The 144,179-nt window shown below is 36.8% G+C and overlaps 5 protein-coding genes across 5 annotated transcripts; 2 read left to right on the top strand and 3 right to left on the bottom strand.

Annotated features, from left to right (window-relative positions):
- Window positions 1-25,360: 25,360 nt before the first annotated feature.
- LOC129238480 (microsomal glutathione S-transferase 1-like) lies at window positions 25,361-27,921 on the bottom strand. The gene is made up of 3 exons (XM_054873509.1): window positions 27,721-27,921; window positions 25,896-25,975; window positions 25,361-25,818 (listed from the first exon to the last, which is right to left on the bottom strand). The coding sequence occupies exons 1-3, from the start codon at window positions 27,847-27,849 to the stop codon at window positions 25,578-25,580; spliced, it is 450 nt and encodes a 149-aa protein (XP_054729484.1). The 5' UTR covers window positions 27,850-27,921; the 3' UTR covers window positions 25,361-25,577.
- A 5,599-nt stretch (window positions 27,922-33,520) lies between these two features.
- On the bottom strand, window positions 33,521-42,269 carry LOC129238988 (microsomal glutathione S-transferase 1-like). The gene is made up of 4 exons (XM_054874244.1): window positions 42,193-42,269; window positions 41,957-42,106; window positions 34,021-34,100; window positions 33,521-33,948 (listed from the first exon to the last, which is right to left on the bottom strand). Exons 2-4 carry the CDS (start codon window positions 42,089-42,091, stop codon window positions 33,699-33,701), a joined length of 465 nt encoding a protein of 154 aa, XP_054730219.1. The 5' UTR covers window positions 42,092-42,106; window positions 42,193-42,269; the 3' UTR covers window positions 33,521-33,698.
- Window positions 42,270-64,011: 21,742 nt separating this feature from the next.
- Window positions 64,012-71,889, top strand: LOC129238586 (uncharacterized). Its single transcript, XM_054873656.1, has 3 exons — window positions 64,012-64,234; window positions 71,249-71,372; window positions 71,481-71,889. Exons 1-3 carry the CDS (start codon window positions 64,181-64,183, stop codon window positions 71,696-71,698), a joined length of 396 nt encoding a protein of 131 aa, XP_054729631.1. The 5' UTR covers window positions 64,012-64,180; the 3' UTR covers window positions 71,699-71,889.
- Window positions 71,890-76,506: 4,617 nt separating this feature from the next.
- Window positions 76,507-120,736, top strand: LOC129238883 (protein snakeskin). The gene is made up of 3 exons (XM_054874109.1): window positions 76,507-76,764; window positions 117,666-117,783; window positions 119,622-120,736. The coding sequence occupies exons 1-3, from the start codon at window positions 76,723-76,725 to the stop codon at window positions 119,843-119,845; spliced, it is 384 nt and encodes a 127-aa protein (XP_054730084.1). The 5' UTR covers window positions 76,507-76,722; the 3' UTR covers window positions 119,846-120,736.
- Window positions 120,737-129,136: 8,400 nt separating this feature from the next.
- Window positions 129,137-129,822, bottom strand: LOC129239357 (uncharacterized). The gene is made up of 3 exons (XM_054874807.1): window positions 129,718-129,822; window positions 129,541-129,658; window positions 129,137-129,447 (listed from the first exon to the last, which is right to left on the bottom strand). Exons 1-3 carry the CDS (start codon window positions 129,751-129,753, stop codon window positions 129,251-129,253), a joined length of 351 nt encoding a protein of 116 aa, XP_054730782.1. The 5' UTR covers window positions 129,754-129,822; the 3' UTR covers window positions 129,137-129,250.
- Window positions 129,823-144,179: the final 14,357 nt, after the last annotated feature.

Here is a 144,179-nt window from a genome sequence, read left to right as displayed (position 1 = left end):
ATCTGATGAACTTCATGGGCAGCATAAAGAGGCTAACACAACCGCAGACTAGTCACCGTTCATGCTCCACAAACACTCAATTCCCCCTAACCCTTTCCCTTTCGTCCTATCGTCCTTTTCCTTCACCTCTTTTTCCCTTCTTAAAATGGTATCACAAAGGATGAACCAAACTTCTTTCGTCCAAGTGGGCCCACTCTCTGGGCAACCATGAGCACCTAACCTAACCTCCAGGGAGTCATTCAAAATTGGTGTTTACATATGACCGAACTACGGCGCAGTTGTGGTCCACATTTGAAAGAGATTATCTTAAAACAATAAATGCCATGAATGGTTCCACACAAAAATAATAAAAATTGCCCAATAAATTTGAATGTTTATGGTTTTATTTCGTCTTAAACCCCCAATAAAACTCCTCTAAATTGATCACCCTTAAAATATATTTTCAATTTTTTCAAATATTTGAAATGAAAAGAGAAAACTTAATAATCATAGTTTTATCCTGTCTTCTTCTAAGTTATTTCATCTTTCTTCTATGGTTCCGGAAGAGACCTAAATCAATATCACCTACCATTTTCAAGATATGATCTCTTGCGAAAACATTTTTTTATGTATATTGAGATACGATTTAGGCAGTAATGGGCTTAATAAAAAGTAGAATGGAATTGAAGAGGAGAATTAAAATTTTATAAAATATGTAATTTTTTAAATTAAAGTAAATTTAATGTCTAATTCAAGTAACAATTTTAAAAAATTGTAATTTATAAGAAACATTTAAAAAATTTTTCCTTATCATTTTTTGTTTATTACAACTCGCGCTATTCACTACAAATTGAACATTAAATTTATGTATCTATAAAAAACTACATCATTAATTGGTCTAATGCCGACACAGAGGCTCACTATTTCGCTTATTTGGTAAACAAAAAAATTAATTAGGACATCGCCATGTTAAGGTACCAGTTGTTAGTGATGAAAAAGTTGGAAGTAAGGCATTTCAGAACTATCTGGTTTGACCACTGGGTATATTCATATGTGCATACGTGTGTGTGTGTGTATCAACTAGTGTTTGAAATAAGCAAATTTGTCGTTTGTTTGGCCAATTGTAATAGCGCTGCTAACTGTAAGCTGCCATTGTGAAAACAAAAAATAGCTGGAGTTGTGTAAATATTTTCACAAATTCCGGCAGCCGTTGGGGAAGGAGAAGACTTGTTGATTTATGTGTTTTGGGCGAGCTTTTATTACACGAATTTTATTTACATTATTTGCATAGTCTTGTACAAATATCTCTTTGGAAGTAAATACGAGTTGGTTATACAAGAAAGAACAAAGACACATGAAGTACAATGAGTAGAGCGATTTTTTACGAAATAAGCCCCCTTGTAAGCATAAAATAATATTTATAATAATATATCGATGTTGTTATCTGCATTAAAATTATAGATTTCCCTTTCGGTTTTTAAAACTCGTTTTTTAAGTCTTATTTGCTCAAATATAATAATTTTTCTGTTGCCAGGCGGTATTTATTTGGTTGTAAAAAGTCATCTGAACGGCAGTGGTTTCCCCGGTTAACCACTCAGCTGCAGACAATAAGAATACACCTTAGGAGAAGTCATTTTCCACTCTTATGGAACCTCAATTTCCTTTCTGCTTCGCTAACCAAATTCGTTAGACGATGTATGTAAGAGTCTATCCATGTATACACAGATGTCTTAAAGCTCGTGAGCAGGGAGGGCGGAGGTGTGTACTCCGGACATCTGGGGAGCTCCTTCAGTTCTCGGCTTCCCGACTACTGTACTGCCTTGCAGGCTGTCTTGGTAGCAATAATGAAAACCGCGATATCTGGAAATGATATCCACATTGACTGACAGCCAGGCGACGATAAAATTCCTCACAAAACAGTTGACAACCTCCAAGGTAACCATGAAATGCCGCACATCTCTTAACGAGATAGCTGAGTCGTTTCCTCTAGAAGGTAATATGGCTTCCTGACTATCGCAATATTCAGGGTAATTGCAGAGCCGATGAACTAGCGAGACCCAGCAACAAATTGAACGATGAGTGCATAGAAAATGGCATAGGCACACCCTTACAAACATGTAAGCTACTTATCTGAGAAGAAACTGTAAGAACACCGAATGAAAGATGGCGTAATGAAACTACCTGCAAAATCGTTCGTCAACTGTGGCCGACTCTCAATGCTAAACGCACAGAATCTTTGCTAAACCAAAGTAAAAACAGTTTACACACTGATTTCAGTCATAACGGGGCGTTGCCAATAGGTAGACACATCCAGAGGATGGGTGTGAAAACGCATGACTTCAGCAGAAGCTGTCTAGATGAGGAAGAGGAAGCGAAGATCTTGCACCTTTTGTGCCATTATTCTGCTCTATCCAGACGTGGATTTACCATTTAAAACAGATAATTTTTTAAGGAATTAGAAGATCTCACTTCTACAGAAATCAGACATATTCTAGAATTTCTGAAAAGCACACATTAGTTTTATGAGAGATAGCAAAAGCTCCCCGCGCGGCATCACAATGGGCTATGAGACTGAGTGCATCCCACAAGACAACCGCTTCACCTAAACAAATTAGGAAGGCGTTAAAGTGTTCGCCATGCCAATAATACGGACAGAGTAAAATTTTCACATATAATTCGAGTTAGGTCAACGTGATCCACTCGCTGTGTTTTAATAAACAACTTGAGTGAAGTAGAATTTGCCCATTTCACGAGGAGATGCAAAATGTCTGAGGGAGAGATGTAGAGTGGCTGCTGCAGCTAAATCGCAAATGACTTAGCTGCACAAGTAAGGCTAAATATCTAGACGCTATCTTAGATATAATTTGTTTGGTTGGTTGTTTGGATAATTCTCCACTTTTGTTCTTCTTAGCTCTTCGAGGTTTCCAAAAAGTGGTTTGCCAAGGATTAACATCCTCGCCTTCTATAAGGCAGGGCACTCAGAGAGGTAAAATCTTAAAGTGAATAGAGAAACCCCAAAGATACAAGAAAACTTAAACAATGAAGTGAGGAATTTAGAAAAGAAATGGAAGATATTTACGTGCGAATTGCCACAGAATAGAATAGATTTTTCATCCGGTATGGTTTCAGTGCCACTATAACACACTAAGCCACGTCACTGGCCTGCAGTAATTGACTATTTCGTTACCACTTATATCCTCCGAGGGAAGTCAGTTATGCTTCTCGCTTTATGCAATTTCTTGATCAGGGAAGCTCATCATCAAAGAAGCGAATACGAGATTAAAAAGATTCAGTAGCTGCACCCAAGCTCAAATGGGCAGGATTCAACATAAAAAATGGCTAGAATTCTTATATCTAAGTAAGAGGGAACTTTACGTGGGCTTGTGACTATTTCCCGTGCGCATACTTATCAGAAGAACTGCGGAATGACCAGAATTTCACCATATTGACCTTTTTAAGAGGTTTCGGTTAAAAGAAAAGCAAGAAACCATTAGTCATTTCATCAGTGATAACCCGGCACTTCATATATCGAGGATCCAGTTTTAAATGATCTGAGCAGAGTGGTGAGTGGAAAATAGGTTAGCTGCACAGGATCTCTGCCTCCACTGGCTGACTTTAAGAGGAATAGGAATTTGGAGATTCATGTAAGGGTTTGCGGCCGCATACCTGATTGCGTACTCCATGCAGTGCAACTAGAATGTAAAACTGAGTGGCCTGGTTCAGAGTAGCGCATAACCTTTGCTTCCAACCACACTAACGATTCCTCGCTCTCTTTTGTTTAGAACCACTACTCTTTTGATTATTTTAAATAAAGTTTAAATTACAATTTTATTATTAAAACGAATTATCATTAATTTGGCATAACCAACACAGGTCCGACGCGGTCTTAGGTAACCTCCTATACAAGGTGAATTATAAAATAAGCAAGACTGGCGTCATAAAAATGTTTTTGATGCCGCCATCTTTTTAATGAGTTAGTGCATTGAAGTTACATCCCTAGCTGACTTGCAATGAGAGCTTGGTGACATTCAGTTCAGTGGAAGTGAAGTTATTGCGTCTAAAGTGTCAGTATTTTTGTGTCATCGGTACAAAAATGAGTTTCAAATAAAGAGCTAATATCAAATTTTGTTTTAAAATCGGTAAAACGTTTACTGAAATATTTGAATAGTTGAAAAAAGTTTATGGCGATGATTGTCTATCCCGTGCCAGAGCTCATGGATGGTTTACACGTTTCAGAGATGGTTGCGGGGGGGACATACATAAGTGACAATGAACGCCCAAAATCAGTAATCACCGGAAACTCCATCGAAATCGTCGGAATCATCGTTGAAATTCATTTTAACTGATCATTTGGGCTGAGGACCAAAAGTTGCTTAGAATTCAACATTCGAAAGGTCTCATTAAAGAGGCGAGAAAAGACGAGAACTTCCTTTACAACATTGTAACTGGTGATAAAACTTAGTGTTTTCAACATGAACCTGAAACTGAGCGTCACAGGAGAGCCACCATCCAAAAAATCGCGTTTGGAGAAGTCAAAAATCAAGTCGATGCTCACTTGTTTTTACGATTCCAAAGGAATTGTCCACAAGGAGTTCGTGCCAATGGGCCAAAACCTCAATGCAATTTTCTACCTTGGCGTTTTGAAACGTTTGTTACATCGCATTCGTCGAATTCTCCCTGAATACCACGAAGAAGGAAGTTGGCGCTTATTGCATGATAATGCACCATTTCATCGATCCACTCTTGTGACTGATTTTTTGACTAGAAATCACATTTTAACCATCAATCACTCACTATACTCGCCTGACATGGTTCCCTGTGTCCCTGTGGCTTCTACCTATTTGGAAATTTGCATTTGCTATGAATGGAAACCGTTGCAGTGTAGAAGCTGTCCAAAAGGATTGTATCAACCTCCTGAAGGACATTCCGGTCAACTCTTTCGAAAAGCTTTTAGATCGCGCAAAACAGAGTGTCGAGGCCAGTAAGGACTATTTTGAAAAAATAAACTCGAAGTTATCAGAATTTGTTCTGTCCTGTCGTTTCTGTTGTAGCTCAGTCTTGTTTATTTTGGACTTCCATTCTAACAAAATTCACTTTAAAGTATATTCATATGCAACATCACGTAGATAACTTACTCATATACTTATCGTCAATTTTCATTTTTTTTGTAAAGTTAGAAAAATATAAAGAAACGACCGCCAGCCCTCTTTTTATGCTGTAGAAAATATTGATGATAATATGAAGATTGTCTTTTACATGCTGCGCCCAATAATGGAAAGTAATATAATAATGAAAATGACTTTACTGTATTTTAAAATATTCTCCTTGGAAGTCAATAAACTTCCGGACGCATCTTCAAAGTACTTTAGCCGCTTAGAAGTGGATAGATATAAAACGATTTGTTTAGAGGTTTCAACAGCTTCTTCAAGCGGTGACCTCGCTATTTATTTTTGCTGTTCGGGAGCAAAGAGAAATCATTAGATGCTAAAGCATGGCTGTAAGGCAGATGATAATTCAATATTTTCAATTCTCAAAAACTCCCTGGTGTAAGTCGATACGTGAGAGATTGCATTGCATTGCTGATGTTGCGGTTGATGTTGCTTAATTCGCTGAAAACTTTTGACACAAAATGATTCTGTTCCACTCAGAATGGATAATTTTAAGTTTCTCAGTGGTACCGCTGAGACATGACCATATTTTTCTGTAAAACCAGGCGACCATTTGCTTTGAGATGCTTCTTTCGCAAACAAGTTTTGTTGAATAAAGCTCGTTTGTTTTGACTCCGGCACATACGCATAGATTTAAAATGTGTCACTTGTTATGATGTCACAAGCGTGCTTTTAACCACCACGGCTGAATTTCTTAAACATTTTCTTTAAACACTTTTTTGGGCAATTGCCAAATTATGCGGTAACCAACGAGAACAAATGTTCTTGGTGACCAAGTATTCATTCAAATACTCGTATTCCTAACATAGTCCATGAATGCTTCTATCTTGCGATTGGTCACACGACGTTCTTGCATTGTCGATTGACGCATAACATCGATTTCTCATCTGGCACAACAATCGTTTTTTGACGTGTTTGTCCTTCACAAAATTCATTTTGTAAGGATCGACGGCCACGTTGGAACTCTTTGTACCACCGTGTAAGTGTCTCGAAGTGTCGAAGCCGAAGTAAGGTGATCAATGCGCTCCTGCCTCGATAAGCCAAGTGCGCAATTTTAATAAATCATCGCGCGAAAAATTTCACGAGCTAATTCCATATCTTGGTCGTGATGAATTTTTGAACTCACGGAAAAAAGACCAAGTATAGCTCGTAAATGAAATGTAGGTAAATTTACGCTAAAAAACTACCAAACTTTTCGATAAAAAATATCGAGTTATAATCAATCGCATTAGGCATTATTGATGGTTGCGTGTTTGTTTAGCTATATTTTATTCAAAAATTTATAACATTTAAAATTAACGATTTTGAGTGCCCAAAAAATCACTTTGTACTATAAAACCATTGTGAATATTTCATTCCTTTATCCGCCAGATGGCAGGGCAAGCGCATGTTAGTTTTGATTGACAGCTGATTAATGGATAAAACAGCTGATGTATTGATTATTGACATGACAATTTTATATATGTACATACACACATATTTTTGGATGGCACTAAGAACAGCTGATTTCTGTTCATTTGAAATGTTGAATACCGGTGAAGTTAAAACTATTACAAACGCAGGTGGTAAGTTGTTAAATTCATATTACAATTACAGAGGCGGACCCGTGAGCACCCGGCGTAACAAAGTACAAAACATAGTTGTGACTTATGCAAAGATACACATTTATTTTTTCTATACATATATAACAGCAGCTTGCACATTTATATTAAAGAAACTAATTACACATACAAACATTTCTGACAACACTTCTTTAAATACAATATTTGACGTGAAAATAAATTATTGTGACGGCATCATTGTGTTCGATGAAAATTTTTAATTCTTCACTTATAGAAATTTGTGGCAAACTCACTTTCCCTTCGTGACAGCAAATAGAGGAACTGCTATCGATAACCTCATCTGCATAAAGTTTCGTCGTGCAAAACAGACATTGTTGGTCCATACGCTCAACGCTATGTGGTTCTACCGAAATGCCGAGGCGTCCGCAACAATACGTTTTTGGAAGCTTTTGGTGGGTCCTTCTAGCGTTCACATCACTGCTTATATTAAAACATAAGACGGCTGCAAATCCATTCTACACTGATCTAACGCCTGTTGACTTTGTTCTTGTCGGTGGTTACACATACGATGACTTAAACGCTGTATATTAATATTTCTTTGCTCAGTTGTTTGACTCTGTCTAGCGTTTTGACGCGTTTCTCGCTCAGCATTTAAGGTCCTCCTTCTAGGAATTGTAATCTATGGATAGTAATGAAATGTGAATAAATGTTATTGTAATATAAATTTTACAACTTACCACCTACGTTTGTTATAGCTTTAACTTCAACGGTTTTCAACCTTTCAAATGAACAGAAATCAGCTGTTCTTACTCCGATCCAAAAATATGTATGTACATATTATATATAAAATTATGACGTCAATAATCAACAAATCAGCTGTTCTATCCTTTAATCAGCTGTCAATCCAAACTCATATCCGCTTGTCCTGCCATCTGGCGATCTATACAATAATCGGCTTTCAACCAAAACTAATATCCGCTTGCCCTGCCATCTGGCGACCGATCGAATACTCAGCTTTCAACGAAAACTAATATCCGCTCGCCCTGCCATCTGGCGACCGATCCAAAACTCAGCTTTCGCCGAAAACTAATATCCGCTTGCCCTGCCATCTAGCGATTTATACAACAATCAGCTTTCAATCAAAACTAATATACGCTTACCCTGCCATCTGGCAGATAAAGCAATAATCGGTAATGAAATATTCACAATGGTGTCAGAATACAAATAGATTTTTTGGGCGCTCAAAATCGTTAATTTTAAAATGTTATTAAAAATTGTTTAATAAAATATAGCTTAACAAAAGCACTACCACAAATAATGCCATGGGTTTCGTGGGTTCAGAAAATCATTTTTTGGCTTATGGATTTCTACAACATATCAAGAATATTATCCTAAATTTTCAAGTCGATCCGAGTCATAGTTTCGGAGATACAGCCTATGGAATGTGTGCGCTCCAAGTCACTTTTATTGTTACTCAAAACTTTAAACGCGTTTTTCTCGGAACCGTGTTTTCAGAGTCGGTTTTCAAATGTTCAGAAAATTACTCAAGCGATCTTGATAAAATTTTACACAGGTGTTCGAGATACAATTTACTCGTGCCTGAACGAAGGATTTTCTTTTTTTTAATTACAACTATTTAAAAAACAACAAAATGTCAAGCAAATTTGACCGAAATTTTCATTTTTTTGGAAAAATGTCTGCCAAAATTCCAATTTTTACTTTTTTTTTCTTTCCTTCGTTCAAGCAAAAGTGTATGGTCCTCGTTCACCGCCAGACCCATTCGCTTTGCCTCTTTATCCAGTTTGGAAACGGCGCGGTTGTTAAGGCCGATGATGTCAATATCATCGGCATACGCCAACAATTGTACGCTCTTATAAATTATTGTGCGTGGGCGATTAAGTTCTGCGGCTCGTACGATGCTCTCCAACATCAGGTTAAAGAAGTCACACGACAGCGAGTCACCTGTCTGAAACCTCGTTTGGTATCAAACTGCTCGGAGAGGTTCTTCTCAATTCTGCTGGTGTTGAACAACGTCATCTTGCAAAGCCGTATTAGTTTTGCGGGGATACCAAATTCTGACATTGCGGCATCCTTTTCATACTGTCGAATGCAACTTTAAAGTTGACGAAGAGATGGTGTGTGTCGATTCTCCTTTCATGGGATTTGGCGTATTGAGAATATTTGGTCGATGGTAGACTTTACAGGTCTGAAGCCACACTGATAAGGTCCAATCAGTTGGTTGACGGTGGACTTCAGCCTTTCACACAATACGCCCACTAGAACCTTATAGGTGATATTTAGAAGACTAATCCCGCGGTAATTGGCACAGATTGCAGGATCGCCCTTCTTATGGATTGGGCAGATCCACTTAAATTCCAATCGGCAGGCATACTTTCATGCGACCATATTTTGCATAGAGCTGATGCATGCACCTTACCAGCTCCTCATGCCGGTTTGTTGGCCAATACTCTCTGAGAGCAGGAGTGAGAATCGAGTGGCGAATCTTCTGGCTGTCTGTTGTGATTGCAGATTTTCGATGTCGAACATTCTTTGTGTAGTTAGCTGTACGTTTTTGCAGCACAGAGGCGTGTGCCTTGTTTGGCTTCAACAAGGTAGTGCTCCGAGCCGATATTGGGTCCTCGGATCGTACGTACATCTAATACACTAGAAGCGTGTCTTCCATCTATAACAACATGATCGATCTGGTTTCGTGTTTTTCGATCAGGAGACAGCCAAGTGGCTTGGTGAATCTTCTTATGCTGGTATCTGGTGCTGCAGACTACCATGTTTCGGGCCCCGGTGAAGTCGATCAGCCTCTGTCCGTTACAGGATGTTTCGTTGTGCAGGCTGAATTTTCCGACTGTGGGACCAAAAATTCCCTACTTGCCCACCCTGGCGTTGAAGTCGCCAAGCACGGTTTTTACGTCGTGGCGGGGGCAGCGCTCATAGGAACATTCCATAGAAGGAATCTTTGGTCACATCGTCCTTCTCTTCCATCGGGGCGTAGGTGCAAATGAGCGAGATGTTAAAAAATCGCGCTTTAATGCGGATTATTGCGAAACGCTCGTCCACCGGAGTGTCGTTCACGACAAAGTCTCTGTATTGAAAGATTTAAAGGGTAATAAATGAAAAACAGAACTTTAATCTCACACCTCTCCCTCCGCAGTCTGCGAACTTTTTAACTTAGCTGCGTAATTTCGTGTTGTGTTAAATAGCAAAAAATGTTTTAGAATATTTTGTTGTTGTGGTTGCCTACAAAAATGACGTTTCTTCCGAACCAATTTTTTGTTGGTTAGAAATATTTCTTTGCACTTTGCACTTTACTCTTTACTCAAATGTCATTAAAATCTTTTTAGACGCAATTCGAATTAAATTAGCTAGCGCTTTAAAATATCTAGCACGTAAACGAAAACCGTGTGTTTTCACAATTCTGTGAGGATAATTTCGGTAAAGCGAGACTTTTCTCTTTTTTGCTTTTTGTTTTTGTTTTGGAGTGCATGAAGTCAGTCGACTTGTAAATACTCAAAATTTTGTTGAAGTCAAATGCAGACGTCACTCCCACTCTATGTGCACATACACATGTCTACACATATGTATGTACTTGCATATGTATGTATGTGTGACGCCTGATGTATGTGTGACGCCAAATGCTTTGACGCAAAAAAATGTCGACTTTCGCGCTTTCTGCGAATTGTTTACCAGAAAAGTTTTATTTAGTTTGCTTTGCAATAAAATTGGCCACCTCCAGCGGTTTTTTGTTTACTTTGTCTACTTTGTTTCATTTATCATTTTAGTTACGCAGAAAAAACCAAGGCTTTGTTGCCATATGGAAATGAAGGTAATCAAATTTAAGCAACAATGTTTTTTTGCAAAATACTCAGAAAGAGTAAATAGAAGTTTAATTAGTTGAAAAATGTACATTTCTAAATGGATTTTTAACTAATTGGGTTGCTGCCTCAGTCAGTCCTTTATACTTGCGAGCGGGAGTGACTCAAAGGTAAATTAAAGATAACTTTTGCTTTAGTGCATGCGTTGCAATATTTAAAAAAAAAGGTGTATTTTGTCAAAAAATAACGGAAGGTGACAGTTTAAAAAATTAGCTTAAGGGGATAGCACAAATTTGCATTCAAAATATGTATAATCCAGGAAGTGCAGCTCTAGAATTCCCTTAGATGGAAACTACGCTGCCTCTACCAAGGAGGCTGTTGACCTTTTTGCGGACTTTTGTGATACCATTGCAAGAGGGGGAAAAGAGGTGAAGGAAAAAAGGACGAAAGGGGTAGGTAAGGGGAAGGTTGAGTGTTTGGGGACTACGAACGGTGACTAGTCTGCGGTTGTGTTAACTTCTTTATGCTGATGATGAAGTTCATCAGATTTTTGTTTTCAATAACTGCTGTATCAGCAGGCGCAGAAAAGAAGTGAGAACCAAGATGCTTGAATCTTAGTCCCGCGAGAGCTGGGCAGCTGAGGAGCAGGTGCTGAAATGATTCCACCTCATACAGCTGACGCAAAAAGGACTCGAAGTAATTCCGAGTCTCACGGCAGACTTCTGAACTCCATCCATCCATCCATTTTTGGCGCGTATACCCTTTTTGGGTGTTTGGCCGAGCTCCTCCTACTATTTGTGGTGTGCGTCGTGATGTTGTTCCACAAATGGAGAGATCTACAGTTTCAAACCGACTCCGAACGGCAGATATTTTTATGAGGAGCTTTTTCATGGCAGATATACCCTCGAAGGTTTGCCATTACCTGCCGAGGGGCGACCGCTATTAGAAAAAACTTTTTCTTAATATTTTGATCTTTCACCGGGATTCAAACTGACGTTCGTTCTCTGAATTCCGAATGGTAGTCACGCACCAAACCATTCGGCCACGGCGGCCGCCCACGACTTCTGAACTATCTCGAGCTTTTTGACTGATGTCGTCTTCTCCAGTGAGTTCCACCAGACAACGACTCCATATAACAGGATTGGCTTTATTATGGTATTATAGAGCCAAAATACAACTCTAGGCGAGAGCCCTCATCTTTTGCCAATTACGCCCTTGCATCCATACAAGACGATTGTTGCCTTCCCTACTCTCTCCTCAATGTTGGGCTTCCACGTTAGCTTACTGTAGAGAATTAGACCTAGGTACTTCACCTTGTCAGAAAGCACCAACGGAGCGCCCCCATAGAAAGGAGTTGAGCTCTGGGTATTTTATATTTCCTCGTGAAAAGGACGAGCTCCATCTTAAGAGGATTCACCGATAAGCCGCAGTGTGCTGCCCATCAAACAACTAAGTTCAGATATCCCTGCATTAAATCGTACAGGGTATCTACAAACTTTCCTCTAACAATTAATGTCACATCATCCGCGTAGGCAATCACCCTACAGCCCCTCCTTACCTGCTCTTTCACAAAGTCATTGATAACAATGATCCAGAGAAATGCTGAGAGAACTCCGCCTTGCGGCGTGCCCCTGCTCACCTGCCTGCTCACCTGCCGCTCCACTCTGTCACGGCCATTCTATCGCTATGCATTCAGTAGATGAACCTGGAAAGGTCGGCTCCAACCCCCAGCTTGCCCAGAGATTTAGTGATTGCCTCCAGGAGAACGTTATTAAAAGCCCCCTAAATGTCGAGGAAGGCGCCAACTGCGAGTTCTTTTTGATATAGGGATTCCTCAATATCCTTAACAATTGTGTGCAGGGCTGATTCCACTGATCTGCCTTTACAGTAGGCATGTTGGGTATGCGACAAAAGCCCCCGAGGAATTTTGCTTCTTATGTGTAGGTGAATCAGCCTCTCAAGGGTTTTCAGCAAGACAGATGAAAGGCTGATTGGCATAAAATCCTTAGGGGAAGAATTTCGCTTCTTATGTGTAGGTCAATCAGCAAGAAAGATGAGAGACTTATTGGCCTAAAATCCTTAAGAGAGACATGTGAGCTCTTGCCAGCCTTGGGTTTGAACACAACCCTCTGGTAGGTCAACTGTCATTAATCTTTCTGTTTTTTTTTCAGACTTTTATATGTCGGCTTTCAATAATAGCCTTCAAGTGGATGCAATTTATACGGATCCAAGGCCTTCGATAAAGTCTGTCACTCAACCTTAATCTCTAAACTTATGAGTTTTGGGTTTCACTCTACTTTCCTTTACAATCGTGAATGAGTAGTTGTTCTCGATAATGCATCTTCTGATCCTTTCATTGCCTCTTCTGTAGTCCCTCAGGGCAGTATTTTGGGCGTTTTGTTCTTTGTAATTTTTATTAATGATGAATAATGTTATCATTTCTCTTAGTTTCTTTTATATGCAGACAATTTAAAAATTTTTTACATTGTACGAAACCTATCTGATTCATATGATCGTCAATCAGACTTCAACCACGTCGTGGCATGGTGCGATAGGAATTTACTTCAATTATATATTAAAAAATGCTATCATGTGTCATTTTCTAAGTCAAAGCATTTAATCTCTACCTCATATTTTATAAAGAATTCGCGCCTAAATACTCTTAATGAAATTACTGATTTGGGTGTAATCTTCGACTTCACCTTTCAGTTTCTTAGTCATTTAAATTTTGTCATCGCCAAATTGTATTCTGCTTTTGCTTTCATTCGGCGGGTTGCTTCCGATTTTACGGATCATTATGCTTTGAAGTCAGTATTTACTTCACTCGTACGATCCAAGTTGGAGTATGCCGTCTTTATTTGGAGGCCTTATCATCAGTGCCACATCAATAGGCTTGAAAGTATTCAAAAGAAATTTCTTCGTTTTGTATTCAGATCTTTAAACTTCACTACTTCGATTCCTTCTTATAATTCAAGGTGTGCATTACTAAACTTAAAATCGTTACAATGTAGAAGAAATATTTTCGATATTATAAATGGGACAGTTGACTTGCCTATAGTCTTAGAGCGAATTCATTTTCACATACCTCGGAGGAATGACTTATTCTACCTAGAGCGAGTTAGAATGGTTTATGCCCCGAAAGCACCTATGGCCAGAACATTGAATGAGTTTAAAGATATTTCACTCCGCACTTTATTGCTGCACACCCACGACATTGTCTTTGCGCCCTTTTCTCTTGCCCACTATCAACAATTTCTATTAAATACGTTTCCACATACCATTTGATAATATCCCAGGAGGGTCATATTTAGGTGCCCTTTTTGCACTAGATGGCGATGGCCCTTCATCTGGAATGCCACTTTTAGGCAATTGATCACTTACCCATTCCAATGCGATAATCAATTTAGAACGTCGTGTTTTAAATTAAATTAAAGTAACGAAAGTTTAAATTAATTGCGCAATAATTATTATTTTTGTGTAGAACCATTTATGACATTTATTTCTTCAAGATATTCCCTATCAATTATTGGCCGCAACTGCGTCGCAATTCGGTCATCCGTAAACATTAATTTTGAATGACTCCCTGAAGGACTTGGGTCGGTATCTCGTGAATAACTTTAGTAATGTTGGCTTCCAATGCCTTAATCGAGGCTGATTTATCTACAAAGCATTTCGGCTTTACATACCTTCACAAATAAAATTTCTAAGGTGTGATATCACACAATCTTGGTGGTCAATCCACTGGTTCGAGACGTGAGATAAATTGCTCACGGAAACGACAATGCAGTAAATCCATTGTTTCACTGTATGGCAAGTACGGCCACCTTGTTGGAACCAAGCATTGTGGGATCACGAGTTTCAAATTCCATTCAAAAAAGTCGTCTATCATGGTGCGATATCGTTCGCCATTCACTTTTACGTTGGCGCCAGCCTCGTCTGTACCAAACGGTTGTTATCAATCGCTGAACACGATACCAGGTTGTTCAATAAAATATGATGAACGATGATTCCTCCAGTTTCAATGGATGTAAGGGTTTGATTGAAAATGAATAAGCCTTCTCGCGCGAAGCGTCTGCCAAGCGATCAACGGAATCGGCTGGTGGGGGAAAATGATCGCTGGACCTTCCCCTTCCACTAAAAACCAGTCCCAGTTCGCTGGCAACAGCGGTGCAGTCAACATCGCTCCGCGCGTGAAAGCTGTTTTAAAAGTGAGTTAGGGTTTTGCAGCGATCGTTGGAGCAACGTTACTCGATAAAATTTTGCGTAAAGCTAAACAAAACGAGTACCGAAACCATTGGGCTACTCAAGGAGGCTTACGGGGACCAATCTCTGTCCAGTGCCCAGGTAAAACGGAGGCACTAGTCGTTCAAGGAAGGCCGGGAGGACGTCGAAGACGAACAGCGATCTGGAAGGCCTTCGACGACGCAAACAGACGAAGATGTGAACCGGGTTCGTGAATTTTTGAACATTGACCGTCGTGTTAGTCTACGTGAGATCTGTGAAGAGTTAAATTTAACTTACTACAATGGGTGGGAAATCGTGACCGGAAAACTTGAAATGCGCAAAGTGTGTGCCAAATTAGTTCCAAAGGTTTTGACTGATGAACAAAAATTATCCGAAAAACTGTGACAGCCGAATTGAACGCGATTCCGGCGGATGAATTTAAAAAATGTTTCCTGCAGTGGAAGGACCATTACCAGCGGTGTATTGACGCTCAAGGGTCCTATTTTGAAGAATATTAGTTGTATAAGCCAAAAGGTTTAATAAAACTGCTTTAAAAAAATAAGACTCATTACTTTTCAATCAAACCCTGTAAATTGTGTCCTTGAATAGCTTCAGGCTGCTCTTAATTTCAAATATGACAATTTTGCTTATTGACGTAGCCCTTAAGCCGAGAGTGGGCCTCAACGCTAAACACTATACCAGGTTGTCTAATTAGTTTGGCGGTTTGTTAAGAGAGAGGTTTGCTACTAGCCTAATTTTTTATGGTATGTTGGTGCATTCTTCAACTTTGAAATTTCATTTCAATCTGTCTGTATCGGCGTGTCATAGTATCATATCACGAATAGTGCGGTGATTGAATTTTTATTTTAGAAGGTTTAAAAGCAACAGAAATTTATGTACGAATGCTGAAAATATTTAAGGACTTTTCGCCATCTATTAGTAGAGTAGAAAGATGGGTTGCTGCATTTAAAAGTGATCGCCCAACCCTCAAAGACTATCAGCGTCAAGTACAGCAAAAACGGTAACAAGCCCAGATTTCGTATTAAAAATAATATCGTATTGGAAAATCTTTGAGGGACCGAAACAGTTAGTAGAAGCCCCAGGGTTCTCACTGGGCAGTGTAATATTTTGAACGAAATATTGGGTTTCAAAAAGCTGTGTGCACACTGGGTGCCGCATTCCCTAACAATGGAACAAAAACACAGGCGGATGCGACTGCGACTTTTCCAGCAACATTTAGAGCGTTTTTGTAAGGATGAAGTGGATCTTGTGCGTCGATTCCTCCCTATGGATGAGACTTGAGTCTATGATCTTAAATCAAAACAAGAGGCTAAAGAGCGGTGTGTACCTGGTTCTCGGTCAAGAAAGTGTTAGCATCGGTTTTTTGAGATTCGAATGAAATTTCGTTTTTGGGTTACTTGCAAAACTAGAAAAAATTTATTTTGAATATTATTGAAACCTTTTAGATCAGCTGATGGAAAAAATTCGTGAAAAAAGACCAGTTTGCAAACGCAAAAAAATATTTTTCCTTAGGACAATGCACCGGGACACAAGAACATTTTGACAATAGTTGAAATCCATGAACTAAAGTTCGAAGTATTGAATCATCCACTTCATTCACCAGATTTGACCCCTCGCGACTTCCGTTTTCCCTTCCGCATTCAGCGATAGAATTCATAAATTGGAATCTCGTTGGAAAAAGTGTTTGCTGTTCTTTGTGTTTTCTTATCGAACCGTAAGATTTGTTGCATGACCTAGTAGTTTGGAGAAGTGTCATCATTTGGGCTCGTTTTTTTTAAATTGCTGCCGCAAACGCCCTTTCGGCCAACGGTTGACAGTTGAGGCAGTTAAACGGATCAAATCGTGCTCCATAAGGAATGGAAATGTTTTGTTCTCTCCAATGAACTAATAAATAGGGGGAAACTCGTTTTCGTAAATTTGTTTTACTCTTTGATAAGAACCCATTTGAACGAACCAGCCTATATTGAGACATATTTGGTCGCTCTGGCGTATGAGTAATATTTCATTTCGTGTAGAAATGAAACAAAATCTCCCCAATATACGAATACCATCCAGTGAAACCGAATAAGTGATGATGGTAAATATATAATGATTCATTTATACAAATAAATCTATTATAACGATAAATATGTATGAAGGTACAATAAAAAAATATTTCACTTCAAATTTCTGATGCTGCAATGAAATAAAATTTGCATAAGGATTCTTGCACAAAAAAGTTTATGAATAAAGAAAATAGTAGAAACTCACACTAACAAGATTTGACTCACTTGGGGTGAAATTTTGTGCATTTGAACTGCTTGAAAGAAATTTTCATTTAATTTCAAAATCTGTATTCTCTTAAGGGGGTATTCTAGGGTAAGAATACGAAAAAATCGTTTTTTTGGTTTTCTGATATTCTCAAAGCATAACCTTTCAAAAATACATGTATGTCCTTAAGGTAGTAGTCTGGTAACTTATTTTGAAAATTTCGAATTTCGGTTTTTTACATATTTTGAAAGTGCGATATATTGGTAATATACTGTACAAATTTTAGACCGAAATACGAAATATTGATGAAATTATAGCACATATATGAGAGCGGCTCGTACTTGCGCACGCTAAGCCGCTAAAACTTTAAACGCGTTTTTCTCAAAACAACGTTTTTCCGGATGGCCGTCGTGAAAACAAATTTTCTATCTAACGGATTGAGCTGAAATTTAAATATGTTTTTCTACACATCAATAGTTCTGGCGGGTAGTAGATTTAATTCATTTCGTCCCTAACTTTCCATTTTTTAGTCCGATTTCCGCTTTAAAAAAGGCAATTTTCTTACGAAGTCCACCATTTTGTTATTTTTTGTCAAAATCATTTGATCTTACTACCGGCTAAAACGACAAGCACACTGATTAATAAGCAATTTGTTTTTTCTGTTTCAGATGACCACAAGTGACGAAATCACGCCGGCCAGCCACTGTACCTATTTTTTTTGTACACTGCAGCACAAAAACAGTATCAAAACATTAAAAAAAAAATTTTTTTTTGTACACCTTCTGATGCCTTTAATAACATATCAGAAAATCAAAAAGATTGAATTTTATTTTCCCTTCCAAAAAATGTCCCAAACATGGCCTCAAAAAACGTGTAAGTTACCAGACTACTACCTTAAAAGGATTTGTTAAAATTTTAATTATTTCCAAAGATATAGCTTCTTTAGTGTCACGACTTCTTAACTGGCTCGGCTGGAACGAATCGAACAAAGGACATTAGAGATCATCTGTCTACCTGCTTAATGCCTCAAAAGAAGCCAGAACTGCTCGATTAGAAGAAAGAAACGCAGAAAATGCTTTTTTTGAAGTAGAGGAAGGCCCAATGTATGGAGCAGAAATCGCGGATTAAATCAATGTAAGTATAAAATGTGAATTTATGGTCGCCACAGGGCGTAATTGGACCCAAAACTTTAAACCCGTTTTTCTCGAAACTATATATTTCAAAATGTATACCTTGATTTCTCAGGCTCTGCTTAACCGATTTACTTGAAATGTGGTGTGAGGCTTCTCAATATATATATCTGTCGTATTTACTATTATTATAAATAAAATAAAAATGTTTACTATTTTTAAAAAATTCCGAAAAGTAACAAAAAGTAGTAAATAAATTTATCGTTTTTTCGGGCAACCCTAATTTGGCCAAAAAAAATTTTTTTTCGATATTATTGTAGCAAGTACGATGCCAGCATTCATCAAGATTAATAATCTTTTTTATTTTTTTATTTCAGATTATTAGAACGCTTCCCAATTCTGACGGCGCTGCTGGTGTTGAGCAACGTCATCCTACATAGCCGTATTAGTTTTGCGGGGATACCAAATTCAGACATCGCGGCATACAGGTAACTCCTTTCCGTACTGTCGAATGCAGCTTTGAAGTCGACGAAAAGATGGTGCGTGTCGATTCTTCTTTCATGGGTCTTTTCCAAGATTTGGCGTATTGTGAATATTTGGTCGATGGTAGACTTTCCAGGTCTGAAGCCACACTGATAAGGTCCAATCAGTTGGTTGACGGTGGGCTTCAGCCTTTCACACAATACGCTCGCTAGAACCTTATAGGCGATATTTAGAAGACTAATCCCGCGGTAATTGGCACAAATTGCAGGATCGCCCTTCTTATGGATTGGGCAGAGCACACTTAAATTCCAATCGGCAGGCATGCTTTCATCCGACCATATTTTGCATAGGAGCTGATGCATGCACCTTACCAGCTCCTCGCCGCCATGTTTGAATAGCTCAGCCGGCAGTCCGTCGGCGCCCGCGGCTTTGTTGTTCTTTAGCCGCGTTATCGCTATTCTCACCTCGTCATGATCGGGTAGCGGAACGACAATTCCGTCGTCAACGATTGGGGTATCGGGATCTTCACTTTCTCGGTGACATGCGCAGCTGTCACTGTTTAATAGGTTCGAGAAGTGTTCCCTCCATAATCTAAGATTGCTCTGTACGTCAGTCACCAGTTCGCCGTCTTTGTTCTTACAGGAAAACGCCCCGGTCTTGAAACCTTCTGTAAGCCGCCGAACTTTCTGGTAGAATTTTCGGGCGTTGTTCCTGTTGGCCAGCATCTCAAGCTCTTCGCACTCACGTATTTCGGCCTCTCGTTTCTTCTTTCGGATAATACGCCTCTCTTCCTTTTTCAGCTCTCTGTAGCGATCCCACATGGCTCGCGTTGCGCCCGATCGCAGCGTGGCTCTATAGGCGGCATCCTTTCTTTCTGCGGCAGCATGACATTCCTCGTCGTACCAATTGTTTTTTCGGGCTCGCCGGAATCCGATTTCTTCTTCGGCGGCGGTACGTAGGGAACGAGAAATGTTGCTCCATTGCTCGCGCATGCCGGGTTGTTGGGCAGTGCTCTCCGAGAGCAGGAGTGAGAGTCGAGTGGCGAATCTTCTGGCTGTCTGTTGTGATTGCAGCTTTTCGATGTCGAACATTCTTTGCGTAGGTAGATGTACGTTTTTTGCTGCACAGAGGCGGGTGCGCAGTTTGGCTGCAACAAGGTAATGATCCGAGTCGATGTTGGGTCCTCGGATCGTACGTACATCTAATACACTAGAAGCGTGTCTTCCATCTATCACAACATGATCGATCTGGTTTCGCGTTTTTCGATCAGGAGACAGCCAGGTGGCTTGGTGAATCTTCTTATGCTGGAATCTGGTGCTGCAGACTACCATGTTTCGGGCCCCGGCGAAGTCGATCAGCCTCTGTCCGTTACCGGATGTTTCGTTGTGCAGGCTGAATTTTCCGACTGTGGGACCAAAAATTCCCTCCTTGCCCACCCTGGCGTTGAAGTCGCCAAGCACGATTTTTATGTCGTGGCGGGGGCAGCGCTCATAGGAACGTTCCAGGCGCTCATAGAAGGAATCTTTGGTCGCATCGTCCTTCTCTTCCGTCGGGGCGTGGGCGCAAATTAGCGATATGTTGAAGAAACGGGCTTTGATGCGGATTGTTGCGAGACGCTCGTCCACCGGAGTGAACGACAGTACTTGGCGACGAAGTCTCTCTCCCACAACAAATCCGACACCGAATTTGCGCTCCTTTACATGGCAGCTGTAGTAGACGTCGCAAGGTCCCATGGTTTTCTTTCCTTGCCCCGTCCATCGCATCTCTTGGATGGCAGTGATGTCAGCCTTTACTCTCACGAGGACATCAACCAGCCGGGCAGAGGCACCTTCCCCATTAAGGGACCGGACATTCCAGGTGCATGCCCTCAAATCATAATCCTTAGTTCGTTTGCAGGGGTCGTCATCAGTATAGGGAGGTCTCATCCGAGGCTTTTTAAAACTTTTCATTGGGGGCGATTTTTAAGTGGCGGGTCCCAAACCCAACGCACAACCAGCTATCCTGGAATGTTTCGCCTTCTCACGTTAGCTCACTCCCGAACGGATGTTCGGAAGCTACCCAGAGGATACGTGGGCTAATCCCGGCCGTTGTGAGCTGCTTGAACCATATGCAGAAGAATCGTCCTGGCCATTCCCAAGTGAATGGCGATCAGTAACTTTCCCCACTTGCGTGGACTTCTACACATGGAACCATCCTCCATTTACTATTATTATAAATAAAATAAAAATGTTTACTATTTTTAAAAAATTCCGAAAAGTAACAAAAAGTAGTAAATAAATTTATCGTTTTTTCGGGCAACCCTAATTTGGCCAAAAAAAATTTTTTTTCGATATTATTGTAGCAAGTACGATGCCAGCATTCATCAAGATTAATAATCTTTTTTATTTTTTTATTTCAGATTATTAGAACGCTTGCAATCGTGATAGGTGTGGCGCGCCATTTTTTGTTAACCCATCACTTCAACGTTTTTTGAGATTTTTAATTTTTTTTATGTATTTTTAAAACATTAATAAATATCTTATTAAAAATGGATAGTAAAAGTATATATTATTTTTTATTTATAGCACCCAAAAAAAAAACAACTCAAATTCATGCCTCTACACTAGAATACCCCCTTAAAACTGTTCACATTAATTTTACTCTAACGGCCTTAATGAAAATAGTTTTCATGATAGTGAGTATATTGACACATTCCTCAATTTAAGTGAGTGATATTTTTTCATTAAATGTACGGGTTGTACGCCTTAGGCCTGTATGGCGTATTATACCCGTTTTGCAGCATTTTCCATAGTTTTAGCTAACATTTAGGCTGGAATAGCGGCTATTTCCTCACGAATGTTGTTCTTGAGCTCTTCTATGGTCTTTAGCTTATTAATAAAAAACGGCCCAATAATCGTTTACACACTAACGCTGCACCAAACAGTGACTTTTTCGTCGTAAAGAGGTACCTCTTGAATTTCGTGAGGATTTTCAGTGGCGTAAATACGGCAACTTTGCTTGTTTACCGTCCCATTCAATAAGAAATGAGCCTCACCGGATATGATGAAATTTGGGAGCGCTCGCGTGACGTGTACTGTTCCATGGTAAAAATCTGCTTGGACTGACGCTTCCAACGCGGTATGTCATTAAGCGATCTGACGTCTCTGTCAAAAGATACAGGGTTGCCAAATGGGTCCGTCGAATATGGGCAACCCTGTAGGTATTGTCTCCCGAATTTCTTAATATCAGCAAAATCTTGCAATTGCCGTACGTTGCTTGAGTAATACAGTTCCTTCAGTTAAATGATTATTCCACCGACAACAACAACTGTACATAGTACTTCCGTCCTGACCAGATGCTCTAAATGCCTCTCAATACTCAGGAGTGGTTTATTTAGTAAACATTTGAAGCCAAAGTGGATACCTGCGGTGCTGAATTCCGACAACTGCCTCTTTTATTTCTCTAAGATATTTTCATACATACACACATATAAGATCCTATACTGGTAGCTGTAACTACAATAAAATGCAAACTGTGTTTTTGCTCCCGTTTGCCACTTCTGTTTGATTGATTGAGTGGTTGGCCTGGTTTTCACCAATGATAGCGAGGATTTTTCTCATTGTTCAAGTGGTCCTTTTTCTGTTCGATGAAATAGCCCATGAAAGTGCTAGTAAAAGATGTGTGCCAAGGCAATTGAATGGATAGCAAATTGAGTAATGACTTAGAGCAACAAACATAAAAAAATAAACAAAAAAATACCACAAAATATGTTTTTATTGGCCGCTTTGAAGGAAAATTACAAAAATAAACATAAACAAATTTAGATAAATGCAGCAGCATCCGCCAGATTCTCTGAGTTTGCGGATAGAAGTTGCTATGTAATACGAGTATGAAGTGAAAGAAAATCAAGCTAAAACGTAAGCAATCCAATGATGTGTTACTCAATTGAATGAAATTGAATGGAATTAAGCTGTAAAAAATATAGCAGAAAAACTCTACATTTAACGAGAAGGATGTAACATCGAAGGCTTTATTTACTTCTTGTAAATCATAACACATCTTAAAACGCAAAAATTAGACAACCTGAAATATCATCGTTGTTTTTATATGCGCATTTTAGGTTAGTCTAGGACATCTGGACTTAAGGACCACAAGGGTCCGTAATATTTTGGAGTCGTATTGCTGGACTTGCGTTAAACATAGTTCATGATGCACATATCCTGGTGATTTTTAATAAACTTTTTAACGTTTTGTCTGCAATACCTTTCAGAGTTAAACTTCAAGCCAATCAGAGCAAAATTGAGGGAGTTACAGCACTTTTTCCGAGGGGACTTCACAGTTTTGTTGTTTTAGAACCGATCTTGATGGCTTGTGCATATTTAGAAAGGCAGAAGCTTCTGCAATTACGTGCGGAAATTCCAACCCAATCAAAGCACAGTTGCCCGAGTTATAGCTCTTTTAGTGGAAGGTAATATGTCATAATTTTAGGCCAATCTGAGCAAAACTGAGGGAGTTACAGCACTTTTTCCGAGGAGATTTCACAGTTTTGTAGTTTGACAACCGATTTTCATGATTTTTGCATATTTAGAAAAGCGGAAGCTTCTGCAATTACGTGCCGATATTCAAGCCAATCATAGCAGGAGCTCGGTTCAACACCCAAAAAGGATGTAAGCGCGAATTATACGTATATATATGTATATAAAGGGTTTTCCAATAACACGTGTTATTTCGAATAGCCCGCTATTTCGGTAGATGTCACTTTTGAAACTGTCATTTTTTGTTATTTGACAAATAAAAACTACGCCATTGATAAAAATGGAACGATACGCGCTTAAACAACGCATTGAAGTTATTAAAATTCACTACATATAAAAATGGTGAACATTTGGCAGAGACGGTTTGTAAATTTTGAACATTTTTGGGTCATCCTAAAGCACGTTGTCGGACCGAAATACAGAAATTTGTGAAAAAATTCGAGCTGTTGGGACTAGTTAGTGATGTGAAGAATAAAACCAAACCCCGTGTACATCCCTCAAGAACAGTCTAAAATATTGTTGTTGTAGCCGAAAGTGTTGAAGAAAACCCAGGTTTGTCCATTCCTTGTCGTTCTTCGGAATTAGGCATTCCACAAACGTCATTACACCGTATTTTGCATAAAAATTTGGGTCTTAAGACTTATAAAGTCAAGTTAACACAAGAACGCAAGCCGACCGAGCATCAACAACATCGTGTCTTTGCTGATTGGGTCGCTGAAATGCATGAAAATGATCCGGAATTTCATCGAAAAATCATCTTGAGTGATGAGACCCATTTCCACCTCGGTGACTTCGTCAACAAGCAAAATTGTCGGATCTGGGGCTCAGAAAATCCAAGAGTTGTTGTTGAAAAGCCTCTCTATCCTCAACGTGTGACTGTTTGGTGCGGTTTATGGTCCGGCGGAGTCATTGGACCTTACTTTTTCGAAAATGAAGCCGAAGCAACAGTTGCAGTGAATGGATTGCGCTATGGAGAGATGATTAACGACTCTTTTTGTGGCCGGAATTGGATGGTATTGATCTGGATAAAGTTTATTTTCAACAAGACGGCACCACGTGCCACACAAGCAAGGAAACATTGATCTTATATCAAAATAACACCTCTTATTAGAAAACCCTTTAAATGAAGGGTGGTTAAGTTTCATGGGCCGGTGTTGATTTTGAATAGAATACAATTTTTTTAAGATATTATTGACATTTGTCTTTATTATGATAAGATTGGTATGGCTCAAATACGTATAGAATAAAATATCGGCCGCGGTCTCGGCGGCACACCTCCATCCGATGGTCCAAATTTTCGATGACGCTGAGACATAATTGACGTTCTATGCCGTTAATGTCCCAAATTATCTCACCCTTTAGCTCTTAAATTATTGCTGGCTTATCGACGTACACCTTTTCTTTCAAATAACCTCAAAGAAAGAAGTCCAACGTTGTCAAATCAAATGACCTTGGCGGCCAATTGACATCGCCGCGACGTGAGATTATTGGGCCATCAAATTTTTCGCGCAAAAGAGCCATTGTTTCGTTAGCTGTGTGACAAGTGGCACCGTCCTGTTGAAACCACATATCGACCACATCCATATCTTCCAAGTCGGGCCATAAAAAGTTCGTTATCATCTCACGATAGCGAACACTATTCACAGTAACTGCCTGACCGGCCTCACCGCACCAAACAGTCACTCTTTGCGGGTGCATTGGTTTTTCGGCAATCACTCTTGGATTATCATTCGCCCAAATGCGGCAATTCTGCTTATTGACGAATCCACTGAGGTGAAAATGTGCCTCATCACTGAAGATGATTTTCTTCGATATGCATTTTGACTTGAACGCCCGCTTTCATAATAAGCCTGAATAACTTTAACGCGTTGCTCGATTGTGTATCTTTCAATGGTTCAAATTGCATTAGTCTGAAATTGAAAACTGTTAAATCAAATGCAGAAAAAGACTTGACATTTAGGTGTGGTTCATATTCAACACTGGCCCTTGAAATTTAACCACCCTTTACAAGGATTACTTAATAAAATAGTTTAACTAGTTTTAAAAACCGAAAACCGGATAATTGTTTTGCACAAAAAATAAATCGATAAACGGCTTATGCTATTACCGTTAAATTATTGTAAATATATTTTTTTATTAATACTAGAATAAGTAATTATCAAATTTTATATATTTTACTTTTATTTGCAATAAATACTACTACTATCACTACTACTATAGTTGCACATATACTTATAGATACTATATTTGAACAAATGTTTGTACTTTTATACTTCATGAAAAAAGGATTCTGTTTTTTTCTTTCTTGTCTCTAAGGAAAACAATAATTCGCCACTTTTCCCATACAGAAACGCTATCGAATGAATTAAATAGTTATAAAATGAATTGAAACAATTTTTCACTCGGCTCGAATAATCTGTTAGAACGAAGAATATATCACCATTAAACTTATGTATATCATTGGAACCACAGCACCCAGGTATGCAATAAAACGAGCAGGTTGTGGCTTCGCATAAATATAAATGTAGGTATGGGCTAAACGTGAAATAGCCACAGCGCGGAACATGTTGATGGCCACAACAGGTGATGGATCGGACAGCACGTATAAAATGCCAACAACGAAGAAAGGCAAAATGTTCTCTAGATCATTGCGATGAACTCTGAATAATGAATGAGTAAAATAATAGTAATTTTGTAGAACACATTTTGAGATTTATTTATTTAAATATTTATGTACCTGCGCAAGCGTTCAACTTCGGGATGATCGAACTTCAATTTAATGCGTTTGTCCACGAAATCCTCGGGATTGACGAAGGTCTGGAAATTTTCATGTATGTGTGATTAGATATGCAACTATGTATTTTGTGCTTGTTTTAATTTCAAAATGTTTCATGCACAAAGAATTTATTTGAGAAGTAGGTCCTCTTTCTCATAATTAACCTTTAGCTTACGCCGCATTAGTTAACTTTACACTCTCTGTTTTTACTATGACTCTATTTTTTGTCGTATGTGACAACCTTTGGTGTGTGTTGGAGTGTGACTACCCATTGGAGGCACACAGCTTCCAAAATCCGTGCCTGAGGCCTCAAATGATAGAGATTTTTCTTAACGAAAATCCGAGTGCATTTCTGCCATGGAAAAGCACATCATAAAAGAACCATCGGCCTTTCGGACTCAGTATAAAAGAGTATGTCCCTCGGACAAGCATCGAATAAAAGGTGTTCAAATAAACTATAAAGTGAATTTTTGGCTATTATCTTTTTAAACAGTTGGTTTAAACAGCTGACGCACGTTTCGTGTTTTGTTTCACTGTGAAATATATTCAGTTTGGTCTATAATTTAACCATGAATCGTCTTACAAACGAACGACGCTTGCAAATCATTGAATTTTATTATAGAAATGCGTGTTCTGTTAAGAAAGTTTAAGATCCACTTTTTTATCGAAAAATTGTGTTCAGCGACGAAGCTCATTTTTGGGTCAATGGGTACGTAAATAAGCAGAATTGTCGATTTTGGAGTGAAGATCAGCCAGAAGAATTGCAAGAGCTACCAATGTATTCAGAAAAGGTTACAGTTTGGTGCGGTTTATGGGCTGGAGGTATCATTGGACCGTACTTCTTCAAAGATGCTGCGAATCGTAACGTAACTGTGAATGGTGAGCGCTACCGTGAAATGATATCCAACTTTTTTTTCCCCCAAAATGCAAGAGATTGACTTGCATGACATGTGGTTTCAGCAAGACGGTGCCACTTGCCACACAGTACCCGTAACAATGGACTTGTTGAAAGGCGAGTTCGATGAACATTTTATTTCACGTTCGGGACCTGCCAATTGGCGGCCACCCAGATAGTGCAATATAACGCCTTTAGATTATTTTTTGTGAGACTATGTTAAATCTCAGGTCTATTCAGACAAGCCTGCTTCAATTAACGCATTGAAAGACAACATTAAAGCATTTAAATGTGGGATATCGGCCGTAATATTGGAAAGAGTATGCCAAAATTGGACTAAGCGGATGGACCATTTGAAGCGCAATCGCGGTCAACATTTGCATGAAATAATCTTCAAACATTAAATTATATGGACTGTACTATCGATTTAAATAAAAATTTCATGCATTTTTCTTAATTTTACGTGTGTTTTTTTTGAAAAACTTTCTTATAGCTCTTAAAAAATCAGCCTTTAATTTATAATGGAAATAAACAAAAAAAATAAAAAATAAATAAAAAAATTAAACTAAAATGAAACTCATTTGAACTAATGAAGTAAGCTATTTTGTCTGCTTTCTTTTATGCCATTTTTCGATGACGAAATCGCAGGAGTTTTCACAAGAATGGTACTATTTGCCATAAAAATATTTGTAACGAATACCAGGCATTAGTGCCTCTGAGTAAATGTTCGATTTGACTTTGACTTTCAGTACTTTGATGGCAATGACTTTTTACTTTCTCACTTAACGGCTATTTCATATTTTCTCTTACCAATATTCCACATATACTTACATACATACACACATGCATATATATATTTGAATTCATTCACATCTCTCCCTCTCTCCTTACCTTAGTCGCAAGGCGTTTGATAGCTGTCAGCAATGCGACTACTATCATTTTTAAGACCAGCATTGCCATCCAGAAGGCAAAACATGCGAAGACATCATTGTCAAGGGATAATAATTCATCCACTTCCATTTTACTTTCGCCAATGCGGTTTTCTCAAATTTTTCAACTTTTCTTTTAGATCGCCAAACTGCCGAGCCGCCGCAGTGCAAATCCACTAATCAGCTAACTTTAAGTCGGCACTAAAAACTCTACCATAGACGCGCTGCCTCTCTGGGGGGTGTTTAACCCTTAAATGGTGGCGTAAGAAAGTTTGACACCAGAAGAGTAACGTGGAGTGCATAAAAGTTCTTCGCGAATATTTTCATTTTTAGTAAAATTAATTAATTGAATTAACTCCTAGTGATAACCCAATTTATTTCTAAGAAAAAACGTAATATAGCAACAACGGCATGCTGCTAGGTCATTTACGCTGAACTATGAACAGTTCTAATATTTTTCAGAACAAACGCGGGAAAATATTTCTGGTATTCGGCCACCGTATCCGAATGGGTTGGTGCGTGACTATCATTCGGTAGTGCGTAGAATCGAATATCCGTACATGGAACAGCAAAATGATAGAAATAGTTTTTTTTTTCTAACGGCAGGCAATGGCAAACCTCCGAGTGTATTTCTCCTCATAAAAATCCTTTGCCGTTCGGAGTCGGCTTAAAACTGTAGGTCCCCCCCATTTGTGAAACAACATCAAGACGCACACCACAAATAGGAGGAGAAGCTCGGCCAAATACCTAACAGAAATGTACGCGCCTATTATTTATTTATTTTATTTATTTATATGTGGTTTAGAACATTGGATAGAAGTCTGTATAAAAAAATAAAAAATCTTCTAAAAGAACCAAAACCATAGTATACAAATCGCAATATATATAATATTAAAAAACTTCTTTTTCGTTGAACTGGAAATATAGTCATATTAAAATTACATTGAAGCTCTAGCAGTAATTGCTTCAAATATTAACAACCTACGTTTTTATATAAAGATAAATTGGTAAAATAATTTTAAGAAGTACAAACGATGTGAAACTTTTTAAAGAGGAGGAAAACCTGCCCCTGATCCCAGTAACTGATTTTTGGTAAAGGTCTATTTCGGTAGCATTACATTCAGTAGATGATGAATTTTCTAAATCGTAACACACTTAGTTTTCCTCTTTTCCCGCAGCATGACAAATCAGCTGAAGCTCATTGACATAACTTATTAATTTAAAAATCTCGCTGCAATTCTAGTGAGCAAACAGCACTGCATTTCAATAGTAAAGGGTCTTTCAAAAGTAACGCCAAGATGTCATTGGTGAATAGTTTCTAGATGGTACCTTTTTAAAATATCATCTTTGACATCTGCCTAGAAGAGAGATGTACAATTTTACACGATAGAACAGCGCATTAAAATTATTGAAACTTATTATGAAAATGGTCGATCTTTAAGAGCTACATAACGCAAAAGTCGTGAATTTTCTGGTGTCAATAATCGTGCGAATGAGTCGACAATTCAAAGGTTGACGAAAAATTTTCAAAAAAATTGAAAATATTGCTACTGTAGCGCAAAGTGTTTTGCTGAACAACTTTCAACCATCGACATTGATATCTCGACGTTCTCAACAATGAGGCATTCAGGAATTGACTGTTTGACGGATTTTACTTGTGCTCATGATGGGCATTTAAATGAAGTCAATTCTCACATATAATTGTTCAAAGCCGTATTTTGCATAAATATGAATCTTTAAAGAACATAAATTTTTACATGTTTTATGTTAAAACAACGCCTAGGCGCGTCTCTTGAAATACGCTTTACTTATTAATTGAAAAATCTGGCTGCATTTGTGGGGAGCAAATATGTATGAATGTAGAATTACTGATGCACTATTGGGTTTCATCGCGCCTATGTCCGACTAGTCACCTCGTTAACCCAATATTAGTTTAATCGGTATTGGCGAAGTTTTACTAAAATAAATTACTCAGAAAATAAGCCTCAGTATCGCATTGTAACTTTACCGAGTACGCTCGTCCGAATATGCAAAGTGAGTTCGCTAACAATGCGTGACATATGCAGGAATACTTCGCCTTTCGAATAATACCTTGCTTTCGGGGTCTTGACCGATCCAGAGACTATTCTTTATTTCATTTTGAAGTTTCACCTACTCTTACAGCCACGTGGAGCCTCAGAGACTGCTTTTGAATTTTCTTACAAACAATTTTGTGCAATTACACAGTTCATAAGCGACTGAAATGTATTGAATGAAATGCGTTTTAATTTAAATGTTCAGAAAATTTAAACCAATTCAAAGTGTGTTTAAATTTTAAGATGTTTGTATGCCACCATACATATGTACTCGTACATACTCCTTGCCACTGTACCGCTCTTGCCAAAGCACGACATCGCAGCTTAAACTCTCACTTCTTTACTGCTTTGAATCCATCAATTCTTACTTCTTTGGCAAAGTAGTACGTTTACGTTGGGCCTAAATATGCGTGTCAGATTTGGGTTTATGACCAACTATCAAGCGTTCACATTGGGATATTAAGAAACTCAGAGTTTAATTTTACTGTCAAAAGAGGCAACAGTGCGACTAAATTTTTTCAACAATAAGTGGAAATTTCATATTCATAAACAATAAATGAAAGTGGTGTTGAAACCAAGTTAAAGAAAAGTTATTTGCAACACCAACACGCAACACGAACGTACTATTAGAATCCGAAGCCATTTGCAATATTTAATTTTTTTACTAGAGAAGCAAATTTAAGTCACAGAAAGTAGTATCACAAAGGGCCTGGTTGTGCTCTTCAATACTTTCATGAAGCGTGACAGCCACCAGCACAGTTAAGCCCCAAAGCAGTTAAGGGTTAATGGTGTAGATATAATGGTTTGTATGTACGGAAGCATAAGGGAAAGTATGCGCATAAGCTCACGCATTGGAAGGTCAATGGTAAGCTGATATGAGAAATACTCTCGTTCTTTGTGCGTAGGTACTCAAAAATTGTTCTTTGCTCTCTCTCTCTAAGTTTTCTAGTCATTGTATATGGATATGTGCATTGTAAACAAATAAATGCATGCATAACTTAGTGACCTAAAGAAATATTTATGTATATAGGTTTATATGTATTTATTTATGTGTATAAAAATAAATAAAAATTACTTAAAGTTATGTATATACTCATACATAGTATAAAAAACTAATAAGCATAAAATGCATGCATACATATAGCTAGCTTTTCCTACGCAAAGAAAATAAGTTGTATAATACTTAAAAAAAATCATGTTCTTAAAGTTCCATATACTGGGTGGGCCATATAGCGTTTGCTTTTTGAACCACCTATTTTTTTGAGAATGGTAACACAAATGACATGCCAAATATATTCATAATTTACTTAAAGGTTTGACATTTACGAAATGGGACGCTATACGCTTGAACAAAATTGGGAAATATTAAAAACCTATTTCCAAAGTGGAGAGCCTTCTTCTTCTTTTCGGATTTTCACATCGGTCAATAAGCAAAATTGTCGGATTTGGGGCTCAGAAAATCCACACGTTACTGTAGAGAAGCAAATGCATCCACAACGAGTCACTGTTTGGTGCGGTTTTTGGTCTGGCGGCATCATCGGGCCATCTTTTTTCGAAAATGGCGAGCGTTACCCTGACATGCACAACGAGTTGTTTCCAAAAATGGAAGAGGATGACATGGACGACATTTGGTTTCAACAGGGCCGAATAATCGGCCGAAATTCCGATATCAATTGGCCGCCTCGGAGCTGTGATTTAAGCCCGTTGGACTATTTTTTGTGGGGAGCCGTTAAGGACAAATGCTATGCGAACCATCCAGAGACGATTGATGCTTTAAAATCGAAATCGAAGTTGCCATTCATGAAATTGGAGCCCAAACAATCGAAAATGTGCTTAAAAATTAGGTTGATCGAATGTAAAACCAGTCTGGCAGTCATTTGAACGATATTATTTTTCATTCATAAATGACAATGTTCAATCTTCAAAATAAAAAAAAAGTTTGAAAAAATATTAGTTTTTTTTTTATAGCCGATTCGAAAAGCAAATTTTACATGGCCCACCCTACGTATGCACACTAGCGTCCCTCAAATAAAGTCAATGTTTTTTTTAACGCTTTGTTCCCATTAATTTGCTCTATTTATTACGTCAAAGTATCCTAATTATGATATAAATTCCAATTAAGTAATTTGAACTGCAGTAACCTCTGCAGAGTTTCATCGAAACATGTTACTCGTAACAGAGAATGTTTAGTAGCAGCAGAAAATGTAAATTAACATTCTCTGGTAACATTGTATTAACATTACTTAACATTCCCTGCTCATAAACAGGAGAACTGTTGGAGTAATTCGTTCAGCGACACAAGTTTAATACACATATATATACAAATTTGTTAGATTTTAAATTACGTTTTATTTTGTTGATATTATTTTTAGGTATTAAGTTTTTGAGCTCATTAGCAATCGGCCATCGACGATTATTACTCGTCTCTCTGTTGATTGTTCTTCGCCATGTGGTTTTCGGTGGACCCCTATTTCTCCTTCCTTGCGGGTTCCATTCCAAGGCGGCACGAGCTATTCCCTTTACAGGTTTGCGTAACTTGTGGCCGAACCAGCCATACTTTCCTTCCATAATTTTTTGCCAATTGGTTGTTGCTGTGTCCATAGCTGCTCATTGTTAATTGTTATCAATCACCATATTTTTTAAATTTGTCTAAAGCATTTATTAAAAAAGGTTTGCAACTTATGTGCGATAGAAACCCTCACAAACCCTGTTTCTGAGCCATAAAGCAACACGTTTTTGAAGCAAGCATTAAAATATTTTTATTTAGTACCTACGAACAAGCCTCTTGTTCTCCAGATCTTGGCTGGTGATGCCAATGACGGTACTGCCCTCAGGAGTAATAATATTCCCAAGGCACTCAAATTGAGTAACGTCTTCTGCTAGATTACCACTAATATTAAGCTGAGCATTCATTGTTGGGGTTGATTCGCATCGATTTAGTTTTATCGATATTAATGTTGAGATATTTCGTATCAAATCCGGGTCTGGCTGCACTCAATATTTGCACAGCAGGCAGAAGTTCACTCTTATTACCCAATTTCAATAGTAAAATTGAATTTTTTGATTTAAAAAACATGAATTTTGTTATTATTTATGAATTTTTTTTTTATTATTGTCATATTTAAGTTATACGAATAAAACTAACAAAACATATTGGGGAGCTTTTTTGGGTATAGATTTCTGCAGCTTTCATACTGTGTATTTTTTTGTGTTGCACAGTGTAATTTTGTTAATTAATTTGGTTGTGATTCACAAATTTCTTTGCTACTATTCCAGTGGTGGAAATTTATTGATCGGGAATCACTTTATACACACAAAACGAAATTCTGCTTTTCTCCCCTGCCTGCCTGGAGAATACGTTGGAGAATATAAAGAGCATTCATGTTTATCACATGAACGTTACCTTTTACTCCTACCAAAGCTCTTGAAGCTTCATTAGATCTTCTGACCATATAGATCTATGGAGAATTCTGGACTGGAAACCTGAAAAGTTTTCAGATTTAGGCACTAAAAAATTTTCGGAGCTCTTGAGGTAAAATATCTGCAGCTAGACTATACTGCTCTACAATTAGCTTTTTAGCTTCTGCGCTTTTTTTACGAAGTATTTAGCTTACATTTGTTGCCTTTGGCTGCGTTTTCAACTAAACAAAAACATACCGGCCAACCGGAAATCATTACAAACATACATTTAACAGCAAGTCAGCTCATGTTATCACTTGCCAAAGCGTTAATTTATTCATTCAATTACTTATGATTAATGAAAAAAATGTTCATTTGAATATCTACATTAAAAAAAGAAAATCCATTTGGCTTCGGGCCATCCGAAGCGCATAAAAAATTTATGTTTCTTTGATTTTCTACATTTTTACGAGTATAGAGCAACCACCGCCACCTGAAACGCCATGTAAGCAGTTGCCAACAATGCTACGAAAAATGCAAGAGCACGACTCGGTTGCGGCACCACCACAATTGCATAGACGATGGTGTGTACAATGCGAGAGATGCCCACCGCGCGGAAAAGATTGATAGCCAAACCATTGTTGGGATTGATCAGTACGTACAAAAATCCAATAGCCAAGAATGGTAAGATATTCTCAAGGTCGTTGCGGTGTGCCCTGCGGGATAAATGGAATACGTAAATATATAATTGTGAATATATTTATGCATATGTATGGGCATTTGAGTACCTGCGTACACGTTCCACATCGGGATCATCAAACTTCACCTTGAGCTTTTTGCTTATTACATCCTCCGGATTGACGAATGTCTGCAAAGAGATTCATGGGAAGATATTTAGTACAATTTTCAGTCCAGATTCGTTAAATAACATATTTTACAGTAGTCCTTGAAAAAAATCATAAACAAATTCATAATCTTTTTATATTTTAAAAAACTTTAAACTCACAGTATTGGCCTGATAAGATTCTGTAATGATAGCCTGATTGATGTGGCTCAAAGTGTACAAACACAATAAATATCAACAAAATAAGCTTTTGAATTTACTAAGCTTGTTCGTACAATATAAAACGATTAACAAGAATCAGCTTTTCATTCTGAAGTACCTAATTTTTAATTTCACACTTTTTTTGTATTTTTTGAGTATTCTATTTTTTGCCGCAATTCTTTAATTTTTTACATAAAAGTCAATAAGTCCACCATCAAGACTTCATTGCCTTTTACTATTTCAATAAAATCTTAATTGAAGCGAGCAGTTCTCAACAAGCTTTACGACGACATAGACATAGCGCAGCGAATAACGATCCAGCGGCTACGTTGGCTCGGTCATGTCGTCCGACTGGATACAAATGCTCCGGCTCTGAAAGTATTCTATGCGGTACTAACTAGTGGTAGCAGAAGAAGCCCTTCCTCTGCGTTGGAAAGATCAGGTGGAGAAGGACTTGGCTTCACTTGATGTGTCCAATTGGCGCCGGTTAGCACGAGAAAGAAACGACTGGCGCGCTTTGTTAACCTCGGCCAAAATCGCTTCAGCGGTTATCGCGCCAATTAAGAAGAAGAAGAAGTTCTCAACTGCAATAGAGCTTATCGGATTTTTCTTTGGGGACTCAAGCCACAGGTCGTGCTGTGGATGTACAACATAGTGGTTCAATGGTTTTGCCAATTTTAACTTATGGATGCCTGGTTTGGTGGGAAGCTCTTCAGAAGGGCTATAATATTACTAAACTGGGGAGGGGTCAAAGGGCTGCATGCATTGGCATCACCGGAGCATGTAAAACTTGCCCCAGTGCTGCCCCAAATGTCCTTTCGCACTTACTTCCCATCGAATTTTCGGTCATTTCCATCGCAGCTCAAAGTGCAATCAGGTTAAAGGAGATTGGCCTCTGGAGACTATCTTTCAGGGGACATGGTAGCATTTTCGAGCAGTTGACATCGTATTTCTCCGAACTTCGAACCGATCTCTCTATTCGCTAACTAGAGTCTAAATAGGCAGGATTGGATCGAGGGGAAAATCTGCACCGAAGCTTGCACCTCTGTCTTCACTGAAGGTCAGTGGACTCGAATCTATAGAGAAACAACTCGAAAGTACAGTCGGGCAGCGATTGATTGTTGTTGTTGTTGTTGTATCAGCACGAGTGGTTTGCTGACTCGAATTGACTGCTTTGATATTCGCCATGTTCTTCCTATTTTTTTAACAGCTCAGACTCGCCTATTACCGCCGCAAGGAACTTTTCTGGTGTTTGGCTGGAAAACCCTAGAGTTGATTGTTATTTTATTTCGGGCTCGTATGCATAGATCCATGATTTATGCGCTGTGTATGTTAGATAGTTGTCCCCTATCGCCCCTTCTCCTCGCCATCCTCCTTGATTACGTCATTAGCCAACTGACCCAGCACAAAAAAGGCATCGTATGGAGTTTCACCAGACATCTTGAGGACCTGGACTTCGCCGATGACATCTGCCTCCTCTCTCATAAACTCTCTGACATGTAAGCGAAGGCGGACAAGCTAGTCGTGCTGGCACGCACTGTCGGACTGGAGGTCAACATCGCCAAGACCAATGCCATGAGAGTTAACCACAATAACACAAGGCAGATATTGGTTTACGGGTGTTCGGTGGAATTCGTTGAAAGCTTCTGCTACCTCGGCTGCATCATCACGGCAGGTCGTGGAGCAAATGAAGCTGTCAACTGCAGGCTAAACAAAGCAAGGGCGGCATTCGGGCGAATGCATACTGTATGGGGGAGTTCGCAAATCTACAGCCGCACTAAACTAGGAATATTCGGCTCATGCGTAAAGGCCGTATTGTTGTACGTATGCGAAACATTGCTGATCACTAACACCATCACACAGAGGCTACAATCCTTCATCAACAAATGCCTTCGTGTCATCTGCAGATTATTCTTCCCAAACACCATCAGTAACGACGCACTGTGGAGATTAACGAACGAGGATCCCATCCTTAGGTAAATTAACACTTGGAGAAGAGCGATGCTGCGCGAACTGGCAGATACCGACATCACATCGGACGATGCATAAACAACAGCACTGAACCGTGTACGATGGAAGAGTCTTGTCGAGGCCCTATGATCCCGAGAGGAGTGAACAAGGAGAAAAAAAAGTTAGATATTTTACACAGCATTCGAAGTGTCATTGACGCGAATCCGTCCTTAAGTGGTAATTGAATTATGCAGAATTTAACGACAATTTTACATGGTACCCTTGTTTGTTCAAGAAAAGATCGAAGGGGAATAAAATCAGGCCAAGCCTCGGTAAATCCAAAATTCGTCCTGAAGAATTTATGTGTGTACCGGTCTCAAGGTTGGGGCTACACTTACCAGCAACGGCTTCCATAAACTCTATTAAAATAATCCTGGGCTGCAATAGACAATCACTAATAAAATTTCTACTATAATTTTATAATATATTTCATAAGCATCAAAAAATCTCTATATACAACGATATATAATATTTGATTCCACGGCTAGAACAGCTGTTGTTTGTGTATATGGTATGCGGCAATACTTTAATTTTAGCTACACGTTAAAGCCCTGGCCCTGAGCCATTAACCGTCCTCCAGCATCCTCATACGAGATATGTGCGCAACCAGCGGTAAGTAAGAGACAGCGCAAACGTTCGCATGTAAGATTATGACGCGACTTCGCCATATTGATTGGGAACGCAAAGCGTTTCAACAACAAACAAGGCGGACAGTTTCTGACGAACCGACAACAAGCACAGGCCTTTGAGTGAAACACTCAATACAGTATCGTACAGAAGACAAGACGGTAGTGAGTTAAGATAACACTACTGCAAGTTTTCCGATGTCTCCTTTACTTTGAAACCATCTATAAACATAGTGGGAGTAATTGGGACTATCGACGGTGTATAGCCTTCATATGCCTACAGGAGAGGAACCTGGGCGCAGGTACCTGCTGTGTCTTCGGACATAAACGCGGCTCTACTAAGAAGTTATACGAGTACTTTTGTGGTCCCAAGGTAGAACTAGCCGAGGTGGAGGATTGTTATAGTATTAGTGGGAGCGTGCCCCACATACCATTGCTGTGACGGCACCTTTGAGATGTTTCTGACATTTTGATTTCAACCTCCTTTAAATAAAAAAAAAAAAAAAAAATAACACTCTAAAGCCCAGACAGACGGTGGCTTTATTCCGGATTAACGACTTACTAATACGGAATTATCTCCGGAATTAAGTGCAACTTATGTGGATTGACAACTAGACTTAATTCTTATAATTTAAGCGGAAAAATGACAATTACTATTTATTGTAAATGAAAAATAATGAAACTTTCAAAGAGAAGAACAAGAAAGACTGGATGGAATGCTTGTTTGCACTCGAAGCAGTTTGAAAAATTGCAATTGAACATTTTTTTAAGTAAATAATTATTTTCTAATTCCCTTTTTTATGGCCTGCGGTCCATCTTTTACTGACAAAACTATCCAATAAGCAAACCAGCTGTTCACTAAACCGCGTAACAGCCGTCTGTCACACTACAATTTTAATCAGAATCAACGCCGTCGTCTGTCTAGGCTATGACGGCATACACCTGACGTTGTCAAATGCGTTGAAAAAGCGGACGAAGTGTACCCATTGTGCCAAGCCTATTGGCCACCATGCAACAAAGCTGTCTATCAGTATTTAAATAATTTGTTATATTCTCGTCATAGTGCCATGAAGTGGCATGACTTCCAATAGCTAAAATTCAGTAGTAAACTTCCCAACATTATCTGGTTTATATAAAACAAAGCATTTTAAAGTTTACGGAGTGAGCAATAAATAGAAATATGTATGTATGTATGTGTAAACACGCATGTGAGTACAAATAATTGCCGGCCGGCCGGCTTGCATGCACTCGTATTGGGCCACCTGCTTCGAACACATACATACACAAGCAATATTTACATTCGATACTTATGGCAACTAATAATCTCTGCATAGATGTACTATATGTATGAATTTACGAAACGATAAATGGGCAATGTAAATGCGTCACAAATATAAATGTTGAATATACGAATAATCATTGGAAAGCAAAAAAGTGTAAACTGAATTTTAATGGAAAATTTAATAGATTTAAATTGCTTGTCAGCGATAATAGAATCTAAATAAGCAAATGTATTAATATTTATAAACATTTACAGCTTTTTATGTTCCAGAAAAAACGACAGCTTTTTTTAATTTAGTATAATGAAAGCTTTGCAATGCAAATTGAGAGAAAAACTATAATAAGTGTTAGAGACACACATACATACGAGTATACATATAAGAGAAGAGAGAGCGAGTGAGAAAGATAGGGAGCGCATAAGTGGTAGTGAAGCGTACATGCATATGCTTATACAGTGACTGCCAATAATATCGTACAACGTTTGCAAAGTATTCAAGTGCTTGCTTTCGCTGTGTCAATTTATTTGAAAATGAAACGACTATCGCTCATTGCTGAACTTTGTCACACAACTTGAAAGCTGTTTTCTCTACATTTTGGGTTTTTGGATTATGATACTCTTGCAGCAAATTAGTAGCATGCAGTTCATATTTCAGTAGTATCAAAAAAACTTTAACAGACGACAAGAATTTTATCAAAACTAAAAAAAATCTAAATGAAGGATTTAGTCATTTTAGGAATATGCAGTTTTGTAGACCACTGAATTTCATGTCAATTTTAAGTCACTGCTGGTATATAAGTTTATAACATTTTTGTTGATAACGCATTCACGAAATGCTTTTTTATAGGGGAAAAGTGTGTAAGGTTATTAGTGCTATTATAAAATTTAACAGTTTGCACGGGAATTTGTCAATTTAGTTTAATTTTTTTAATACAATAGTTTGGCAATTTGGTTTGTGCTGTATTTATAAATGTGAAATAAATATGAACTAAAAGGGTTTCCAAATGAATATAACCATAATACCGCATTGGTGAATTTGTACATCGTCATGGATTTATTCCTGGCCAAAACTGACAGCATTTGTACCAAATTCTCACTATTTGATTTTCCGCCCCCATTTGAAGAAAACTACGGTCGAGGTTGGTCGATGAGATAGTAATTAGTGAGCGAAGGGGTTGTGAGTGATTCATATCAGAGCTCTTCGACGGCCAACCCACATATTTGCGGCGTTAAAAGTATGCTCTGTATTTAGTGAAACAGCGGCCACCGTAGCCGAATGGATTGATGTGTGACTACCTTTCGGATTTCAGAGAGAGAACGTTGGTTCGAATCTCGGTGAAACACCAAAATGAAGAAAAAGTTTTTTTCTAATAGCGGTTGACCCTTGGCAGGCAATGGCCGAGGGCTCCTGATAAAAAAATATCTGCCGTTCGGAGTCGGCTTAAAACTGTACGTCCCATTTGTGGAACAATATCAAAGCGCACACCACCAATAGGAGGAGGAGCTTGGTCAAACACCCAAAAAGGGCGTACGCGCCAAAAATTATATGTAATATATATATATATACAATATATATATGTATTTAGTGAAACATTCCCGGTGGGATATATAAATTACATAAATATTATCCCCTTTTAAAATCGGGTAAGGCAAGTAATGTAAAATTGAGTGGAACATTCAAGGCAAAATGTACAAAATATCATGAGGCAGACGAAAAAGTTATATTCTGGTATGACAATGCTGAGCCTCATGGCGCAAGGAAGACTTTCTTAGAAATAGTTAAATATGAGATTTTACCCGACACGCAGTATTCTCCAGATATTCCTTCTTCTGACCATTAGTTTTTCTACCCATGGCATATGCTCTGAAAATGTGAAAATTCTGTTTACATGAATTTATAGCTAAAAACCCCTAGAACCAGACCATGGGGAATTGGCCATGTAAAATCTTTCGCTGAGTCCCATAATCTACGCACTTACTTTTTTCCATTAGTTTTTAAGATTAACGGCTTAAGATTAAAGAGAAAAAGGTACATTACATAAATTTCGAATACCTTAATTCACAGATTCCATCTTTCAAGTTCGATACCTACTTTTTGTTGTTTTTGGAAACATTTTTGAAAATCGTTTTCTCAACCAAATAAATCTAACACTTGCGCATTGAAAGAAAATGGTAATAAAAAAATTTGTTTGATAGTATAAAAATAAAAAAAAAATTGGATGATAAAACAGTAAAAAAAATTTTAGTTTTAATGAAAAACAAACAAAAAATCAAAATTAAAAATTAATTATTAATTATTTAAATTGTAATTTTTTTAATTTGTAAATAGCATCTTAGAACTGTTTAGTTTTAATGAAAAATAAAACTGAAGCGAAAATGTTTATAAAGGACCTCTTTTCTTTATTCAAAATCGTTATTTGGCGATGTCTCAAAAAGTACAAAAAAAAAAAAAAATAATTATAATTTGCCGACTCCTTAGTGGATAGTTCCTGGATTAACAAATCTTCAATAATTTGTAGCCTAGTATTTTCACTCTCTTGATAGAGTCAAAATGCAAGCAGATTTTTCGCTACTGAATTTATGTGATACGCGAAAGATGAGAAAAAATGATGGCAAATGACTGATAGTTCTTGGAAACGTAATCGATATGTTAAAATAACGCTTAAAATTTTGAGAAAAAAACGGCGAAAGCTAAGGTGGACACCTTAGAAGTTAACAAAAAAAAACAACAAAAAATATTGAAGCATTGTAAAACCTGCAAAAAATATCAGTACGATTTTTACTGGCACTCACTGTAAGTAAATATGTGCGTAATTATCTGTCGCTATTTGTGCGATAATCGTGTTTTCTGAATATTAATGCATAATTGCATCGAAGGGAAACATTTATGACTAATTGAAGTCTGTTTTAGTTATTTGCTTTAATGCATTTTTTTAAGTATTCAGCAATCATTCCATTTTATTTTCATGCAGCAAGAAACGTTAAAAGTTTCCCACCAACTACATCTGGCTAACCTCTAAACTATCAATCGAGCTTAATAACCTTTGGATCTACGTCCACTTATGTACGTCTGGATAACCTCTAAACTTAATTTCATTTTTTACCAGGTATAGTATTTCATAACGCCGAAAAAAAATTTGAGTAATGTATAGCGTTTCGAAATGTACAATATGTGGAATGCAGTCAAAGCAGGTAAAACATTTGGATGTAAACACAAAATGAAATTAAAATGAATGACTAAAATTTTCCTATTCAAGCGCAAAAGGTTAATGGCTTCAATTTTTCTGCTTTCTTTTGTTGTGACACTTTACTGAACAGCAATAGAAAGTGGTAAAGAAATCAGCCCCTTCATTGGAGATGAATATGAGTCTGTTATTGTTTGTGAAGCTCAAAATTCGACTAAGCGGGAAATTGCTGATATCATAGGCATCTCAGGTGAACGAGCACTCCATGCCTTGCATATGGAAAACCTGAAAACGCTTGCGTGAAGAATTTACATATGGAAAACCTGTTTAGAAAGTTAGAGCCACATTCGTTAGCCATTCCACAAAAATCTGTGGAAAATTATTTTGCAGAGCCTACAGAAAATCATGACGCAAGTAAATTGGAGAATCTTTGAAATAATTCTGAACTTTGAACTTGGGAAAAATTCTATTAAAAATAGAAAAAAATAATAATTTCATTTGAAAATCCACAATTTTTTATTTTCCGCTTTTTTACTATTCAACCAACCTGTAATAAAGTGAAGTACTATTTATACGCACCTGTGTCCTAAAGCGCGTAAATCCTGTCAGCAGCGACATAAACAACATTTTCAACACCAAAATCGCTGACCAGAAAAGATATGCTGTAAAAACCTCATTTTCCAGCGTAAGTAACTCGAAAGCAAATTTAGCCATTTTTCAATTGCAATTCTTTAAGCAACAGATATTTTTAACTATGACAATATTTACTACTCAATTAAGTAGAAAACTTTGAAAACAAATCGCTTTTTTATTACCGCACTTAAGCTATTCAGCCGCTATGTTTGGGGCTCGTAAACGTACTGAATATTGCTTGCCCGCTTTTTTCGTATCAATTAAGCAACAAAGTGAGAGAAAAACTAGCTTGTTCGCGGCAAGCGTGATGTTGCAGTTTTCAAGAGTTATACAGGGTGATATTCACTGCGTTCATTTTAGGTATTCTATGTTAAGCTAAAGTCATTTTGAAGACTGTTTTCCTTTTTTTCTCAGTGGGCTCGTAAAAGACAAAATGTTGAAAATGAAATTATGCGATGTGCAGTGCAAGTTTTTACTATTTATTTTGTAATTTCCATTATTATTATTATTTTTAAATATAATTCATACTACAGTAAAATTTATATATTACGTGTGCAACTAAGTTCTCGCTGTTTGTCAATAGATGCCGCCAGCAGTGTGCGCTAGTCGATTCTAACAAAACCTAAACGTTGTAAACCAAGCTTAGACATATGGTAAACAAACTGCTTCGACACATTAGTGATTTTGTTTTGGTATCATATAATTTTGGTTTTGTGAAAATGTCTGATTTTGTGCCGAATAATCGTCAATTGTGTTGATTTTCCTCTTTCTATCGAAAAAAAAACGGCGGCTGAAGCGCATCGAGAGCTACAAAAAGTTTATGGAGATGCTGCTTTAAGTGAAACAACGTGACCAGATTGGTTGCTGCGCTTCAAAGACGGTGATTTTAATGTTGACTACCGTCCGCGTGAAGAAAGGCCAAAAACCTTCAAGACGCTGAATTGGAGACATTGCTCAATGAGGATCCGTGTCAAACGCAAGAAGAGCTTGCTTCAGTATTGGGAGTTACCCGCCAATCCCTTTCTAAGCGATTGAATGCTTTGGGAATGATTCAGAAACAGGGAACTTGGGTTCCTTATGAGTTAAAACCAAGGGATGTTGAACGCCGTTTTTGCGTCTGTGAACAACTGCCACTGCTCCAGCGGCACCGGCAGGAGAGTTTTCTTCATCGCATCGCGACGGGTGATGAAAAAAGGATTCATTACAGCAATCCAAAGAAAAGGGGGCTGCCCGGTCATGCTTCTACGTCGTCGCCTCGCCCGAATATTCACGCTGCGAAGGTTATGTCATGTATTTGGTGGGATCACGTTGGTGTAATTTATTATGAATTGTTAAAACCAAGCGAAACCATCACTGAGGATCGGTATCGACTTCTGCTGATGCAATTGAGCTGAACACTGCGCGAGAAGCGGCCGCAATACTCCGAGAGGAATAAAAAAGTTATTCTACAACAAGGCAACGCTCGGCCTCATGTTACCAAACCCGTTAAAACCTACCAGGAAACACTGAAATGGGGAATCTCACCCCACCCGCTATATTCTCCAGATATTGCGCCATCCGATTATCACCTGTTTCGATCGATGGCACTTGGTCTAGCTGACCAGCAGTTTCATTCATATGAAGACATAAAAAAATGGCTTGATCCGTGGTTAGCCTCAAAAGCTGAACAGTTTTACCGCGACAGGATACGAGATCCACCATAAAGATGGGAAAAAAGTAGTAGACAGGGCTAGGCAATACCTTCAATGATTCACCTGTAACCATTTTTTCAGATAAAGTTGTATTTTCATCAAACAAACAGCGAGAACTTAGTTGCGCACCTAATAAAATTAAAAAAAAATTCGAGAAATTTCCTTCAAAATTTTAAATTCTTTCCTTAGAATTTTTAGAATAATTTGGGTTATGCAATTTAATAGATCATTGATACATACGTATGCATCGTAAGATATGACGCCCTAAAGACATATGGTGGAAGATATTTGGAGAATTTTATTTCACCTAATATTTTACAAAAGATACTCGCCTAACTTCTTATGCTTCTAAATACACACATCGGCAAAGAAACTGCCATACCGCTAGTGGCTAAAAATTTTAATTAAATTAAATTTATTTTTAACAAATTTTCAATGAAAATATGTAGTTAATTTCATAAAAAGTGGTATAAATCAAAGTTCCAAACTTTGCACGAAACTCAGAAAATTTGTTAATCAGAATTTTTAGAAAAATTTTGAGTACTCAGTTTTATAAACCATTCAATTTTAGTTTAATGAAATGAAGGTTTGAAGTGCCTCAAAAATCGCGTTGATTTACAATAATTTTTTTTTATTAAAAGTATTGTGCATTTTCTTCCACATAAAAAGTACCACATCGTAGACAAAAAAAAAATTGTCCAGATCGTGATTTCGAGGCACTCCAATTATTCACTTTATTATATTGAAATTGAGTGAGCACGAAACTGTATGCTAAAAAGCTTTCCAAATATTCTTAAAAAAAATTAAATATTTATGAATTTTGTAGAAAGTTCGGAACTTTGGGTCTTATGGACTTTGTTAAAGAATGCATTTTAATTTTATTGAAAATCAATGAAATTATTATTAAATATATTAAATTATTTTTAAACGCAATAAAAAATGTAATGTAACAACGGCAAAGTTGTGGCCAACATTTGAAAGTATTATCTTTAAAAATTAAATGTCATGAATGGTTCTACACAAACATACTAAAAAGTGTCCAATCAATTTGAATATTCGTTGGTTTATTGCAATTTAAAATCCGCTACCTCTAAATTGATCACCCTTTATAAACAAATGAGAATTTCACAAGACCTTTCTTATATTGAACTCATCAAAATATTTCACAAAACAAACACAACCCTGTTTATTTGTGGGTAAATATCTGAGTAGCTCATCTGCTTCAGAGCGCAAAAAAAATACTATAAAAACATATGTATGTATGTATGCAATGTGTGTACGTTACTTTGTGTAAATTATTGCCTATTTTCATCATCGGCCGCAGCTTTACAACTCTTATATTGGTTGAAGAGCTTATTTTATAAACGCTTTCTTAAGTTTTACAAAAGTTTGGCCTTAAGCTATTCCGACTGAGAGAAATTTAAAAATTTGATATAATTAAGAGAGAACCGCTAGCTACCTACACACATACATATAATATATAGTTCATTTAAACATACAAACATAACAGGGCCTCGACAAGGCTCAGTCTTGCGCTAGTTTAATTAATCAATTTTTTCTTTCTGGAAGTGTAGGTGATTAGCCGGCCGCTACCAGTCTTAAGTGGCGGGAATGTGCACCTGTCGTTGCTTAGAAGCAACGCCTTCTAACTGTTTAGAGCGGCATCTGTGTTTCACATTTTTTTGTCAGAAGGATCACACAGATGGTTGAGGACTTCGCAAAATTTTGGTGTGTCTGCGGTATTACCACGATTGCCCGCTTCCTTTTGCTGGCGCCATTGATGCAAAGTGTCCTTGTTTTTTTTGTTTGGTTTCAGCAGCCACAATGCAAGTAATGCGATATCTTTTGTACTGGGATAAGGATTGGAAAGATAAGCTTTTTTGGGGTTGAAGAATGAAGTTTTTGTTTTTTTTTTTTTGTTTTGTTTGGAAAAGTGCGAGGACCATGCTTTACGTGGGATTCGAACCCACAACTTCTGGGATGGCAGACTAGTGCGCTAGTTGTTACGCTAGACTACCGTGGCCGTTTTCTGTGTAATAGATCATTATTTTTACACGTGTAAAGAAAAACGTTAAAATAAAAATTTAGTAAAATGGATGCCGGCAAAGAAAACAGGTTTGCAGACATAATTCTAATAAAATGTTTGTTAGGTTCTATTATGGTCCTTTGGTCCCTTGTCCTTTCTTCATATCGTTAATAATAATTAAACAAACCAAAAACACCGAAATATTTCACCCAAATAGTTTCTATGAAAGAAAACCTTTCATAACAGCATTGATAGTTGATTGTCAATTTTGCAGGTAATCTGCCAAATGTGAACGGGTGGATTTTGTGGATTTATTGGTAATTAATGCATATGGGGACGTACTTTAAGCAAACCAGCTGTTCACATATCAGAATCAACGCCGTCGTCTGTCTAGGCTATGACGGCATACACCTGACGTTGTCAAATGCGTTGAAACAGCGGACGAAGTGTACCCACTGTGCCAAGCCTATTGACCACCATGCAACAAAGCTGTCTATCAGTATTTGAATAATTTGTTATATTCTCGTCATAGTGCCATAAAGTGGCATGACTTGCAATAAGTAAAATTCAGTAGTAAACTTTCCGACATTATCTGGTTGGTATAAAACAAAGATTTGAAAGGTTACGGAATGAGAAACAAATAGGAATATATGTGTAAACACGCATGTGAGTACAAATAATTGCCGGCCTAATAATTTCTGCATAGGTGTATGTAGAGATGGGTATTTCCCGAGAAAATCCCAATCTCGAGAATCGGGATTTCCCGAAATAACGAAAATTTCAATTCTCGAGATGCGGGATTTCCCGAAAATAATTTTTGAGATTTCTCGAGAATTCTCGAAAATTCGGGAAAAATTCCAAAAAATTAAAAAAAAAATCTAAAACCAGTGTAAGAGCAATGAATTTCATAAAATATTATTTTTATTTATTTTTATTAAAGTATAAATTACATAAAAAAATATTTGAAAATATTACTATTTCAATTATTGCAAACAAAAAAGTGAAACAAAAATAATTACAAAAAAATTCAAAACAAAAATAATTCAAGATTATACTTACTAAAATAGGGGAAAAAAGTGATTGTAAACATTATTTCCCAAAATGGTGTTTTAAAAAACACAGACTGTCAATGGCTTCGTCTGACAATCGCGTACGCTTTTTGGACACAAAATTACCCGCTGTAGAAAAATTCCTCTCATTTTGAGTCGATGTTGGCTTAACAGTGTTAAAAACCCCGATCAGTTTTTCAACATTTTGTGTTTTCTCTCCAGTTTTTTCATATAGTTTTAGCTCGTTTCTAAGCGACGAAAACATCTGGTTCGCCGCATGTTGCGCAATGTCTGCTTTCGGTTTTGAGCATTGCTGAACGTATTTTTCAAGCTGTTTCGCCATATCTTCTTCATCGACGTTGTTGGTTGCAAATACGTCATCGTCGTCAGAACTAGACACTGCTTGGTCTTCTTGAATGCTCGTAGAAAATAGACGAACCAAGTAGTTTTCGACTTTTTTTATCAATTCTGTTTTAGAACAGGTGTGGAAAAATTCAGATTTGTCACTAGAGCTGTTAACTGGATCGTGTAAATATTTAAAGGCCGATAACAAACGGCTAGATCTACGAGCTGTTAAGTTTTTTTTTAGGCTGGATAAGAATTCATTGCCCAATTCGGTGTGCTGATTCTCCAATTTTGTGAACAAAAATTTGAGAATAGAATCCGCAGCAAGTAAGTTCACATTTTGGCGACTAAGTGCTTCTACATCAACACGTATAGGTTTAAGAGCATTTATGATATCCTCGCAATACTTTTCTTCTGCGTCAGTAGTGGCCATAAAATTTAAATTAAGAGTGTCGAGCGCCTTACGAACATGCTTGCTGATGCAAATGTATCTGGCCAGCATAGTTTCCAGGCTATTCCAACGTGTTTTGCAATCCAACAGCAAGAAAAGCTCTTTCTTCTCGACCTCTTTAATATAATTCTGCAAGATGGCATCCCGTACAGGCGAGTTCTTGAATTTCAAAACTATCTTGCGAACCTTTTTTACGATTTCAAATGCAGACTTTATAGTGACCGTCTTGTCAGCAACAAATACGATATTGTCGTCCTCGTCATCGGAAGCGTTTTCCGCATTAATCTCGGAAAATGAAGTACTGGCTGCATTGTTTTCATTTTCATCGGAGCCTCTATCAACCGAATCTTCTCCATCGCTTACGTCACTATCGTATATCCTGACTGCGACTTTTCGTTTCTGGTACATTACCTCCATGACCGCCAAATGTATGCCGTGATTGTAGCAAATCTGTTGATGCGCTGGTGATAGTCTCCCAAATTTGATCATGACACTGGCACCATCACTTGTAATAGCCACGATGTCGGACTGTAGTTTTATATTGAAATCTGAAAGCTTTGCATTTACGAGCTCATATACTTTTTCAGCGGGACATGATTCCTGAATGCGAACCAGGCCAAGGTTGTCAGATTGTCCATCGTCATAATATATATGGATGTTCATGTAACGTCGGTTTCGCACGCTTGTCCACTCGTCGATGCTCAAGCTGAACTTACGCTGTGCAGATTTAAAATTTTCAATTTTGATCTTCAAATCGCTTTTTATTTTCGTGCAGTACTTCATAACCAAACCCAGAACAGCTTTGTGACACTTTGGAAGATGAAATCCTAAGCGGCTGATACTATTACGAATGAACTCACTTTTTGTTATCGCGTTTATTGGAATTCCATCTTCTGCAGCCAATTTTGCAACAATTTGTTCAAGCGATTCAGGCGAGGAAGAAGTATTGAAAAAGTTGTGAAGAGTTCGGGTCTTCTTGGCTGGTGGCTGTTCTTTTGAAGCCTCATGTTCCCTTCGCTTCATGTTGTGTATCCTCTCCATGTGACAGTGAAGTCCAGATATTGACGATGACTTGCATTTAATGATTTTATTGAATTTCATTTCATTGCTTCGTCGTCAAATCGCTTGAAAAGCTGCCACACTTGGTCGTATTCGTATTCTGAACTCATGATTTTTAATGCTAAAAATTCAAAATTTGTTTTAAATTTTGTTTTTAAAGGAAGTAACTAACCGGTACTCACAGTCAACGATACGTCGATTCAAAACTTAAAAATAAGTAATATTTGGACCACAAAATATTTTATTATACGGTGTATAATTTATACTTAATCAGGTACCACAAAATGAAATGCACCCGCTCACTACAAAAAATAAATTTACAAACGTCGTCTGTGCAGTCTGCGAACAAATTGAAATTGCTTGACTATTTTCAAAGCATTTCTAATTGCTTAACTGCTGCTACATATAAGAAACACATAAAACTAAACTTCATTAGCTTGATGTTACAGTGCTTTCCTTCGACATAGCATAGCAATGCATCTAGCATTTACTCTGTAGTCACCCTAAAGCAAAAAAAAAAAACAAACAAACAAGCAAATGGAACAGTTATACTGTTGTGGCTTTTCGCATAGCAATTGAAACTATGGTGTGAATTGTATGTGATTCTGCGAAACAGTATGTAGTGTGCGATTCTTTGTAACATAATGGCCGTTACAATTTGGTGTTTCCAGGTATTAATCATATGTATGTGTATTCTTTTACTTTTGAAAGAATTGTTTTTTCTCTTAATATTTGACAACAAAAATTAAAAAAAAAATGGATTTCTCGAGAAATCTTGAAACATTCTCGAGATTCGGGATTTCCCGAAATGCTAAAAATTTCAATTCTCGAGATTCGGGATGGAAAAATATCGAGAATTTCTCGAGAATTCCCGTCGGGAAATTCCCGAAACCCAACTCTAGGTGTATGTATGTACGAAACGATAAATAGGCAACGTAAATACGTCACAAATATAAATGGTGAGTGTGCGAATAATTATTGGCCAGCAAAAAAGTTTAAACTAATTGTCGTATTAATTTTAATGGAAAATTTAAATAGATTTAAATTACTTGTCAGCGATAATAGAATCTATAGAATAAGCAAATGTATTAATATTTATAAACATTTACAGCTATTTATGTTCCAGAAAAAAACGACAGATTTATTATTTTAGTATAATGAAAGCTTTGCAATGCAAATTGAGAGAAAAACTATAATAAGTGTTAGAGACACACATACATACACATATAAGAGAAGAGAGAGCGAGTGAGAAAGATAGGGAGCGCATAAGTGGTTGTGAAGCTTACATGCATATGCATATGCTTATACAGTGACTGCCACTAAATATCGTACAACGCTTGCAAAGTACTCAAGTGCTTGCTTTCGCTGTGTTAATTTATTTGAAAATGAAACGACTATCGCTCAAGTGCTGAACTCTGTCACACGACTTGAAAGCTGTTTCCTCGACATTTTGGGTTTTTGGATTATGATACTCTTGCAGCAAATTAGCAGCATGCAGTTCATATTTCAGGCTAATCAAAGTATCTAAAGAACTTAAACAGATAACAAGAATTTTATCAAAACTAAAAAAAATTTAATGGAGTATTTTAGTCATTTTACGGATATGCAGTTTTGAAAACCATTCAATTTCATGTAAATTTTAAGTCATTGCTGATAATGCATTCACGAAATGCTTTTTTATAGGGAAAAAGTGTGCAAGGTTATTAGTGCTATTTTAAAACTTACCAATTTTCGTCGAAGTTTGTCAATTTAGTTTAAATGTTTTAATAGTTTGGCAATTTTATTTAAATTTCCAAAAAGCTTGGACATCTATGAATATAACCATAATATCGCATTGGTGAATTTGTATATCGTCATAAATTTATTCATGGCCAATACTGACAGCATTTGTACCAAATTCTCACTATTTGATTTTCCGCCCCCATTTGAAGAGAACTACGGTCGAGGTTGGTCGATGCGATAGAAATTAGTGAAGGAACGGGTTGTGAGTGATATGAATGCCTCAAAAGCCGGACAATCCGGACATGCTCTTCGATGGCCAAACCACATACATAGTGGCGGCGTTAAAAGTATGCTCTGTATTTAGTGAAACATTCCCGGTGGGGTATATAAAGTACATAAATATTATATGAATACATATGTAATACGTTTTTTCGGTATTTGGCCGAGCTCCTCCTCCTATTTGAAGCGTGTGTCTTGATGTTATTCCACAAATGAAGGAACCTACAGTTTTAAGCCGACTCCGAACAGCAGATATTTTTTATGAGGTGCTTTTTCATGGCAGAAATGTAGGTTTGCCATTGCCCGCCGAGAAGTGACCGCTATTAGAAAAAACTTTTTCTTCATTTTGGTCTTTGACCGACACTCGAACGTACGTTCCCTCTGAATTCCAAATGGTAATCACGCACCAACCCATTCGGTTACGGCGGCCGTACATAAATATTATCAACTTTTAAAATCGAGTAATGCAAGTAATGTAAAATTGAGCGGAACACTGAAGGAATAATGTCTAAAACATCAAGAGGTACACAACAAAATTATATTCCAGTATGAAAATGATGAGCCTCATGTCGCAAAGAAGACTTTCTTCGAAATTCTTAAATATGAGATTTTACCCGATCCGCAGTATATATTTCTTCTTCTGACCCATGACATATGCTCAGAAAATGTTAAAATTCTGTTTATATGAATTTATAGCCAAAAAACCTAGAACCAGACTAACCAATTTCCATGTAAAATCTGTCGCTGAATCCCAAAATCTACGCAGTTACTTTTTTCCATTAGGTTTTAAGATTAACGGCTTAAGATTAAAAAGACAAATTTCGAATACCTCAGGTCACAGATTCCGTGTTTCAAGTTCGCTACCTACTTCTTGTTGTTTTTGGAAACATTTTTGAAAATCGGTTTCTTATATATCTTAACAAAATACATTGAACACTTCCGTATTGAAAAAAATGGTAATAAAAAAATTTGTTTGATAGTATAAAAATAAAAAAAAATTTTGGACAACAAAATGGTAAAAAAAAATCTTATTTTTAATGAAAAACAAATAAAAATTATAATAAAAAAATTAAAAATTATTAAAATAAAATTAAAATAAAATTTTAAAGTAAAATAAATAATTAATTTTTAATATTTTAATTTTTAATTTTTTTAATTTGTAAATAGCATCTTAGAACTGTTTAGTTATAATGAAAAAAAAAACTGAAGCGAAAATGTTTATGAAGGACCTCTTTTCTTTATTCTACAAAAAAAACAAAAAATAAATAATAATAATTTGCGGACTTCTTACGTAGAAAATGGATAAATTGTTGTTAATCCAATAATCTTCAATAATCTGTAGCCTAGTATTACCACTCCCATCATAAAGTCAAAATGCAAGCAGATTTTTCGCTACTGAATTTGTGAAGATGAGAAAAAGATGAGGATCATAAATAAATTGAAGAGTCTTTGGAATAAGAGTAACTTTAAACTTGGAGAAAATTCTATAAATTAATTTCATTTGAAAATTCACAATTTTTTATTTTCCGCTTTTTTACTATTCAACCAACCTGTACATAAAGTGAAGTACTATTTATACAAACCTGCGTCTTGACGCGGTAAAATCCTGTCAGCGGCGCCAAAAACAACATTTTCAACACCAAAATCGCTGACCAGAAGAGATATGCTGTAAAAACCTCATTTTCCAGTGTAAGTAACTCGAAAGCAATTTTAGCCATTTTTCAATTGCAATTCTTTAAGCAACAGATATTTTTAACTATGACAATATTTACTACTCAATTAAGTAGAAAACTTTGAAAACAAATCGCTTTTTTATTACCGCACTTAAGCTATTCAGCCGCTATGTTTGGGGCTCGTAAATGTACTGAATATTGCTTGCCAGCGTTTTTCATATCAATTAAGAAACAAAGTGAAAGAACAACTTATTTTCGGCAAACGTGATGTTGCATTTTTCATGAGTTATACAGGGTGAATACGCCAAAAAAAATTTTAAAATGTAAATTTGAGTATTTCTTATCTTATAGATCATCAACCGTGACGGCTCTATTCTTCGCGTCTGACCACTGGGAGAGGTAAAGCGTACACGATAACTCGAAAAGCTATTGACCGATCTCCATGAAATTTTGCACATAATCTTTTTTATGATATTAAAATAAAAATAAAATAAAAAAATAAGTTTTTCGAAGTAAAAATAGTAGGAAAATTCGCCCCAAAATTCATTTAATTTTTTGAAGCATTTTATTCCGCGATTTTTTTTTTTAATTCATACAACAACATTCATTTGATTTTAATTCATATAGAAACTATGACATTAATAAACAAAAAAATTTTTCATTTTTTGCATTCAAGTCACTTGTGCCAATGCTACAATGCCCGCCGATTGAGAAGGCCCTCTGCGACCTTCCTGTAAGAAGTGAGTTCACATCCGCCATTTTAAATGATTAAAATAAAAACAAAAAAATCTTTATTATTTTATCTGTATGCCAATTTTGAAAAAAATATATTGACTTCTTCACTTTAAATAATTTTAATGAAAATCAGGGAAAATATGACCGTTTACAGGTATCTGCCCCCTTAAGTTATTCTATCTTAAACGAAAATAAATTTGAAGATTGAGCTCAGAGCTGTAACGGATTTAAAGTTGTATCAGGCATATGAATATCACTTTTCCTCAATGGGCTCGTAAAAGACAAAAAGTTGAAAATGAAATAATGCGATGTGCAATGTAAGTTCTGACTATTTATTTTGTAATTTCCATTATTATTATTATTTTTCAATATAATTCATACTACAGTAAAATTTATATAAAATTTCCTTCAATATTTAAAATTTTTTCCTGAGAATTTTTAGAATAATGTGGGTTATGCTATTTTATAGATCAATGAATTCTGATATAATAAAGTGCAAGTTTAAAGTAGCTCAAAAATAGTGTGGATTTTTGGCAATTATTTCTCCTGGCGATGTTGCCTGTTTTCTTCCACATAAAAAAATGTACGGTAGGCATTAAAAAGAGAAAATGCGCATGATCGCGTCCGAGAAAAATTCTCAAAAATCAGAGTGGTTTATAAAAAAATAATTCAAATTACGAAATATACAAATAAAAGGTCAAAACTTGTGAATATTTTATGTACACTTTCTTGCGACGCTGACCTTATGTAGATGAAGTAAAAATTCAACACATTTTGTTTTTTGTTTCGAGGAAAAAAACATAGCTATGGTTTCAATTTTCAAATGATTTCAAATTTTCTAACCAATATTAGGTTCACATATTCAACTCCCAAACTGTAATAAGCCAAGAAAAAAGGCACATAAGGTATCCTTGTGATATCGAAACATATATTTTTGGAAAAAGTAAGAAAATTATTTACACTTAACGAATTTGTTTTTTACTATACAATAAAAAATGATCATTGTCGTGAATATTTAACTTCTGGTAGGTCTCTTTTAAGTTTCCAACAATAATCTGCTAACATTCCTGGACTCCATTTCCCTTGGTAGCGCTTTTCCATTAAGGAAATGTCCTGATGAAATCTCACGCCTTGTTCATCACTCACAGCACCTAAATTCCCTGGAAAGAAATCCAAATGAGAGTCCAGCAGATGTATTTTTAAAGACTTATTACACCCTTAGACGATTAAAGCGCAATCATGTCTTAGACTTGCCATTCCTTTAAATTTGTCAATTTAATAATAATAATAATAAAAAAAAGAGCTAAATATGAAATTTTTAAAAGGCTCCAATAAATTTTAAAATTCTAATATAAGTTATACATAAAGTAAGTTATACAATTTTCGAGTAAAAAAAAAAAAATTAAATCTAATAACATAAAATATGCATAAGAATTGTAAAAAGAAAAAATTCTATAGTTGTCTATGTAGTTTTGCACAAGTGTAAATACTATGCTGTCATTAGGTAATAAGATCTCTTTTGCTGAATATCTGTATTCTAAGATAGATTGCAAATAAAGTATTTCCATTAATAAAAAAAAAAAAAAAAAAAATATTACACCCTAAAGCTTTATATGACATTAAGTGCTCATTTATAAATTCTTTGTAATTTTCCGCTTTATAGTTTCCTAGAAAATTTTGAACAACATTCACAAAACCTTTCTAGGCAAGTAAGTTTTTCTTGATCATTCAATTTTTCTTCAAACTCCTTATCTTAATAGTTCCCGTATTTGTGGGCCTACGAATACTCCCTCTTTAATTTTTGCTTCGTTGAGTTTGGGGAATTTTTCTTTTAGGTATAAAAATCCACTGCCGTCTTTGGGAATAGCCTTTACAAAATTTATTATCAAGCCGAGTTTTATATGCAACGGTGGTAAAAATATGTCATTAGGGTTCACTAAAGAATCATTCTTAACATTTTTACCGCCTGGAGTGAGTGATTCACGTTTGGGCCACACTTTCTTTATGTAGTGATTTTTTCTGTCTCTACTGTCCCATTCGCAAATAAAACAGCAAAATTTTGTATAACCCAGTTGTAGCCCAAGCAAAAGAGCAATGACTTTCAAATTTCCACAAATTTTCCAAGCGTGTTCACTTTATTTAATTTTTTCAAGAAGAAATCTCATATTTTCATAGGTCTCTTTCATATTAGAGCTATGAGCAACCGGTACTGAAGGGAGCTTGTTTCCATTATGCAACAGCACAGCTTTCAAACTTGATTTTGAAGAGTCAATGAACAATCGCCAGTGACTTGGATCATATTTAAAATTTAATAAATTCAACACAAGAGACTAAATCATCTGCTTTAGAAAAGTAAGTTTTTATTTCATCATCACGATGTTGAAAATATGTAATTTTCATATCAAAAGAAAGTAAATTCAAGTCATTTAATCTAGACGCCAAAAGTTCAGCCTGTTTTCTTGATAGATTTCAAACAGGTACTAAATCATTTAAATCACTTTGTGTCAATAGATGAGGCTTCCCTTCTGAGGCTTCCGTACTAGAAACAGAATCTTGTAGGTATGCCAACATAAGCAAAAATCATTACTAAGTTCATGTGACATAAACAGTGTTGACCAGTGTAATGAAAGCGGGCAATAAATTATACAAAGCAACGTAAATTGCATAAATACATACATATGTTCTTATATCATTTTTTTTGCACTCTGCAACAGATAAGCTACTCAGATATTTGCCCACAAATAAACAGGGTTGTGTTTGTTTTGTGAAATATTTCGAAATATGACTACCATTTTGATGAGTTTAATAATATAAAGAAAGTATTCTGAAATTCTCAGTTCTTTACAAAGGGTGATCAATTTAGAGGTATCGGATTTTAAATTACAATAAACCAACGAATATTCAAATTGATTGGACACTTTTTATTATGTTTGTGTTAAACCATTCATGACACTTAATTTTTAAAGATATTTCCTTTAAAATGCTTTTTTTTGTGTTTAATAATAATTTAATTGATTTTCAATAAAATTAAAAGTCATTCTTTAAGAAAATCCATTAGAACGAAAATTCCGAACCGTGCACAAAATTCATAAAATTTAAATTTTTATTCAGAATATTTGGAAAGCTTTTTAGTATATAGTTTCGTGCTCACTCAATCTCAATATAATAAAGCGAATATTTGGTGTGCCTCAAAATCACGTTGATCTGGGCAATTGTTTTTTTTTCCTACGGTGGTAAACTTTTTATATGGAAGAATGGGCACAGTACTTTCAATAAAATAAGTGCGATTTTTGAGGCACTTCAAACCTTCACTTCATTGAACTAAAATTGAATAGTTCAGTTTTATACTGAGTACTTAAAATTTTTCTAAAAATTCTGATTACAATTTTTCTAAAAATTCTGATTAACAAGTTGGATGTTTCGATAAAAGTTCGATGAGTTTCTCTGAGTTTCGTACAAAGTTTGGAACTTTGATTCATACCACTTGTTAAGGAATTAACTATATAAAGGGTGGTTAAGTTTGAATGGGCCGGTGTTGATTTTGAATAAAATACAATTTTTTAGGAAATTATTATTTTATTAAATTATTAAATTATTATTCTCTTTTCTATAATAATATTGGTATGGCTCAATTATGGCACACCTCCATCTGATCGTCCAAATTTTCGATGACGCTGAGGCATAATTGAGGTTATATGCCGTTAATGTGCCGTATTATCTCATCCTTTAGCTCTTGAATTGTTGCTGGCTTATCGACGTACACCTTTTCTCTCAAATAACCCCAAAGAAAGAAGTTCAACGGTGTCGTTTAGGTGTGGTTCACATTCAATATCGGCCCTTGAAATTTAACCACCCTTTATTTTCAGTGAAACTTTGTTAAAAATAAATTTAGTTTAGTTAAAATTTTCAGTCACAAGCGGTGTGGGAGTTTCTTTGCCGATGCGGGTATTTGGTAGCATAAGGCGTTAGGCCATTTGGCTTTAAACTCGAGTATCTTTTGTAAAATATTAGGTGAAATAAAAAGCTCCGAATGTCTTCTGCGATATGTCCGTTATATGGCGTCATATCTTACGATGTATAAATTGCCTCCGGTCAAACTATGCCTCTATTTAAAATTTACTTTACGCTTAAAAGCAGTGCGTTAAGAGTTTTGTGCTTGATGAAGCACCACAAAATGGTTATAGCATTCCAAAATCGACGTAGAGAAAACAAAAAAATGTATTCATTCTTCAGTACCACTACACCCAAAGTCAAAAGTAGAAGAAAGAAAATTTGAGTCCATTACCATATCGAATGCAACAGTAAGGCGTTGATTCTATTCTGGTTACATGAAAGCTCAAGTTCTGATAGGCAAATCGGCAGAAAAGGTGATGAACTCATAAAAACAGTTCAATGCGATAGGCAGCTGAGCGTTTTTCCCATTGCTTAAGAATTTAAGATTAAAGTGCATTCACATATGAAGTGCAATATAGTAATAAATCAAAATCAAAAAAAAAAAAAATATCTGTCCGTTAACATACGAGTATCTATGGAAGATTAGGCCCGAAATTAATAATTGGCTTTCAGCGAAAATTTACGCCATTAATTAAACAGCGCTATTTTGATTATTTTGGATTTCCTGTGTCACGTCCAGATAGATCCTGGGCTACACATATATGGTATGTTGTGTAACGTGTATGAGACGTTTATTAGTTTGCTATTTGCTATACCAATGATTTAGACAGAACCAAGAGATCATGCAAGTGATTGTTATTTTTGTTTAACTCAAACAAAAGGTATTACTACCAAGTCTAATCACACTATCCAGTATCCAAACTTATCTTCCGCCCTCAGACTCATCTCACGCGCTGAACTGCCTGTTCCAAAGCCTCCAAATCAACCAGAAAGTCAAGATTCTGTTTATAGTGCGGAATTTGTTCTCAGTCAGCATAAAAGTGACTCAAGTTATGAACCGTCAACTTCATACTTCTACGTGAATCTATCAAAAAACAGGCTGAACTTTTGGGGTCTAGATTAAATTACTGGAATTTACTTTCTTCTGATACGAAAATTACATATTTTCGACATCGTGCCTATGAAATTAAACCTTACTTTTGTAAAGCAGATGTTTTAGTCTCTTGCAATAATGTTCCTGTTGTGATGAATTTATTAAATTTTGAATATGATCCAAGTCACTGGCGATTGTTCATTGACTCTTCAAAATCAAATTTGAAAGCTGTGCTGTTGCATGATGGAAACAAGCTCCCTTCAGTACCAGTTGCTCATTGCTCTAATATGAAAGAGACCTATGAAAATATAAGATTTCTTCTTGAAAAAATTAAATACAGTGACCACCTTTGGAAAATTTGTGGAAATTTGAAAGTTATTGCTCTTTTGCTTGGTCTACAACTAGGTTATACAAAAATTTGCTGTTTTATTTGCGAATGGGACAGTAGAGACAGACAAAATCACTACATAAAGAAAGTGTGGCCCAAACGTGAATCACTAACTCCAGGCCGTAAACATGTTAAGAATGATCCTTTAGTGAACCCTAATGACATATTTTTATCACCTTTGCATATAAAATTCGGCTTGATAAAAAATTTGTAAAGGCTATGCGCAAAGATGGCGGTGGATTTTTAAACCTAAACGAAAAATTCCCCAAACTCAGCGAAGCAAAAATTAAAGAGGGAGTATTCGTAGGCCCACAAATACGGGAACTGTTAAATGTTAAGAATTTTGAAGAAAAATTGAATGATGAAGAAAAACTTGCCTGTAAAAGTTTTGTGAACGTTATTCAAAATTTTCTAGGAAACTATAAAGCGGAAAGTTACAAAGAATTAATAAATGAGCTTTTAATGTCATATAGGGCTTTAGGGTGTAATATGTCTTTAAAAATACATTAGCTGGACTCTCATTTAGATTTCTTTCCAGCAAATTTAGGTGCTGTGAGTGATGAACAAGGCGAGAGATTTCATATGGACATTTCCTTAATGGAAAAGCGGTACCAAGGGAAATGGAGTCTAGGAATGTTAGCAGATTATTGTTGGAAACTTAAAAGAGACCTACCAGAAGCTAAATATTCACCAAAGTGATCATTTTTTATTGTACATTAAAAAAAGAAATCGTTAAGTGTAATTAATTTTCCTAATTTTTACAGAAATGCATGTTTCGATATCACAAGGATACCTTATGTGCCAATTTTGTTTTTCTTGACATATTATTCCTTAGTGGCCAATATTCAAATTTGATATGAGTTTTTGTGTGACAAAAAAAGGTAAAATTTTGTTAACCAGTGTTATCAGCAGCAGCTTTTCAACTCTTATATTGGTTGAAGAGCTTATTTTATAAACGCTTTCTTTACAAAAGTTTTGCCTTAAGCTTTTTACACTGAGAGAAATAAAAAAAATTGTAGAAAATAAAGAGAGAACCGCTAGCTGCACATATACATACATACATACATATATATAGTTCATTTAAACATACAAACATAATATTTAAATGAACACTATTTTGTTCAGGTCGCCGTTGCCGAATGGGTGCGCGAACTGTTCTACGCGCACGTGAAGCATTAAATTTTTGAAAATTGTTTCTAATAACGGACATTTCTCCACTATTTTGTGTTGTGCGTTGTTTTTTGATTCCAGAAATACAGGGAGCCAAAGGGAGGGGCCACCTCTGATCATACGATGGGTTTTTATGCGAAGCTTTTTCATGGCAGAAATATACTTGAATACCTTTTCTATCATTTGATTTTTCATGCCCCCATACTGGGTTCCATCGTGTATGTGTCACGCATTAGCGCATTCAGCTATGAGGGGACATTCTCTAAATACCCTATGATCAGAAAGTACCGCGCACTTGGGAATCGGTCCATGTTTTTTCCTTATGTTGATAGGACTGTAGGACACCCATTTGTCACTTTTTAGCGCCATCAGATCATTAGTGTTTGCCTGGTCGGCCGGAAATGCGGGCAAACAATTCTTGGATTTTGCATGATGATAACGCGCCATCGCACCGACCCCAAATTGTGCTGGATTATTTGACCAAACACCAAGTAAATACCATCGTGCAAGCACCGCACTCACCTGATATGGCTACGCGCGACTTCTTTTTGTTTTCCAAGTTAAAGTTACCACTTCGTGGAAGGAGATTTCAGTCGATAGAGGAGATCAAAGAGAATGCGACGAAGGAGCTAAAGGCCATCCCTTCGTCGGCCTACCAGGGGTGCATGGAGGGCTGGACTAAACATTGGCACATAGGTGTTGCTTCAGACGGGTCTTATTTTGAAGCAGATTAAATGAATTTCCTGAAATTTAAATCTGTTTTGTTTTATTTAAACATTCCCGGTACCTTCAGATCATAGGGTATATTATGGGTAAGGGCGGTTCTTAAAAAAATAACCATTTAAAATTAGTATAGAATACTCATTTACTTTAAAATGTAAAAAATTTTGAAACAAGTTTAGAAGCTAAAAAAGATTTAAATTGGCAAATTTGAAATATTTTTAAGGGCTTACATACGTCCAGCAGCGCCAAAAATGCGCTAAGAGAAGAGCTGTTTTTAGAAAGGATAACAATAGAAATAAATATAAAAATTTGTATACATTGTTTATTAGTTCTTAAACTTTATAAAAAAATGTATTTTAATTTTTCTTTCACATTCTTAAATCGATTTTTTTTTAATTCTGGACGTAAGTAACCCGTTAATTAAAACGCTCTCACCGTCCCATTTTCATTTCTTTTCATTTTATTTGGTATTTATATTAAAAAAAAATTTTATTTAAACTCACCTCTCAATACCTTTTAAAAATAATGATTGGATTAAAGGTATATTTAGCTTTACGTTGATATATATTATATATATTATTTTTTTACGATCAATACTTTTTGGAATAAATTTTTGAATTAAAAAATAATAAGTATAAAAAATAGGTGGCGACCCCAGCTAAAAATATTTTTTTAATAATGGTTGATTAATACCTATATATTAATATTCAATTGAAATGTGTCCGAAATTATTGTTTTGGAACAAAATTCTAGTGGCAACGCTTTAAAAAAATATTGTGTAATACATTTCGGTTCTTTTTTAATAAATTAATATAATATTAATTTTGATAAATAATGATACAAACAGGTGGCAACACCAGCTAAAAATAAATTAATAAATGTTGATTAAAACCGATTCATTAATATTCAATTGAAATGTGTCATAAACTACTACTTTAGAACAAAATTCTAGTAGCAACGCTTTAAAAAAAAGCAATAGATGTTTTTTTTTAATATTTGCCTTAATACCCACGGTGTAATACCTATGGTTCTTTTTTGATAAATTAATATCATATTAATTTTGATAAATAATGATATAAACAGGTGGCAACACCAGCTAAAAAATAGTTTTTTAATAAAGGTTGATTAATACCTAAATCTTAATATTCAATTGAAATGTGTCATAAATTACTATTTTGAGAAAAAATGTAGTGGCAATGCTTTAAAAAAAAAATTCCAATAGATTTTTTCTTAACAATATTTGCCCTAATACCCATGGTGAATACTTATTTCCTTTTTTTGATAAATTAATATAATATTAATTTTGATCAATAATGATACAGATAGGTGGCAGCACCGCGCTAGGACTCATTCGCCTCTAACGGTACAAAAAGTGCTAAAATCTGGCAAGTAGTTTTTGAGTGATGCCCCTTCGAAGAAATTTTCTACGTTTTTATGTATGTGTGGATTTGACACTTGGTGCTGTGCGAATGGGCTATCGGCAAACCTCACCAAAACTGGTATTGTTCTCTTTTCCAGAAAGAGGAAGCTTGATGGACTCGTTCTGCCTAAGCTGAAAGGAGTCACAATCCAACTATCCAAGGAAATTGAATATCTTGGAGTAATCCTCGATAGTAAAATTCTATGGAAGTCACACGTTGAAACAAAGACATCTAAAGCACTGACAGCTTTCTGACAGTGCAAAGGTGTCTTTGGGAAAACGTGGGGTCTTTCTCCTAGCAAGGTCCTATGGATCTACACGGCTATGATAAGACCTATTATCACCTATGCATCAGTGGTTTGGATGAGTAGACTCTCTCTGGCATTGGAAAACAGAGAAGGCATGGACGACGATTCTCTCCATGTCCCTTGACTCCATGCCATCAGGAGTCGTACCTGAAAAGAGATACAGTGTAGCGCTGCCAGAGGCTCAGTAGTGGTCAAACTCTGAAAATGAGCCCGGCAAACACTGTTTTCATATTTTCACGGATGGCTCCAGGACTGGCTTTGGGGTATACGTGGAATCCAGCAGGACAAAACTGCACTCTGCTCTTAGAATGCATGCATCTGTGCTTCAAGCGGTGGTGTATGCAGTTCAAGAAGCGATGAACTTTGTTGTGGAAAACCGATGGAAAGGCAGATCTGTATGTATTTGCAGCGACAGCCTCTCCCTTTGCCACTCCCTTCTGCAGCCATCAAAGCTACGGTGAGAAAATGGGTTACTACAACCCACAAGCGAGCTTGGCAGGCTGAGAGAGGCTGCAGATGGACTAGACTTGGTACTGATGTGTTAAGAAGCATCCACCTTGGCTCCTTGGCCCCACAAGATCTACTCAGATTTCTTCCGAGATCGGGTAGATTTAAAGAAAATTAAAAGGGAATCCAAATGTAGTACAAGGGAATTAATTAATATTTGAGTGCTGCGCTTGCTAGTTGTCCCGACAAAACAAAAAAAAAGCAATGTGTGGATTTTTAGGGATACATATGCACAAGTACATCAAAGGTACATTTTACTATTTAATTTCTAATTCTTCCTACAACTATACAAGTATATGCATGTGCATATGTATGTTTTTTTTTGTGGCACAATGAGCTCATATACGAGTAGTCGCTATAATTAGAGCACAAACCTAAATACGTACATACATACATACATATGAACCCATAACTGACTCATTGCAACATTCACCTATCCATATGTAAGCACAAATGTAATCAACTTCTCTGTGCAATCTTTGTTTTGTTAAATTGTAATTTTGAATCACTTCATTTCAGCTGGTCAAAGCAAATTGTAGAACAATAAATTAGTCCATTCATATGAGAGCGATGTGTTTACCGTGAATTCCTGAGCTACGCACTACGCGAGTACCATTTGCGGTCCAATCAAAGCCATGTGCAAATAAGTGGCTGCTACCAAGCAAAGCACGCGCAGCAATAAATGGAAACTGTGTCATCCATATAATGGCATTAGAAATTAGGTATAATCATTAGTCAATCTGCTGGGTACTGAAAACATGATTGTGGCACATTTTTTTTTTAGCTAATTTTGAAATCGTTTCATTTGTTTTGATTCAACCAAATGGTGCGCAGAGTCAATCACAAAACAATTTCGAATATGAAAATGTGGCAAATGCGGTAAAAAAATTTTACAAAAATCATATAGCGCTTTGTTGTCTTTTCTTTTTCTTTTTCTTTCTCATTTTTGTTTTTGTTCTACGATTATCTGGGTGCGACGCGCAGTCTGTCTGCTCAATGCATAACAGACGCCATTCCAGAATTTTGCTGATCATTTCAAGTGCTTTGCTGTTTTTAGGTTGCTTTACTGTGAGGCTTCTGTGTTTTTCTGTTTCTGTTTTTTTTTTGGTTTTGTTATTTGTGTCCACTTCACCCTTTCCATCGAAATCGCCAGGCGGTCATACACTCATGTGAAAAGCGTATTTCCTTCCTAAAGTGTAATTAATTAATTCTGGCCACTATCATCATAGTGGGTTCGGTTCATTCGGTAACGCTGGTTTCTTCGTTCATTCCATTTGCTCATTATTGTCATTGTAAACATTAAAAATGATAGTTGTGGCATGGCCGCATGCAAAGCTCCGAATATGAATGAATGGAATGGAATGATTCGAGCATAATTCCATACATTTCCAATTGTAATTTGCCAATCTGTCGATTATGTCTAGCGCCAAAGTAGAATCTGGGAATCTGTTTTTTGCTGCTCGGAATCTTTTCAGTTCACATTTTACATTGGATATGCTCGTTTCAGCATTCATCCAGATCGGTTTATTTGCATTTGTGTAAAAGGATATGTGAACCGCTCAAGTGGATTGACTGTTTTAGTTATCATAAAAAAAAAACATAGTTGCTGTTTATAGTCTACAGCATCAGCTGGAAAAATGTCACACAATGAACGGAAAGCTCGTTTGAGTGCTGTTAAATTTATGGAATTGGTAAAGCGTAAATGAATGATTAAATAAATATTCTAAAGTGATATGGGCGTGGTGCGACTTTCGTAGCAGCTGCTCGTGTTTAGTTCTATACCAAATATAATACTGCCTTACTAAAAATTTTAAAGCAGAAGGATGTGTCTTAGGTCTAGGGACGCGAAAAATAGTTTGCTTACAACTAGCGCGGATATTTGTTAACTTACTTCGGGAGGAGTTTAGCAACGTAAAATTTTACGCGCCAGACGCGTCCTAAAAATAATCAAATCGTGTTTCTTTTTTTTTTCTGTTTATGGCCGAATTCAATGAGGGGGTTGGAAGTGCAATTTCGGGTGCTCTATAAACTATTTTTTAAGGAAAACTTTATCACTTATATATTTTTATGGCGGAGGGTATTTGGCGGAGTTACTCCTCCTATTTGTTATGTGCGTCTTGAGAATTTTCCATAAATGGAAGTTTTCCACAGTTTTAAGCCAACTCCGAACTGCAGATGATTTTTTATCAGGAGCTTTTTCATGGCAGAAATAAGCTCGGAGGTTTACCAATGCCTGCCAAGGGACGATCGCTATTTGAAAAAACCTTTACAATCATTTTGGTGTTTCATGCCGTGCACTAGCGAATGCTAGTCACACACCACCCATTCAACTAGAAATTGAGTTTACTGTTCGAAGAAAACATTTGCGGACAACATGATTTGAAAAATATAAATAAAGTGCCTGACATAATTAAAGTACAGAGACTTAATGGCAACTCTTGACAATTCGTTTGTGTCTAATTGATTTCTAAATAACTTGTTCATATTTATTATTATTTATTATATTACATAAAAACCATATACATCTCAGCTTCGCATTTTAAGATAATAAAAAAAAATCAATAAATTTTTTTCAAGCTTTCAAACGGGAATATCGCGTACACGATTTTGGCCGAGTTTAACATAGCGCGCCAGACGTTTCTTTCTCGTGCTAACCGGCGCTAGTTGGACACAACGAGTGAAGCCAAGTCCTTCTTCACCTGATCTTTCCAACGCAGAGGAGGCCTTCCTCTTCCTCTGCTCCCACCAGCTGATACCTCTTCGAATACTTTCAGAGCCAGAGCGTTTGCACCCATCGGTCGACATGACCCAGTCAATGTAGCCGCTGGATCTTTATTCGCTGCGCTATGTCTATGTCGACGTAAAGCTCATACAGCTCAGCGTTCCATCGTTTGCGATATTTGCCGTTGTCAACGTGCAAAGGCCCAAAAATCTTGCGCAGAATCTGTCTCTCAAACACTCCAAGCGTCGCTTCATCGATTGTTGTCATCGTCCACACTTCTGCGCCATACGTTAGGACGGGCATGATGAGAGCCTTGTAGAGTGTTAGTTTCGTTCGTCGACAGAGGATTTTACTGTTCAGTTGCCTACTTAGTCCAAAGTGGCACTTAAGTTTCTACGTTGAATTTCAAGGCCGACATTGTTATCGGTGCTAATGCTGTCTAAGAAGGCCTGTCTAGTCATTCAGTCATGCCATATATTTTCTGAATTTATTCAATAGTAGATGTTGTTTCGCCAGTGTTTCGTTTATCACACGATATCTCAAAGCACAATAGCAGATTTCACTAAAATTTAGTAGTAGCAATAGTGTATGCGAGCCAAATGGGTTGGTGTGTGTCCACACGCGGATGCGCACTAGTGCAAAACCACTTGCATGAAACTCCAATTAATAGAGGAGTTTTTTCTAATGGCGGCCTCCCTTCGGCAGACAATGGCAAATTTTCAAGTATATTTCTGCCATGACAAAGCTCTTCATAGAAAACCATCTACCGTTCAGAGGCGGCGGAAGACTCGAAACGCACACCACCAAAAAAGGGGGAGGACCGCAGGCCACAGACCTCAGGTCTTCCGCTCTGTCTTCTTTTGGGTATGAAACGCTCCACTTGGTGAGACGTTAAGCCTTCCTTTCTCTCAGAAGCGCTTCCATAGATGTAGGTACGTAGGTTAGATGGGTCGCCTACAAGTATAATAGCAATAGAGTGCCGTTTTGATATCATAATGTAGACCACTACCTGCGAAATATTACAAAACTTAAATTCAGAAAAACCATCTACAGCCATTCAGCGCTGCTCATACAATGGAGGAGAGAAAAGGCTTCTAGGCTGCAGAAAAGCCTCAGGCTATACCTAAAAGGCACACAAAGGAACCTGAAGTGCCAAGCCGTTAAACTCGGACATTTCCAAAGAAAGTGTTCAACAGTCTCTTTCTCTGCAGGATCACCACAGCTTCTGCAATGGCAGTTGTAAAGAAGTCAAAGCTTATCCGCATGATTTCCAATCACCCAGTGACCACCGTACCAGCCGTACTGAGACCAAAGTGTTTTTGAGATAGCGCACGATAAGATAAAATCCCATCCGTCTTGAGCTATTTTAAGAAAGAAATTATGCAGATTCCCCTTGACAAAAGTCAAGAAGACAATGATGTCTGAGATAGGGACATTATCTGTCTTGCGTTTTTTTGAAGAAAAAAATTGTGCAGTCCCACTCTAACAACGTTCAATGGGATACCGATGTATGAGATGGGGACAACAGAAACCGGAGTAACTGGAGAGCTCATCGGCAATTTCATTTCCTTCTATATTCCTATGCCCTAGAACCAAGATAAGAGAAATGTTTCCCTCAGGTTCGAGAGATTTATTGGAGCTGACTAGAAAAGAGCTGGAACATGGCGATGGCAGGGCTTTGATCGCAGCTTGACTCTCCATACAGTCTTCCCTAAGAGATATTCTACTATAGAACTCTTTATTGAATAGTTTTGGTTTTTATTTTCACAGAGAAACTGCTAAGTTTTTTATATATATTATAAATTTTGTTAAATGTTTACAATTTATAAAGAAAGAAATGTATCCCCATAAAATGTAGTGCTTTTAATTAAAAATCAAAACTTATTTAAACACTTTATTATTTAATTTATATAGAAAAATGCCAAAAAAGGCAAAGAATAAGAAAACAAATTTAAACTTGGGCAGCTGCTGAAAATGGAAAAGGAATGCATTTCAGCAAAGAACTTCAAAGCGAGACTAGAACGCTAGAATGGACTAGAATAAAAGGCAACATCTCTGGGGCCTTGCATGGGAACGTATGCCAGAAAGACTGTGTTGGAGAAGCCCTTTTGCAAATGTCAACTGGGTAGTGTTAAGTAAGAACAAAATCTCCACTCTCCAACCACGCATTTCCTCGAACTTTTTGAACTCCCACATATGGCGTAATTCCACAAGGAACAAGTAATTGACTTTATGTTGGTTATTTACATTTTTTTTCTTTTTTTTACGGAATTAGCTATGTTGATTTATTGATTCGATACTATTTTCAGATTTCCTTACTCCTAGTTTTAACACATTTAGTGCTTAGTGGATTTGAGGAAAATTTTTGGCGAATAGTAGGTTTATTTTTTTTTTTGTAAGTATGCGCAGTGAATTTGGTTTGCATAACATTTTTTATCAGCCGCATTTTTTGCACGAAATGAGGCAGTACGACGAAACTGGACTCCTAAAAATAATCATATGAAAATGATACCTACAATTTTTTAAATATAATCCTACTCTAAGAACATAAAATATTGCTTTTAGTAACGCACGAAAGCTCACGATAAGGTCTGAGGCGCAAGCTATCCTGTAACATGGCACTCAATGCGTTAATATGTCACGTGTGCTTGATGCGATCTTAATTTGGAGCAACTTGGAAAACTTGTCTTTAAAATCTAATTGGTTAATAGCATTTTACCCCAATGCTTCCTACTTTTCTGGCAAACCCTTTTGAACTTTTTTTGTGCCCTGGTAATAAATAAAGAGCACTAAACAGGAGTTTCAAAAATAAAACATTTTTCACTGTCCACCCCCCGGCAGAGCCCACACGGCACTCCTCTTGTTAATTAATAGTGAAAACTGATGGGAGGAAGGCATAGACGCCACTCAGACTCACATATACATAAAGGAGTGTATATAAGTATGTGCATTAGGGTGGGTCGACTTATAGGCAACGATCGACGTTACTCGAGGAGGTGCGGATTCTATATTAAATTCTTAGAAAAAAGGATCTTAAGTCAATTTCGGGCTACCAAATTTTTAGGGAAGTTAGCTTTAATTAATGAAGACTGAAAGTAGGCAAAATACACTTTCCGCTGAAAATAAAAAGGGACGAAAACCAAAATAATAATTTGAAAAAAATGTTAAAAATAAATTTTTTAGGTTTAATTGTATTTGGTTTTTTGCAAATTTCAGTTTGATTCATATATAAAAAACAAAAATGCACAGTTCCTTTTCCTTTACTTTACTCCCATGGACTTTTACGTTATTTGCATCGCTGCTCAAAGTGCAATCAGATTAACGGAGGATTAAGTGGCTTTTAAAGCCCATCTCTCAAGGAACATGGAAGCATTTGAGAACTTCAGACATTCCTCTGAACTTCAGACAGACGTCTTTATCCGCAAACTGGAGTTCGAGGGTCGTGGCAGGGCAATTTTCCAAATAGGCAAGATTGTAACGAGGAGAAAATCCGCTTCATCCGTCTTCACTGACGACTCCAAGATGGAATCGGAGTTTTCTCTAAACCAGGCAATTTATCTATTTCCTTAAAATTGCCGAATACTGTTAGTGATTTTCAGAAGTCTTTGCGATCCGGCATGCATGTAAAATGCTTAGGGAACGCGGGAGCGAGGGAGATATAATATTAACATTTTGCCCGATAGTCAAGCTGCGTTCACGACTCTGACGACGCCATGGTGCAGATCCAAACAAGTTAACTCCTGTAAGGGGGAGATCAAATATCTTGGGCGTACAAGTAACATATCTCTGATCTGGGTTCCAGAACAAAGTGTAAAATAAAATTGATAATGAGCTTTCTAGAAAGGGGACTGAATTCTCAGAAACCTACTACCCGGTCATCGGCATCCACTGACTGTTGTTATAGGGGATTTCACACCATTTATTTCTCGGGAAAGCGATGAAATATGAAGCTCCATTTCTTCATGAGCTATTTCGGAAACCCTATGGCCCCAGGTGCAATAGGCGGAGAACTGGGGAGCCCATGCCGTTCAATTTTCAAACTCGTAGCTGTGATTACCGGTCACTGGACGATCGGCACACACGCGGAAAAGCTAGGGTTACTATTTAACCTCCATTGCAGAAGCTGTGGGGACCTTTCAGAGCAGGAGACTATAGACTATAGCTTTCTCTGTAAATGTCCGGGCTTAGCAGCTAGACGATCAAGGTCACTGGGTGCTCCTTTCTTCGACAGCCTGGGGCAGTGCGCGCCCACCTAAGTCCCATCAACGTTCTACGTTACCGCAATGAGTCGGGTAGTGTCACTAGACGTCAGCTTGCAAATAAGTGACACGTCCTTAGTGACCCAAAAAGTAGTAAAATACTTAGGTATTCAACTTGTCTGCAGGCTTACTTTCTGGGCCCAGATACGGTACGCGGCTACCAAAGCAGCAAAGGTTACGTGTATGCTAAGTAGATTAATGGCAAACATCGGCAGGCCAACACAGAGCAAAAAAAAGCTAATTATGGCGGCCACAAGCTCAATTCTTCTGCATGGCAGCGAAGTATGGGGAATTGTGCTAAACTGCAAAGCGAAGCGCCAAGCACTGGAGGCTGTGCACATAGAGTTTCTTCAGCATACCGCATTGTCTTAGGTGCGCGTTTTTCGTGGTCAGCGGGTAGATACCCGTCAACCTCATGGTCCGGGAACGAATGGATCCGTGGGACTCCAAGCAGAAACACGTTATCACTAGCTTCTCAGAACGGAGATGCCAAACCATGCTGCGGTGGCAAAGCCGATGGGACACTGAACCGAGTGGCAGATGGACGGCGAAATTTATTTCATCAATTGACAAGTGGGTCCAAAGGAACTTCGGAGAAGTGAACTACTTCTTAACTCAGGTCCTCTCGGGCCACGGATACTTCCGGAGATACCTATACGGCATGGGTAAGGTAACCGATTCCAAGTGCATATACTGCGAAGCGCTGAGCGATGACGCTGAACACACGTTTTTTAGTTGAAACAGATGACTCGCGGAAAGAAATGCCCTGAGGGAGCAGATTGGCGACGTTGCATCGAGCAACATCATCAGCAAAATGCTCGAACGCGAGGACAGCTGTAACGCGGTAAAGAAATACATCGAGAGCTTACTACGGGGAAAAAAAGATCGACCTCGACACAGTGCAGCAAAATGAAGCCGCACATATAGAGACACAAGAAGACGAGCCTATAGCATGAAAGCTGGCTAGAAATATGGTAGACTCAGACGTGGGTGAACAGAATTGGTCCTTTATGGACGCCGTTCTGGGCCCTCCCGAAGTAATATAGAGAGCAGTTCCGGGAAGGGTGTCTCCCCAGCAAGAGAGGAGGGATCATTTTAGTGGTCACGCCACACGATGCAGTAGACGACAGTCGCTGTAAGTGCGAAGACATTTTGAACCCTACCTCACCCACCACAAAAAAAAAAATTAGTCGGGTTTTCCCCAACCAAGGGCTGCAGCCCCATTCAACTAGTCCTGTCTAGTGTACCGTACCTTACTGCCTGTAGTTATCTGCCTGTTGGAGGTCTCTTAATGGTATCAAAACGGCGCTTGAGTGCCTTACTTAAGAAGTGCCTGAGTGGTACTTCATCCATTTCATATACCTACCTACTTTCTTCCCTTTACAACAATAAAAAGTTACACATAATTTGCTTGGGGTTATTTTAATAAAAAATATAATATCAAAAATTAAGTTTCACACCAAAAAATCCTCAAATACAAATTTGTAGTAAAAAAAATAATAATATCAACTTCATATTAATTATAAATAGATTCCTGCAAAATTTTAACCGTACGAAATTGACTTTAGAGCTATGCTCTAGTTTTTTCATAGAGTTAGATATAGAATCCGAATGTACTAGGAATAATATTAAAAAAAAATTTACGCACCCTAATGTTCATATACATACATATAATACTACTTGTCAACATTCCACTCACACTCCGTTTGACCTATTTCTTTTAGGGCTTTTCCGCTGCGTGTCTGGCATTACATTTCTACAGCTTCGACGACCGAGACATACTGACCTCGTTTGTGGCGACTGGCACCTTTTCGGGATACATAATTGTAGTGGTGGGTATTTTTGCAGGTGCGTATACATAAATACATACATACATACAATAATAGTAAAACAACAAAAAAATACGCCAACTCTATTTTTAAGATATGCAAAAATAACATTTAAATTTGTTAACAGGTGTCCTAATGCGCGCGCCTATACACAGACGCATCGACATATTCTACAGTGTGCTCGGCTGTGGCCTCTTCATCGCCTCGGGTGTCTTCATAATCGAGGCTTGGGAATTTTCATTTCGTACACGTACACGCGATTTGGCGCTCATTAAGGCCTCGCTAGCCATTGTCAATGGGGTATTGTTTGGTTTCGATGCCATTTTTACATTTCGTGACAAATGAAGGAGACGAAGGAGAAGCGCACGCAGTCGAAGAGGCGGAAGAGGAGTTTCCGGAATTACCAGAATTTTACAGAGTTTTTTAAAGCATCAAATTCATATGTCATTTTTATTTTTATTTTGAATTAATAATTTAAATTTACTATAGAACTAGATTTCTATTTTTATGACATTAAATTACTCAATAATTTTTTATTTGTTGCGTTTTAAGAATTTTAAACAGGGCTGATACTTTACTAGCTTTCAGGTTTTTACGCAGCTAAAAGCAAATAAGTTTTGCCTCATTTTTATCTACATGGAATTTTTCGGCAAATTGCGCAATGTGTACGAATCTGGAGTTAGAATGTTTGCAGCCTCAGCCATCATCTCAACTGAAGTAACTTAACCTGGTTTTTGTGCTTTGTTTGTAGCGGCTATACAAAGCGTATAACAGACACGTACCCGCACTTATTTTTCGTATATACACACATACCTACATACATATAGCAGTATAAAGTTCTCTCAGGGGATGGCGTCATCTTCTTTACGACTCTGCATTTTTTAAAGCTGGCTTCTATTGATGGCGAAAGCTATGACTTCATAAGTAAATGGAATACGCAATAGAATGTTGCGAAACATCTGTGACAACTGCAACATTTGGCCATACTAACGGACTACATATGCACAGTGATGTATATGATGAAATTTTATATAAACTTTAATATTAAAAAAAATTTATAATTCTTACTTATTTTTGTTATCTAGTGCTGTTAAAGAAAATTGTAAATATTTTCAAATTTCCTACGGTTATGTTTGACCATATCTGGCAATTGAAAATTCGAGCGAAATTAATTCCTACACCACTTAGCCTTTCGCAGAAAACACAAAAAATATAATATATAAAAAAATGTATTTAATTAGCTCTCCCAGCGCTGCTTAGATTCGCCAAAAGCGCTGACATCCTATATAATGACTATTTTAGGTATTCATAGAGGTCGGTCACCATCTGGTATCGCTAGGGACCAAAAGGTCTATGCGTGGCTTGTTGTCAATCAGGCTAACCTAACCTAGCTCTTATTTTTTTTATCTAGTTCTGTTGTATATGGCTATGTCTGGCAATTGGAAAACTACTGGGTCTTTCAGAGAAATTGTAGAAAATATTTGCATTTACTTATCTCTTATTTTTTTATCTAGTCCTTTTAAAGAAAATTGTTAATATTTTCAAATTTCCTATGGTTGTATTTGTCCATTTATGGCAATAGGCATACTCAAGTGAAACCAATTCCTACTCCACTTAGCCTTTCACAGAGAACACAGAAAAAGGAATATTTTCCAATTTTCTTTTTAATTATCTCTTGCTGAGTACTGTTAAAAAATGCCATAAATTTGAAAGTTTACTGTGCTTATATTAGTCTATATCTGGTGATTGGAAAACTCGAGTGAAACCAGTTTCAACACTACTGGCCATTTAACAGAGAACATAAATAACAAAGCCATCCAAATTCTGCCCTTCATCCAGTCTCGAACATAGGGCCTCAACGAATTTCCTCCAATTGGGTCTGTTTTGTGCATTTTTCTTAACTTCATTCCAGCTAAGCTGCATGGCGCGGGTTTCTGACTCCAGTAGTCATCTCCAGGCATCGCTTGCCTTCCAAGTCTGCGGTTTCCAGTCAATGGCGGCCCTTGTTAAACCACCAATTCCTTTGCGTTGAACATAGCCAATCAAGCCCCATTTTCTTTTTCGGATCTCTAATACATTTAGCTTCTGCTGGGTGCTGGCCCCTAAGTCATTTCGATTTAATATTTGGGCAGCACATTTTGGGAATTTTTCGAAGGCATCTGTTTATAAAAACTTGGAATGAGTTTGTGTCAGCAGGCGTCGCATTCCACGTTTCACAACCAAAAGTGAAGTCGACTTTACATTGATGTTAAAAAATTACAGTTTGAAATGTGTAGTGCATCCCAAATTGCTTCCAGAGGGCCAAATGCCGCCACAGCGTTCTTTATTCGGCTTTTGAAAACATCGCTCGTACCTCCATAGATCGATAGACTACATGCAGAAAGATTGTACATCTTCGAGTTCGACACCATGGAAAGGGAAATTTTTCCTATGCTTATACGCATGACTTTGGTTTTCTGGATATTGATCTTCAGGTCGGCCTTCTTACCTACTTTTTCCACAGCTTGAATCTTCGCAGCCATGTCAAGATAGTTGTGTGACGTTTTTATATATTCGATTTCCAACCAAGCAACCAAAGCTGAAACTAGGTGAAAATAAAACTTTTCTTCTTCATCTTGGCAATCACTTTTTTTTTCGATGTGGGGTGTGTTAATTGAGTTTCTTTACAGTGTAACCGCCCGTCCGATCAATATGTATTCTTCCATGGTAAAATTGCTGAAAATATTATATTATATATAAAAATACGGTCAAATTACAGCTAAGTGAAATGCATAGATTGGTCTGCCTCTTGATCACAATGAGAATTTGTGCTACTTCAGTGTTTGGGATTTCCTCCTCGGAGTGATTTGCCATCATATTTTTATACAAGCAGTAACAGCAACAGTGAAATATCTGCAACTGCATTTAGGGGCTTCCCTTAATAGAATTTATGAAAAAGTAGGCAAAGAAAGTTCCCCGGACTGAAAGGTGCAATATTTTTGGCCCTACGACTCTATGAGGCAAACAACTTTACTAGGGAACGAATTCACAGATATTGATTCCAGACATGTATTCAAACTCGGGGACCGGTATGCTTCGAAATGCGACAACTATTTTTTAGCAATCGTAAGAATTTTGCTTAATGCCAGCAAAATACGAGAAAAAAGTGAATTCAGCAAGTCAAGAATTGCAGGACAAAAGGAAGTGGAACAGATAGTTGGCCAAACACCCAACAAAGGATGTATGTACTATCCAATTATTATGTTGATATTTATTGCTGAAAGGAGACTTCAACGTTTCGTTTGAATACGCATCTCTAGATGGTCACATAATCTGAATAGAGGAGCTATTTCCGAATTACTCAGGATGTCTTTATCATCAAGATGACTATAAGCAAATCTATAATATTAGGGCTGTACTGGAAATCTTCGTTATTCCTCTTATCAATACATTCCTCGTAGGAAACTTCGGACCTCTTGACGATCTATGCTTGCCGTTCTTTGGCCTCCGGGAGCCAGCATCCAAACAATATCTCTTTGCAGCTAAGATTAAGTAAGGAGCATATTTTAGCTAACAAAGCAGCAATCGACAGCAGCAGCAATCTGCTGCACTAGTTGAAGTATTCGACTCGTAATCCTCCCTGATCCATCTGTTGTTTTAGTTAATTTTCATCAAAGTCTGTATACGTACGGCATGGGGCTTGAGGAAAACTAAATCGGTTCTTTAAGTATTTCATCTGAAGATGGTTTGAGAACAGGGCTTAACGTTCTTAACTGTTCTTATGCAGTCCATCTAAAGTTTAAACTACTTAACGCCACTGTTGGTGACCCTCAGCAGGGGTTTTTTGCTACAAACAACCACATTTTTCATATATCGTTGTGAAGTTCGTTTTTAGTTCGCACGCTAACTTTTCATTGTCGCTTCTTGGCTTGACAGCTCGCTGTTAGGAGTGCTCTCGTATTCGGTGCCATTGTTTTTCAAAAAACGATTTTTTTAGTTCCAACTACTACAAATTGAGTGCAAAGTTCGCTCTTGTTGCCATTCAGGCCTACGCCTTACTTGTTCCCTCTTACTATGAAATTTCCGACGAATTAGCCAACTGCAGAAAGGCGGTTACCCCACAGGGACCAGAGTCAATCAACGGAATCATTTTTACAGGAATCATGATTTGGATCAACGATTATATATGAAATTTACGTAGAGAACGATGGTCCAGTGTAGAACGCTACAGAGCTGCAAAGTGTTTTGTGACAAGCCCGAACAGAAAACTGTCAAACTTTCTACTGAAACTTGGAAGAAAAGACGTTCGTTTGATGGTCGATATTATTACACGACACAACTTATCGCTTCAGCAATGACCACCATTGGAATCTTTGAGACTTGCTGTCCTGCTTAGAGGAGGCGGATAGCACTAAGAATTTGTTCTGGGAGCCTTCTGCGTTTGCTAGAGCAAGGCTACTAATTTTGGATTCCGATATGATGACAATCAGTAAAATTCGTTTTTTCAAACTGGAGGATATTTTCCGATTTGCCAAAGAAAAAAACCAATCTCACGGTGCTTTTTGGCTCCCCCTGTTCAGAATTTCAATTTCATTTCAAAGTATCTAGGCCTGGTATGGTCGGAAGAAACTCATATACGGTCAGTTCATTCCAGTAATAACCTTTGTTTACTGAAATAAATGTGTTTGATAGAGGTAATAAAATATCATAAAGTCGAATTTTGAATCTCTATCCATATATGCATGTATGATATATCTATTTGTTCGATTACTGGGAACTCGTTCCCCACCTCCCACCTGTGACGATATAAGTCCCCATTTTTAGCTTATTTCACAAAGTTTTTGAACGTTCGATACGATGTTTGTCACACAGTGCATTGCTACCATATTTGTTGGTCTTACTTTGAAAGCAACATGTGGATTTGTGGTACCACAAGCAATAAAAGTCGGAAGCGATATGTTGCGAGAGCTTCAAGCAACTTAAAGAAAAAAGCAGATACGAAAAAAAGAAAACAAAAACAATAAAGCTCTGATAGCAGCGACGCGATGCATTGTCAACAATCAAGAATGATAGTCAACAATGTATGTAGACCGCCGAATGGTGAAACGGGCGAAGCGATCTCCTCCACCAAGCAACCAGCCGAGCGCCAAACAATGCGACTCAAATTGGCGGTACAGGCAACTTTCAGAATCAGTACGAATTGAATGTTCGCGTAAGTAACAATAAACGGCGGAGCGAGTTTTAAAAGCGATTTGCTGTAGAAGAAAATAAAGTTTTGGAAAAAAAGCAGCCGTGTAAACAAGTGCATTTGCTTGTAAAATAAAAATTAAAAAAACACAAAAAGAATTAACAGTCAGCCGGTTTTTGTAAATAAATAAAAATAAGAGAAAATGGAGTTCAACAATCGTCTGTTGCTGAAAATCATTGAGCTGGTAAATTCAAAACCCATTTGTTCTTATAATTAAACAAATCATAATTGATTTAAGAACTTTATGGAAATTTATGGCTATGGAACCAAGTACACTAATTGAAAAAATAATCCATGAAAACTTGCTTAAATGGCAGAAAATTGTTTTTGTGCATAAGCAAATATGCGAATGATGGACGAAGAAATGTGATTTATTCAATTTTGGTTTTATTGGTAATTGAATAAATTTGGTTATTGAAATAATTAAATCAAAATCAAGGAATAAGTGCTGTGATTTGTATGAGAATTAGTTTATTTCATTTCAAAGACTTTGAGTTTTAAGTTATTAACAAAAAATTAATTAATAGTGTCAATGATTTCCAAAATATTTGTGTATGAAAAAATAGTCAAAATTGTAGCACTAAATTAATAAGAAAATATCTGCATTGGAATTGGTATTTTAACGGTATCTTGCTGATTTTATTTATTATTATATAATTAAAATATTATATTTCATGGAATAGTAAACCTGCCCATACTTCATTTCTTTTTTCTCGTGTAAATTATTTACTTTGGAACATCTTCTCACGCATACATATCTTCGGAAAAAGGGCCGATATACTTTTGTGGGATTAGAAATTAGGAAATTGGAAAAAGATTTTAAGAATTATGCCATTGAAGAAGAACTCGCTTGTAAGGGGTTATGGTTACATATACTTTCAACGATTATTAAAAAAATATAAATTTTTTGCTAGGAATTTCAAATTATTTGCCGATCGAAAAATACCCATATCTCAATAAGGAAGCTGCATAAGCAAAATCTACATCAAAATAGGTTTTGAAAATTTATTCCCGGTACGGTTTTGTTTTGCGCTGTAATGTATGAAACAATTTTTTTTTATTTCTATATAACTTTTTTTTTAATTTTTAAACAATTTTTTGATTTTTATTTTTTATAGAAAATTTTTTTTTAATTTTTTAACAAATTTTTATATTTTTCCTTTTTAAAGACATTTTTTTTTTTAACTTTCAATTGTTGGCCATGGATTGAAGGCTTCGTAGGAAGCGTAAGAGATAGCCTAATCGCTAATTTATATATATACAAGCGGGCGCAAAATTAATCATCCGATTTTATATTCGGATAACTTATTTCTAAATACTTTTTTTTTGAAGAGAAAACAAAGGATTGCTTTGTAGTGGAGGTAAAGATAAGCAAAATCTACCTCAAAATAGGTTTAGAGAATTTATTCTCGGTTCGTTTTTGTTTTGCGCTGTAATGTATGAAACACATTTTTTTTTTAATTTCTAAATAATTTTATTTTTAAACAAATTTTTTTTTTTTTTTTAAACAAATATTTTTTTTTTAATTTTTAAACAAATTTTTGTTTTTAATTTTTAAACAAACATTTTTTTTTAATTTTTAAATAAATTTTTTTTTTTGATTTTTAAACAATTTTTTTTTTTTAATTTTTAAACATTTTTTTTTAATTTTTAAATACTTCTTTTTTTTAATTTTTAAACTATTTTTTTTTTTAATTTAAAAAAAAAAAAAAATTCTTGGCCTTCGATTGGAGGCTTAGTAGGTGGCGTTAAAGGTACCCATATTGCTAATGTATGTATATACAAACTGGCGCAGAAATTCGTTTTATTAATAGATAATCTTGTGCCTGATCGAAGTTTTTCATTTCAAAATTAACAATATGGCGGCCTCGGGAAATATTTTTCAGATTTTCGAAAAAAAACCGACAAAATAAATAGAAATAAAAAAAAAATCCTTCGATCAGGCACGAGTTTTTTATGTTTTCAAAAGCTGTATAAATTTTATTGCAATCTGCCAAGCCCTTCTTCAGTTACAGTGATCACCAGTTCAAAAAACATAGCTTTGAGAAAAATGCATTTAAAGTTTAGCTATCTGCTCCGGAGCGTCCGAGCATCCTTTCTTAATTGTTGAAGAACTCAAAAAGTATTTGCCGGACTTACTTCATTCTAACTACCCATAACCTCTTAAGAAGGACGCCTTGAAAATTCTTTGCGTAAATTGGCTCTATGTAAATTGTAGAAAAAAAGGAAAACAGCTGATTTTGGCATACATAAAAGTTAATATTAAAGTAGTGAATGTTTCCTTCTTCTATTGTGTACCGCAAAATGATGCTCTTCTTTCCATGTGACAACTTCTTAACTCCACATCTCTACTTTCTAAAGAAGCCGCTGTTATAACAGAAATCACAGTTGAAGACCGCGGATTTTATTGTTAAAACGTAACTGTCTTACAGAATTTCTTAGCATCTCTGTTTTAACATCAGCTGTCATTTCATGGTTTGGCAACTCAATTTTCATTTACTGCGCTATTTGCATGCCCGAATACAGCGATCTGATTTGCTTGATGTCATTTTGAAAATGAAATGTTAAGACAGCCAGGTGTCACATGAGACAACGGAACAAAGTAAAAACAGGAATTCGACAAATGTTAAAGCACTTTTAGTAGAAGGTGTAGATGTGAGTAAGCGGTTCTTATAAGTTTTCTTGTGTTTAATGGTCTGATGGTCTGATTCGTGAATTCCATTTTTATATTTTCTTCTACTGCGTCATAAATAATATAATATAAAGATTTTAGACAGCAACTTTTAGAAGAGCGTAAATTTCTTTCGAATACATCAACAACGCATTCAAGTGTATGAACAAAGCGAGTTACAAAGCAAAAGTGAGTGCGTAAGTGTGCGTGTGCGTGTGAACAATTCCGAGTCATAGAATTTTCCCATGCAAAAATACTCACGTAGACCATCAGGCATTAAAAAAAATATAAACTCCAAATTGCCTAAAAACACAAGGGTTACTATTGCACATATACATATGTAGGTAGATAGATTTCTGTTTTGAATTACTGAGCTACCCTGTAGGAAATTGCGAAACATGGCCAGCGTAACATAAATGAAAGAATGTCAAATATGGCATTAACCCCTTGCTGTGCCATTTAGCTCGACGAAACTCGGGCCCAAGTGTTACGCGTCAACGCGTAGTAAACAGTTCAGAATAATATAAACTACTTTATAACAGCAATTATGAGACTCGTGACTAACTCTGGTGGGGTACAGATAGAAACTAATATTCGGTCACTACCCAGACTCGTGATATTTACCTTTGGCATGACAATCTATTCGCGAGCCTGGTCATTTTCATGTTTCGACCAAAATATTCATCACGAGTCAGACTCAATAAAGAACCGCAAGGGGCTAATGAATTCGATACATTTTACAGTTTTTCTTTGATAAAGCCGAAAATGCAAGCCAGGCTGCACTCAAGGTGTCGATAATGTCGATGAAACCACAGAAATAATCGAAGGTCACCGACATGTTAATAGTCGTAGCATCACTATGCTATGGGAGAAATGGCAACTGTTTTCCAAACAGAAGTTTTTGTCATCCTGAAAGTAGCCGAACGGATAATCGAGAGGAGATGGAGCGGGAAACAGATTGGAGTTTTCAGTGACAGTCAGACTACACTGAAGACCTTGGAGAACGTGAAGCAAATCTCAAAGATTGTTCAAGAATATATGAAGAAGCTTAATCTGTCGCAACACAGAAGAGGTTTGTACTTAAATGAGTTCCGGGACACTCCGGTATTCAAGGAAACGAAATCGCCGACGAATTGGCCAACCGTGAATCAGCGGTGCCCCCACAGGGGCCAGAGCCAATACTCGGAATCAATTCCGCAGGAATCATGAATTGGATCAGCGATTATGTAGGCAATCTGCATAAAGAGCGATGGTCCGGTCTAGAACCCTGCAGAAATGCAAAGTGTTTTGTGACAAGTCCGAACAGAAAACTATCAAACTCTCTACTAAAACTTAGAAGGTAAGACATTCGGTTGATGGTCGGTATCATTACAGGACACAACCCATGGGGTCAGTATATGACAACCATTGGAATCATTGAAGGCCCAATGTGCCTAACTTGCTTAGAGGAGCACTTTCTCTGTGAGTGTCCTGCCTTTGCTAAAGCACGGCTATGAGTTTTGGGCTCCGATGTCATGAGAATGAGTAATATTCGTTCTTTAAAACTGGAGCATATTTACAGATTTGCCAAAGAATCTGGATAATTTTCACAGGACTAATTATCTCTATCTCTGTCTCTATTCTTTCCTGTCTTTTTCTGTGATACTTTTCTCATTCCCTCCTTGACTATCCACCCCCTTTCCAGAGCTTTAAATACAATGGGCTTTTTAGCCTGAGTGTTTTAGGAGCCACCAAATCTCCTGGTGCTCCTTGGCTCGACCTTTTCAAATTTCAATTCAATCACCCAAGGGTTAAAGTTCAACCATAAAGCAGTTTTAAACCATTTGTGCCAAAATTTTACGCAAAAATAATAATTTTTACTTAATCAAAAAAAAAAAAACAAAAAAAAGATTTAAATTTTTAGCTTTACGCGGACCGTTGTTTGTTTGTTTGTGTACTGCAGCTCTCTACTTCAGAAGTGCTAAATATAATTGATGCATGACGCCCTTTGCAAAAATTATAATTCTTCCGATATTGTGATTAATTTTGCGCCACATTGTGAAAGTCATTAGAAGTGTGTTAAACTCGCAAAAACACGAGCGCATACTGACTCATGCAAATAGGAAAGTTTTTTTGTTGCTCATCTCTTTAATAGGGTGCTTTCATTTTCCCACAGGGTAGCCAAACAGGTAAATATGTGCTGGTAGGCACATAGCCACTTCTTAAGCAACTGGTAGCAGCCAGCAACTTTTATGAGCTGCTCATTTCCGTGTACCTACTTGTGATACTTACCCGCAGCATAGTGAAGAAAGTTGATAGTACCTTCAAGTGCTAGTGCACATTTCGTGATTGACTCTAAACTAGTGCAAAACGAATGCAGAGTGGAGCAGTTGGCACTAGACTTGCGCTAGCTGCTATCTACATAAACCACTCGTGCTGCCGCTTTGTTGTGTTTGGAAGAGCATTACTGTAAAGTGTACCTGTTTACCACCAAATAACAACACGAAAAGTTCGCATGATTTCGCCTCCCTGAATTTATTGCGCCACAAAAATGTAAAGATGCTTTCCATTTCAATTCAACCGGGCTACTCGGGTCATGTTCTTCGATTTCGATGTAACTTAAATATGTTGCTCTCTGGTCAAAATAATGAGACACGTATTTTTTTGTTCGCCCGAAAAAAATTTTTTTCAAGAGTTATCGGCAATTTTGTTTTTTGCCTCAAACTCGATTTTTTTTAATTATATAAGAAAAAATTTTTTGAAATGCCCATAACTTAGTCAAAAATGAACCGATTTTAATAATTCTGGGTTCAAAATGATCGTAATTACTTACACAAGCGACTTCATGTAGAAACAATTGCAAAAAAGTAGTTGAAAATTTTTTATTTAGTAAAAAAGAAAAAAAATTTAAATTTTTTCAAAATTCAATATTTCAAAAAGTGCATTTTTTTTTTTATAACTTTTTCCAAATCAAAAAAACATCTCAAACTTTAATTGAGCTGCATGCCTAGTAGCTAAAATGCGTTGTTTTTGAGTAATGAATTTTTGAGTAAACACCCTGTTTCGCACTTTTTGTTTTTTGCAAAATAAAAAATTTTCAACTACTTTTTTGCAACTATTTCTAAATGAAATCGCTCGTGTAAGTAATAACGATCATTTTGAACCCAAAATTATTAAAATCGGTTCATTTTTGACTAAGTTATGAGTATTTCAAAAAATTGTTTTCTTATATAATTAAAAAAAATCGATTTTGAGCCGAAAAACAAAATTGCCGATAACTCTTGAAAAAAAAAATTTTTCGGGCGAACAAAAAAGTACGTGTCTCATTATTTTGACCAGAGAGCAACATATTTGAGTTACATCGAAATCGAAGAACATGTCCCGAATAGCCCTTTTGAATTGAAATGGAAATAATCTATATAAGAAAATTTTTTTTAATTGCTCATAACTTAGTCAAAAATGAACCGATTTTAATAGTTTTGGGTTCAAAATGATCGTAATTACTTACACAAGCGATTTCATTTAGAAATAGTTGCAAAAAAGTAGTTGAAAATTTTTTATTTTGCAAAAAACAAAAAGTGCGAAACAGGGTGTTTACTCAAAAATTCACTACTCAAAAACAACGCATTTTAGCTACTAGGCATGCAGCTCAATTAAAGTTTGAGATGTCTTTTTGATTTGGAAAAAGTTATAAAAAAAAAAAATGCACTTTTTGAAATATTGAATTTTGAAAAAATTTAAATTTTTTTTCTTTTTTACTAAATAAAAAATTTTCAACTACTTTTTTGCAATTGTTTCTACATGAAGTCGCTTGTGTAAGTAATTACGATCATTTTGAACCCAGAATTATTAAAATCGGTTCATTTTTGACTAAGTTATGGGCATTTCAAAAAATTTTTTTCTTATATAATTAAAAAAAATCGAGTTTGAGGCAAAAAACAAAATTGCCGATAACTCTTGAAAAAAATTTTTTTCGGGCGAACAAAAAAATACGTGTCTCATTATTTTGACCAGAGAGCAACATATTTAAGTTACATCGAAATCGAAGAACATGACCCGAGTAGCCCGGTTGAATTGAAATGGAAAGCATCTAAAGCAATTACTGTTGTTCGTTCCCCTTGTTGGTATTGCCTTGCCGTCTTTAATGCTGTTTATTTTCCTTGTTTTGTTTTTGTTATTGTTTTGCTCATAAATGCTTTGTTGTTATCCTTGAAGTGCATACATACATACTTTTCGAGTTATACTCCATACGCGCTTCCTTGCGTTGTATGTTTGTGTTGGTGCATATAAATTAGGTGTGCTTGCTGTTAAGCTTTTGTTGCGCAACATGTTTAGAAACATCAGTGTGTATCTACCTACTAAATACATTCGATTCGCGTATGCGTGTGTGTGGAGTATTGTGGTGTGACATCACTGACTTTGGACAAAACAATTTCACACAATGTATCAATGTATAAAAGGCAGCAAATCCATAAACCCATTTGTAACAATGAAAATAAAATTAAAACCACCGGGGTCAGAGGCAACGCCTTCTTACGAACGTAACTATTTATAGGCTGTTTGATCAGTCTGCGCTTAAGTTGAGTTAGTGGCTTAGCGGTAATTAAGTTTTTTTTTCCTTAGACTTTTTTCTTAAACGAATTATTCAGTTTTATTATTCTTTGCACTTTATTAACTTTTTGTTTTAATTGATAATTTTCATACGCGTTCGTTATGTGTACTCGTTTGTACTTATGTATGTATGTATGCACATAATGTACCATATATATGTACTTACGTACTTATACATTTGTGTGTCTAATCCATTAACTTTGGCTTTGAAGCCAGCACCTGAACGTATTGGGTTTCTTTTATTTATGGGCACATACAAATCTGGAGGTTTGACCTAACTGCCTACCTGTGATTATCATACATACATATAGTATGTATGCATGTATCTTTTTACATACATTTGTATGTATACGGGTAAATATGTTAAATTTATGGCGGATGTAAAGCAAAAAACTCATTATTTTGGCTGTAACCTACGACTTACGGGGATGCTTGGGTACGCATATTAAGCTTCACATTGAATTCGTGGATCGTATGGGCTCTTTGTCTACATTTGTACATATATGTATATGCATACATGCAAATATATGACAAATGTTTGTGTGGTTGTCTGCTATTGTTGTGCCGGCGTCCATGGCAATCACGATTAGTGCGTCGCATTTTTGAGCTACGCTTTGTTTTTAGAATGATGTCATTTGTGTTTTCATATATTTGGATTTGTTACCTGTTTTTGTTTTGTTTATTTTGGAATTGCCTTGATTTCTAAACATTAAAGCCAGACGCCAATTTACTGAGGGAAGAGTACATAAGTTATAAAGGGTGGTTAAGTTTTAAGGGCCGGTATTGATTTTGAATAAAATACCATTTTTTTTAGGAAATTATTGTCATTTCTCTTTATTATCATAAAATTGGTAAAGCTCAATTACGTATGGAACAAAATATTGGCCAAATGGCTGCCGCGGCATCGGCACACCTCCATCCGATGGTCCAAATTTTCGATGACGCTGTGGTATAATTGAGGTTCTATGCCGTTAATATGCCGAATTATCTCATCCTTTAGCTCTTAAATTGTTGCTGGCTTATCGACATATACCTTTCCTTTCAAATAACCCCAAAGAAAGAAGTCCAACGGTGTCAAATCACATGATCTTGACGGCCAATTGACATCGCCGCGACGTGAGATTATTCGGCCATCAAATTTTTCGTGCAAAAGAACCATTGTTCCATTAGCTGTGTGACAAGTGGCACCGTCCTGTTGAAACCACATATCGTCCACATCCATATCTTCCAATTCGGGCCATAAAAAGTTCGTTATCATCTCACGATAGCGAACACTATTGACAGTAACTGACTGACCGGCCTCATTTTGGAAAAAATACGGCCCAATGATGCCGCCGGCCCATAAACCGCACCAAACAGTCACTCTTTGTGGATGCATTGGTTTTTCGGCAATCACTATTGGATTATCATTAGAGCAAATGCGGCAATTCTGCTTATTGATGAATCCACTGAGGTGAAAATGTGCCTCATCACTGAAGATGATTTCTCACGATATGCATTTGAATATGAACGCCCGTTTTAACAATAAGCCTGAATAACTTTAACGCGTTGCTCGATTGTGTATCTTTCCATAGTTCAAATAGAGTTAGTCTGAAATTGTGAAAATTTCAAATGGAATGCAGAAACAAACTTGACGTTTAGGAGTGGTTCACATTCGATATCGGCCCTTGAAATTTAACCACCCTTATAAATAACTCTAGAAATTTTGAAGTGTAAATAAACTTTTTTGTTTTAATTAAATTTTTTTTTTTTTGCGATGAAAAGATAGCAAATTGAGAATTTTCAAAACTCGCAGTTAAAATGGTTGAAGTGCCGGTCTGGCACTCCTCAATAACACTAACGCGCCGTTTAAAACTCTTAAGTTTGTAATTTTTGACATTTAGGTTGTTTTTACTTATCAACCCTCTTAATTTCACCGTTGTATATAGCAAATTCCAATGTCCAATGCATACCAAAAAACCAAAAATCAAAAATTTAATAGCAATAATATTATAATTAATCTACTTATTTCCGGCAATTCACTGCCTACTATTATGTAATTCGTAGATATGCAATTATTAAATATAATATTCTTCAACTGCCTCACGCCTATGTATGTACATACTTATACTAATTGTTTGCTGTTGTTAATTTTCTAAATTCGCCACCTACGTTATGATCTCATACCTCCAAATTTGAGCAAATCATACTCTTCACTAAGCGCGCATGTATGCGTACCTAGAACTCGTAATTTGAATACAGCGCCAAACAACTGTACAAACATGCAAGCAAAAGCAGAATACTCCACATGCATATGTGGACATGTGTATATGCACATAAGTAAATGTGTATGTATGTGTTAGTATGTGTTAATAATATTAAATAAAAACACATTTGTGATTCTTCTGCCGCTTTTTAGTGATTTCTTCATTGTTGTTGGCAAGCAAGTAAACCGCCGTCAGGCGATGAATCCGCAATTTTGTTATATTTGCGACGCGAAAACAACAAAATTTATTCATTTAATCGCTGATTAATTTCACCGTCTGATTCTCAGCCATATTATAATCAAATTTTATTTACATAAATAGATTAGTTTGCGCGTCTTAATATGGTTTTTCGTATGTTAATACGTCTGTGTAAACATCGATGTATTAAAATGTGTTTACTGGATTAGAGATAATAAGTTAAGGAGCATAGAAATCACGTCACACGTTCATAAATGCACAAACCAGCTTATGATCGGCGTGATTTACGGCGCCTCATCAGCAAAATACTTTAAATTGTATCTTAATTCAAGTGCAAAAAAAAGTGGCAAAACTTGGAAATTTTCTTTATATTTCTTCTTTAAAATTTTATCTTAATTCAAATACAAAAAAAGCGGCAAAACTTAGAAAAATGTCTTTATATTTCTTCAAGCGAAAGTTTACTTTATTATTCCCTCTCGAGTTTCAAGGTACTTTATGCTCCATTTTTTCAATCACGTAGAAAAAAATATTAATTTAATAAACCATTTCGAATATTGTGCGAATATTTTGAACTCTCATTCCCCCACTTCTAATATATCGGATTCGCCTTTCACCGTTAAGAAAGTGATGCTATCCTCTCTCAACAATCGATTGACGATGTACGAGTATATCTCTAAGCCAGAGGTCGTCAAAATTGGCTTTGCGAGTGTGTTGGTGAGCAGCAACGAGACATCGCATGGCTGATGATTTTGTTACTGCAGCTGAACAGTTCTTTATCTCCATGCTTAACAAACTCCGGCCTCTCTTAGTCCAGCGTTGAAACAAAAACGATCCGTGCGTCATGACATCGTGCCATTTTGAGCAGGAGCTTAATCATTGGGCTTATAATTTATAATAACAGGACAAATATATACATTGTGGCTCAAGATTCATCATCCTATCGGAAGATGTACATATAATTTTTGGCAAAAGTCGTCGTACGTCAGTTATATTTAACACTTGTGAAATACACAGCAGCAGTGTATAAACTAACAACAATCGCTCTTTTATTAAAGGTCAAAATAAACATTTCCACCACTCAAAATCAATCGTTTTCGTTTTTATTTAATAAAAATAAAAGAGTTACTAAAAATCAAACTTGGATGATTGATTTTGCGCCACCTTGCGTGCTTGCCCAAGCCACTATTAATTCGTATCCCTGCGTATCCCTAATTTTTTTTTTATTTAATTTAATTTTCATATTTTTTTAAAATTTCGTCAAAACTTTCAACTCTTTAATCAGAATTTTTTTCGGTATGCAGTATTTTAGTGCTAGGCTTCTGCTTGCATATCAAAGAAATCGTTTACGTACTTTGTATGGAAGAAATCGCATTTTACTTCAGCGAAAAACATTGCCAAAAATCAATGGTATTTTCTAGTCACTTGGGAATTGCGCTTTGTTATACTAAAATTTAATGGGCTATAAAACTGCGTACATAGAAGAATTCTGGTAAAAAAAATTGAAAGTTTTGATTAATGTTTGAAAGAGGTGCAAGTGACTCGAAATTCTCGTTGATTTTTGATAACTTTTTTCCTCTGATAATGTTGCGCATTATGTCCATATAACAAAATTCCGTCCTATGTTGTTATAAAAAATCTCAAAAAATATTAAAAAAAATAGTAGAATAGTAGTCAAAATTATTAGTCCAAAAATATCGCGTTTCTAAGTAGCTGTCAATGGGTGTACTTATAAATTGTAAAAAACTCTATTTCATACGCTCATTGTAGTTGAGGGTGAAAGGATTTTCTAACGCCGGAAAAAAATTTGAATAAGTAATGCAATACATTCCATTTGATTTGTTCTAAAAGTAAGGTATCCAAACTGGCACCAATTTCAAAATAACAAAAAAAAAATCTTTCGATTTCACTCATATTCGAAGTGTTGATTCATTCAGATTCCCACATACTTAAAATTTATACTCTAACACACCTAAGTTCCAGCAGAGCATAACGGGTGATACTGACACCGCCTCCATATCGACACGCAGTCTTTTGATTTGAAGAATTAAAGTTCTAGATGTGATGATATTACGAATTTTTCTGAATCTACTAATTTTTGCATGCGGTTTTTCGAAATAGAGCGACTTTGTGGCTCCATTATTAGCAGGGGTACTCCTTTCTATTTCAGAAGCATACAAGCATTTGAACTAAACTAATTATTAAACCAATTATCAGAAAACCTTGGACTACTACATCAAACACGATTGCTTTCGTAACCATTTTCTTCCATAAAAATTATTGACTCTAATCAAGTGAACCGGACTATATGTAGCTACTTATATATTTCGCAATATCTGGACTACAGCGTCTATTAGTAAATTTTTACTCTGTTAATATACGAGGATCCCAATAAAAGATTGATTAGTTGTCAGTGTTACATTTTTAGCAAATCAAAAAAAGATCGATCGGTACTGTGGCTTTCGTATTGTGTTTCTTTTATTTTAAGTTGCCTTGCAAGAGTTTTCAGGAGACAGGAAAGCGCAAAACCACGGAAAAAGATTCAGCAGAAATTCCACCGCCATCACACAAGAGAAGCGGTTTGATGTTCCTTAGAAATTTCAGCGTAACCTGAATTCTGTGGAAACATTTAAGTGAGGGCCAATTAGCATGCAAATCACTAAAACTCTTCTAGGAAGTTGGTGCAAGAGCAGCTATCTTCTCAGACAATCAAGCAGCATGCCTCAGACTCCAACTCCATTTCATCCAAACTAGTCTTACAGTGTATAGCGGAGCTGGAATTGCTTAGTCATTGGCTTGAAATCACTCTGATATGGGTTCCCGGTCACAGGAGCATACGGGGTAATGAGATAGCGGATGAGCTAGCAAGAAAAGGCTCGACACTAGAAATAGCAGAGACAGTGGCAGTCTCCACCCCACTCAACACATTAAAAGCATCCATTGCTTCACACTATCATGCTTTAGCCGAAAAAAGACGGAAGCAACTAACTACATATGTTACAACAAAAAACACATGGCCGTCATACAAAATTGAAAGGACGAATGATCTGTTAGGATGATCTCGGCGAAACATCTCATGTATCACTGCAACCTTACAGGCCATTGGAAAGTAGGGGATCATGCAGCTAGACTCAACCTACCCTTCAATCCTATATGCAGAAGCTGTCAAGCGGAAGGAGCGAAGGAAAGTCTTTTCCACTACTTATGTGAATGTCCAGGGCTAGCTAGGGCATGGCTCCGCTTCTTCGGTAAGACTTTTTTGCAGCAAATTAATGAGATCTCAGACATCGAGATAAAGAATTTGCTGCTATACTTGGACCTCACTATATGGATCTGACTTCGAACAAAAAAAACATCATCATATGAGGACGGTGGTAGTAAAACGTTGCTGGTCATTAATTAGGATTATTTCAGTGTAAATATTCAACCACTTCAACAACAACACCAATTAGCATTTGAACGGTCAAGAGCTGTCACTGCAGCAGCATTTCCCGTGCATGTATGGAGAATGTCAAACTGCTACAATAACAACAATCGTTTCGGTGTGGTATTGAAGATTTTAGAAATTTCCTATGAAGGACGAGTCGTTTGAAGGTGGGAAATTCAATATGTGACTGATGACGTAAATGTGACTCTAGCGAAGTCCAAAAATTATGAGGGTCCAAGTATAGCCCTGAAAATTATTACTGAGTAATTGGAAGCTTTTGAATTTAATGGTTGCATCTGGAATATTTAGTAAGAATTTTGTATAGACGAAGAAATAGAAGAATATTTTCTCGATTTTTTTAGTGATACACAAAAAGAGGCTTTTTCATAAGCGAATTATTTTTCTTCTTGATGACACATTTTGCAACAGATAGGCGCAATTTTCGATTATTATCAGTTGCCAAAAAAATGTTTTTTTTTTTTTTTTTGTCTTAAAAAATTTTGATTATAGAATTGATATAAAATAAATTGATATAAAAATAAATATTTCGTTTAAATGAATGTCTTTAGTTTTTAGTTAAATCCATGCAAAATTTATTACAAAATGCAACAAAATTAAAAAAAAGTGCGTGTAGCGTAGTACACATAACAGAAGTGAAACTTTCAAGGCAGGCAAAGAAATAGGGAGATAAACGAGAGAGAATGAGAGAGAGAGAGAGAGAGAGAGAGAAAGAATATATATCTAAATAAATTCACAACATTTGCAGAGAATGCCAATAGACAAAATTTACAAAAATAATACACGTGATATATCAACTGCATATATTATATATAGCGTCTGTCGTCAACGCGTAATGCCGCAGCACGCACAATACGATCTGTGCTCTCTCTCGCTCCGATGTATTAGTGCGGCGTTAGAGCCGTGCGCACATATATCGTCTAACACTATATCTTGCATAGACAAGGCACGCGCATGCGCAACACTATCTATCCTATTCTAACAATATGTTGCTCTCTTTCCCTCTGCTATAGTAATATGGCGTTAGTGCTATACGTTTACGTGTCACTCTCTTTCTCTCTCTGTTATATTCTAACGCCTTGTATATAATGTATACGTGGTTATCTCTTGCTCCTACAATACGACTAACGTCGTACGACTTAGACTATAGCTTTAGCGTAGGAGTAGGAGAAAAGGAGAAGGACCGCACAAAAGGCAGACGTGAATGGCCTAAAGTGTATCTAAGATATATATGTATGAGGTTTAGCTCTCCCTCCTTTTCCTCTACGTTATATCTTTTTTCTCTCTCGCGGAACGAAAATACCCAAACCGTTGCATGGCATTGAATTAAAATAAATATAAAGAAATAAATAAAATAAAAATAAAAATGTTAAACGTATGAAAATAGAAATTACGAATTTGTGCTTATTAGTACTATTTTATCCATCAAGTTCTATAGCGCAAGTTAAATATTTAGTTTTTCAACTTTAAGGTTATAAGCAACATTTTAAAGTAAGATTTATAAAAATTTGCAATAGTTTTGGACGATTTCAGATGGGCCGTAATATCTCTTCATATTATTATATAACCTATAAGAAAAATACTCAGATCCAGAGAGTCAATTTTTTTCATTTTGTTGCACTGTGCTGGTGAACATACAGTCTGTGCCATTTTCGAGTAAGTTCGCCAAGCACTATTGAAAATAACTGTCGATTTATTGCTATTACACAGTGAATTTGATTTTAGGCAGTTTTATTGAAAGCTTTCCATATTTTGCATTACAATTATTTTTATAGCTCAGTACTTTTTTTGTAATAAAGCGGCAAATTTTTATGGCCAGTATTCTGTTGAAATAAAGATTTTTTTTTAATATTTCCGTCATCCAAAATATATGACTAATATTGAATTAATATGCACATACACTTGAGCTCACAATAATAGCAGCGCGCCATGTTGTAAGATTTTGACTATTTATGTAGGTTTTCATTTAATTTTTCCTAACTTTTTATAAAAAAATAGTTCATTCTGCATCAAAAACCATGTAGTTCAAAGTTACAAACTGTGTACAAAATTTAAAATAACTCAAAAAATGTTTACCAAAAACTCTAACTTTTTAGCTAGAATTTCCAGCGAAATTCCAGATATGCAGTCTTATAGACCATTGAATTTTGAATTGCTGGTAAACTCTAAAAACGCCAAAACGCATCTGTATATTTTTGTAATTTTTTTAAACTTTCAGCTCCGCCAAAAAGAAAATCGTTTCAGAAAGTTGCTCTAATTGCTGAAAGAAGCTGAGAGCTCACGATTTCGAAATCTCGCTGACCTTCTCTCGTACATAAAATGACAGAATAAACTATACAAATCTCTCAAGGCTCATTCATTCATTGAATTGAAGATTATTTATAAATACCTGCATTGTTTACCTTTTCTCGTTAGGCGGCTATTATTTCAGTCCCTGAGTAAACAAAATAGTGAATTTGGAAAACTCATTAAATAAATAAACGGCATGTTTTATGAGACTACCAAAAGTTTTTATTTCGAGTGAACGCTGACAGAAGTCGATAGATAGCAAAAAGCAATAAAGTTGGCAAATAAGAACTGCTAGAAATTAAGAACAAAAATTTGAAAGCTTGTAATATACACTAGTGGTGGAAATAATTGCAGCTCAACTTATTGCCAAGTTTTGACTTTTTTTGGATTTATTGTATTTTTAAAGCCTCAAACTTTGTATAAAATTTTAGAAAATTTTCGTATATAATTAAAAAAAATACAAAATCACATAGCTAAAGTTTCAAACTTTGTACGAAGAAATTTTCATAATTTTTTTCTCATAAAAAATGGTTTAGAGTACAAGAAAACACATATCTTAAAGTTTTAAACTTTGTAAAAATTTACAAAAACAAACGAATTCAACAAATTTTCTTCAAGGTTTGTTTTATTTTATTTTTGAAATGAAAGAGTTCACCCTACAACAAAAAACATATGCCTTAAAGTGTAAAATTTTGTACGAAATTTAAAAGACTTTAACAAATTTTCATCAAACATAAAATTTTTAGTTTCTTATAAAAAAATAGTTGAACTACAACAAAAACCACACTTAATACAAAGTTTTAAAAAATTAAAAAAAATTTCATCAATAACTAAATTTTTTATTTGTATTTTTAAATGTTCATACAATAACCAAAACCATATGCAACAAGGTTTTAAATTTTATAAAAAATAAAAAAAAATCAAACAATTCATAAATAATTAATTTTTTTATTTCGTTTAAAAAAATAGTTCTTACCACAAAATAAAACCTCAAATTTACAAATTTTGCACAAAATTTGAAAAATTAAAGAATGCCAACAAAGTTTCATCAATTATTAATTTTTTATTTCATATAAAAAAATATCTCATACTACAACAAACCCCAAATACCTCAAATTTTTAAACTTTGTACAAAATTTAAAAGCAAATTAGAAAAATGTTCACATCAATGAATTTTTTTTTTTGTTATTTTTGATGAAAAAGTAGTTCATACAACAACAAAAACCACGTATCTCAAATTTTCATCAGTAATTAATTTTTTTATTTCTTATAAAAAATGTAAATATGACATAACAAAATATGCCTCACAGTTTTACATTTTGTAAAAAATTTAAGAAATTTAAAAAAATTTTCATCTATACTTGAAATTTTTATTTTAAATATTTTAGTATTGCGTAAGTTTAAACTGGCTTAAAATACGCCTTTGTTTTTGAAGGAAAAAAAGAAAAATATTATAAATCACCTTGACTGAGGTAGAAAACTGCATGCGGAGAATTTTCCTAAAAATCGGACTAAAAAGTTGAAATTTTTATGAAAATTTGTTGAATTTTTTTTAATTTTTAAAAGCTTTAAAACATTAAGCTATACAGTTTTTAATTGTATGTATACACAGGGTGGCGCAAAATTAATCACCCTACCGGAAGATGAAAAATTTTTCCAAATGACCTCGTAAGTCAGTCATATTTGACACTTGAGGGCTGAAAAGTTGCAGTATACAAACAGACAAACAATGGAAAAAATAAAGATTTCCATCACTCAAAATCAGTTTCTTTTACTTAGTGAAAAAGTTACCTATGAAATGAGAATTTTTTCAATTTCAAACGTTTATTAACAAAAAATGGTTACAACTTTAATTTTAATTCGAAATAATAGCCATCGCTAGCGACACATTTTTCCCATCTCTCAGGCAATTTTCGAGCCAGCTTCGTGAGAATTGAAGCGCTGCTCGGAAAGTGTGTGGCTCATCGATGCAAACAAATGATAATCGGAAGGCGCCAAGTCTGGTGAGCAAGCCGCATGCCCCAGCGGTTCCCAATCGTACGTCTTCACCAATTCCCGGGTCGCTCTTGTTCGATGTGGCGGTGCATTGCCATCAAGAAAAATTACTTTGTGACGCCGATCGACATCTTCCGACCTTAAAAATCATGCCCATGTCGTTTGGAAATGGTTTTTTGGGTCACTTCCAACTGCTCTGCCATCATTTCTTGCGTTTCACCATCATCTTTATCCAACAATGCTTGCAATTTGGCGTCTTCAAACTTTTTCGGTGGGAAGGTTTAAAAATACTCCTAGCGACATCTATGGACTAATAGCTGAAAGTCTCATTTCATAGGTATATACCTGGTATTTAAAAACGAAATTGGATGATTAATTTTGCGCCACTTTACAATATGAACTAGATTTTTATAAAATAATAAAAGGAAATTAAATACAAAAAAAAAATTTTTTTCTAAACTTTTACTGCTACTAACCGCTATTATTTTGACCACCACTGTATATTAATTTTCATAAAGCGCAAGAATTGTAAATATGGCTGTATTTTTTCCTAAATTTTTTAAAAAGTCTTTTGTTATGCCAGTAAACATTTGGCGTGTTTAAAGTGCTTAAAATTTCAGTGTTTAAATTTCTTTTAATATAAAGTTTTTTTTTTTGCGTCCAAAAAATTGCTCAAATTTTAAATTTCTATTTCTTAATTGACCGGTGAGCGTGCATGAGAATGACATCATAACAACGAAATAGGTCACTTTATGTAATGATTAATCATTTAGATGCTGGTCTCGTTGACTTTATTTTTCTGCATTTTCGCATATCAAGAAATAACTGCGAGTACTGTGATGACTACTTGGAATACGGAGTAATGCAACGGAATAGGCACTTTAAAATTTTCTCTTTATATTTTTTATTTATTTATTATTAATTTTTTTATTATTAATATGGAAATCGAAATTCATACTCATACTGCTGATGACCAATTTCTAGACAATTTCCGTTTTTTTTTTTCAAGAAAAAAAAAATTCTAATACTAAAAAAGTATTTGCTCTACTATTTCTCAGAACTTATTGTATTTATCTACGTTTAGCGCCTTCTCGCAAAGCACCTTTATCATACTTACATATTTATATATACAAATATTTGAATATTTTGTTTTTTTATTTGCTTGCGAATGCTTTGAATGGCATACTTTGTTTGTTTATTAATTACTTGATAGTATTTTTATGATATTTGTTTCCACTCTGAATCTAATATTAGGCCCTGAATCATTTATTTCTATGGAAATCATTTTAAAAAAGAATAAAAAAATGATTTGATGCCAATAAAATACTGCAACAAGCTAATTAAGTGGCTCTTTAGCATTCAAGATGCGAATTACTGCATTTCAAGATAATCAAAACGCGCTAGATATAAAATAAAACAACTCATAACTCACCGTAGGCGCGTAGTGTGCGTACAAATGTTCAGTGAAATGATACTAAAGATCACAGTATGTCGACAAAAAACAAAATAGAAAATAATTACACATGCGTCCATACACACGCGTAGGCACATAGTTATGTGAACATGCCCAGCAGGGAAATCCAGTAGTTCCGAAGTGTGTCGTCTGTAGTGAATTCGTTGGCATTCGGAGTTCATGTTCTGTGCTTGTCGCTTTTTCGATAGATCGAAGCACTACATTTCCAATAGCAGCTGGGACGACACTGGAGCTTTTTGGTAAAGCATGGGGACAAAACCCTAGAATGACCGTCTAGACATTCACCACAGTTGTGAAACCCATAGTCACTTATGCATCCTTAGCATGGTGGCCCAAGGTCAAGCAAAGAAAGGCAGTAAACGAATTAAACAAACTGCATCGCCTGATATGTGTTGGTATTACAGGGGCTATGAAAACATGTCCCATGGATGCATTGGGTGTGCTCCTGAACATACCACCGCTTCCAATCTTGATTGAAAGGGAAGCTCGCTCGAGTGCCTTAAGATTAAAAGGTATATCTAAACTTAAAAGTGGGGATATGAAAGGACATTTAAAGATCTTAGAAGACTTCCTACATAGTCCCATTCTTCATAGGGATGATATACCAGCACTCAAACCAATGCTCTTCAGGAACTTCCAAGTTATACTTAATGAACGCATAGACTGGAGAACTAATTTTATCACTTTCAAACCTGGCTCTCAGCTATGGTTTACTGATGGGTCCAAATTGGGAAATGGTAGAACAGGGGCAGGAATCAATGGCCCTAAATTCAAAAAATTGATTCCGATGGGACTCTATCCAACAATATTCCAGGCAGAAATACATGACATTGAAATATGTGTGAGAGAATGCCTTAGCAGGAAAATGTGAGGTACTCACATCTACATACTTTCAGATAGCCAAGCGGCTCTAAAAGCCCTTCTATCAACAACTATCACCTCTAAATCGGTAAATGATTGCCTAAACCTTCTCAACACATTAGGAAACCTCAACATAGTAACACTACGCTGGATTCCGGGACATGAAGGACATGAGGGTAATGAAATGGCTGATGACCTTGCAAAACAAGGAGCAAATATGCAACTTACTGGTCCTGAGCCTTTCTGTGGACTCACAAAAAGCCACATTAATGAATTCCTTAGGAAATGGGAAGAAAGGAAATTCGCTGTACACTGGGTAAACTGTGCCGGTCAGCGTCAAGCCAAACTATTTCTATGTCTCAAGAAAGGAATATCTGACAAGCTACTCTCACTAAGCAGATTGGATCTGCGTCTTTTAACAGGATATCTTACAGGTCCCTGTAGCCTGAGGTATCATGTAAATAATATTGGTCTATCTGAGTCCAATGTCTGCCGCTTTTGCGAAATGGAAATAGAAAGCTCAGAACATGTACTTCGTGAATGTCCTGCGTTGGGCAGACAGAGACTTCATCACCTTGGTGGTATGGTAGTATCTCCAGCAAACGTAAAATTGTGCTAACATTTTTAAAAAGTCTAAAACTCTAGGGTTACAAAAATAGGCCTTTCACAATAGATCAGCTCTGGTCGCAGTGCGTAATGGCCTTCTAATAATAATAATAATAATAATAATCTATACAGTTGACTCAAAATGAGATAATAAAGTAGGTGGAGAGGTTCACTCCGAAAAACTGAAGATAAAGTAATCATTCTGCCTACCCGATCACTGTAGTGTATCTCAAGTCACTGCTATTAAGGAAGGACTTACAGCGATAAATACAAGAGTATTACCAACCAGGAATGTCGTCATTTATTCAGACAGCCAGGCAGCAATAAAAGCACTAGAGCCGAAAACAGTCATAAAATGTTATAAACTCCTAAACGAATTGTCCAGTATTTCAATGTAAACCTCATTTGAGTGCCAGGTCATAGAAATATAGCAGAGGAACTTGCCAGAAAAGATACAACTCAAACTATTCAATCGGATAAAGCGTAGATATTCAGGCCCATCATCCTTTGTTAATAAATGATTTTTTAAATTGTAAATTCAAAATGGCAAAACCTTTCAACATGTGAATTAAGCAAATTGCCATGGCCGAAACTCAACAGTGGTCGTTCAAAATGTCTGCTAAAACTCAACAGAGCGGATACAAAAACCTTGATAGGTGTACTAACCGGTCATTGCATAATATGTAACTGTGCTAGACGGCTGGGAGTTCCATATTACGATTATTGTGGAACCTGCTATAACACAGAAGAGGAAGAAACTATAAGATATCTCCGTTGTGAGTGTGAAGGATTAGCTAGAAGACGTCTTTACAAGACACTCCGCATCAAACCATTACGGGCGCTGGATTGTGGTCACTCTGAACGATTGGTAGAACATTTTTTACGTCTTTATAAGTTTTAGCATGGATTTTGTCTTTTTGCTCATTAAAAACTTGAACTGTGAACATTTTCTCACCTGTGAAAAGAATATTTTCATGACCGTTGGCCGCGTGCCACCGAAGAAGCTGCTTGCATCAGCTGTGCCACGGAAGGTTTTTAAGTGGAGATCATCTCTAACAAGTCTTGACATGGTTGATTGGTCTGGTTTACCATTGATGCCTGTTTCTCCCACTGAAGATTTCGTTCCAAGTTTTTGATTTCGTTCCAAGTTTTTCCTCATCTGTTTGATACATTCATTTACCTGGACATGATTTTCTGCTTTCTTTGGCTTTTGTTTCCCACGCAAATCCTTTTGTTCTTCCACTGCAAGGGATTCGTTCCACCGACAAGGTTTCATTAGGGTTTTTTAACACATAAGCTACTGAATCTTTCGAACAATCTAAAGTTTTTGCTTTGACATTGTGCGACAAATGACCAATAACTTGCTTTTTGCCAAAATTTTCTCCGCAAGCTCGCACTTAACCAGACACATTTTGAGGAATGCATAGAGGTTACAAAAAGTGAAAACGCCAAATTAATAAAGACAACAAACACTATGGATATGTATACTTCTTTTTTAATTACAGTTAGTTTTACCCAAGTGATGAGTAAACACAATCGACTAGTTTTTTTTTGTCCATTCTTAAGTTTTGGGCATCGGAGTAAATTAATTTCTTTTGATCGGACATTTATCTGGCTGGCTGGCAAAAGTTGATTGACGGTGAGTGTTGGTCAAAGGGAGAATTCCCTTTATATATTTTGATTATATACAAATTTCTGAGCAGTCTCGATATATATTGCCTGAAACAGCAACGTTTTATGATTGACAAAATGACAAAAAATTGTCATAAAAGTGCAAAAAAGGGTTATCATATAAGATGACACCTGAGAGGAGCTCTCACGATAATCGAACCTGATTTATATCCGGTCAAAGACTGTCATATTGGCAGCATTCGTAAACAGTTTTTTGGGAATTTTTTGGGAAACGACTCGCTTTAAGTTTTTCCTGCTGGGCACTCATAAAATTCTCATATGATAATACTAATTTACTAAAAGACGGGTGGGGTATCCATTCTCACGCAAGCAAACAAGTGCAGTTTCATTCCTAATTTGGCTTAATTTTTTTATTTTTTCAAGCACGTGCTTTGACATCATTTCTCAAGTACTTATGGTCATACATATGTACATATATAAATTTCAATAAGTGGATTTATTTATTTAATCATCATACACATAAGTGTACACATATTTATGACAGTACAAGCAGAGAATGTTAATTAACATTCTCTGGTTAGAGTGCGTTCGCAGAATTTGTCTAGTATTGTATTGAATTTATATCGCGCTTTTAGCGAAATTTTAGTGAAGTATTTGGTTGATGTTCCAAACACTTGCATTGTTTTGACATCAACTCGAAATATGAAAGTCTTAACATACAGCTGCGAGAAATTGGTCACAGGAGACACAAAACTCTGAGCTCGTACCTACTAGAGGATGAAGACTCCCCCCTAAAGAGCTGTTTCGATTTCTCCCAATACTAAATAATTAAAATTAAGTACTTAGTGGCGCACAATAGATCAAACTGGTCGTAGTGCATAAAGGCCCTAGCTTAACCCGTAAGGTTGTAAGAGACTTCGTTTATCTATTCCAACAGAGAATTGCTCTTGCCAACAAGTGCTACTTTGGACTAAGTAGGGAATTGAGTAGTAAAGTTCTCCCCCGACGAGCAAAACTAACACTTTATAAGGCTCTCATCATGCCAGTCCGATCGTATGGCGCGGAAGCTTAGACGGTAACAGTATGCGAGGAGGCAGCCACCTCCGAACGGCAGATAATTTTCATGAGCAACTTTTTTCTCGGAGGTTTGCCATTGCCACTGCCGAGGGGCGAGCGCTATTGGGAAAAACGTCCTATGATTTTGGTGTTTCATGCACGAAGATTCAAACCTACACACTTCCGAAAGGCAGTCACACACGAACCCATTCCACTATGGCGCCCGCCACATTAGGTTAGGTTAGGTTAGTATGGTTGCCCAAGGAATGAGCACACTTGGACGAAGAAAGAATCATCCTTTGTGATACCATTATGAAGGAGGTGAAGTGAAAGAGACAAACCGATGGGGTGCAGGGAGAGGGTGGGGAGAGGTGGTGCTGGGATGGTTAGGAGCGTACGGATTACGAACGATGACTATATTTGCGTCAACCGCTTTGTGCTGCTGTGCGTGGCAAAGAAGTAAGGGCCAAGATGCCTGGATCTTAGCCCCGCCAGAGTAGGACAATTAAGGAGAAGGTGCTGAGATGATTCCACTTCATCCTCCATACATCCAGCGCAAAAAGGACTCGAGGTGATTCCAAGTCTCACAGCATACATTCCTCGCGCATTGTGTCCTGTGAGAGAACCCACGAGATTAGAGAGCTGATATATTGTCAACCTCAGAAGCTCGCCCGAGCGCCTCCGGTCCACACGTGGCCAGAATGATTTCGCGACCTTACACGTGTGTGTACTTGCCCAGCGCTCGCTGAGTTGGTGCGATGCCCATCTTTCCAGGAGCAGACCGCAGGTAGTCAGGGGGATCCCAATTCTCTCCCTTCGCGGGGAAATCACCTCGCATATCCCATGTCTGGCCAACTCATCCGCCTCACAGTTTCCCGCAATGTCGCTGTGACCAGGAACCCAGATGAGACTGATGTCAAAAAATTCGGACACAGTCGATAGCGAGGTCAAGCATTCCTTGACCAGTTCCGAATGGACCATCTTAGACCCGAGCGCCCTTATTGCCGCTTGGCTGTCGGAGTAAATATTTACTTTCTTGACCGTTAGTACGCATGAGAGCAGCCAATCAGCTGCCTCCTTGATTGCTTCAACCTCTGCCTGGAACACACTGCAGTGGTCCGGTAACCTGAATTTGAGTCTGATGGGGAGCTCCTCGCAAAATAATCCTCCGCCGACCTTTCCTTCCAACTTCGATCCATCCGTGAACAAGTACACCAGGCCCTGCCCCCAAGTGTAGCCCTCCGTCCACTCTTTCCTTGACGGAATATGAGTAGAGAAGATTCCTAAACGAGATTATACACTGATCCATTGACAGAGGGATGAACGCGAAGTTTTTAAGGATGCTTGAGTGCCCATAAGTGAGGTTGAGCTTATAGCTCGAGCCCCTCAGTCTGATTGCGGTACGTGTAGCGGCAATTCTGCCTGCGATGTCTACGGGTACCACATTTAACATTGCGTTGAGCGCCAGAGTAGGAGTCGTTCAAAGCGCCCCACTGATTCCAATGAGTGCCGACCTCTGAAATCTCTCCAGCTTCTTCACCAATGTCGTCTTCTCTAGTAAGTTCGACCAGACTATGACTCCATATAACAAGATAAGCTTTACAATAGTATTATATGGCCAGAAAACAACTCTAGGCGAACGGCCCCATCTTTTGCCAATTGCGCCCCTGCACCCATACAAGGCGATTGTTGACTTCCTCACTCTTTCCTCAATATTGGGCTTCCATGTAAGCTTGCTGTCAAGGATAATACCTCGGTACTTTACTTTGTGAGCAAGCATCAGAGGAGCGCCCCCTAGTGAGGGAAGTTGAGCTCGGGGTATTTTATATTTCCTCGTAAATAGGGCGATCTCCGTCTTAAGAGGATTCACCGACAGACCGCAATCCGTTGCTCATCTAACAACTACGTTCAGATATCCCCGCATCAAGTTGCACAGAGTATCCCGCCACATTAGTAAATACAGATTATAAATAAACTTAGTCTAACCAGTTTAAGCATAAGGCACATTTTTGTATCGAACCTTTGCTTTTACCGAAATTTATTTATATTCCCTCTAATTATGCTGAACATTTTAAGTTATTGCTTTGTGTCATTTTTCGATGGGAATAGATATATAAACCTACTTATATTAGAAAAGGTCTTACCAACAGCAGCAATAGTCGTCACTAACAGTCAGCGGTCATTTAATTATGTGACAGCCATAAACTCTTCATTAATTACTGTTAACAAATTTTGGCACAGCTGACTTAAAAGCTATTCTTGTCATTTAAAATTTTAAGTGGAAATATCTGAAATATGTAGGGTTCGATTGCCTATCTCTGATTTAATTTTTAATGCACGATAACATTTTCGCAATTAATTGTGATAGTGCGTATCTGGTAAACGCCAACAATTAATCATCGCAAGCTCTTTATTTGTTTTTATTTAAATGTGTCTGTGTGCAGTTTATTTTATTTCTTTTAATTTTGCTTTTTAGCTGCAATACATTTAATACTCTTTTATTTAAATTTATTTATACTGACTTTGAAAAACACTTGTGCTGTCAGCGGTTGCTATCGTTTGCGGAATTTAATTTAAATGTTTGTGCAAATATAACGAAGTTATTGTCTTATGTTATTAGCAGTGAATTGCATTCGATTGCTTATCGAAAACTGGGGATATGGAAATAAAATAGATTCAGTTAAATGGTTAGTCATTTAAGAAAACAAAACTTGTATTACTTATACTGCTTGGAGAATTGTGGGCAAGGTACCAGGTGGCGCAAAAGTAATCACTTTAGTTATGCTATGGGGTAAATTGCAACTGTTTTCCAAACGAAAGTTTTTGCCATCCTGAAAGTAGCCGAACAGATAATCGAGAGGAGGTGGAGCGGGAAAAAGACTAGAGTTTTCAGTGACAGTCAGGCTACACTGAAGGCCTTGGAGAACGTGAAGCAAACCTTAAAGATTGTTCAAGAACCTAAGAAGAAGCTCAATTCTGTCGCAAGACAAAACAGGCTTGTACTTATATGGGTTCCAACACACTCCGATGTTCAAGGAAACGAAATTGCCGACGACTTGGCCAACCGTGGATCAGCGGTACCCCCACAGGGGCCAGAGCCAATAATCGGAATCAGTCCCGCAGGAATCATGAATTGGATCAGCGATTATGTAGACAATCTACATAAGGAGTGATGGTCCGGTCTAGAACGCTGCAGAACTGCAAAGTGTTTTGTTACAAGTCCGAACAAAAAACTGTCAAACTTTCTACTAAAACTTAGAAGGAAAGATATTCGGTTGATGGTCGGCATCATTACAGGACACAACCCATTGGGTCAGCACATGACCACCATTGGAATCATCGAGAACCCGGTATGCCTGTCATGCTTGGAGGAGGCGGATAGCACTGAGCACTTTCTTTGTGAGTGTCCTGCCTTTGCTAGAGCACGGCTACGAGTTTTGGGTTCCGGTGCCATAAGAATGAGTAATATTCGTTCTTTAAAACTGGAGGATGTTTACAGATTTGCCAAAGAATCTGGAAAATTCCCACAGGACTAACTATCTCTATCTTTGTCTCTATTCTTTCCGATCTCTTTCTCAGATACTTTTCACCTTTCCTTCTTGACTATCTACCCTCTTCCTAGAGCTCTAAATACAATGCGCTTTTTCGCCTGAGTGCTTTAGGAGCCACCAACTCTCCTGGTGTTCCTTGGCTCGACCTTTTCAAATTTCAATTTCAATCACTTTATTGGAAGGTTTATAATTTTTTTAAATGACGTCGGAAGTCAATCGTATTTGACATTTGTGAACTACTTATTGTACATACGAGTATTTAGTGATATGTTGCAGAGGCGAATTCACACGCAACATATTAAACTCGCAAACTTGTCGTCCTTATGTACGTGGCCTTTTTTGGTTTTTTTTTTTTTTTGGGTGGGTGAGGTAGGGTTCAAAATGTCTTCGCACTTACAGTGACCGTCGTCTACTGCATCGTGTGGTGTGACGACTAAAATCATCCCTCCTCTCCTGCTGGCGAGACACCCTTCCGGAACTGCTCTCTATATTACTTCGGGGGGGCCCAGAACGGCATCCATAAAGGACGAATTCTATTAACCCACGTCTAGGTCCCCCATATTTGTAGCCAGCTTTCATGCTGTAGGCTCGTCTTCTTGTGTCTCTATTTGTGCGGCTTCGCTTTGTTGCACTGCGTCGAGGTCAACCCTTTTTTTCGTAGTACGTTCTCGATGTATTTCTTTACCGCGTCCCAGCTGTCCTCGCGTTCGATCATTTTGCTGATTATGTTGCTCGTAAATTAACTCATGAAAATAATCATAGTATTTTTTGAAATCGCACATACTTTCATAAGCAATTTTCACCGAGTTCAACAAATGGTACGCTTTCGTTTCTTCTTTCCCATACTAACTGACGCAAATTGGGTACGCGAAGGGGAGTCCTGGAAATTTGGGAGACCTGCAAGGTGTGATTTCAATTCGCAGTGAGAGCGACTGTTCTGCTCAATTACTGACTTGGTTTAAATAGAACTTCTTGGCAAGACACGTAATCCATTGAACTTCCAGGCTGAGGTTATATGTAAATAGATAGATTTTTAGGAGGCTTACACTTCGATCTCATGGTCTTTTGTGCCCTTTACTCATAAGGGTACCTCATCCAGACCAAGTTCCCTTATTAAACTCAAGAAAGAGCTAGGTTGGCTTTCTTCTGGCTGCAGTGGGCCGAGATGTCTCAACGTTCTCCGCGCTATGGCGCTACATTCAAGCTGAATATGCAATGGAGTCCCCTGAGATTGGTCGCAGAAACGACAAGACTCAGTGGAATATATCCCGACTATGAAGTCTGCAGTGGCTTGTGAGAATGCCCGTGAGCATTCACAATTTATCTTTGGGGAGGATTATGATTCCTTTAAACCTGTTTTGGTTGTACCCTCGAAATAAAAATTTTGCCAGGCGTAGCCCCATAGTTTGGGGACTCCCTCTCTTAGGCTTAGCTCTTGACTCCTAAGCTTCTCATTGATGGCGTGTTGTTCCATAGCAAGGATGTGCTGATATCTTATTAAGAGCGAGGCCACACCAAATTCAGTTTGTCGGTACAATGAAGGACCTGTGAGGTTAAATCCTCATAGGATCACAGTGCACTCAACACCTGACTCTGAGAGGTGGCGATTCACTCGTTCCAGATATTCCAGTCTAAATTGATCTCAGTACATAGACAAACGGCATACATCTTCTCTTGGAAGACGCTTGGAAACCTACCCATCGGCACAGTAGTTATGGGTCCATATATTCCAGCGCATATGTCTTCTGGGGTCTTCTAGCCATCTGTGTACGAGTGCTGGGTACCCTCCTGGAATTTCCTTTCAAATGCAGGTGTACTCCAGATCAAATTATCGTCCAGTTCAATTCTGAACTTATTTTGATGACTTAGTGAGATCATCTCTGGGTATCTGACTAAGTGGAAGCTGCAGCCTCAGCAATTCAATGTTTTTAGATGACATCACTTTGCCTCTCCTGAACCCTTCCCTGGTAATATTCTACAGGGTACGCCTGGCTGATTGCGGAATAACTAAACGAAGTTCAAGCATTACCTCCATCGTTGCTGGAAGAGCGGTCCGCAGCACAGGTCAAGGTTATTATCGGTGTTAACCGCTCGTTTGTTTAGACGGATATATTCATATTTTCAGTATACGCCAGTAACTACACGTCGTTATCAATGATAGTGGGCGCAAAAGGCCTTGGGAGTCGAAGTGCAAACCTCAAATAATTCTTTGTCTATCCATCAATGATCTTCATCAATCAAAGACTGGACGTTTTGTAAATATTTTATACTCGATAGTAGATTTACGCAGGTCTAAGGCTACACTGTTAGGAATCATTCAGTTTACTGACGGTCGGTTTTAGTACTGTATTTCAACCAAATTCTTCTGTCAAGAAGGAATATTAAGATAGTTGATTTTGCGTTAGTCTGGTTACGCTCTTTGTAGCTTGAATTTGGCAAATCTGAAATTCCAATTATCAAATACCGCTATTTGCTTGCGTAACAGCTTAGTCGGCAGTCCGTTAGGTCGCACAGCGCTAGAGATCTTTCTTCATATTCGGGTAGTAAGACATCAATCTCGTCGTCAATGCCTGAAATATCGGCGTCTTCATATTATTTGCTTACTCTGTTGCCGATTAAATAGTAGAATCAAAAGTGGTTTGTTGACGCTCTGAGCTAGTTGACTTAGATAGTTTTTGCCATGATTAATCTTTGCCAGCCAAAATCTAAGGAAGCAAACTATTCAGTTTTTCGCTGGATATTTCGCTCTATGACTGCCTCGAAAGTTGCTCAGCTAGATTTCCACACAGGGCGACAGCAACGATTGTATTAAAGTTATCAGGCCTTGATGTGCCAAGCGTTTGTCACAGAAGTATAAATGCTAAGGAACTTGATCTTGAAGGGTTTCAAATTCGTATTGATGGCATCAGACGTACATCTAAGCACCAATCCAGCATCAGCAGGCTGTTATTTGCCTTGGCAGCCGTCGGAACCTTTACAAGGTTCTGATTTTTCAATAAAAGATGGTAAAAAATGTGTTTCCATGAAATCTTTCAACCTCTTCCATAACTGATTTAATAGACCTTTTGATATTCAATACCTCTAAGTTGTTACAAGGCTTCGTTTTTTGTACTCAAATTTCCTGCAACTATTCTTTGCGAAAAGGGCATAGAAATGAAAGAAAAAAGTTAATCCCACAGCAGCTACTTAGTTGGCGAACTTTTCATAATAGCCCATAAACTTTACTTAATGGCAACTTAATTTAATTGATTTACGACAGCAAATGTCATACAAGAAATTGTCAGCAAAACAGTGACGCCACGCCCTTATGCCATTATTTAGAAGTTAAGTGAAGGGGTCAAATCGCAATGTAAAAAAAATTATATACAAAGATATGTGCATATATTTATATATATATATGTGTGTGTGTGTGTGTATGTATGCAAAGTAAAGTGTATCGCTGTATTAATTTTGTGTGTCGTTGACATTTTCAACATCTCTTTTGTTTATTTCTCCATCAATTTTATGTCAATTTATGTGTATCAATATTTATTGAGCGCATGATAAACTGTACTAATGTATAAAGAAAATTGTGTGGTGTCAACAATTGGCTGACGGTGGACATTACAGGAAAATTTACCTTATCCATTAGTAGGTACTGACATGCGCAAGTACACACCCTGCAGGAGCATCTACTACATTCTACGGGACCGGTTCGCTTTTAGTGAATTCAGAATTGAGGTGCTTCTGCTTTTGAATATAGCAACTGTACTTTATACTTTTCTCCATAGTTTGTAACTAGTATTAATTTAGACAGTTGGCGTCAAGTACATTTTGAATCCCTTTTTGGAGAATTCTGAACTAGTACTACGTTAGGGCTCGTTTAAATGACTGCACCCAAGAAGCAGTTAAGTAATAGAGTCATTCTTTGTGGTACCCTTAAAAATCAAAACAAAAAAGAAGAAAAAAGAATTTGCGCATCAGAGACTATTAAAAATGAACCCTCCGTTTGGCACCTTTTTTGAAATCTTCGGTTGAGCACCCGAGTCTGAGCTTTTTTCACCCTGATCGAGGATCCTTTTTAGAAGGTTGTATCCATAAATCGATAGAAACTTAAATTTTGCGAAGCTACCGGAAATCTCAAGTTTTTAGCAATAAAGAAATATATTAAATTCCCGTCCAAAGTCGAAAGAAGAAGAAGAAAGTCGTTAAATATAACAAAGGGCTGCAGCAAATATCCAAGCGCCAAATTGCCTCTTAGACGAATACAGGGTAGGTAACATTTCTCTGATCAGGGTTCCAGGACATAAAAACATAGAGGGAAATGAAATTGCTGATAAGCTTCCCAGGAAGGGGGCTGAATTGGCCTCAGATACCTCCTACCCGGTCATTGGCAGCCCCCTGACAGTTGTTAAAGGGGAACTGCACAAATTATTTCTCAGGAAACCGCAGAAAAGATGGAGCTCTATATCTTCATGTGCTATTTTGAAAACCCTTTGGCCCCAATACAATAGAAGGATGACTCAGAAAGTCCTTTGAACTCCTCGCCATTTTCAGTTCATTTCCCTCTATATTCCTGTGCCCAGGAACCCAGATAAGGGAAATGTTTCCTGCACGTTCGGGATGTGTGAGTTCCTCCTTACAGGAGTTCACCAGAAGAGAACTGCAGTACGACGACGACAGGGCCTTGATCGCAGCTTGACTATCGGAAAAAATATTAATGTCTCGCTCCCAACAGCGATCCCGAAGCATTGTGAATGCCTGTAGGATCGCGAAGACCTCTGCTTGAAAAACGCTGCTTGTTTCCGGCTGTTTAAAGGGACCGAAATGCTGGCTGATTTAGAGTAAAACCCCGCTCCCACTCCAGACTCCATCTTGGATCCGTCAGTGAAAACAGAGGTACCTATATCTGTGCCGACTCTCCCCTCTTTCCAATCTTGCCTGCTCGGAAAGATAGCCCTAGCACAACACAGTTTGCGGGTGGAGAGATCAATGCGAAGAACAGAGAAGGAAGGGGAGATCTGCTTCAAGATGCTACTATTCCCTTTAGGAAGTTGTCTGCAAAAGCCAATCTCCTTCAACCTAATAACACTCTGAGCAGCAATGGCTTTAACCTGCAGATCCACAGTTCTCTGCACTAGTAGTGTTGTAGCCCTTCTGAAGCTATACCCACCAAACTAGGCAACCGTATGTCAAAATTGGCAGAACCACTAAGTTGTACATCCAAAGTACGACACTTGGCTTGAGACCCCATTTTTTGCCGAACATAGATTTACAGGCGTAGAAGGCTATATTGGCCTTCTTAACTCGATTTTGTGCAGCTTCCAGTGGAACTTGGGGTCAAGTATTATACCAAGATACTTGACGTCCGATGAGAGAGTAAGACATTGGCTGTTTAGTCTTGGAAGCTTAAAAGGTGGAGGCTTGTATTTCCTGGTGAATAGCATCAACTCCGTTTTGTCAGAGTTGAATCTGAGACCGCAACTGGCAGCCAAACAACTGAGTGTAGCCAGTGCACCTTCCAAAATTTCAGCCATTACTGATGGAAAGGGGCCTGAGACCATTAGGACCAAGTCATCGGCATATGCTACCACCTTTACCCCACTCCTATTTAAGCGAGTTAAAGCTTCATCCACAGCTACTAGCCAAAGGAGAGGCGAGAGGACGCCGCCCTGCCGTGTACCCCTATGTACGAATCTAGTGCTTCTAGCACCTCCTGCCATAGCATTTATTTCCCTCCCACCAAGCAGTGACGAGATCCAGAGGTAGATAGGTCTTTCTACCCCTAGCCTATTTAGAACAGTGACAATTCACTCAGCCGTAAATGCTTTTTTTTTTTTTTTGTAATATTATATTCGCTTTCAACCCCCATAGAGCAGCTCTCAACCAATTTGTCGTGAAAAATTAAATTAAAACGTTCGCCAACAAATAATTTGCCCCATCAGCAAAATTTATCTAATTTGTATAAAAATTTTTAATTTAGATTGCAATGAATGGGTATGTCTTTATAACTGCGAAAACAGTTTAAAAAATGGAAATGTTAGCCATGCAGGAATTTCACGCTTGAATGAATCACTAATTTGCATTTTGATTGATTGCTGCCCCAGTCAGAAACGGCGCACTGGCATGAAATTCAATCGCCTGCAATGGCAGTGATGCAATGCTATTGGAAACGCTGTAACTCTAATTAGATAACAACAAAACAATGCCATATTAAAGGCAATCGCAACACTAAATACTTTCGTATGTGTGTGTGTGTGAATATAGAGGAATAGTTGAACGGGCATTTTTTAATACCCAAAGTGTTACGCACCGAATGCAATTGAATTGTCGTGAGCCAGAAATACTTAAGTGAATGAAAAGTCCGCTAAGTAGAATAAGAAAATTAGAATAAGAAATGAGTATTAAGTATTGACTGAGCAGAGAAATGAGACGTGCAGCAGAAGCCTTTGCTTTTGGTAGAGTATAATAAATTGCACGAAATTAAAAAACAAATTTAATAAAGCTATCAAAGGGAGATTGAAGAAGAAGGGAGATAATAAAGGGTTTTCAATAAAAGGTGCTATTCCCGTAAAAGATCAATGGTTTCGTTGCTTGTGTAGCACGTAGCGCCGTCTTGTTGAAAATAAACGTTGTCCAGATCAATACCAACCGATTCCGGCCATAAAAAAATCGTTAATTATCTCTCGATAGCGCAACCCACTCACCAATAACACCTGTTATTGGAAAACCCTTTATATTTCATAAAGACTCTTGTTTCAGTTATGAAGGGCGCGTTTGTGTGAAAAAAGTGTCACGCGATCTTCTTGAAGGTATGAAGCTCCAAAAAGCGGCAGCCTTCTGATCAAAATCAGACATATGGAAGCATAATTTTACTCCTGGGTGGTCGAGGAAATTACCTGCCCAAACTCTACGTTCTGTCTTGCAGCCGTCATTGAAAAAGTAGTGATTCTCAAATTCCCTATCTCAGTGTGACTCCAATAGTTCTGTGGAATTATGGTTTACACTCTTATGAACAGTGCTTTATCTGCGAAAATATCTTATCATGCCCCTTCAGCCTCTTTTCATCCATAATCCCAGTTTTCAAAAGCCTCGTAAAAGATATTGATGCTCTGCATAATATCAAGATACAACAATGAGTGTCTCTGTAGTTGCAATTTTGCGTCCTTTTCTGGATATGTCATGCTTATTTAGGATCGGACCGTACAGCTCATACCCCAAAGAAAAAATCACCTCATGAAAATCGATGTTAATTTACAAATGTATGTATGTAAGTTTTGCGAGAGTAAACATTTTCTACTTAAAAAATATCAAATGATTTCAATTACTGCTTCGTTTGGGAAGCCATAGAAACAATATACAACGGCATACGCTGCACCCACTGTGCTACATAAAAGTATTTCGCTGCTCATTTTAGTATTTGCATATGAACTTGAATAAATAAATTTACACTTGAATTTCGATAACAACTATATACTAGTATATGAATATGTGTATGTACGAGTATATGCATGTTTGCCCATATGTCCACATATTCAACTAACAATACAACAGCCGATTCTCAAGTTCAAAATAAATATACGTAATTGAGATGCCGGCGAGGAAAAATAAAAAATGTTTGGCTTGAATTACGTGCTTTTTTGAAAGTCCACAGAGTGCTAGGATAGTAATTATTATAATTTTTGCACACGAGTACTTGTACTGAATTTTGATATAAATTCTATGTTATTTTATTTGTATGGATTATGGAATGCAAATCACGTCTGGAGAATAATATTTATTTATTTTGTTTATGTTAGTCATTTTGGAGCAATATTTTTTTTTTCTTCTATTTGAATTTTGTTATGCCGATAATGTAAGTCGGCAATGAAGCGACTAAGTAGGGGCAGAGAATGTTAATGCAATGAGAAGGAACAAATGTTAAATGAGCTTTTTTCGAGTTCTAATTTATAGATTCATAATAAGGTCATTTCAAATTCAACTTTCCTGAAGAGGTCGGAATTGCAGATATTTACCACGCGAGTGGAGGGTTTCTATATTTACTTACCACGCTAGGCCAAGAATTCAGATATTTTCTGCGTTTACCATACTATTGAGGACGTTCATAAGATTTTTCGGCACACTACTAAGGAAATCGAAGCGAATAAAATTGCGATTAAGAAGACAGCGCGGTAGTTAGTTTGTGGTGCAGAAGCTAAAGTCGGCGGAATTATTCGTTTTGTTTTTTGGCACGTATATAATTTAGGTTCAAATCCTGAAGTCATATTTTTTTTCTTGCACATTTTTTTTTTTTACAATTCAAACCAGGAAAGTTTGGTAAAATTTTTGAGTTTATTTTAATTAAAATTTCTTTAAAATACTGTTTTTTGTATTTTATAAATGGAAATTTCTTTTCGGTATAAAATAGTTCATACTGGATATGACCTGATTTTTATATAAATCAATCAAAACAGAAAATATGTACATATGTCTATAATCTATTTCATCAAATCCAAATTATATTGATGAGAAAATATCATTCTAATATCCGTCCAGAAAGCCAAACGCGCATACACAGATGCATATTCATATAATTACGCATACAAACTTTCAACTAACGCAGAATATGTACATATAAAACTGCGAATCGAATAAATGAGTGATTTAGAAAAGATCATTAATAATTGTAGATTAGCGCAATCGTGAAAGACGTGTCGTATATGCAGTACATCGTCTCATATTTGACTCAGGTTCAAATCCTGTGCACAGTTTTTTATTCGATATTTTTATTTCATTTTTTATATTTGGTTTAATTGAAATTGATTTAAAATAGTGTATTCAGGTTTTTCTAATACCAGTTATTTAGAAATTTATTTTCTATATAACATTATTCATGTGAATTGATTTATATGTAAAACAGCCATAAAGTCAATCATATGAATATGCATTCCTATATTTAATTTCTTCAGTCAAATCTGAACTACTTACATACACATATTGATGAGAAAATATTCTAATATCCATCCAGGAAGCCTAACGCGCATACTCACATATGTGTTTAAATATATGCACAAACCACCACCATTCTAACAAAACCCAGAACACAAGCTTCTGCGCACACTTGACACATGGGATATGTATACCCTATGAGCAAAAAGAACCGGGAAGGTGATGTTGACTGCTTCCTTCGATTGCCAAGGCATAGTCCACCATGAGTACCTTCCATCGGGCCAGACAGTCAATAGAGAATATTATTTATCCGTTTTGAAACCTTAGAGAGATGCTGTGTGTTGCAAACCGCCGGAAATGTGAGCAAACAATTCTCAGATTTTGCATGATGATAACGCGCCATCGCACTGATCAAAGAGAATACAAATCGGCCTGCCGGGGGTGTTTGGAGGACTGGGTTAAACGTTGGCACATGTGTGTTGCTTCAGACGGGTCATATTTTGAAGAAGATAATATAAATTTGCCTTAAATTTAACTCTGTTTTGTTTAATTTAAACATTCCCGGTACTTTCTGATCATAAGGTACATACTTGCGGCTTTGCGGACAGCAATGTGTGATTCGCTGGAAGTCGCATTAACTCGCGACTGTCGCACAGTTAGAAGACATATTTACATACATATAAGGGTGCATACATACATACGGAGCCGCGGCCACTCGACATGACAAAAATTTAAGATTTATCAAATATTGGCAAATAATTCCACGCGAAATATTCCAATATTGACTATTTTCGAATGGTCGCGAAAATTGGCATATGGGCGGCTCGTTTTATGAATGAAATTGAAATATGAGCTCTAACTTATGAATGAACTTTTTGTTTTTCTTCTAAATTGTTCAGCGCAGTCGCTGATAGAATTATGGCCGCTGCGACTGCGTCTACGAATGTATTTTATTTTTGTAGTCGCCAGGCTTAGATTTTAGCTTTGGGCGACATGCGCATGTGAGGTATGTGTTTTTGTTGTGTTCTAGAACATTTTAGAATGTGCGGTGGCAAAGCGGCCATGGCGTTGCGCTTGCTGTTGCTTTTGCGTCTATCAAAGTACATATCGTGTTTTTGTAAGTACAATATTAGGAATATCGACTGGTGAAAGACAAAAGTACACGGAAGCAAGAAGGGAGCGCTGTGCTCGCGCATATGTATATGCATGAATGTATGAACGTGCATGGATGTAGTAACATATGAATACAATTATTTTGTAGGAAGTTTAGAAGGCAAGTAGGTATATATGTATGTATATATGCTAGGACATAATACATACATAGAGCAGAATTGTTTTTGCACTTGTTAGGAAGAAACACGCTAGTGCGTATGTGTATTTGTCTTGTAAGAATGTGATGTGCTGTGACTTGTGTACATACATAAGTCAAGGTTATTTGGGCATACATGCATATGTACATATGTATGAAAGGATGATGTTCTTGCGCTTGTGCATTATTGTTTTTCATATACAAATGTACATACCTACATATGTATGTAAATGCTGTCGAATACATAAACTATAAATTGACATACAATATAAAATAAGTGTTGATTTATCTTAAACCGTTTTTTTTTTTCTTAATGCAAATACCTCCTATTGACATGTACATACATATTATGTATGTATATTGTCATATACCATTTATGAATGTATGTAATGAAAAACTTCATGAATTACTTTCAGAACTTTATTAAAATTAATTCGCGTCGCGCGCATGCACAAAACCTTGGTTCACAACGCAGGCGCAGAAATAAACGCACTGCGTATTTATCCTCCCCATGTGACTCGGCATCAATTCTCGGCGCCAATTTTTTTTTTTTTTTTAAATGTGTTTTTTTTAATGTAATCGTAAAAAATGTTTAATAAATTTTATGTATCCGCTTATCATTTCAAAAGTAACAAAATGGTAAAAAAATAAGCAGTCGAAGAAATAAATGCACCGCCTATTTTTCCTCGCCACATGTTAGACTCGAGTTCAATTCCCGGTGCAAACTTTTTTTTATTAATTTTTTTTTTTTTAAATTTGCTTTTTTTTGTTATGTAATTAAAAAAAATTATGTAATAAATTTTACGTATTCGCTTATTATTTCAAAAAATACGAAAATAGTAAAAATTTAATTAGTTTAATGTATTTATCCTCCCCACGTGACTCGCCATCAATTCTCGGTGCAAATTTTTTTTTTTTTCGTTTTTAAATTTTTTTTTTTAATGTAATCGTAAAAAAATTTTTAATAAATTTTATGTATCCGCTTATCATTTCAAAATTAACAAAATGGTAAAAAAATAAGCAGTCGAAGAAATAAACGCACCGCCTATTTTTTCTTGCCACATGTTAGACTCGAGTTCAATTCCCGGTGCAAATTTTTTTTTATAAATTTTATTTTTTAAAATCTTTTTTTTTTTTTAATGTAATTGAAAAAAAAAAATCATGTAATAAATTTTACGTATTCGCTTATTATTTCAAAAATACGAAAATAGTACAAATTTAATTGGTATAATGTCGAGGTGAGAAATGTGTTGTGTGTTGAGGTGAAAGATGTGTGGTGTTTCTAATTTTTGTGTGGGCAAAAGTCAGTGAGGTGTCTATAAACTCGGTGTGCTAAATGACCTTATTACAAATCTTTCAGATCTCAATTGTACTAAAAAAAGCTTACAGTAACATTTGCACCTTCTCATTGCATTAACATTCTCTGGTATTAGTCCATAATGATTGAGTATAACATTACGCAGATCGCAGAACAAATTTGTGAAAGTAGTGAGGGAAATTGCCCAAATAGTCGGTTTTTTGTAAACAAAAAGGAAAATTTGGGTTAGTTTAATGAAAAGATTAACTCATTAATAGAGTTAAATAGGGAATAAAAATTAATTTAAAAGCGAAAATTTGCCTAATATTTTTTATGGTCATTACCAACAAAAGCAATAAATTTAAAAGAATGCAATCTTTTTGCTTACTGTAAGTTACACAGTTAGACATGCATAATTTGTTTTACCTGCACTAATTTAATCTATTTAATTTGAAAAACTTTAAATTTTTTCTAAAAATGTTACGCGAAAAATATCAATGAAAGAGCAAAAGAAAAAAATCTCAATGCGTTTTTTTGTTTGTTTGTTAACAGTAATAGAAGCTCCGCCAGTGTGGGGCATATCACCGGTCGTCTTCATCTAGCTCATCTAAAGGTAGGCCCAGGAAACAGGTCGTCGTCGACTTGGTTTTTCCAACGTAGATGAGCACGTCCTTTTTTGCGAGTTCCACCAGCGCATTTCGAAAAGAGCAGCCTCTTTGCTGGAGTGTTATTGTCCATTCGTTCAACGTGGCCTAGCCAGCGCAGCCGCTGACTTTTAATGCGTTTCACTACGTTGATGTCGGCATACAGCTTGTACAGTTAGTGGTTCCATCTTACCCGATATGCCTCATTCACGCAAATCGGACCATAGATCTTGCGAAGAAGAATTTCTCTCGAAAATTCCTAATAACCGCCCATCAGTGTTTGTCAATATCCAGGACCCAGCGCCATACAGTGGACCGGGAAGATGAGTGATTGATAGAGCTTTTGTTCGTGCATCGAATGCGTGCTCTGCCCAACGCCTTCCCAAACTATCACCTGTTGGCAAGAGTTATTCTTCGCTGAATCTCTTGGCTGACATTGTTGTTGGTGTTAATGCTGGATGCTAGGCAAATACAGTCCTTGACTACGCCGAACTCGTAATTGCCAATCGCAACCTGCTGTCCAATACGCATAGACTTTTTTGTTGTTGACTCAAGGTACTTTGTCTTGCCCTCCTCGTTTACCGCAAGATCCACTGTAAGCGGACTTACTGAACTTAAATCAAGTTAGTTAGAAGAAAATAATATTTTTCGAAGATAGTTTGAGTTTGAATGCTTTAAAATATAAAAAATTGACGCGTTCACTTCTGTTAGATGTTTGGCTCTTCCTTCTATTGGTGGCGTGCGTTCACGAATGGGGGAACCTACAGTTTTAAGTCGACTTCGAACGACAAATGATTTTTATGAGGAGCTCTTTCTTAGCAAAAAGACCCGCGGAGGTTTGCCATTGCCTGCTGAGGAGTGACCGCCATAAGGTCTATCATTCGGTGATTCATGCCCGTTCTTACTACCTACTACTGGCACTACCGAATGATAGTTACGCGCCAAGCTAATCGGCTACGCCGGCTGCTTTACTTGCACATATCCTTTCTTTTCTTTCACTTTTTTAATCAGTCTATTCAGCTTTTCTTATCTTCTTTTTCCCCTATACTGATTAACTATTTGAATGGTTTAATGCCCCTAAAATTTGTTTGCCTGTTACAGCCGCTTTCCTATGCCTATTACAAATTTTTGGTAACTTTAACCTCCTGCCTTCCTCCTCCCATCATTGGCCCACCTTCACCTTAACTATAATTATTAAGATTAAAACAATTTGTATAACCGAGTAATCGTACATGAGCTAAGTGATGTTAGTGTACGGCACTCCAAGTGTAATTTGATTATCTACGGCTGTTTGTTTAACGGTAGTTATCAAGGCGCTCCACGGAAATTGGAGTAGTCTGGTCATGTAACTTATAACTTGGGTATGTACATACATTAGGGTGCATCACTCCCCATACAAATAAAAAATATGTACTGTGTTTCCATGGAAATTATAAAATTTATTATATTTTAAGACTTCAGTGAAAATATTTCGGAAAAAATTTTAAAATTTACGTGAGCTGCATCGATTTACGAGTAGGTATCTGCGAAAATCTTGTTCTTTTGATGCTGTTGATAAAAATAGGAAAATATTGAGAAAGTCTGTTTAAGAATGTTTCATTTAACTCTCATTGCTCCCTAACTCTCATTGCTCTCATTTTCAGCTAATGGAACATTGTGAATGAATACAGCTATGATTTTGTTTATGTTTGCCATTTCTGCCTGCTTTCGGATGGACTATGACACTCTTTCAGCAAACGAACGATATGATATTTTTCTTCTCCCTCATTTTTCACATCCCCGTTTCTCTCACAGTACATATTTGTTTTGCTTACAATCACACCTTTCGCCTTCCTACCTCCGCCTACTTCCTCTCCTCTTGGATCGTCTACTCGGTGCGTTAATCGATAAGCTTGTCGACCTTATTTTATTCATAGTCTCTGATTTCATTGTTATTGATCATTGGAGCAGTCAGTGTTCGCACCGCCGAAAGATGGCGATGTCGTAAAGGTTGCTGGCGCATTAATGATGAATGTTTCTATATTCGCATAGCTGACTCAGTGCATTTATACGCAGATAAAGTGGTGCCATATACATACATACATATATATGTATGTAGGTGTGTATAAGTGTATGTAATTTAAAAATGCATTAATTAATGCGTGCAACTCTGGCTTGCTATAAGTAAGCGTGGAAAATGTGCCAAAGCTATGATAAGGGCTTATAAAGTATGATTGTATTTGTTATTTATATTTAAAAATATACATTCGTCTCATTCACTCTTTACATGATAAGAAATTAAATATTAATACATTTTTTTATCGCTTTGTGTTTTTAGGGTATCTCGATCGCCTGCATTGTGCTTTGGCAGACCTCTACGGCAATCTCCTCTCAACCGCTGATTGTTTGCGGTACGCTAGGAGGTTTTACTATCATTTGCGGTATCCTGTTGATTGGTGAGTAAATTTACTATGTATTTTTTTTTTTGTTTTTGTTTTGAAGATATCAGCAAAGTTTCATAGTTTCATAACATACAGGGTGAACGATATGAAGTGTTACCTACTCAAAACACCATAACTTTTTGTATGAAATTAGTTTTTATTGATTGATTGATGACAAAATTGTTCAAAAATGATTACAATTTTAACATATATTCACTTTAACTCGATGTGACCACCTTTTGTCTTGACTATAGCCTTCAAACGGTCAAAAAGGAGTTGCAAGCTCTACGAATGTGATCTTGAGGTATTTTGGCCCATTCTCGAATACTCGCTTTTTTCAGCGCATCCATACTGGCATATTTTTTAGTCCTCACCTTGCTCTCCAAAAGGGACCAAATGGAATAGTCCATCGGATTTGCGTCTGGCGAATTTGAAAGCCATTGAGTGGACGAAGTGAAGTGTGGAACATGGTTTCTTAACCATTCTTGGTTCACACGAGCTTTATGAGACGGTGCCGTGTCCTGTTGGAATGTCCATGGTCTACAACCGAAATGTTTGTGTGTCCACGGCTCTAATTTTCCCGATAATAAGTCGCATTCATTTTGACACCAGGCTCGATAAAAACGATTGGAGAGCGTCCATCAGCGGTCACTGCGGCCCAAACCATTACTTGCGATGGGAAATTGCGTAGGCTCAAATTCTCGTATGAGCGTTCGGTCAAGTAAACACGATCGTTTTGAGTGTTTATGAATTGCTCATTTGGGAAATTTTTTTCATCAGAAAACACAATGTTAGGAAATTCGCCACGTTCGTGCAAGCGCAACAACTCCTTTGCTCTTTCGCACCGAACTTTTTTTTGCTGGGGTGAAAGATCGTGTGCTTTTTGAAACTTGTAAGCCTTGACCTTGAGCTCCTTTCCCAATATGCATCGAATGCTGTCTTGTGATATTTTTAGTTCTTTGGCCATTTTTCTTCCACTTCGACGTGGATTTCGTTCAAGTCGAGCCTTCACTTTCCGAACCATTTCTGCCGTTGTTGCGGTTTTTTTTGGTCCACCTCCACAGCGTTTTGCAATGCTACCAGTATCATTGTAACGTTTAATAGTGTCGTACACAAACATTTTATGCACTTTGAGGTGACTGAGCTCACGAACAAGGGCTGGTTCTGATTTTCCAGCCAAATATAACGCAATCACACTATTACGTTTGCATTCCATCACAGAAAAAAAAATTTAACTAAACTGAGACGCAAATGCTTTTGATGGCTTATAAACAATATATTGAACTGTCATTAGAACAATTTTGACGTTGATGTCATGAGTTGTTTTAGTTGGTAACACTTCATATCGTTCACCCTGTATTTTACTCCTTACATGCAATTAAGAATGCCTATTTTATAATTAGGGGATTCCCCAATTTCATAATTATTTGAGATCAATTAAAACTACTTTAAAATAATTGTAACGTTTATTGTTCATGTTATAGAGATTTTTGGGTTTGTTCACCTTTTAGAGTAGTCAATGCACAAAAATGTCTGTTCACGTTTTGGGGCGTTCACGCTTTAGAGCGTTCACGTTATCTAGCGTGCGCTGTTTATTTTTTATTATTTTTTGGTTAATATTGTAATACAAATAATAATAATAATACACATTTTATTTTAAAGCCACATCTAGGCCCGTCTTTTGAAAGAGCCTTTATTGAATTATATTCAACTTCCTCTTTGAATAAATAAGTAAAACTGCATTTATGTTAAGCAAAATGAAACACATATTTTTCTGTAAAATTTTATTTCTAACTACCAACTTCATTTCTCATTTTGTGTTTCTTCTTTTTTTTCATTTTAACTGTTTACAGGACACATTCTCAACTCGATTGTGGAGAAGCGTCTGAACGCACTCATCTCGATTATTGGCTGCATTCTCTTCGTCATCTCTGGTGCCTTAATCATCGATGAGTGGCATGATAGATCCGATTTCCTGTTCAAGGACAGCAAACGTAATGCACTCGCTACGGGCTCGCTGATGATCATCAATGGCGCCGTCTTCCTGCTGGACACACTCTCCATATGCAGAACGTAAATTTGACACTAAAAATAAATACAAAAAAAAACAACAAACACCACATATGCTTTTAAATAGTTGTTGCCTTTTTGTATATGTACATACATGCATACATATGTACTCGTATATGTAATGAAGAGAAACACACTTACATTGTTAGATTACATAAACACGCATAAATTCTTATAAACACACACACCCATTTATACACTCAAATATTAAAATATATGTAGTTATTTTTAAAAATTGTGTTTTGCGAGAATTCTCAATGTAACAGATATTGTATTTGTGTCGTACCGCTTTTGTGCTTGTCTCTTGTTAGAATTAAAAGTTTTCATATGCATAAATACACAGAAACACACATTTGGACTTTACATAAATGCATAGGTATATACCGTTATATGTTACATGTGAGAGGAGTAGAAACGAGGTAGTTTCCAGAGAAAAACTGCAAAAAGTGAGCTAACAAACTATGAAAGTGATGATGAGAGAGATCTTAACGTTAGTGAGAAGTAACCGAAATTCTCAAAGCCAGAAGAAAGAAAACCTTTTTTAACAGCTGCAAAAAAGTGCATGAGAAATATTTCGCATAAAAAACCACTTGCTAACCGAAACCAGAAACAAAAATCATGAATAAATAAATATTTAACCTCGAATTTGAAAATTTTGACTTTGCATACAAAACTCTCGCACAAAGCACATATTCTATGTAATATTGATATTTTTTACGAAACATACTCACGCAGTAGAGAATTTGTATATTTTTATTTTTACTTACAAGCTTTCGAAAAAGTAATCAAAAGATTTCTACTATTATTACAGTTAGCCCTTAAGCTCACTATAAAGTGTAATAATCCAGTATACCTACATATAAATAAAATTAAATCAGTTATCGAATAAATAAAGCAATGCTATTGTTGTGTTTTCTTCCTCATCTATGCATAGAATATATGAATTTATGGTTCAGGGACTACGCACATACCTACATACATACTCGTATATGTACTTTCATTGGCCAGTAGTAATCATTTCATATTATTCGTATGTTTGTGAAGTCGTGTTAAACAATTTAGTTAAGAAAAAACTAAAGGCTGCGTTCTCTAAAGGCTCAACAACTACTTCAACTTCACAAGATATGAATTCCATTGTGCACGCAGCCGATAGAGGGCGCTGAAATCGAAATATTCGTAAACATTGATTTTGGGGGTCAATATGATTCATATAAAGAATGGTTAAGTTTCAAGGGCTAGTGTTGGTTTTGAATAAAATACAATTTTTTTATGAAATTATTGTCATTTCTCTTTATTATGATAATATTGGTATGGCTCAATTACGTATGGAACAAAATATCGGCCAAATAGCCGCCGCGGCACATCTCCATCCGATGGTTGTTGAATTGAATTGTTGCTGGCTTATCGACGTACACCTTTTCTTTCAAATAACCCCAAAGAAAGAAGTCCAACGGTGTCGTTGACGTTTAGGTGTGGTTCACATTCAACATCGGCCCTTGAAATTTAACCACCCTTAACAATAAATATGTATATAAAAATATATGCAATGTAATGTTTACAGAAAATAGAGGCAATCGAGTATAGAGAATGAACCTTTTAGACGTGGGTTGAGGTTTGTTGAAGCCTCGTATTCAAATACGAATTCGATTCATATTCAAAATTTGTATTAGGTAAATATTTAGACTAGAAATTAAAGAAGGTAAACTATTAAAATAAATTTTACATACACATTTTGTCGAAAAAAACACGTAACGCCGCAAATGATGAGAAAGAAGAAAATATTTTTCCGATAGAGATTTTTTATCACACGCCAGGCAATGGAAATCCTCTGAGAAACAAAAAACAAAAAGTGCGTGTAGCGTAGTACACTTAAAAGAAGTGAAATTTTCAAGGCAGACAATGAAAGAGGGAGAGACCCGAGAGATAATGAGAGAGAGGGAGAGAGAGAAAGAATATATATCTCAATAAATTCAACACATTTGCAGAGAATACAAATAATTTACAAAAAACGGAGAAAGGTCGACCAGTGTAGATAAACGCCGGACACAAACAACAACACCGTGCACTATTCCGAGCGTTTATCGCCCGCACAAACGCAGCGATTCCAGGACCGCTGCAATGGCACCAATTACCGCAAGGCAATAACAATATGTAAATCCGACGCCGGAAAGGATAGCACTTTATAGTACGCACAAAGACTAGCCAGGAAACGGAAAAGAGCGCCAAGAAGTAGGCACCAAGAAAAACGCCAACAAAATTGGGACCAAAAAACGCCCCAAACAGTAGGCACCAAGGAAATATAACGCCAAAAACTAGGCACCAAAAATATATTTCCTACAAGTTTGCACCAACAAACAAGCGCCAAAAAGTAGCCAGTGTTATTTCTCACTAGAAATTAGCAACCACAAGGAAAAACTCAGGAAAAATGGCCTAAAGTGTATCTAAGATATATATAAGGTATAGCTCTATATCTCCTTTTCCTCTACGTTACATCTTTTTTCTCTCTAGCGGAACGAAAATGCCCTTCATTCTCGCTCGTCCATCGACGTCTAAGAAGTTTCAAAAATTCGAATAAAGATCGCCTTATACCAGACAATGGAAATCCACTTAGTGCATTTGTGTTATAAAGATAGTTATAATACAAACCAAAAAGATTAAAACTTTAGGCTACCCCATTCGTAGGGTAAAATAAAGACTCACGCCTCAAATTGTGGGAGGAGCTCTACCAATCGATACTCTGGGAAACGATACCACAGTAAGAAATATTTATAAAAACATCGAAAATATTTTTGAATAAGGTGGCAACTCTAAAAATTAAATATGTTTTGGAGCTATCTAAATCTGAAAAATTACATTGCATTGCATATTAAAGGTTATTAAAATAATATAAATATGAACGAAATATGTGTAAACAGTCTTGCCACCTATTTAAATACTATATGTAAGCATTTCTGTCGAAAAAAGGAGTTTGTAGAAGCTGTAATACAGATATTATTTTGAATAAGGTGGCAACCCCAAAAATTAAATCTTAAATTTGAGCCATCCAAATCTGAAAAATTAAAATACGTTGTATATTACAGGTTATTAAAATAATATAAATTTTACACGAAGTGTTTGAAGACAGTCTTGCCACCTATTTATAAAATTTAAATTAATGAAATACCGTAGTTAAATGTTATAATATATTACAACATTGCGATTGAAAGAAAGCAGCTTGGAGAAGCTTTAATACAGATATTATTTTGAATAAGGTGGCAAATCTAAAAAAAAATAGTCTTTATTCAAGCTACCTAAATTTAAAAATTAAAATGCGTCAAAAAATAAAGGTTATTAAAATATTAAAAATATTATACGAAATGTGCGTAAACAGTCTTGCCACCTGTTTTAGAATTTAAAATTAACGAAATTTAAATCCTATATTAAAACATTGCTATCGAAAAAAGCAGTTTGTAGAAGCTTTAATACAAATACCATTTTGAATAAGATGGCAACTCTAAGAAAAATTAATCTGCATTGGAGCTAACTAAATTTAAAAAATTAAAATGCGTTAAATATTAAAGGTAGTTGTGTTACATCATTGGTGCAAATGAACGCTGCTCGGAAAAGCTTTAATTTAGTTATATGTGTGAAGTAGAGTTGCCAACTACATAATACCTAATACTCAAGTATTTCACTCACATGTATGATTTATAATGGTCTATGAATAAGTTCGTGCGGTTTTTTTCGAAATTTGAATTTCGGATCATTCCCATGGCTTTTAAACGTTTGGAAATGGTTGATTGATCAACTCCCAAAGTTTTTGCAACCTCTTCTTGCGTTTGAGCCGGATCTTGATCGAGCAATTCCTCCAATTCGGTATCCATGAACTTTGGCGGCGCGGCCAAAATCACCACTTTTAAAGCGTGCAAACCACTTCTGGCACGTTCGCTCAGCTAGAGCATGCTCACCATAAACTTCCACCAAGATACGATGACTTTCGGCTGCTTTTTTCTTCATATTAAAGAATTCCCCGCAAAAACACATTATTTCGCACGAAATTCGACATTTTCAAGTGTGGTAAAAATATTGTTGTTTACGCTTCAAATAAAAAACTTATACTGACGTTTGTGCCTTACGACAGTAGCTCTCCAATGAATGTTTGGAAATGTGGATCGATGGAATAATTACTTTTTGAAGATGGATACCACTCGTCATTACTAAAACACAAGAAAAAAGTTGATCCCCGTCTTTGCACATGCTTTGTCGGATTCAGCTTTGGAAGTCATGTTTTTTTTTTTTTTTTTGGGCGGGTAAGCGGGTAAAAAATGTCTGTTGCATCATTAAAACTGCCGCCGCAGCAATGGTATGTCCGGAAAAAAAAACCTTCCCACTCTGGAATCGCGTTCGCATTTATTCGGAGTGGCGTTCCACCTTTCTCATTACAAAGGTCTGTACCTAGGTGCCTGAGTCCAGCCCCGCTTTTTTCTCCGAAGAATTCTTTCCGCGAAACCACTGCTGATCTCTCACGTTTCCTCGCTACTTAGCATCTTGTGGACGATTACATTTTCAATGGCAATGTGACCGACTGCATTCTCCATTCACCATAACAGATGACCAAACCTGGTAATAAATCATTCTTGAGTCTAACCTACCACAGAGTACTTATAGATCATCGTTCAGTTTTATGCCACGTAATATTAACTCATTTAGTTTATGTATTTGCTTTTACAGATTTTTTTTAAAAATGGCTTTTTCATTATTTTTTTTTTTTATTTCTTTATTTTTATTTTCATTATTGCAATATTTAATCGTTTTTAATCATTATTTTTCATGGATTTGGTGGTAGCCGTTTCATTTTTATTTTCCGGCTTTCAAAGTTTAATTTTTTGTGCCACTTCCCCACTTTCTTGTAATTTTTATTCTCTAATTTTTTTCATTTTATTTGTATGATTTCTTCTTATACATCCTTTAGCCGCCGTGAAGTGCCAATCTTTAAGGAGACATCAAAAAATGCCTACGATCTAAATCGTTATTAGTCAGCAACTTTTTGGTGGGACGTTTTCTATTGGAAAGGAGAAACAGTTTTTTGCTACAAATCAATAATTTATGTGATATTAGTTTTAATTAAGTTTTAAGTTGCGAAATATAAATAAGAAATTATATAAAAATACCAAAAAAAAAAATGCAATATCTGTTTACTCAAATAATATGAGACCAAAATCTTCAAGAAATAAAAATCAGAAAACTATAGAGGAGTATTTATTTCACCATAAAATATTTAATTTTCGATGCACTAAGCTAATCCATTCAAAAGAGGGTAACTTCTTCCCATACATAAGATTTGGTATAGAAAAAATTTTCTGCTCAAGGTAGATATCCGGTTAGTAGAGGTGTCCGTTAAGAAAGATTCACAGTTCAAGGTGACGTCCAAAATAAACAAGGCTCACGTCATAAAAAAGTGTTTAATAGTGCCATCTTTTTAATGAGTTAGTGCGTCGGAAACTACATCCCTAGCTGACTTCCAGTGAAAGCTTGGTGACATTCGGTTCAGTGGAAGCGAAGTTATTGCGTCTAAAGTGTCAGTACGTTTATGTCATCAGTACAAAAATGAGTTTCGAACAAATAGCTAATATCAAATTTTGTTTTAAAATCGGTAAAACTTTTACCGAAACATTTGAATTGATGACAAAAATCTAAGGTAAAGTAAAAAGTGATGATTGTCTATCTCGTGCCAGAGTCCATGAGTGCTATAGAAATTGTTCGTAAATTTATGAAAAATGAATCGAAGCCGTCATTGTAATTCATGGAATTGGTGTTGGATATCTCCAAAATATCGATTTATCGCTGATCATTTGGGCTTACGAAAGGTCTGTGCACGTTTCATTCCGCACAAGTTAAATGAGGAACAAAAATTGCTCAGAGTTCAACATTCGACCTCATTAAATATGCGAGAAAAGACGACAACTTCCTTTACATCATTCTAATTGCTGATAAGACGTGGTGTTTCCAACATGAACCTGAAACTCCAAAGTGCCGAATGGAAGGCCACAGACGAGCCACCATCCAAAAATCGCGTTTGGAGAAGTCAAAAACCAAGCCGATGTTCAATTGTTTTTACGATTCCATGGGAATTGTTCACAAGGAGTTCGTGCCAACGGGCCAAACTGTCAATGCAATTTTCTATCTTGGTGTTTTGAAGCGTTTGTTGCATCGCATTCGTCGAATTCGCCCTGAATACCGCGAAGGAGGAAGCTGACGCTTATTGCATGACAATGAACCATCTCATCGATCCATTTTAACCATCAATCACTCACAGTATTCACTTGATACGGCTCCCTGTGACTTCTACCTATTCGAAAAACTGTATTTGGCCATGATAAGAAAACGTTTGGCGTCTGTAGAGGCCATCCAAAGGGCTTTTACCGACATCCTGAAGGACATTCCGGTCAATGGCCTGAAACACTCTTTCGAAAAGTTTTTAGATCGCGCAAAGCAGTGTATCGAAGCCAGAAGGCTTATTCAAAATAGTATAAATGAACTCGATGTTATCAAAACAAAATTTCTGTCGTTTCTATTTTAGCTCAGTCTTGTTTACTTTGGACTTCCCCTTGTATATACACTCAATTCCAAAACAAACCCTTAACTTACAAAAAATATTTTAGGGTGCCAAGATTAGCTTGGCGATTAGGTTCTTTCAGCCTTTTAGGGCACCAGATGAGGACCATATTTTTCCAGTTCTCTTAATAAAAGGGCTGGATATGTTGCTAAAACCGCTTGTCCCAATTTTCAGGCATAGTTTCAGCTGGGAATGCATGCCACTAGTATGATGTAAGGTCAACGACAAAGGTAGGCAAGAGATTCAAGGAACTTTCCAAATCGTTTAACAAAGTGCGCCAGTCGTTTCTTTCTCGTATTAACCGGTACCAGTTCGACACATTAAGTGAATCCAAGTCCTTCTCCACCTGATATTTCCAACGCAGAGAAGGCTATCCTCTTCCTTTGCTCCCACCAGCTGGCATCAAATCGAATACTTTCAGAGCCGCAGCGTTTGTAACCATTCGAACGACATGACCGAGCCAACGCAGCCGCTAGATCTTTATTCGCTGCGCTATGTCTATGTGTTTGGCTGAGCTCCTCCTCCTATTTGTGGCGTGCGTCCTGATATTGTTCCAGAAATGGAGGGACCTACAGTTTCAAGCCGACTTCGAGCGGCTGATATTTTTTATGAGGATCTTTTTCATGACAGAAATACAATCGGAGGTTGGACTTTGCCAGCCGAGGGGCGACCGCTATTAAAAAAATTGTTTTCTTCATTTAGGTGTTTTACGGAGATTCGAACCTACGTTCTCTCTGCATTCCGAATATTAGTCTCGCACCAATCCATTCGGCTACGGCGGCCGCCGTACATATGATTTAGTATTTCAACTTATTTCCTAAAACCTATGGAAAGATTGGTGGCTCTTCATATAATAAAGGAAAATCCACGGAAGGAGCACTTCACTATTTTGTAACAAGGATAGAGAAACCTGTAAATTTTAGGAAAATTGCTTTATGTGCTCCCTTAAATATTGAACGCACCTTTGATAAAACAGATTATTGCTCTATGGAAAGAACTCTTCTTAGTACGAAAATCGATACACCAGATGTAGCGTGGGTGAAAACCGCGAGGGAAAGAATAATGAGATGCCGCCTATCGTGGTTCCGCTACTTTGCTCTTAGCGAATTTGACAATGAGTGACGTCATATTAGAACAATTCGTGACCAGTATGGCCAGATTACCATTTTCGTTACTTGATTCAGGATGCAGGGTTCAACCCCGTGCGCACGGGCCTGGTATAAAGTGTACAAAAATGTTGATGACTTTTCCGAGCGCGGTTTGAAGCGAGTGACGACAAAAAAGGAGCATAAAGTGATCGTCCAACTTTTTAAGCGGGACCCTTCTTTGTGACTACGCCAAGCACGATCAGTTCTTGCTAAAAAAGGAATAGATGTGAGTATCAACACCATCGAACGTCGACTGGAGGAGGCGAACATATCCTACCGTCCCACATCATCAAAACCACTGCTTCTCAAAACAAGCAAGAGGTGTCGTAGTATTGGACTGGCCTTCCCAGTCCCCAGCCGCCAACTCCATTGAAAATGTGTAAGGATACGAGTGGCTTATGATAGATAAAATATGATACAAATGCTTTGGTTTCGATGTTGTCAACATATCTTTGAAATACCGCGTCAATGGTTGTTTTTGATCGTGTTGTCGATTCAGTGCGATTGTTACACATTTTTAAATTGAATGTTGTATTGAGAACGTCAATTAAAGGAACCGCTGTGTCCAATGCAAAATTTACGTTAAAATCGCCACTTAAAATCATTGGAACTTTATTGTAATCTTTTCTAAGTATCCGCGATACTTCTGGTGTATACTTTATTAAATTTTCGTGAATGAATTCCGTGACGCTATTTATTGATTTTTTTTTTCTGTCGATACTCACGACACTTTTCTGTATTATTTTTCGGCATAATTGCGGTAAATATTTAAAAATGAAAATATTTACGAATATAAAAATACACACGCGGTTGCTATTATGAGCGTCCCCAGCAAAACCTGCGTGACCGAAACTCTAACACAATTACATTTTTTTGAATGTTACAAACACATATGCACGCAGGTTTTGCTGGGGCGTGACCGAAACTCTAACACAATTACACATATGCACTCGTATTTGTTTGTAAAATCGACTTTTTTTTTGGTTCTCCGTCACCTTTGGAAAATGTGTAAACAGTAAGCAAACTTTATTCATATATTTTTCCTCATTTTTCATCAGTAAAATTAAACAAACGCCGTAGCCGAATGGGTTGGTGCGTGACTACTATTCAGAATTCACAGAGAGAACGTCAGTTCGAATCTCGGTGAAAACACCAAAATTAAGGAAAACTATTTTTCTAATAGCGCTCACCCCTCAGCAGGCAATGGCAAAACACCGAGTGTATTTCTGCCATGAAAAAAAGCTCCTCATAAACATATCATAAAATAAAATAAAATAACTGTATAAAAAAATTTTTTTTCTTGTGATTCGAACCAAGAATTTTGGATCGGAAGCTCACATTGCTAGCCGCTCGGCTATCGCGCCATGCTGTCGGCGCTGGCCTAAAAGTTATTTAGTTCGTCGCTACGTTTATATGTAATATTCGTAGCCAAGAGTGTCGCTTTTTTCGTTTCACTTTTTCTCAAATCACTCCCAACGATTCTAAAGAAGTTTTCACTTCAAAAAATTTCAAACACGTATCTTTTTTACTTCATGCATAAACGCGGCTCCTTTTTTTTGACACAGACTGTATAATTTCAAATCTTTTTCTCAGGATGATAAAATCTTTGTACAAGTATATTAAATTTTTCGCAATAACATTTACATGCATACAGCCAACACATTTCGAATTAGTTTTTAATTTCCATAACGAAATCAAATATAAATAGGATACCATTACAAAAGAATAGAGCAGCTGCGATTATACAAGTGACTCTTCCGTCGCCATAGCCGGGCATCGTGCCAATAACTATGCCACCACAAATAATAAATAAAATACCACCAATGATTGAGAAAGCCAAAGCGGGTTCGAAATCAGCAAATTCAACTGTAAAAGAAATTATTAAAATTAATATTAAATTTACTACAATGGAAGAATTGAAAAACTGGTGCCAAGAGGATTGAAAAAAGTGTCACTTACGGCCCACTAACACAGCGGTAATTACGACGAATCCAAAAACAGTGCCACAAACGAGCATATATCTGTATGCATACATGCCCAACACATACCAAATAACCAGGAGAACAATAGCTATTATCTGGAGAATTTGAAATATTGAAATTTGTGTTCGGTCAATAAAAGCGGCAATTTGCTTACCAGCTCCACGACTCTGAATATAGTTTTGAGCTCCATCGCAATTTTTTAGAGAATCTTCGACTCCTGCTTAGGTATTTAATTGATTGCTATTCACGCGAAAGCTCAGTAAATGTAAGGAGGATAAAAATATATGAAATATAATTTTCTTTTTTATTTCACTTATAAACTTCAAAATGTGAGTGGAGAGTAGTGTTGGCAAATATCATTTTCATTTTTTCTGAAAATTAATTGAAAAACTGAAATACGACTTAAGGGGTTACATATGTACGTTCAGAATTTTCAAAAAATCGATTTTTTTACAGATTGAAAAGTACTTTTCTTCGGGGAAGAGCTTTAGAGCAAACCTGCCGACTAAAGGTTCCTTTTAAATAAAAGATTTCTTTTTATTTAGTTAGGGCAAATGACTGCCTTCCAACTACCAGGCTAAGACTGAATTGCCCGCCTTCTGATAGAATGGCTTTATTTTATACTTTCTTTTTGCCTTCTCATCAAAAATATATAATTACAACCAAACATTGTTACAAGTAAAAATCAATAACAAAATTATAAATTCATAAAAATACTATACAATAAAATTTTGCTTAGGCAGACTTACTTCACAGTAAGCTATGGTTTTGCTTTGGAGTGAGGTATCATGTGACAAAAAAAAAGTATTTGGTGTGTTCCATGTGTTTACTTATGTTTCGGGTTTCAAAAAAAAGGAAAAGAATTTTGTCATTGAAATTAAAGAGTAGAGTAAATTGAAATGGTTTCCATAATTTAAGTTTGAGTTCATTTACCTATTAAAAATATATTTAAAGAATTCGAAAGAAGTTTGAAAGTGAAGTGAAGGTACTCTACAAGATTATTATTCTTTATATGTAGTTTTAGGCGTGTTTTTGTGGAAGTCGATTGTAAAAATTCCCTATAGGTACAAAGTATATGCTATTTTAACTTGTGCAGCGAAGAGTAAAATTTCAATATTGTTTCAGCGATTTTTAGTATAATTTTTTGTTTGTTAAATAAAATTTTAAAGTAATTACTAAAAATGGGACAAAGAAAACATTGCACGCCGGAGAAAAGAGCTCTTATGTGCTCTCGAAAAATGGTGTATAATGCTCTTAATTTAGTTAAGAAAGATTTATCCCATCCAAGCAAAAAACGAAAAAAACTAAAGCCATGAAAAACTGATGTTAAATGCAAAATGCTTGAAATAAACCAAGAATCTGGTCTACAGGTGTCCAGAAAGCTTATAGGAAGGCGACTTAACGAAGCCCCGCTGTTTGGCCGCATACGAAAAAAAAAACCCACTCCTCTCAAAAACACATATCAAACACCGACTTGAATTTGCAAAAGCCCACAAAGACACATGTACTCAGTTTTGGAAAAACGTACTTTGAACCGACGAAACCAAAATAAAAAGGACGAAACCAGGTGGGAAAACTATTGTACGTCGTCCGAAAAATTCGCGTGGTTGGTAAAATGGATAGATTTCAGTATGTGGATATATATATATATAAAAATATATTTATATAATTGGCGCGCACACCCTTTTTGTCTGTTTGGCCGAGCTCCTCCTCCTATTTGTGGCGTGCGTCTTCATGTTGTTTCACAAATAGAAGGGCCTACAGTTTTAAGCCGACTCCGAACGGCAGATATTTTTATGAGGAGCTTTTTCATGGCAGAAATACACTTAGAAAAAACTTTTCTCAATTTTGGTGTTTCACCGAGATTCGAACCAACGTTCTCTCTGTGAATTCTTAATTGTAGGCACGCACCAACCCATTCGGCTGCGGCGGCCGCAGTATCTGGATATACTCCAGAATAAAATGGAGCCATTTGTGTTTGAGTTTATGCCATTAAATTGGACATTTATGCAGAACAATGATCCAAAGCATACTGCAAAGACAGTGAAGCAATGGCTCAGAAGAGAAAAATTTTTTTTACTGGATTGGCCGGCGCAGAGCCCTGATCTCAATCTAATAGAAAATTTATGGAATGACGTTAAAGTCAAAATCGCTAACAAAATTTTTATGATTTGTGGGCCACAGTTGAGAAAGCTTGGTACTCGATTCCAAAGGAAAGATGCCACAAGCTTGTAGAAAGCATGGAGCGACGGCTTGAAGAAGTAATCAAAAACGGTGAATATAGTACAAAATACTAATCTGGTAAAACAATATTATTACATAACTATCTGATTTGCTTACTATTTTTGCTTTTATTTGGAATTTTTTAGGATGTGCTATTTATGTGTCCAGGAGATTTCGTGAGTTATCAACGTTCTTGTAAATTAAATCAGAACTTAAATTCTTTTTGACCTTTTTTTTGTTTTAAAGTGGAAGTAAATAAGTTTTTTTATTTTTTATGTTACTTTTTTCCCAATAAAAAATAATTATTTAAAAACATATCCAACTCTTTGTTTTAAAAGTCCAAATGTGCTTTTTATATGACCATGGCTGTATATATATATATAGTAGTATATAGTTGTAGTTATACTTTATTTTACAAGGTTTGTTTTACTTTTTACAGGTCCCTCAACATTTCAAAGAGAAATGTTGCAGACCGTAGAGCAACTTTTTTTTCATTGTACTTTGGGTCACGTGATTTTTTATATACTATATTAATTTTTTTAAAGAAAAATTAAAGTAAAATTTTTCATAAAGTTTAAGTACTAGTAAACAATGTGTAAAATTTTTTTATATTTATTTCTATTCTTAGCCCTTCTAAAAACAGTTTTTCTTTTAACGCATTTTTGGCGCTGCTGGACGTATGAAACCGCTTAAATAGAAAAACTTAATAAACCACATTTCTATAAATGGATTAAAGAGTAGAAATTAATTTTTCCTCTACTCAAAGAACTAGTCTTGGTGAGACCCAATTTTAAACCTTCAACGATTTATTAGATTTATAATGGAAAACTTGGGGTGCATGTAGTAGACGTGTTTCTACGAGGAGGTCTTTATATTTTGCGCTCAATAATGAAAACACAGTAAAGTGATAGTGAAAATGCCTTTATTGTTTTCAAAATATTCTTCTTGGAAGTCAATATACTTCTGCATGCGCTGAACCAATTTTCAAAGCACTTTTGCCACTCAGAAGTGGATATCTCCAAAACGAAAAAATAATAAAATAAAAAATGTTTAACTACTTTTTTGCAATTGTTTCTACATGAAGTCGCTCGTGTAAGTATTTACGATCATTTTGAACCCAGAAGTATTAAAGTCGGTTCATTTTTGACTAAGTTATGGGCATTTAAAAAAAAATTTCTTATATAATTAAAAAAAATCGATTTTGAGCCGAAAAACAAAATTGCCGATAACTCTTGAAAAAAAATTTTTTCGGGCGAACAAAAAAGTACGTGTCTCATTATTTTGACCAGAGAGCAACATATTTAAGTTACATCGAAATCGAAGAACATGTCCCGAATAGCCCTTTTGAATTGAAATGGAAATAATCTATATAAGAAAATTTTTTTTAATTGCTCATAACTTAGTCAAAAATGAACCGATTTTAATAGTTTTGGGTTCAAAATGATCGTTATTACTTACACGAGCGATTTAATGTAGAAATAGTTGCAAAAAAGTAGTTGAAAATTTTTTATTTTGCAAAAAACAAAAAGTGCGAAACAGGGTGTTTACTTAAAAATTCATTACTCAAAAACAACGCATTTTAGCTACTAGGCATGCAGCTCAATTAAAGTTTGAGATGTTTTTTTGATTTGGAAAAAGTTATAAAAAAAAAAAAAATGCCCTTTTTGAAATATTGAATTTTGAAAAAATTTAAATTTTTTTTCTTTTTTACTAAATAAAAAATTTTCAACTACTTTTTTGCAATTGTTTCTACATGAAGTCGCTTGTGTAAGTAATTACGATCATTTTGAACCCAGAATTATTAAAATCGGTTCATTTTTGACTAAGTTATGAGTATTTCAAAAAATTTTTTTCTTATATAATTAAAAAAAATCGAGTTTGAGGCAAAAAACAAAATTGCCGATAACTCTTGAAAAAAATTTTTTTCGGGCGAACAAAAAAATACGTGTCTCATTATTTTGACCAGAGAGCAACATATTTAAGTTACATCGAAATCGAAGAACATGACCCGAGTAGCCCGGTTGAATTGAAATGGAAAGCATCAAAGCTGAATGGGTTGGTGCATGACTACAATTCGGTAGCGCACAGGTTCGGAACCCCAGGTATGGAACAATAAATAATAGAAAAAGTTGTTTCCAATAGCGGCCGCTCGTATGCAGACTATGGCAAATGTCCGAATGTATTTCAGCCATTGAAAAAACTAGTCATAAGGAACCTTCTTCGGAGGCATCATAAAACGGAGAAGGAGTTCGACTAAACATTCAATAAAAGGTTCAGATTTTCATGAAAATTTCAATGTCGCTTATGCATTTCAGGGCAAATCCCCGCCATATGCTGTCCTTTAAAGTCTCAAATGTTTCTGGTTTAATCGTATAAATTTGATCTTTGTAATGGCTCTGCAGAAATTAGTCCAAAGGCGTTTGATCGCGCGGCACTAGCGGCCAAATTACTGTAAAATATCATAAATATTTCTTCTCGCAAAGTAAATCCATGGATTCACGGGCTTTATGTCAAGTAGCCCCGTCTTGTTGGAGTCAAATGTTGTGGAAATCACGGTCTTCAATTTCCGTTCATCCGGCATCAAAAAGCCGTTTATTACGGCGCGATAGCGTTCGCCATTCACTACTACGTTGGCGCCAGCCTCGTCTTTCAAGAAATATGAACCGATGATCTTCAAAGCTCTCTCTTACAGCAGCAATTTTTTTAATAGAAAGGCGGCGACTACTAAACGTACTGGCTTTTTCACCTTGCATACGGAGCCAGTGAACGTAAATATTTGGATTCACTTTTCTATTCTGTGTTCCATTGCGGAATTGCTTACAACCATCGAAAATATTCATAATTTGGCGTAATGTAGCTTTATCATATCCATCATTTGCGTAGTGGGTTAGAATTATTTGTAAAATATTTTCGAGTAAATTCCAGATTTTCTATTTCACATTTGCCAGAAGATGTACCATCAAATTGTGGCAGCTGCCTAACTAAAATACTGCTAAAAAATAACCTCGAACTTGAAAGATTCTGTTCATAAATGTATAGTTGTCTATGATCTGTGACTTTTAAAGATTTTCTCAAGAATTTTGTATTTCAGGCAGTTCTCTGCTCGAGTCAATTTGGAAGCCAAGTGTTTATAAAAAAGTATTAATTAAATTAACGGCGCTACTGTAACTATAATAAGATTATATCAATTTTATTTCTTTCACTTGACTACTACTTCTGTTAGCGCACGTATCCATACACATACACACACGCATATAAACTTACATACATACTTGGGTATATCTTTTTTATATGCTTATCAGGTGTATGCTGCTGTCGCTCCATGTTTGGTTTTATCTACGAGTATGAATTAGTTCTTTTTTGCACATCAATTCTGGTTTTTTGTTAGAAAAAACAGCTAAGTAAATATTTGCGTCAAATTTTACGTTTTAAGTACTCAAGAAAATATATTATACCTGGGCACATACATATATACATACACTCATATAAGCATATACATATGTATATGTGCATATGAACTTGTACATACCTACCTCTGTGTATGAATAAATGTATTTGTGGACTTTCGAAAGCGCAACCTACTTGTGCTTCAAACACTCTACTTCCACAGCAAATTTACTGTTATGAAACAAGATTTAATTATTCTAAACTAAAAACTTCTGCTTTGCAAACGGCGAATTGTTTCAAGTGCAGAAGTCGTATGCAAGTGGCGAAATAATAGCAGCTGGAAAAAATACTTTCAGTCAAACAGCTCATAGCTTCTCACTTCGGTTAAGTGTCCTCTGGGTATGAACGATACTCCCGTCGAACTATAAAGTGTGCAGGCGAGCATTGCTGGTCACTCTGTGACGTATTTGACTTGAAGGCCAACCAGGGTATGCAGCGTCTGTGTGAACAACGATAGCACATCCCCATGTTGAACAGTTTTTGAATGCACATTATTTTTGTTGAGAAATTAGAGCGCATTGGCTATCAAAGTCCATATGAATGGATGTTTCAAATCATACACAAAAATTAGAAAAATTCCACAAACTTTACATCCCAGTTCCACGATTTTCAATTAGAATTTCTAGATAGATTTTCGATATGCAGTTTGATAGATTATTACATTTTAGTATTGTACAATAAAGTGAGAGTTGATTTTTATAAACTTTTTCCGCTGACGGTATGCGCATTTAGGTTAAGTTAGGTTGAAGAGGTTGTCCTGTGGAAGACACTCAGGGGCTCATAGCCCATTGTGATGCCTTGTTGGGAACTTATCACAATCTCTCCAAAAACCAGTGTGTACTTTTCAAAAGTACCCTAATTTGCATAGAACTTAGATCTTCCAATTCATTAAATAATTCTCTACCTAAAATGGTAAATCAACATCTGGAAAGATCAGGACAATGGCACTGAAGGTACGATATCGTAACTTCCTCTTCCTCATCTAGACAGCTTTTGCAGAAGCCATTTGTTTGCACACCCATCCTCTGGGCGTGCATACCCATTAGACAGTACCCGGTTATAACTGAGCTCAATGTGTTAAGATTGTGCTTATTTTGGCTTATCAAAGATTTTGTGCGCTTAGCATTGAGAGTCGACCACAATTGTCGGACAATTCCGCAGGTGGTTTCATTACGGCGTTCGCTGCTCTTAAGATTTCCTCAAAGATAAGAAGGTTGCATGTTTGTAAGTGTATGCCCATGTCATTGTCCATGCACTCATCGGTCAATTTGGTGTCGAGCCTCATTAGTTCATCGACTCTGCAGTTGCTCTCAATGAATGTCGCCATGGCCAATAACCCATGCCATCTTAAGGTGAAATGACTCAGCCATATAGTTAAGAGATGTGTGGCATTTCAAGACTACCTGGGAGGTTGTTGACTGCTTTGTGAGGGATTTTATAGCTGCCTGGCTATCAGTAATTGGTATTGTAGATATCATCTTCAGGTGTCGCATCATACTGTAAAAGTATTGCGGCTTACATTATTGCCATTAGTTCAGCCTGAAAGGCACTACAGTAGATGGGGAGCCGAAAACTGAAGGAGATCCCCAGATGGTCGAAATATAACCCCTGCCCACTTTGTCCTCGATCTTTGATCCATCTGTCTATATATGGATGGACTCGCCCTGTCTTACATAGTCCCGTTTCCACTCTTTCCTTGAGGATAGGAGAGTCGCTAACATTGTAATGTCAAGTGTAGGCGGGAATGCATAGTGCACCAGTCCGGGATGCTGCGAAATTCCAGCCAGGATTTCACCGCGACAATTGTCCGTGTTTGACCACCTACTTAAAGTAATCAGCCTTATTGTCGCTCATTTACTCATTTTACTTGTAAAGTAGCTATCTTATGAGTGATAAATAGTATTTTCGAAAAGCCGATTCTTTTATTAAAATTTGCAACCACATTTACGCACTTCGCTATATAAAATTGTTCTCAAATGAAGCACCTAAGAGACTAGTTGTACATAGAGCTCAAAGCCAACACAACATCGAATGAAAAGTTCAAAAAATCCTAGTAGTCGAAACACCTCTTTTCTGCGAAAACTACGGCAAATAGGGTAAGAACCAAGATTCCAAATTCGAACCGTGATACCAATAAAGCAGAATGTGGCTCTGCTTGGCTGGTTGTTGTCCTCTGAAAAATTAACCACTACAATCCACAATATTCGGTGAATGAGGCAAGGCATGAAGAACTTGAAACTAATTTAAACGAAAACTACTATAGATCGCAGCTCTGTACTGCTGTCGAACTCTCTCGAAAATGAGACTATGGTACCACGGAGCTCTCAGTTTTGAAAGACTAGAATGTATCCCTGAACTGGGGCTTGCATATTCCGGCTAAAAATAGGAATCTGACCTGGTATCGCTATGGATCAAAATGGTTTCTACGTAGCTTCGGCCAACTAGTATAACCTAACTTAACCTAACCTACTACAGCTTCCATGTAGAGTTCCACGTCAGAGAGGAAGAGTTCACAACCAAATATCTCGTTTACTCCCATGGACCAACATCTGCATCTACGGTCACGTCACCATCCGCATATCTCGCTTATTTACGCATCCACTTGACGAATTACGAACCTACGCTGACCATTCCTGTACAAAATCTATTAAGCTACCTAACTGTCCTCTGCTTGAAAGGCTCGACAGCAAGCCCATCACGTTATTATAGATAAACGTACGCTCGTAAACCTAGCATCTACTCAAATCAACGAAGGTACGCACACGCTTCTGTGCAGCAAAAAACATGCGGCCAACATCACATGGAAAGCACGACGTTGAAAGGCTGCATTCGCAGCAGACAAGGCACTCGACTCTCCGTCCTGCTCTCAAAGTGGACAGTTCAACAAAACGACTAGCAGTGGGGTGACATTTCTCGATTCCTGAAACCGTCTTTAAAGAAGAATTCTGATCACGGCGAGCCGAAAAAATAAAAGATACGATCACCGGTGCCATAAAGAAAATACGTTGTTGCTGCAATCACGTTGGATCTCTGCCGGCCTACCGAGAGTTAAGAAAGTAAAAGACACGTATCATTTCAAGAAAGACGAGAGAACAAAAATATGTGAATGTGAAGAGCTTGAGTCGCTAGCTGACAAGAAAGAGACTCGAAAATTTTATCTAAAATGTAGAGAGCCAACTTAGGGGTAAGGTTTAGCTCAGTGCTTGTTGGCCTGTGATCATTGGCCTGTCGGTTCTGAATAACGCTGCGTCTGGTCGCCTGACACTAGTGATTCACAGTGGGCTAAACTTCAGACCTGTCAGAATACTGGCATCAGAATGACCACGGGATGCCAACCGATGTCTCACTTGCAACATCTCCACAGCTTTTCTTCTGGTTAAGGAGCATAGTAAGATACTCAGCATGCAATTTCTGCTGGGTTACTAACTGCAGACACTTGCTAGAGGCTAAGCCACCTCCTAGGCGAATCAGGAGACATCTGTTCGACTATACTGACGACGTACGCAATACAACAAAGACTCTTGGATTATAGAGTTTACTGACAGCCATTAAATGACATTCATCGGGAGTCTTTTACCACCTTATCTCTAAACTCCGGACCCCCGAATGCCATCATATTGAGTACAACCATCACCCAGCGCAGACGAAGAGCCTCAACTGCCTCGCGGGAACCGCGTAACTTTGGCTCAATTACGTTCTGGATATTATAGCAGGTTAAACTCCTTCAACCGTGACGTTCTCAAAATATGTGAAGGTATCCCGCACGATACCAATCACCTATTTACATGCTCCCCTAAGCCAAATCACCTATTACCTCTCTCTTTTTGGACCCAACTCGTCGAAACCGTAAGTTGTCTGTGCCTACCTTTAGATGAGATAGGCGCTGATGATCGGTGACTACACCGTTCATATGCTGACCACAGACGTTGTCCCCTGTGATTACACCCACCAGTACTCTTGGGTCCTTTCTGCTGAGTTTTAGGAGAAAGGCCGTTATTTTTCTGTTTGGTTCTTTCACAAAGCACTTGGCTACTCTGCACGAGTTCAACTCAGACCTCCGTGGTTAGACCTCATGAAGTCCTCAATCCATAGTTGAATCGATGCGGAATTGACACCTAGAAAGGGTTCAGGGCCTAGTGGCATACTTGCAGAGCCTTCAGTTGTCAGTTTATCAGCTAACTCGTTCCATGTAATACTATTTACAATGTCCAGGCACCCAAATAAGACTAACTTTGTTGTGTTTTGCAACACTGTTTAGTTTTGTCTTACATTCACCGACTAACTTCGAAGAGCAGCGTGGGTTAGCAAGGGCTTTCAGTGCAGCTTGACTGTCCCTACAAATTCCAATACTATTGCCCTGCCACTTTTTCTCAATTAGCCGGCACGCCACATTCAAGATGCCGCAGACTTCCGTAAGGAATACCGTGGTCATCTGTCCTGTGGCATAGGAGTACCTAGTGTCTTCGTCTAAGTACCATCCAGACCCGCTTCCATCACTGGTTTTGGATCCATCGGTATAGAAAGTGTACTGATATCCCGTTAATAGGTTCTCTGGACTTAACCATTGATCTCTATCTGGGATCAAAACATCATACTTCCTACCGAAGATAACGACAAGCACCCGATTGTCCACTGGCATCGAGAACAGTGTGCACCGCTCCGACAACTGGTGGTATATCTGACAGTGGCCAGTGCTTACTTTATTTCCCCAGACTCCGTTTAACTTGAGCCTGTACGCCGCCTTTATTGCTTCCTTTCGAAAAAGTAAATAATATTATAATATATAAGAACTATTATATGAACGAATTTTCCATTTTCCTTATTTCACTTTTAGTTTTAAACAAACTATCAGCTGATCGAGAAACGTGCAAGTTATTACTGTTTTTCTAAGAGAGTTTTTGTTTTAGATTATAAGAATGTGACACCCGTGAAAGTATTCTTGTCCGTGACTTAACGATTGAATAAAATAAGAAAGAGAAAGGCGTTGTAGAGAAATTCGCTCATGAATAGGAATGAAAAAGGAAAGGAATACATTAATAAAATGAATACAAATATCCACTATTACTTCAGCAAATCAGCTAAGTCTGTCAAACTCACAGAGTGCAGGATAGCAGTTGGCCGCCATCTTTCTGTATTCCCTCCACCATGGGCTTCCTGTTCGTTTACTGAATAGAACATTTATCCCTTTGAGAGAAATCGGATGGCAATCCGACAGAATTTCGCTGCTGGATAATATTTAATAAAAAACCCTGATAAAAACCCACTTTACTCAAATTCGTCAGCGAACTTCTTAGGCTACCCAATATGAAATGAAAAACCAGTTCATTAGATATATCTTTGAAAGGAGACACTTAATTGGAATTTTTCTGTCAACCTGTTTTGATGTATTCGATTGCCACTGTCAATCGTTCCAAATCCCATAGAAGACAAATTAATTATAATTCGTTGGGAAAATATTCATAATTCCTTCGATTACCAAAATGTCCAATATGACATGAGTTTTCGACACATATTTGCCAAGATAATCATCAAAAATTAAATAAATGCATTGCTCATTACTTGAATTGTATTGTAAACAGCAATTAACCAGTACGGAAATAAATTAAGAAAAATTTGTTTGGAAAAATGACGCAAAAGCTGATGAAGGTTGTTAGATATCATCAATTGGTGGTAAAATTAGCTTTGATTAAAATTTTCATTCCTTCATATTTTTTCTGTTTAAATTATTACAAAAAAAAAATTAAATAAAATTGTATTGAAGATCTACATACAGTGGCCCTATCGCATTATTGGGTTTTTTAAAACGCTATGGCTCCCAAAATACGCACACTATCAAAGTAACTTTCATCTCAATTTGTTGGCAATTTCATGTACTTTATTTCTTACTTACTTACTTTATTACTTTATTACTTTATTACTTACTCGTGGAGCCAATGGGCCTCTTCAATAGATCTAGATCGCACTCTATTAGGTCCCGACGGTAAATGTCATTCTACTTGCAGTTTGCGGCGTCGTGTTTCCCATCGAGGGCTCTGCGCTGGAGCGCCAGGTCGTCTAAAACCCTAGTGATTTCGCCTTATCACCTGCCTTAGATTAAATTAGATAAGATTTGTGGGAGGTTGGACAAGTCCAAGCACTCAGTCAGTAGACCATTGTACTGCACTCGAATAGATTTCAGTAGAAACAATAGAGATAGAAAAGATAAAAAGTGGGTGGTAAGACGGATAAATTAGTTTGAGTTCACTCTTTCACAAATTTCTTGGATTCATTGATGAATTTTAAGAGATCCGGAAGAGGAAGGGAATGAACTTTATCCATACTCAGTATATCGCAACCCAATATCCTAAGTCTGATTCTGGAAAATGCAAGACAGCTACAGAGAAAGTGCTCTGCAGTGTCGTCATTCTCATGACAGGATAGGCATATTGGGCTGTCTACGACCCCCATGGTAGTCATATGCTGACCACAGACGTTGTGCCCTATGATTAGGTCCTTTCTGCTGAGTTTTAGGAGAAAGGTCGCTATTTTTCTGTTTGGTTCTTCCACAAAAGACTTGGCTACTCTGAACGAATTCAACCCAGCCCAACGTCGTCCATGGATAGACCTCATGAAGTTGTCAATCCATAGTTGAATCAATGCGGAATTGACACTTAGAAAGGGTTCAGGGCCTAGTGGCATACATGCAGAGCCTTCATTTGCCAATTTATCAGCTAACTCGTTCCCTGTAATACCACAATGTCCAGGCACCCAAATAAGACTAAGTTTGTTGTGTTTTGCAACACTGTTCAGTTTTGTCTTACATTCACCGACTAACTTCGAAGAGCAGCGTGGGTTAGCAAGGGCTTTCAGTGCAGCTTGACTGTCACTACAAATTCCAATGCTGTTGCCGCGCCACTTTTTCAGCACCTGTCTTACGATATGTGCGACGAACCAGCGCCTCTTACGCCTACCAATCTCAACTGGTACAGTTTGTTGTTTGGTACGCTGCCATAAACCTTCGTTTCTTAGTTTTTCCGGCAATCTTACAAGTATTGCAAGTATTCTTCGCAAACACTTGTCATCGCTATCTTCCCTCTTCCGGAGAAATTGCTTCATGTGTACTCTGAGTAGCTAGTGAAAGTATTCGGAAAGATCAGAGTGCAATAGGCTTGAACTCAGAATCATTTCTTTTATCTCATACACTGAAGTTTGTTCGATTATTCCAAAGTGAAAAGTTAAGTCTTGATACGTTCGCAATCTTCACTGTGAGTAGCCGTACACTCTACCTTACAGAACTGGCGACTAATTTCAGGCTGGAGATGGGCACACAGGTCGTTGAAACATCAATGAGCGATTCCATGTCAAGTTATTCAAGCATTTAAGACATTGTCGTCAACTTTTCTAAAATTTTTTTTTTTGTAGATTTCAGTATAAAAAGGACTAAACAGAAAAAATTATGAAAAATCTAGTAATTTTGAAATTAAATATTTTTATTAAATTTTTAAATAAATACTATTTATAGTAAAATTCGCTTAGCTGCACTGAATTTTATTGCAAGCATTTTTGCGCACTTAAGCGAAATATGCAATTATCCGGATTTTTTAACTGCACAAATAAGTCAATTATCCGAAAGTTTGTGTTTCTTTCACCAAACTATAAGAAAATAAAGTCCAAGTAAAAATTATAATTTATGGCAGTTTTATTGATCGGATAAGTATGAGCAATTCATAACGCAATTCATGCAGTTTAGTGGCGACAACTCCGGATGAATGTGCTGGTGCGTTATCGTGGTGAAACAGCTCCTTCTTTTTCGCCAAATGCGGCCGTGTATCCTTCAATTTTTTGTGAAAGCGGTCCAATAACTCAGTGTAGTATCATCCAGTGATCGTTCTTCATTTCTCTAAAAAATCCATGAGGATGACGACGTTCGCATCCCTAGAAATTGTCGCCATGACCTTTCCGGCCGATAGGTCTCATCGGAAGAAATTAATCAAAATGATTGTTTCTTCAGCACGACGCGAAAATTCCTTTGGATCTCGCTTAAATTGCTCCAAACACTGCTTCGAAGTTAACAGCCGCATCCGCTTGTTGTTGCTTGTGAGCAATCGCGGCATCCATCAGGCCGACAATTTTTTCATCGCCTTTTCATAAGGCTACTCCAGCTAACTCATCTAAGAGTCCTTTCTCTTTAGTCTGACACCATGCAAACCATGCGCTTTCTGGGCCCACCGTTAATTTACTCCGATTACTAGATATAATGGAACAGCGATTTAGGAAAGGTTTAGCAAAGCTGCTACGAAAATGATGGGGCATAACTTAAATATGTCTTGTCTGCTCAGAATTTCATAGTCGTTTCGTTTCTCTCTTTTTGTAAGTTATCGAAGTTTAAATTAGAGATTGTAGACATGTTGCCTTTGCGCAGCATCGAATTGGGGCTTTTTAGCCCAAACTTTCCATTTAGAAAAATTATTCGGTCTTCTCTCTGCAACAGCTCTGACATACTATACAACTCATATTGGGCATGATCGCAGATTAGTTCTGTAGGCAGTTTACTTTTTTTAAATGTTTTCTGGTGTACTGAGATTTAGGCTCTTGGTTGGAGGGAGACGGTGTTATAGTAGTTAATATATATATGTATCACCTGTATGCATTGTTTTAGGGGGAGTTCTCTGACTTCTCATAAGCTGACTCTCATTGCATAAATCTGTAACCCCTAGGCGCACTGGACATTGTAACGGCACCCTAGGAATTTCCGGCTCTACCCCCAACCATCATTGCGTAAAGTAGTATCATTCGAGACTTGGAGGTTATACGCTTTTACATTGCATGCACCTCTTTATTATATGACAGTCTCAATAAGTGTTCATCACACCAAATTGGAGCTTCATGTGTCAGTAGACACTACAGGCTTCTGTGCAGCCACTAACACTTGCTTATGTTCTTGATGAAATTAGTCATAGCTTACGA

This window comes from Anastrepha obliqua, chromosome 2, assembly GCF_027943255.1.
Source record: "Anastrepha obliqua isolate idAnaObli1 chromosome 2, idAnaObli1_1.0, whole genome shotgun sequence".
In the NCBI taxonomy this organism is placed as follows: Eukaryota; Metazoa; Arthropoda; class Insecta; order Diptera; family Tephritidae; genus Anastrepha; species Anastrepha obliqua.
This window is presented reverse-complemented; position numbering and strand designations above follow the sequence as displayed.

Bases quoted from the DNA above. Each gene is read 5' to 3' on its own strand.
- LOC129238480 (XM_054873509.1), bottom strand. From the start codon at position 27,849: ATGGAAGTGGATGAATTATTATCCCTTGACAATGATGTCTTCGCATGT. The intron at 25,976-27,720 runs GTAAGGAGAGAG...GAAAATTTCCAG, and splicing joins TCAAACGCCTTGCGACTAAG to ACCTTCGTCAATCCCGAGGA. The intron at 25,819-25,895 runs GTACATAAATAT...TTCATTATTCAG, and splicing joins GAAGTTGAACGCTTGCGCAG to AGTTCATCGCAATGATCTAG.
- LOC129238988 (XM_054874244.1), bottom strand. From the start codon at position 42,091: ATGGCTAAATTTGCTTTCGAGTTACTTACGCTGGAAAATGAGGTTTTT. The intron at 34,101-41,956 runs GTGCGTATAAAT...ATCTCTTTGCAG, and splicing joins TTACGCGCTTTAGGACACAG to ACATTCGTCAATCCGGAGGA. The intron at 33,949-34,020 runs GTACTCAAATGC...TTTATCCCGCAG, and splicing joins GATGTGGAACGTGTACGCAG to GGCACACCGCAACGACCTTG.
- LOC129238586 (XM_054873656.1), top strand. From the start codon at position 64,181: ATGTCACACAATGAACGGAAAGCTCGTTTGAGTGCTGTTAAATTTATG. The intron at 64,235-71,248 runs GTAAAGCGTAAA...TATTTCTTTTAG, and splicing joins CTGTTAAATTTATGGAATTG to GGCTTTTCCGCTGCGTGTCT. The intron at 71,373-71,480 runs GTGCGTATACAT...ATTTGTTAACAG, and splicing joins AGTGGTGGGTATTTTTGCAG to GTGTCCTAATGCGCGCGCCT.
- LOC129238883 (XM_054874109.1), top strand. From the start codon at position 76,723: ATGGAGTTCAACAATCGTCTGTTGCTGAAAATCATTGAGCTG. The intron at 76,765-117,665 runs GTAAATTCAAAA...TTGTGTTTTTAG, and splicing joins TGCTGAAAATCATTGAGCTG to GGTATCTCGATCGCCTGCAT. The intron at 117,784-119,621 runs GTGAGTAAATTT...AACTGTTTACAG, and splicing joins TTGCGGTATCCTGTTGATTG to GACACATTCTCAACTCGATT.
- LOC129239357 (XM_054874807.1), bottom strand. From the start codon at position 129,753: ATGGAGCTCAAAACTATATTCAGAGTCGTGGAGCTG. The intron at 129,659-129,717 runs GTAAGCAAATTG...CAAATTCTCCAG, and splicing joins TATTCAGAGTCGTGGAGCTG to ATAATAGCTATTGTTCTCCT. The intron at 129,448-129,540 runs GTAAGTGACACT...TTTCTTTTACAG, and splicing joins TACCGCTGTGTTAGTGGGCC to TTGAATTTGCTGATTTCGAA.